The sequence below is a fragment of the Balearica regulorum genome, chromosome 7, assembly GCF_011004875.1.
Source record: "Balearica regulorum gibbericeps isolate bBalReg1 chromosome 7, bBalReg1.pri, whole genome shotgun sequence".
NCBI classification, from domain to species: domain Eukaryota; kingdom Metazoa; phylum Chordata; class Aves; order Gruiformes; family Gruidae; genus Balearica; species Balearica regulorum.
Window position 1 is genome coordinate 18,255,085 of NC_046190.1, and position 120,918 is coordinate 18,376,002.

Below are 120,918 nucleotides of genomic sequence, written 5' to 3' on the forward strand. Positions count from 1 at the left end.
AAAGATGAAAGACGTTTACGAATAGCTCATATGAAAAATGCTGACCCTATAAGACTACAGTTCACTGAGGTCTGTGGAGCGGCTGTCTTCATGTTAGCACTTGGCTTTCACATCGGAGTTCATTCTATGGGGTAGCGTCTGCCAGCGATTTCCATATGGTTTTTCACTATTGTCTTACAACTGGAGTAGTACAGGACATGTTAGAGTAGACCAGTTCATGATATTCTGACTAGTGTTTCATCTCGTTCTTGTAAGGTCTAGGTGATTTTCTGGTTAAAATTACAATAACTTGTTTAATCCTTGTGAGTGTTAGTGTGGGTCACATCTTTTATATACATACCATTGAAAATTTGTTGTCCTGCCTTAATCCTGGACATACGAGCAATGAAAAGAAAAAAATAAAAAAAGAGTAGGACTTAAATTAGTAGCTAATTCACCTAGGCTTGCCTCTGTGAATTAATAGAAACAGTTTCTACCTTGTGCAAGGCCTGGAGTAGCTTATCTGGTTGACTCTACCAGTGGAGAGACCATTTCTGATTCAAATAAGCAGGGTAAAATGTAATTACTTCATTATGCATAAAAAGAAAACATAAGCTCATTGAGCTTGAAATTTCCGTTGAGGTGTTGTGGGTTTGTTCATCTTTTGCAGATAAATGTATAAGGGTCTGTTACAACGTGGTGTGTATTCCTGAGAGCTTGTAACAGCTCCAGCACTGCATCGGGCTTGTAGGTTCCTCTGCCCAGTTAGAGGTAACTACTGCTACCACAGACAATTCTAGTAGCTTTCTGCAGCTTTTCGCTGAAACTGCTGTTCATGGTAAAAACAACCACCATGCTATTTTCACAGGTGGGCAATGAATTTTTTTTTTCCCTTTACCCCTTTTTAATTGCTGTCACACCATATTTTCACAGCATTTTTTTCCTATTGCACTCAGATGAAAAAAAAAAAAAAATTGGAGGTGAAATTTGGTATTTCTCATTTCCAAACTGGAAACTCAGCTTTTGAACCAGTAGTGACAGTCAGCAGTGGATATGTATAATACATTTGAAGTTTTAGGGAGCAGGTGGCCACATGCTAAGCAGTTGCTGTGGGAGGGTGTTTCAGAGGTGCATCAGCATCTGTAGGTGTGAGCTTTGCCAAGGTAAGACTGAGTTGGAGGCTGGATGAATTGAAGACGGTTTCCCTTGTGCTCCAAAAGGGACAAAGAGCAGATGAGCCGTTAGAACTGATGCTAACAGCAGAACTCTCCCATGGTTTGGTGGGCTGGCCTGGCTTTTGCTGTACAAGATGGATTTGGGGTTTCAGTTGGTTTTCTTCCCTCCTTATTGCCCTGAGTGCCCAAGTTTGTTTTCAGGGTCTTTTCTAGTTTGGGGGCAGGGGAGGTACGGTTCTTTTTCATTGCTTTGGGGGATTTCCATGCCATTTTCCTTTAATTTGCTCCTCCCTGTTAATCGCATAAGAGAAGCTTAGAGTGTTAAGTGAACAGATAATTCTGGGTCCATGTATATGAGCAAGAAGAATTCAGCTTTGCATGAAAATAGCTATCCTCAGGTTAGACCTTTACATTTGGAAATAAGCTCCTTTCAGGTCGATTTTCCCTCCATTGTTATGTGTTTTATTTGACGGGAATGGTGGATGTTTGGGGAGGGACAGAGGTTTGTTTGACTGTTCAGATTCATTGGCAGGGTTTAAGTTGGCACAGCATGGATCAGAGCAAGGTGAGTGCAGACAACTTATTTCTAATTAAAAACACACACACATATACTTGTGCGATTGAAGTAAAAGTAAATCCTTTCTCAGAGATGATTGCTTCTACCTGTCTACATTTTTTTGTATTTAAACTCAGAGCACAGTGTCTCAGTCTTTTTTTTTTTTGTCTTTTTTTTTTCTTTCTTTCTTAATATTCTAACAGTAGCAGTTATACAGTGCATATACAGTGCAGGCTTTTGCATGAAGGCAGGTAGATTATCTAGTAGAATGTGTATATTTTGGGCTAGACTGATCTGTTGAGGGCAGGATTAGTTTTAAAAGTTTAATTGCCTGCCTCCTACTCCAAAATGGGAAGTCTTGAGCTTTGAAAACAGCCCACTGAAATCCATCTCCTCTGCCAGGCCAGGGAGTGTCAGAGGTCCAGAGCAGGAGCTCATCACTGGAGTCCCGGAGGTGCCGAGGCCACAAGTAGCTTTTGGAGGCCAGTGTGTTTTTCTTGCACCCGAGAAGTAAGGGCATAAGGCTGAAGTGAAGGCGCTAATTAACTGTGCTGTCAGCTCTCAGGCAGATAGCTATCTGAACAAAACGTTTGTTAACTATGGCAATTCAAACAAAGGCTTCACGTATCCAGGAGTAAAAGCAGAGCAGATTTGTATACCAAATATTTCTGCAAAGATTCTCCCCTTGAAATCAGGGAAAGCAGTGTTGAATCTGGAATTTTGCTGCAGAAGCCTGATGCTTTTCTCCGAGATAGTGAAGTCTAGTGTTTTGCTACTAACTGGAGCTTTCATTGTTTTAGCATATGCTAGTATCTGTATTTTACATTTAGAATAAGTGTTGGGCTGCTTAAAGGATTCTTTATCTCAACTGATAAGTTGTCACGTTTGCAATGTCCATCCCCTTTCTTGGTACATGGGTGGACTGGTGGCTAAGTACTTTTTCGCTTGTTACGTTTTTCGCTTGTTACGTTTTTCGCTTGTTACGTTTTTCGCTTGTTACGTTTTTCGCTTGTTACGTTTTTCGCTTGTTACGTTTTTCGCTTGTTACGTTTGTCCTCCTGTGAGCAAATATATTCCTCTGAAGGTCATTCCTGTGCGGTGTATGTATTCTTGTCTCTCTGAGTCTGCCTGCAGTCCTGAAACAGTCTTGGGGCAAAGGAACTTGCTGATGACTCAGTTTGAGATTATTTTGTTTGATGACTACATCAGCTTAAGATATTCTTCTCAAGGCCATAACCCATGATTTTTTTCAACACACCACAGTGCTATGGTTTGAAGCAAATGAGAGAATAGTCCAACGCTAAAAAAAAAAATCAGAAGGGGTGTAGGAAGCGGTTGGTGGTGTTTCCTTTTGTTCTAAGTCTGATTTTGTTAGTCAAGGGCATGGTAGTGAATAGGAACAAATATCCAAAGTTAGTAATGTCACCAGTGCCAATGCATTGTGAAGCCATGGCCCCATTGGAATGGTGACTCTGAAGCTGGTCCATGATCTTTAGAGATCGCTCCTTTGTGGTATTTTATGATAACCTGAGTAGTAAGGAGCATGCACTCAAGGCTAGAAAACTTGGGAATTCTGCAAGGAAGGGCATCTCTTAGAGCTGTGAGCGTATAATCCTGCTCCCAGTTGCACAGTGCTGTCTGAGTGGAATACTGTTCTGGCGATTCCTGCCAGCAAGCATGGGATGCGGTGAAGTATAAGAGCTACTGTATTTTGTAATGTTTGTAATACATAAATGCAGGGAGGTATTACAGCTTTTCTTTGTTCTTATTAAACCAAATAATATGCTCCATCAGTGCGGTCCAACAGTTATCTAAAATCTGCACTAAAATGTCTTCTTTAACCTTTTGTTAATTTTTTACCTTTTATTTTGAAGGTTTTGAGGTAGAAGCAGGAGTCCGCATGTGTGCAGGTGCATGGTTGTAATATAGTCCCTTAAGAAAGGCATCCAATTTATATGTTCTCTGCCTCTCTGTAGCTTACTTTAGATATCTGCTATTTTTTTGTTACTCTATCACTTTCCAGGCTAGTGCTGACCTCTTAAGCTTTTCTTCTCCTACCTGCTTGCTATTGATTACTTTCATTGTCCATATTTGAATCTTTATTCATTTATAATGTGCCTTTTTTGAGATGTGTAGCAAAATCAAATATGGAGTTTGAACATAAGAGAATTATGATTGATACAACACTGCAACATATTCTGGTTTATTCATTGTTCCCTGTTTGCTGATGCGTCTAACTTTATTAGTTTTCCTAGTCGCTGTTTCATATTGAGCTGCTCTCAAAGGCAGACCCTGTAGAGGACATAGCTGTGTAAAAAGGTACTGATGGGCGTTCAGGTGCAGATCTGTAACTGTTCCACTACTGCCTAACAGCCATTGCACTTCTTAAGGCTTATATAAACTCTCCAGTCACTCCTAGTTCTGCATCTCTTCCTTTCTGGAAGTATGTGGATCCCTGTGAGGTGGTGGGCAGTCTCCCTGCTCTGTTCAGGGTGTCTGTGTACCTCCTGCTGCCTTCTGAATGCTCCGGTGCTTTTTGCTTCTAGTCCTGATATCTTGTAGGTCTGGGAAAGGAACAGATCTGCCATGTCTGTCTTCAGTCTTTCATCAGCCATTATAATGCATTCAGAGTTTTTTTGGTGGCTTGAGGGAAGTGTTTTTTTTCTTTACTGTGTTCCTCATCTTGCACTTGTCAATGGATTTCATCTCTTAGCCACAGCAAAGGTTACAAAGGAGACAAACTTTTTCAAAGGGTAGCTTTGTGGTCAGAACATGGTCAGACTGGACAGACAATGTGTATTCCCATTTCTTTTCCACATATGAATTTTTAAAGAACTTTCTAGTTTTCTTTCTTTAGAGCATTGTCTGTCTAAGGTCGCTGTCTGTATGCATGACACACACAGCTCTGAGCAATGGAAAGTACTGTGTAAAAAGCTGAGTGCCATTTCCTAGCTGAGCTGGCATTGACACAAGATTCAGCACTGAATGCTGCCATCTCACTCATTGGTGCGGCTCTCAAGTTGCTAGATAGGCAACTAGTAGGCATCTACTAGTTTTACAACAGCATTAAAGTCAGTGGGGACAAGACTTGGGGGTCACTTTCTTTTAGTATGTAATGGGCACTTACAGCTGTGCTTTCCAAATACCCTTAGAAGCACTGGACTTTGTGGCTGTGTTTTCCCTTAAGTATGAAATGTATCTTCTTGTTGTTCATCTCCAAATGCAAGGTGTATTTAGATAGGAATAAACCAGAAGCACTGGTAGGACTTTGAACACATGAGACTTGGGATGTCATCTTGTGGTTGTTCAAAGAAGTGCAAGAACAACTTGTAGGTGTTGAGTTTACTGCCTCTCATGTTACACTGAGCTGGTGGTTCTTCTTGAGCTATGTGATTCTTCCTTGTACAATCTGTCTAGTTGTAAAGCAGATGATAGTGCAAGAACAACTTGTAGGTGTTGAGTTTACTGCCTCTCATGTTACACTGAGCTGGTGGTTCTTCTTGAGCTATGTGATTCTTCCTTGTACAATCTGTCTAGTTGTAAAGCAGATGATAGTAGCTGTTAACCTCCTTACAGCCCATTCCAGTAGTCAGGGTTTGGGATGACTACAGCAAGCAACTGATAGGAAGCCATGTGCTGCTTGGATACCTGAGTGTATCTGAGTACAGCTACTGTTGTTTGAACCTCCATGATGTCAGAGACAGAAGGACTCTGACATATTGCTGGCAAGTGACGTACTGCTGTTATTTAGCCATTTTTTGTTAAAAGCACTTTTTGTTTTAGCTGTAGCCTCTCCCTGGCTGTTTCAGCTGGCTAGCATCTCATGTTTGAATGACAGGCAGGTGCAGAGAAGGTAGCCTCATCATTTTCTTTTCCCAGAGAGGTCATTGTAGATGCAGGTAAGTATTTTCTGTGAAGCACAGAGTCTGTGTATTGGGGACTTAGTGACAGGAGTGCAGCTGAACTGGCCCTATCAGCTCACAGGCCAAAATAGCTGTCAGGTAAAATAGCTTACAGTTTAGGCAAAGCAAACTTGTAAGAAGAGGAAGTCCTGGGATTAAGTAATTTGCTATCATAAGGGAGAGTGCTATCAGTACACTTACATTCTGCCTTTTTTTCCTGTGGCCTCAGTTGCTGGCAATGGGAGCAGCACACCTGGGGCAAAGTGACCATCCCAGGAGTCAGTGCAGAACAAGAGCAGCAAACTGTTTCCTACACAGGGCTAAATCTTTGCTAAACTCTTTGAACTAGGCAAAAAGCATGTTGGAGTCATGCATAGCAGCTACACCAGGGATTGCAGATTTACCTAGCATTGTATGTAAATAGCAATGATCACATTTTCTTTCTTTTCTTGTGAACATATGTTTTCTGTTGTTTGTTACTGGGGCAGGCCAGGGAAGAAAAATGGCTTCTCAGGCTTTTCAGTTATGTTTTTAGTTTCACTACAATTAGGCAGAGCTATTATCAGGCCTGTGCATGCTTGGACAAAAAGGCATCTGGAAGAGGGTGAACTCAACTCAGAAGGGCAGTACCTGCCACTTGTCAAATGCTAGGGGACCGGGCTTGCTCAGATCTCTGCTCCATTTCATAATTGTTGTCTGGGGAATGGTCTTTCAAGTTAAATGCTTTCTAATTACAACCCTTACAATCAAGACACTTTCTCATCTTTCAATGAAAATAAGGCTGCTGTGATTTTTTTTACTGTCTGTCAGATTTATGGCATTGATTGAGACAGATTTTAATAGTGGATGATCAAACATTAGCTCATGCAAATTGCCAGTTATTTCTGGAGTGCTATTTCATCATTAGTGAAGGGCCAATCCATCTGGATGGTGATTAGTTCCAGCTCTGAGCTCTTGTTCATAGGTCAAGATGCTTGAGCATTTCTTAACAATCCCAAAATAAGGGCATTGCTATCTTTTTGACAGGATGACGGCTGCTTGCTCCACTCTAGCCAATGGGACTTCACATTCTGGAAATTATTTCATGTAATACCTTTACTCTAGCTTGTTCAACAGAATTAAGTCAGTGTCATTTACTTATTTGGCCTGACAGGTGCATGCTTATATTACAGTGCTGTTATAAGAAAGATTAAGTGTGCCACTAAATATAATGACAGAGATTTTTCAAGACTAATTAATTCTTGCAGTTATTTTTGTTATCTTTTTAAAAACAGCTGAAGTCTTTATCCAGTCAAGAGTGTGACAGTCATACCAAATGCTGATTTCAGTTTCTGTCGCAGATTTCCTACATGTCGAGCACCAGAGCATGTTCAGTGAGATGCTTCTGCTTTGGCCCTCCATAAAAGTGAGGTGGAATCCCAGGCTATAACCTCATTTTTTAGTACAGATGATATTTTACTGTGCCTGTGGAGAGAAGACTAAGGCTAAATGAAATACTTCCCATGTGCAGATCAGATTTCAAACAAGGGTTGAATCTGGGTTGTGTATCCTCTTATGTTTTGATTCAAGATCATCTCTAAATACAAGGAGTATAGTGAAACTATTAAATTTCATTTCTTTATTAATTTCCTAATTAATGAAGAAATTCATTAGAACTTTGTGCAGAAGTAGTTCCTTATTCTTCACTGTAAAGATAACAGTAAAATACCTTAAACTCCAGATTTTTGGCATTACATCCTCTGATAGACAAAATACAATACCTAATGCATTGCAGTTTTGCAATAGATAAAGAAAACCAGTAACTTGTATTTTACTTGTGGATAAGTTTATTTAAACATTTGTAAATTATACTAAGTAAACAGTATATCATTTATTTCTGTGCCCATGCAGTTGTTGTCAAGATACATATATAGCGTTGTCAAGACCACAGCACACTAACTAAGAATTTTAAGCAGCATGATGCTGAAAACTTTTCTAGAAACAATGTCTGACCCTTCTTTGATTGTACTGTGAGGTTTCTTTGGTATACATAATTATAAGTAGTGCTTGTTTTTCTTTAAGTTAAAATGCAAAGTTTCAATAGAAAGGAATTCTCAAAAGGAAGTATCCGTTAAAAAATAGAGATAGCAATAGCAGGCAGCCTCCTGAATGATTTTTACGAAAAATCTAGTTTAAAAGCAAGGAAGTCAGAACTTTGCCATGTGTAGACACCACTGAAGTAAAAAAAAAAAGTACATGAAACATGAGGGGGTTTATCCCTTGTTTTTTGAAAACACCTGTCATGGCCCCTTGAACCTTGGCTAACCTTGTTTAAATTCTTACTTTTCTATTTTACAGGTCCAAATACTAGCAGATACAAAGGATGGAGAGCCTTGGTGAATTTGGTCCACGGCCTGAGGGGAAACCTTGTTACTATTTAAAAAGATGAGGTAAAAACTCTTCTTTAAATTGGTTTCACCATCTTCATTGACAAATAGTTCTGTTGAGGGAGAAGGGAAGAAACAATAGAGGTAAAAAGATGTATACAAAATACTGCAGTGTAGTTTTGTAAAAGACATTTAAGATATTAAAATGGATCAGAATGTTTAAAGAGCATGGTAATTTCAGTTAAAATACAGTAAAAAAGAATAAGATAGTTCAGATTAAAGTAGACTGAAATCCACTCAGGACTATTAACTATTTTTAATTATGTAGGTTATTAACACTTCTAAAGCACTCACTTGCTCCATCTTTACTTAATAGGTTAGTTTTAATATAGATTTTAATTGTTTCTCAATAAAAATCAGCTGAAGTTGTTTGTAGCTATAAGGGTATTATAATCCCTATCTCCCTGCTAAAACTGAGTTGATACACTCCTTACACAGACAAGAGATTCTATCCTGTTGATGACTCACACATAAGCTGGCTTCATATCACAGCTGAAGAACAGTAACATTTAAAAATTCTTACCGGCAGTGAATAGAGGAGTACTGCTACAAACAAGAGTAGAATCAGCAAGATGATCAGGCCTATAAAGAGCCATTTAAACCTGCGCCACACAATATATTTCATTGTCTTGCAGGGATTTGTAAACCAAAGGAAGGAAGTATCTGGTCGGCTGCATTTTGAAAGAAACAACTATTACTCATACTATAAAAACAGGGAATACTTATGCTTAAATATAGCACATGAAAACACTCTGGTTCAGAGGCTGAAGCAAACACAGATAGTTTTGTCATGTAAGATAGCAGTTTCAGTAAACGTGTGCCAGTAATACTGAAACCACCTTGCATTTTATCCTACTGCTTGCAGAAGGAAACAAGACTGGCTTTTATAAATGAAAGTTTGCAAAGGATAATTGATGTCTAATAGATCCTTTACTGCATGCAGATTTTGTCAAGAACATCATAGTAGCTAGATGTTATATATTTCTCAAGCTAGTGAGAGAAAAACATCTTACTTTGGTAGATCTAGTTTTGGGTTCATGTTGGGTTCATCTCTTCCTTTACCAGCTGGCCTTTCCTCAGCTTCTTTTTCATTGACAACTTCCAATGTCATTTCAACTTTACCCTTCAGAAAACACATGGCATGAGACAAGCATCTTATTGCAACAGCACTAATAGTACTTGTTTGGTACTGCTGCAGCAGTTTGAGATCGGCTCTGTGTGCATCTGTGTGTTTTCCATTTCCTTCCCAAAACAGACTTATTTCTGCACTATGACAGTGTTACAACACAGTACCAGAGAATGACAGAAAAAAAAGAAATCACAGTGCATAGAATGGTTCTGGTAATTAATTTGTGGTTCTGTTTTAAGCTATACATTGCTTTTTTTCCGATTTAGCAAAACAAAAACAGTTGTCTTCTTTCAAGTGCAAAACAAAACCAATCGTTCTCTTTCAAGAACAACCCAAGGACTGCATCTTTTCCAAACGACTAAGGATCTCATTTTTCATACTGCTGTGGATGATAGATGTTTCTGAATATTTTTCCTGATTTATTAAATTGCAGTAATAAAGTTTAAAGGCAAAAACATTAGAAAGAAGAAGCAGGCACACTTGTAAGGCTTAATATTCTGGCAAGTGATAAATATGCATTTATATTCTTCATAGAACAGGTTAAAATGCTTTAGGTCTTTTGATTGCCCCCATAATCACAAAGATAGCCTGGGTTCTCAGTATATAAATTATATTTCCCGTGTACAAAAAATTCTTTGTATTTAAACTTCTTTCTTTAGTCTTTAATGCATTTAGGATGTCTTGTGTTTCTTCTAAGCAATAACATGATAAATTCAATCAGACAATAACTGTGGTGGCTTCTTTGACAAGATAACATGATTCAACCTCCTGTCAGAGTCCTTCAAGGTAAACAGAGTTAAAAACAAAATAAATTTAGGTATTAAACTCATACTTTAAAACAAAAAATTGTTGATGGAGCAGAATTCCTGAAATTGTGCATGGAATGTTCTATTCACTACTCCTCTGTGTATCCACTGAAAGCTGACAGCTAAGCAGGGGACTCCTTACAGTCTTTCTTTATAATTTGAAAAACAAGGTAAATGAATTTTAAGTACTTCTTAAAGAAGTAATAATCATACCGCTAAAATACGGGAGCCATCCTTTTCGACATAACATGGCCACCACCCTTTCATGGATTTCTGTTCAAAGAGAGAGGCAGTCCTGGGAGCCTTCTGAGCGCTGTCTGCCTTGTATTCTGGAATCATGTCTATATTGCACTTCTCTGGAACTTTTGCTGGAATGATTGTTTTATGTAAATCAAGTTCCACAAAGCCTAGGAGATGGATTAAAAAAAAAAAAAACACTGCAGAACACAAACCATACAGCGTAGTGGTTCAACAACATGTTATACAGGAAAAACAATCAACAGACACATTACAGTCGTGTTTGTCTAAAGATGCTGTGAAGCAGGGAAGTGGGACACACCAGGCTGTGTTTAAGCCCATCTTGCTTGTGGTGAAAGCACTGATGTTGATCACTTGGACTTAGCAAGCTCTCCTCACCCTTTTTTAATGTGAGATCACTTGATTTTTTAATAGAGGGTTTTTTTTTCCCCACACACACCTAAACAGAAGCTAGCCAAATACAGCGATGTAATACTAATGTAATTTTGGATAGTTAAATGCATGACTTAGCTAACTTTAATGATGGTTATAAATCAATTATTTGTTTTCAGATTTTGGTTTGCATGTAAGGTAAAGACTTTGGAGCTGTCTTAACATAGGGCACAGAATCTCCTGCAGACCAGTATCTACAAAAAGTAGGGATTAATAATGGTGTGAAGTAGAATCAATAATGGTGTGAAATAGATTGCTTAATCTAAATTACAGCCTTATGTCAATACTCTTAGAATTGAAGTACTGTTGTTTTAAGTAATTTTACTTAAAGAAAGAAGCAAAGTAAGTTTTAATGCACATTATCATTTCATGCACTTTGTGATAGGGCTTGCCTGAATGAAAAGTATCTTGGTTTGCCTGCAGGTAAGCCTTTACTGAGTGAATATTCACTCAGTCGTTCCTGAGCACAAGTAACCCTGTACTGTGTGGGAAAGCAGGAGTGTATTTGCATGCTAGGTAGCTCACTTCATAAGCACAACCCTTATGCGATAATTTAAAATTGTTTGGTTTTATCTCTTACTTTGAGACTACAATAATTCTTTTCTTAGAAGTCTTACCCAGATAGTCATCCAAGGAGAACTTGTCATTATCCCATATTTGAATGATCAGTTTGGGTGGGATTCTGAGTTCTGTCTTGTCAAGACTCCAAAAATGTTCCTAAAATTTCATAAAAATGAAACCCAAGCATCTTTTAAAATTACTTATGAAAATTCAAAGCTGTGGTCTGTTAGTACTTGTGACTTCTGGGGTTGGCAGAAGTATTAAGGATCTAATCCTGCCCTTGCTAAGAGAAGACTGCTGCCGTTGCCAGCACGGTGTTCCTGGCTTAAAGGCAAAATTGAATCTGTTTGCAATAGCAGTTTCAGAATAGTACGCAGAACTGAGCCAAACTGTCTCCTTTAATATCTAGGTACAAAAATAGCAGACTAATTACAATCTGTATTCTAAGTATTGAAATCTTTAGAAATACGTACCTTTTTGGAAACTACACAGAGTTGCTCCGCTGGGAGGTAGTCAAAAGGAAAAACAAATCTCCAGTTAAAATTCCCTTCACCATCCAATGATCGGTAATGAACATCGGTTTTCTGCTTATTTTCTTCACTACCAGGCATCCACCTGAAAACAGAGATGCGTCTGGTGTTTGCAGTGGGAATACACTGGTGCTTGTTCGTACTGTAACCACATCATTAAGTGATTGCAAACAAGCTGTAAGAGCTGCTCACAGAGGGCTGGGGAGTCTTTCACACCCTTTTGCAGTTTGGCTCCAATTTGGCACTGTAACTGAAAACATCCTAACTGAGTTTCTGATCTGCTAAGACCAGTACTGTATCAGTGGTGAGTTGTTGGTGGGGTGCTGTAATTTCTTTTTTAGGAGAAATTAGATCAATAGCCTAGTAGTATATTTCTCTGATTTCTATTGAATTTTTTTACATTAAGACTAGGAAATGTAAAATAGTAAGAATCCAGGTTATGCAGCACCAAAGCTAACTCACTGTCTTTTCAGTTGCTTCCTGTCTCAGGAGATGAACTTCTGGGATCTTTCACTGCACATTACCTGGTCATGCTTTATCTCATACTACATCTGTACTTCTCTGAGGTTAGCACTATTTCAGAGGCTGTAGCATGCATTGACTTGGCTGAACCAAATAATCTTTGGAACCTGTGCTCTAGGCATTGCCAGGACATTCTGAACATCATTCATTTGTAAGTGTTACATGATAGAGTGCTCTTACCCCTTCACATAAATGTCACTCATTTCTTCCCCTGTGATGCTTTTTTCATCCAGAAGGACATCTTTGGTGTTCCAGACAATCACCCGCAAGATATACCTAAGATAGAAGATGGTTGGGGAAACAGAATTGAATGGCCTTTATCAGAGCTGCCAGATGGTGTGTAGTATATAGGGGTACTTACTTCTTGGCTTTTCGGGGAGCGATGTTGAAGGGAGGGCCTGGAGGTCCTAAGCTTTTGGGGAAGACATCAACCCACATCTGGAGCTTTCCCTGTAGCAGTGGAAAAGATGGATGAGGGATTGTTCGTTGCATACAGGTTTGTCATGGTAATTCCATGGAACTGCTTATTGACATGCTTAGTACTAGTTTTAGCCACAGAGCTGAGCTCACTCTTGTTACCAATGTCAGAACTTCTACGGACTTCAGATAGGAGCAAGCCCAATCCCTTGTGTTATATAGGCTTCTTCAAACAAACTATGCCAAGAATTCAGAAGCTCTTAGGGACGTTAATTCCTTGTGAATTCAGTGCAAGTTAGGTGCCTACATAGTTCTTATTCTGTACATCCAAATTTCTATTCTTTTAGAAGTGGTATAAAGTACAGTGTCATACATGTGGCTGATGTTTTGCGGCTGGTGGCCTACCCAGTGTAGATGATCCGGCCCCTTAACTAGACTCAGAAGTAAGGCAACTACTGCAGACTTTATACTCTACTACAAATGCAATCCCTTTTACTTTTGCAGATGGGTTTTTCTGGTTGCTGCAGAAACTTTCTTAAAAAACCAACCACTGGTGAGTTAGTAAATGCCAGAAAACAAATGTTAGCCTTTGTTCCTCTCTAACAGAGAGGTCCAACAGAAGACTTCATGTTTAAACTAGCACCTCTGGACCATGTACAGAAATGACAAGTTTGGTCTCGTTCATTGAACGTAGCTAGGAAGCGCTCGAGCCAGGCTGTCTCCTTTATTGTTGGTGAGGTATTAAACACATATTCCAGTTTATTTCAGTAACAAAGTAATAAATAAATCGTTCCCAATTGCCACTCTGTCAGTGTTTAAGGTGTCATTTAGGGGTCTTAATGGCAAAACATAATGACATTTTGTTATGTTTCTAGACTAGCCTGCTTTAGTTTCTCAGCCAAGTAATATTAATTTGTAGCCTTTTCCCCCTGAGTGATACTGCTGTATTGTCAACATGATATAAATGCAGGAATGCTCCGTTTCTGCATTCAAGAAACCAGAAGTCAACCAGTTCATAGTACCTGGGAGATGTTGGGCTGGAAGGTGCTATATAAGGTCCTTGTCTCCACATGTTCGGGTACCAAACCCTGGGTTCTGAGGATATGAAGGGCTAGTTGCTCTTCACTTGGACCAAGATGCTGATGCAAAATTTTGTTAGCCTCTGAAATAAAAGAAATGGAAAAAGAACAGGGGCTCATGAACCAGAATTTGCATTTGAACTTTTTACAGAACTTAAACCCGGACAGAAAACTGTGCTCAACATTTAAAAAAAAAAATCAAAGACTTCAGGTATTTATGGAAAATTAGGGAAAAAAAATTATATTTGTATCAATATGAATTTAAGAAAGAAATATAAAATAAATGAACAGGCTTACCAGCTTCCTCCAAAGTATAGTCTCGTCCCCCGTAGTTAATCTTTCTACCATTCTCGGAGAGGACAGGAGGAGCATAGCCTTTAAACCTGGCTACGTTTTGCAATAACTGGGTTGGTTTGAGTTGATCACGCCAGGTATTCACACCAGAACTTTTAGGAAAGCAACAGACATCCTACAATTATTCACCATTCAGAGCATTTATACATCATGTAACATGTATTTGTTAAACTAATTCAGAAAGGGCAGCACTGTAACTGCCTAGATTGAGGCCGCTTGAGTTTGATAGTGACATAATTTTGTACCAGCTCAATTACCTTCCAAGACAGCATGATTTTTTTTTCTTTACCTATCAAAATGATTTACGCTAACAGATGCTTTCATATTTATTTCCATGAGGTCAGAAAGTTCTGTTAAGTGTATGTTCTGTGGACAGAAATAACACACATTACCATATAAAGAGAATATTAAGATGTTTGACATTATGGTTTTCAGTCAAGGCTCTTCTGAAGACTTTGCAGCTTAACTTGGCATTCAGATGATAGAGTGAACACAACAAACACCCGTGAGAAGCCATAGCATTGGTTTTTAACCATATAATTAAGATGAAGGAAGCCCAGATTTTTCTTACAGAGACTGGATACTAGATCTTACAGATAAAAATTTTCAATAGATAAAATTACTTACATGCAATACTGCTGTGGGATGCCACAGTGAGATCCATAACGAGAGAGGAATCTGTTCTCAAGATCAATTATGGTTTCACCCACTTTTTCATCACGAGTCAATGTGTCATAGTCATAGACTGAAATTTTCAGATCCTTTTCTTGAGGCAAGAAGCAGCTGAGTTCATACATTCTGAACATAAAAATGTCCAGTTAACTGTGTTGCTCTTTTGAGCAATACTTCTTTATTTTTAAATGTAAAAACAATGTAAACCTCCCACTTTTTAGTTTATTTTTGAGCAATAGCCTTTAAAAAATATTAAAGGGATGCTTCCAGTGCTGATAAATCTAGCAGAAGTTATTACTATTTGCACTTACTAATAATTCCAATTGTACTGCTATGGATATTACATCTTTCCTTTCTGCACAACATATTACTTAGATGTTTTCTGTGCAGTAGCTTGAATTGAGACTGAGAAAGAAATGAGTGTGGGTCTGCCAGCCACTCTGTAAAAAGGGTGGTTGTTCAATCCATAGTTTCTGTATGATTAGAATTTTTTTTTTTTCCACAATACAAACACAGTTGGAGCCTTAAAAATATGGTCCAAATGTTTGGCTTCTATGACTAGAAGGGATTATTCTGTCAGCTAGCTGTCCTACAGAAAACAGACTGTAGAGTTTTCTCAAATTAATTATCTGAATTTACTTTCCAGATATGCAGCGTCATGGTTTCTACTGCTGCTGAATCCATTACTTGAGGTAAAGTATTCCATGGTCAATTATTCTCTGCATCTTTTTTTTTAGTTTGTTAACTTTGACTTCCAGAATTCCAGATTCTAGAAAAACTTGAAATTTTGAAGGTACTTTGTACCTGTAATCAAGTCTCTTTGCTGTCTGTTTTTTTTGCATAATCTGAACAATTGAAATCCTGTAGTATGTCACTGCAAAGTAGGCTTTCCAAACTCTTTATAATCCTTCTAGTCCTCCTCTCCTGACTTTCTAAAAATCCTCCTCTAACTGCGGACACCAAACCAGATCCAGAATTTCATTGGTATTATAAAGGTGATGTAACCTCTCCATTCCTAATTAGTATTTTCCTATTCATATATTTCAAAGATATCATTAGCCTTTGAAGGGAAGACCAGTATACTGGGAATACATGTTAAGCTGATTAGTCATCATGACATCCAAGTAGTTTTCAGAGTGAAAATATGCTTATAGAATATGGAAGAAGTTTTTGTTATTCTTCCATGCATAACATAGGGTGGTTTTAAGAGACATGCATTATTTGACTTTTTGTGCAATTTACCCATGTGATACAGAAACTCTACAGACTAGCCAAACACCTGTGTTAGCCAGTGATTTCAAAGGGAAATGCCTTCTGCAACTTTACTCACAAATAACTGTCAGTGTATAACTATGAACAGAGCATTGGCTATTTCAAATAATGGTTTATCTTAAAAAATAGGAAAACATTCTAAAATACAATAAATTGAAAATACAAAAAAGTTTGTTACCTGCCAAAAATTGGGTTGAGAGTATTAGGCACATAGTTATCTCTGTCTTCAATTACTTTTTTACTTACAGATATTTTTATATAAGGATCACACTATTTAAAATAAGAAAAAAAATATATTGTTAAGAAATACTTATCCAGATTAGTGTTATTTAAAAATATACTACAGCAGAGTTAGCTCACAGACATTCCAAACGCAGAGTCTCACCAGCCCATTATTATCCTGGGGCTGAAGCTGCAAAGCTCGAACAATATAAATTCGCACAATACACTCCTGAGGCCCACTGTCTGGTAGCTCGCGGAACTGGCGAGGAGGAGCTGGAATAGTGGGATCATCAGGTAATGCATAGATTTTAAAGGATCCCTAAAAAATAATATAAAGACTCAGTCAAGATAAATGTAGAAAAGTCACTCTGCTAGGTTTGTTTTTTCTTATTTATCCTACACATACATACTCTGTTTTATATATGAATAGCAAAATTATAGCCTGATACACAGTCACTTAGAAGTCTTGTTTTACTTTAGTGGGTTTTGGATAAGACTTACTACAAAAGCAAGTTTATATCCTTAGCTGATTTAAATCAATACAGCTGTTCTGATTTCAACACAATTACTGCGTTTGCTCCAGCTGAAAATACGTAACACATACTTCATATTTGTTTCCCTCTCCAAAAGTATCATTTAATGTTTGGGTTTGGTTTTTTGTTGTTGTTGTTGTTTTTCTAAATGTACAATGTTAACATTATTTTAATCTTTAAAAGTCACAGACAGAGTCACAGAAATAGTGCAAAGTAACTTTTTCCAAATTAATTCTAAAGATGTACTTTGCTCAGACCATCTGCAGGTGAAACTTTAGCCCTATTCAAGAGGTCATCTGGGAAGGTTCTGTTCCACAGGTACCAAGGAAGATCACATTAGCAGGAGTGATACTTCTTTTAAATTAACATGTATCATGTTTAGTGTGAGTGATGTGTAGCTGTACTTCCTTGAAAAAGAAGGGCCTGTACCTAAGTAGTTACAAGCATCTGTTGCCCCTATTAGCGCATGCATCCATATTTAAGCTGAAATGCTTGCATGCAGACTTACCTAAATGATAAGCACTTACATACAAAAGACTGCATCTAGCATTTGGTTGTTGCCCATCATTTGAAATTTACCTTGAATTCCCCAACCACTGATGGATCATCATTGTCCTCAGATTTGCCTCTATATAGTTTAAATGTATCACAGAAGTCTGTTAAGCTATTAAATTCAGGTACTTTTTCCAATTCACAGTCGTACACCTTAAAAAAAGAAAAGGAAAAGGAGAAAAGTGCAGTTTAGAAATTATCATACATACCATCTCCACCATTATGGCATTGCAAAATGTACTGTATGTTTGATGGAGTATCTTAATGAACCAAAGCATTTGGAACTATTTTTATTTTTACATTAAAGTGGAAGCAAATGCAATGTTTGCAATGCTATCAAGCTTCATTTAGGCTTTGTTAAAACCAGAGTAAATAGCATTTCACAAGCTTATCTTTACTTCTTTGTTAGGTGTATTAGATGAGAAATGAAACTGGTCTGGCTTCAACTTTTAATCAGCAGACATCAGTAAAATTACTGATCCTCTATGTTCATACTTTCTCAATGTGTATTTTTATTTCGGATCTGCCTGGCACCCAAAGTGGAATAAATTCCATTTGATTGAAGGTTAGATTAAATTCTTAATACATCTCTTAAGAAGATATTTTTTGCTTCTTTTCTACTTAACTACACTTATTAAAACCTTCATTTCACCACATGAATTAGTAATGGCCCTTTGCAGAAAATCATGTACAGTTAAATTTTGAAGAGCATCTAAGAAAACAAAGGCCACAGCTCTGACTGGGTTTTGGGCTTATAAACACTGAGATATGTTTATTTACTTTATCCTGAGTAATACCTTTAAAGTGTCATATCCTTTTTTAATATACTGTCCACATTTTTCATGTTCTCCTACTGAAGCATAAAATTTGCTCCACCAATCAACAATTTCTTCCTCCTTAAAGAAAAGCAAATTAAAAAAGTCTTTTATTGGGAGATAAAATCTCTTTTATATCATGCTGTACAGCAGAAACAATGAACAATTAAGCATACTAAAAGATAGCATACTCTAAAATTTATTGTCAGTTAAGTAATATTAAAGGTTCATCTGAAAGAGAATTAGAATCTAAGTATTAATGCTGAAAAGATGGAATTTCTTACCCAGGTACCTAGTCTATAATCCAGCTGCATTGGTAGTCAACAGCCAGCCATCTCCAAGCAAGCAATTAATTACTGGTATCTAGACACCTATCTCAAAGGACCGGTTTCTAGAGGCGTGTCTGTTTCCTCCATCTTCTGGCAGTGCAGCACAGCCTAGCCACCTAAGTTCTAGATTACTTAAAGTAAGTCAGAGGAGATGAACGTACACTTAGCCAGAGCAATCATCATTTCAGCTGTTAAGGAAAAACACCATCATACCTGGTATTCGTTACAGGAATTGCATGACTATAAAAACTACAGTGGACATGTTGAAAACTTTTTCCTGAGGGATAAACGTGCTAGTTTGCTTTCAGCATTCCCATTTATTTGAAAACTGCTGCCATATAACAACACTGGGACAGAGCTGTAACTGCTCTAATTATACATCATTCCATTAGACCCGGTGGAGATTGTCGTGACAGAATCTGGCAGTTTGAGACCTACCTTAATGTTTACCAAATGCAGTTGAAAAGAAGGAGCAGTGAGCTTTGCCCTCTTAAAAATAATACTTCAATGAGTCTCATGAAACCCTAGATGCTAACAATCTATACAGTCCACTAAGACAGTATTTCTGTCTTAAAATATTAAGTCTGATAATCACTTTGTTCAGCAGTGCTATTTTCTGTATTTATCCATAGGGATTGCATAATAGAATTATTTGCCCCTGAAAACATACTTCAATTGGTGATGAATAGTATTCATTCACTCTGAATGAACAGAATGAATAGGTATGTTTAAGATTGTTTGGATTTAAAGACAGCCTTAAAGTATTATACACATCATTGGGTTATTATTTCAGTCTTGCATATTTTTCCTAAATTTATCATTTTTACAAGTTGATTGTAGGTTTTATGTCAAACATTTTCACAGATTACTGTTCTCATCTACATACTTAAAATTCTAATTTAGGAGGCAGTATTGATATTCTGATTTCCAATAGGAGATCTCACTTACCTGAAAGCAATGTGTCAATTTTTAAAAGTAGTATACATTACCTTTTCTGTAAGCTGCTCATGAAGATCAAGTCACCAAAAAAGAGCAAAATAAAAATAATGGTAAGGATATGATTTGTAGAATTTTATACAGTTAAAAGTATAAAAGTTTAGGGGTTTGTATATAATATGTATGTAAACTAAGTTACATCAATAATTTATAAAAACTTTTGAAGAATATTCAGACACCATGTGTTTAACTTTTTTCTTTGCTGCTACTGTCAGTATGTCCTAAATATTAAATGGGATCATATTAGAAAAAAATTAAAAAGCAGGTTTTCAGGACATTATCACATTGTGCTTTGTTCTTCACATAACAAAACAAAACTGAGAGAAACTTGGTTTTCTCGTTGTATCATTGCAATGTTACACTCTGGATTCTATTGATTGATTTCCACAATAGCATCATTCCCTGCTTTCATCTGTAGTTGCAGAGAGCACTGGATCTGATTTATTTCAGATGAAAAGTGTTTTTAACAGCACTTACAAAACTGAATCTATTCCAGAGATTCTTTTCCACACAAATTTCACATATGTAAAATTAAAGTGATTGTTTTTGGCCCTTTTTGCATATTTACTCTATCTTTGCCAGAACCAGGACAGCTTCTTTGTAAAACAATTTAAAATAATTTGCTAATGCTCAACAGCCTTTTCCTTTTCCTTCTACTATCATATTTCAGTTGTTTACAGGTTGTGGATTATCAGGAGTCTGAAAAAAAAGTGAAGAATTATAAAGTACAGTAACAACCAGTATGTGTATCTATAGATTTATCTATATAAGTGTAATAACAATCTGCAGAATCCAAAATGCTTCACCTGTTCAACTACAGATACCATAATTATGACCTGGTAGTCCATTAACAGCAAGCATCATGCATCCCATTTGGAAGCCATGATTAGCAAGTGTGATTTGTGCTAGTGTTTCTATAGCATACCTTGTCTTTTAATTTAAAGGCATAAGCCATAAATTTTTGTGCAAAGCAGAAGAAATATGCAAAATATTTTATGAATACAAGCCAAATGCATCAATACCTCAGGACATCACTCTGGTATATCATACTCATTTACTCCCATTTCTATTGTGTAAGTAATTATCTTGCTGGGATATTCAGGTCTACTGTATTTTAGTAGTCTTGTCAGAAATCAGAAATACAGCATAAGTTTTTCAGATTTGCACAGGACCGTCAGATTTTCTAAAGGCATTTGGAGCAATTTATTCTCTTGAAACCGTATCATTAGTGATTTGCAAAACTTACAGACAGAATTCATGAAGTAATTTTGAATACTTTGCCATATTTAAATTTGACTTTGTTTAAACACTGGTTTGTAATGTTGACAACATGAAGGGTAGCTTGCATAATTATGCAATAATAACTTAAAATCTCAATTTAAAGCCTTTTCACAAAGTATATTGTGTAGAACTCTGAATTTTCATCAAAGCATAATTTGGAACCGTTTAAATTAGGGTTAGTGGGTCTGGTGGGTTTTTTCCTTGATATACCTTCAAATGTCTCTTCAAATAATGCATTTGGTAGGCTCTGGGAAGAAGAGATTAAGAAAAAAAAATAATCAAAACCTTAAGACCTTCTTTAAAAATTCCCAAAGCAAATAATGAGTCTTCAATATTTGGATATTATTGTTGCTAAAACTGGTAAGCAGGATGTGTTCACGGAATGCCAAAACACAGAATAAAATGCCATATGATAAATTTGAGATTTTGGAGTGAAATATTCACATGGTAAAGATCATGCAATGGATACTGTCCTTTTTATAATGTACCCAGTAACTTCACTGTAGATTGTTATACATGACATTTTCAAGACAGTAACACTGAACTATTAGCTTTTTGAACATCTTAAAATTGGGGGGGGGGGGGGGGGGGAATCAAGAGAAACGGGGGATCCCTAGAAAAGTTAGAGTTAGAATTCTATCTACTGTAGATTTCTTTTATTCTCCAAAAAGTTGACTTTTAAACAAAGTTTAAATATTAATAGTGTGGTTAAATAATTCCTGCTGATTTTGGTGCTTTTAGTACATAGATTCCAAATAAGCTGACACACACGCAAAAAAAAGATTTTAATAGTTCATACATATTGTACACACATAGTAAGACTTTTAGAAAAAGGATACCTTAATATTTGTAACTAATCATGCTAGACTTATGAGCATCATCTCCTCCAAAATCTCTCTATGGAATAATTGCCAAGAAAAGTACAGCCCTCATGACATCATCACATTAACATTCTTCCCCCATCCGATCCCATTCTGGTCATCTCCATGCATTAGCTCGGTACATACATACATGCACTGTTGTTGGAGAAGCCATTTTGCTGAGTGCTGTTGACATACTGCTTAAACACTAGAAATTGGAATGTAATTGATGAAATTTTGGCATTTTGTGTTCACAGGGTGTTGCCTATATGCCACTTACACTTTCCACAGTTGTATTTATTTCAATTTAAATTGTTTTGACTATTCTTTCCTCTCTCAAATGGATGCTATCACTGTGTCTAGGGTGATGTCAGACTCTTTAAGAGAGTTTCACCATGTGTAGCATTTAAAATTTTCCCTCTTTAGTTGAAATCAACTACAAAATTCAATCAATTTTGCCAGTGAGTTTAAAGTGCTAAGTCTTTTTTTTTTTTAAAATCTTTTTTCTTAAAATTATTAAAGGAAATACAAATTCTCTGTACCAGCTATAAAGCCTTTATATTAGAACAAAAGGCCTAATTCAGATAAAAGTTCTAAATTTAGTACTAAGGACAATTTACATGTATGATGAAGGTAAATGAAAGAACGTGGTTACTTAGAGTCTGAATATCATGACATTAAGATACAGAAGAAATAAAGGAAGAACAATGCAATCAATAACATACTCAAATAGCAGTGAGAGTTCGAAAGTTAAAATTCAGTAGTATTTACTTTGGGACCTCTGTGAAAAACTGTGGATTAGAAGCCTGCAAAATTATTATATTAAAGGCTATAACTTTTGTGCTTCCTTTAAAATAACAGGCCATCAGAAATTTATGAAAACACCTTCTAGGTAAGGGGAACATTTTACAGTCCTAAAATAATTGAAAAATTTTCCTTGAAATTCCTGTCTGGAATTTGCCTTAACTCACCTTTCAACTCAAGAGTAAAATTCTGCAAGCTGAATTATTTTTTACCTGGAAAGTAAAATTGTATTGTGGTGGTCCTAAAAGAATCAGAGTAGCAGAGAGATTCACAAGGCACAACAGAAAAGGAAAGAGAAGTGGTGTTAGTGCAGAAAAAAATTGTTTCAGTGGTATCAGTTTTGGATGACTTCATGGTAAGAGAGGCAGAGCCATGACTGATAAAAGGAATGGCTGAAGGTCTGTGTTCCTGTAGCTTTGATTCTGTACCCACCAAAGCATACACCTACTTCTAGCTCCTTTATTCAGAACTGCTCAGTCTGTGGAACATCAGGCTGCTCTAACCCTCACCAGTGGACAACCAGGTAATGTTCTATCATATGCTTTCAGTAGCTATTGAACAACTGAATTTATTCTTAAGCTACTGGGTGAACTTTACCATGGACAAAAAGCTATATTTTGATGTTTACTATATGAAAACAGAGGTCCAAATGATTAACATATTTCCTTTGCTTTCCTGTCACAAAGTAACTTTGTTCCATCTGGCTTTCCAGAAGGTTGCCTATGTTTCTGACAATTTTGCTGTCTAGATAGTCTCTCAGAAGTCACGGATCTGAAGAAGAAAGTCAAGCATCAAATGTTAAAGATTACCTGAGCTGCTAGAAGTGGCTGTGTGTCTTCCATTTCAATTACTGTATCCTGGCGCGGTGCAGCAGAGAGTAGACTAACTGTAAGCCAAAGATTTTATTAAGGCAATATGGTGTAGGAAAAATCTCTTACTAAACATTTTCATCAGATTTTAAATCCAAACAGATACAGAAAATGTAAAATAATTCATTGGCTGTATGTTTGATCCTTTAAAGAAAGCAATTAGTTGACATTTTTTGGTAAAAATACAGAATATATTTTTATGCAGAATTGTGAGCATTTCTCAAATATATAGAATTAAAAAAAAAAAGAATAAAACTTGGAAAAATAGAGAGGAAAATGTCAGAATTGTATTCAGAGCATTCTTGCTCGAATACTGGATCTTTACTTTGGTACTTAGTGCAGGGGTAATCTGCAGGTAGTTAAATTTCAAGTTGATACTAAAGGGGAACTTCAGGGAACCAGTACACTAAGTCTGAGAGTGGACTTGCCTTTGCACTATGTCCTCTTATGCTCCATAGAATATTGCACTAATTAATGCTCTGAGTTAGATTTTTTTTTTCTTTTCAGATCACAGTATCTCCAAACAAGCACACAACATGAGATGGCTATTCATCGGCAGAGTATGCAGAGTAAACACTGAAGATTGGTTATTCTAGCATCTCATAAGAAAGCAGAACTTTTCATTTTCCAGCTGTATACCTTTCAGTTGTGGTGCAATGTCTTCTTTAGTAGTGTAGGGGTCACAGCGAAAGCTTTCCAGTAAATCAATAGTACACTGTCCCACGATGGGCTTCCGTCCAAATGGTCTGTGGTCAATTACTTTAATAACAAGAGATGGACTGTATAACTCCTCTTTTGGCAAAAGCTAAAAATGAAAGGTTAGAATGTGTTTATAATGCAAACAAAAGGAAAATTAAGACTAAAGATTCCCCCCCCTAAATCAGAGCTGTTACTTCATTTATTTAATATTGAACTACTATGTTTTAGGGCTGTATGCTGAATGAAAATTTCTAACCTTATAATATGATTCAATAAAAGTCAATAAGAATAAATTTAATTGCCTCAAATCTTGAATTTTCTTGACTCTTGCACAGCTCCCATCAAATTAGCCACACATGTACAGGCAAATTGATGCCTTTTCAAATAAATACATATACTGCACTCGATTGTGCATATAAAATTGTATAATTTATCAATGACTGTTTATATGACCTTTATTAGAATTTTCAGGCTCAGTAAATTGCTACGTTAAATCAAAAAAGGATGCGCAAGATTTTCTGTTCATTCTTGCATAACAAACCCTTGACCTTTAAAGGTATAGGATAACTGATTTTGTTATAGATAGCTGGCATATAGGTTTTTTCAACGTACAACTTTCATGAAGAGAACAGAAGATGGAAAATTTGGTGTCTTTTTGAGGTTTTTGATCACCACAGATTCCACCCTTTCACCCCCACACTCCACAATGAGACTCGGAGACATAACAGGTGCCAGTTGGTAGTTTTTCATATTCCGCAACCCCCAAGCCAGAATCTGTAAAATAAAATCCAATATAAGCAAAAGTGAGAGAGATATCAATATGCGTAATATGATACTCAAAAAGTAGGGAAGAAGAAATGAAGCCTTTTCAATAATAAAATGTGACTTGCAAAATATTTCAAGGTGGTAGTTCTAGGAAAGTTAATGGAAAAAAAGAAAATCAAAAACACTTAAAAAAATCCCTCACATTTCTCACTATGAGGTGAGGGTTTTTTTTTTCCCTGAAGCAAATACACAAACTTACTATATAGAGGATGAGATGACTGTACTTGTATTCAGTTAGTTTAAGAATAAACCATACCTCAACAGCAGTGAGTTGAACTACTGGCCTGATTCCCTGAGGTACCATGTAAAGCTTTGGTGCTCTTTGTGATGGAAGAATTGGAAGGTTGGCACCACCCTATTGACACACAAACACGTATATTAGTTTCTGTCATCTTCCTTAAATGAAATACCTTGCAAGTGTTAAGACAATTCTTCACATTATGACTCACTGTGAAAGGATATATATCACACTATATTGTATATGCACACAAAAATATATAGAAGAAATGTATACCTTGTCCCTCAAAATAAGTTCTGCAGCAAAAAGAATGTCTCCACTTGCTTTGCCATTATTTATTACAGGATACCAGAGCAGTTTTGGTGTGATGTCCTCTTCTGGGATTGACTTGACCATGGGAGAACAAACACTTCTTCCAAGGAATTCATCTTTACCCTGCAACCGAAAATGGCAATCATCATAGCCATAAATGTTATTCTCAATTAGTATCAATAAATAAGAAAGCAGTCAGGGTAAAAAGCATTCACCTACCACTTGGTCACTGTCAAAAAGTTCAATAACAACATTAGGTGGGTTTTGGGCTACTGTCTGTGGGTCCCCATAGATCTCAATTTCATTAAATATTAGAGTTTGGTCCCATGTAGGATTTAGAGTTGAATGAATGATCTCAGTTGTTTTGCTTTGATGGAGGAAAGAGACGTGAGCATACGGATCTGAAATGTCATACAAAAATTAATAGCATAGAGTTACAGACAAACAAAATCCCATCAAGCCATAAGGCATATAAGCACAATTTTTATCAAATACAGTATATTATTTTTCTTCTGTCATTACCAGTTCTATAAGCCATTCTATATAAAAGCCCACACATACACATAATTTACATTTAATAGAGCAAATTCCATTTGCTTCCTAAATAGCTTCCTTTATACAAGTCTTGATTAACAGAGTAATAAATGAAAATGATAAAACATCTTGCAAAATCAGAAAGAGAACCTGAAAACTAAAACAAAACACTGGCTATACTAATCTCCTCTTAAATATTGTCTGTAGAAGCTTTTTTTTTGTTGTCTCCATTGATATTCAACTGTACAGCCTCATAAATAATACAAAGAAATAATTCTAGTTCTGACTAGTTGCCAAACAACAAGTTCTCCCAGGCTATATTGGTCAGATCAAGGTTTGGTTTCAAACATACTTATTTATAGCAACCTCTTCTTGTGAAACAGCTGAATGATTAAAGTGGTCTAGACCCAGTGTTTGGCAGGTCTAAATCATCAAGAGCTTTGTAGAAGGTATCTGGTGATGGTCATTAACATTTCCTGTACAAATTGCAATTACTAAGGACTAGAGGCTATTTTAAAGGTTATCTTTAGGTCAGCTTCAACAGCTTCTGGCCAGGTACCTGAAATTTGGCTAACTCTTCAAACTAGTTTTAGAGGAAAATAAAATGCAGATGTGCTAGTTTATGTGTGACTGCATATGAGCTACCTATCTTGAATTCTACATATGCAAATTAGAAGCATTTATTATTGTTTCTTTATATCGCTTTTAAATGCTGCATATTGAAGGAAGCCCAGAAACACACAGGCAGCTGTACAAAACCTCCTCATTTCAGAAAAGAGCACTAAAATATCTACAGCTCTATATCTTCTGTAACAAATTAACAAATGCATTACACTTAATTATTAATTGAAACAGTGAGAAAAAGAAGGATGCATATGCAGGTTGATGGGAAAAGAAAATTCTAAGCCGCCCATTTCATCTTTATCATTGGTTGAACTTATGTAAAGGAAGTGTAAAGTCATATTCTTACAGAATCTAATTTCAATTCGCTCTCTGTCTTCCCAGTGGAATTTTAATTCTAATAAGCAAAAATTAAATACTTGATAACCTGAGTATTGAATTAGCCTGACTACAAAGATGCCAAATGGATACAACACTGTTGGAATACCTAAGAGATGGAAATAAAAGGGCAACAGGTACACTTGTATAAACAAAAGCCATGCTTACTAGTAAGGCACGGGGTAGTTTTCTACAAGTTGATCTCAATGAATTAATGTAAAACACTGAATGCTGAGCAGCGGTTGGCGCCATAACAACCATCCAGCTTTCTTCATCCTTGCTTTTGTGCAAGTGTCCTGCAGGACAGCTTAGGAACTGTATGTAGGCTTTGGCTAGAAGGAGAATCTAAGGCACAGGGAAGGGACTGGTCACGGAAAATTCAGACCTTATTTGAATTCCCGTTCCCTCACTGAGAATTTGTTGGTGGTAGCAGGTGCTTCACATTCAGAGTACTTCTTTTTTGGCAGCTTCTGGGGCAGTACTAACCAAATCTGGATCATATGTAATGAAACTGAGACTTCCTTCATGGTGTAGTTTCAGTAGCTGGGACCTATGCAGAGACCTTAAGGATTTAAGATATTCTATAGCTAAATCAAGTTACTAGTTCATCACAGAAGTGGGTTTTCTGCACCATTAGTAGGATTTTTCCATACCTGAAAAACTGTCTTTGTCTAAAGCCATGAGATTTCTTGCCTGGTAGACGTAACAGCGCAAGTGGTAAGTATATACTCCTGTATCAAATAAACAAAAAGAGTTGAACTGCATTATACAGACTTCTTTTCTGCAATGAAGATATTTTGAGTTTATAAAAATGCCTTACACACTTTAACTCAAACACAAGCACTGTAGTAACATTTGGTATTAATACTGGCAAGCTAGCACCTGAGAACATTTGTTCATACAACTTAAAGCAGAAATGAAAAAACTCGCTAATGCTATTTGGGCTTTTTTCACCATATGATCGTCTAAACCCCCTTCTATTCAAAAATTCCTGTTTGAAATGGTGTGATAATGGCCCAGTTGTTCTGATGAGAATCAAGAACTGGGCATTCCTGTGCTTAAGTAAAGTATTCACTAGACCATTTGCAGGGACCTGGGAGTATCACAGTTTTAGCTGTTAGCTCTAGAAAATTATTCTGATTGCAACTCTGTCTCTTTAGCTAAAAGCTTAAAACCAAATAAATAAATAAATCACTGCAGGCAAGGTGGAATAGCTTAAAAGGAAGATGTGAGAGCAACCCAAACCCAGGACAGCACATGGCTGTTACTACAGCTTTTCTTTAAACAATGTCAGCTCTAACCCTTTCAGCCCTTGGAAAAATCTGAGCCACTCATAGCCTCAATGAGCTGAAACCTCTGAACTCTGGCAGGAAAAGGTGCCATTTTCCTCCTATTGTAGTCATTATTTAAAAGAAACTGCAGTAATCTTCCTCAGCTTCTGAAAGACAAGATTTAAGATTTAGGCACCCATTCCCAGCAGAGAGATCAAGCTCTGTGGAGTCCAAAGCCAAGTGTTCCAGTCAGAGATCCTCAAAAAGGATTTTAAATCTTAGGAGTGGATGGGATTGGACTCTATTCCTATTAAGTAACACTGGTGGCTCCCATCTCAGTGTCCCTGCTTTCATGAATCCCATTACAGTGATTCCAAGGCATTTAAAGCCATTCCAGGTTGGCAAAGTTACAGTTTTGTTCACTTTACCAACTCAACTACCTGGTCTTACTGCTTCCTCTGGGTCAGGCATTTGTCTGACCCTGCAGTGAGCTGGTTAAGTGAACTAAACCAGTAAAAAATTAACTGTACATACATCTTCTCTGCTGGCTTAGATCCCTGCATTGTTATGGAGTGACCCTAATGCTAAAAATGCATCCTTTAAAACATAAAATTCAGGGGCTGCAATAGTTAGCTTTAGAATTCCTGTCCCATACAGGTTTTAAAAATGTCGGTGTGACAGTGGACTGAAATATCAAAATAGTAGCCTAAATAGGGCTCTTTCAAGGATCAGATAGTGATTATAAGAGAAAGTATATAAACCCAGATGTAAAACACAAAGAATTACAATTCTGTTTGAGACCAGGGAGAAACAGACATGATTTATAAGAAAGGAATTAAAGAACCTACTGTCAAAGTAGCAGGAAACAAGTGGTGTATTGGCACCAAACACCTTTGTAGCCGATTCCTTGGTTTTGTCTGAACTCTTCCCTTCTCCATCATCAACACTAGTGTCTGCTCCCTGAAGTTACATACAGAAAAAAAGATACTGCATATTTACAAACGTAGAAGGAATCTGATAAAAGCGGACTCTGCGTGGGAATATACAGGTTTCAGTCTCTCCTCCAGTACAAGGAGTAAATGTACTTTAAAAGATGTTTACTCATGTCTGAAGGTCATTTCTTGTTGCCATTGGAGCTGTGCAGAAATCAGATCCAGTCATTTCATCTTATTTTCCAGAATGTCTTATTTCTGGAAATGCACTAGCACTTAATGCAGGAGAGGTTGCAGGTCTTCTGCACTGCTCTGTTGCAGAGAACTGCTCTAAGGCTTTACCCTAGCAATAGCACAGGAAGTACAGTCAGAAGAGAAACTAAAGCAGGGATTTTTAAACTTTGTAGAACCAAATTAAGTGGAGAAAAAAAAAAAAAAATCAACATTTGGTGCAAAAAAAGAGAAACAAACCAAGAAAAAAGGTAAACTTAGAACCAGGCTCAGAATCATTATTTCAGAAAAATGAAGTAGCCTTCTCACATTATTTGCTCCAATTCGTATTTTGGTAAATAGAGCTTATCTATGAAGCTATGTTAACCTGAAAACTTGAGGAATAATTACATTCTGATGATTCTGACATAACATTCTTGCTTCTCCAATACTTCGCTATCCTTTCTTCTGTTTGGTTGTTTATACATGCAAATATTAATCAGGGGCAGCTATTTCAGTGCCTGTTGTTCCTTGTGTTAATGTTAATACATTAAATTATGTGCATGAAAAGCTTGAGCTATCTTTTCACTTTACTTACAGAAGGCTCATCTAGTAATTTAGCCTTTTGCTCTAAATCTCATGTAATGTAATAATAAAGAGAATTTTTAAAATAAAGTAATAAGCATGTTATGCAAGAGTCTCTACTCCGACTTTAATGGTCCCTTTCAGACTTTAAGCAATTCAAACAATATAAACTGCATTAGTTCCTCAGTTATATATCAATCTAACAATTCAGGGACTAAATTAGCTGATATACTTAATTGTGTATTTACTGTAAATTAACAGATTGAACTTTTAAAGACTTTTTTCATACTCTGTCTCTTACCAAAGCACCTTCAAGTTTAAAGATAGCTGCTGCACCGTGTGTCTCTGAGGGAGCCATTTTTCGTCTCCATCGTCTTCGACGGAAAGTATCAGAACTGCGTTGTTTCCAGTGAAATTTCCAGCCAATCAGGGAAGCATATTCCCATCCTTCTTGATCTTCATATGATGATATTCCCTGGAAGATGTAAATCCTTGTTATCCACAGTGTTGTATAAATGTAATGAAAAAAATCAGTAGTTGCTCTGGCAGGCATAATAGTCCCTCATAAACCAAAGCTGGAAATATTAATTTACAAAAAGACAGACAAAAGAAATATAATGAAAAAATACAAGGTGGTTCTAGATTTTTTTGTTTGGTATTAAATTCTATCCTTTTTCAGGAAATTAATAATCTCATGCAGATTTGTTTTAAGAAAAGAAACTCAAACTGTTCCAATGTGCAAGTCTCTGACTGCCTCTCTCTTGCGCTTACCCTTCCTGCTGTTACTGCTTGAGCTAGATCCCTCTTACGTTTCCGCACCAGTCTTCGTCGTCGGTGTGTGTGGTACATTTTCTCTGCAGCAACCCATGACTTTGGTTTAGCGTCTGGAGGAATAGTAATGCCATATTCCCATCCTAAACCAGAATTGATTAGTTGGTTATTTCCAGAAACACAAGCAAGATACAAAGAAAAAAAGCATGGGAAACAGAGTTATTCTACTTCCAGAAGATGAAGTGTTAGTCACACAAGACTATGTGATATTGCAAACCCTAAATGCCCAACAGCTAGGGGGCAACTGATGACATTTTATGATGATGCTATGTTATGATATATATGACAATAAAAATCTCAACGTTGGAACATATACAATACATTTTAAGTTCTCCTCTTTCTGTTCTTGTTTTTTCAAATGTTAGGTGTATTGATATCACATTTTCATACTTCACTGCAGGGAAAACTCATCCTTAATTTTAAATTAATTAGAGAGGAATGTTCCTGTGTACTCTTGCAACTCCAGCAGTTTGGCTTTTAAAGGAACATCAACTATTTCTGATCATAAAACTTTAAGAATTAGTAAACCTGTTACTGTATTTTGGCTTTACATATTATAATTCAGTTGTCGATTATCTAGGACTCAGACTTTTATTTAGATTGATCTCTTATTAAAAAAGTTACTGCAGACTCCTACCAGAGGTTCCAGTTAAGGCAGATATCAGTACTCTTCAAGATAAAATCTTTCTTTCTACTCAAATAGCTATTTATTTCACTTATATTTAAAAGCAATAACTATTTGAGAGTTTTCAGCAGGTTAGAAAAAATAAAATTCATTATAGTTTTCCAAAATTCAGGGCTTCCCAGAATCTTCCGCGACCTTCCCTTTTGCTTTTATTATTAAATTTGTTTTCAAAACATCAAATTAATGTCCTGTAAATACTTTGCCATGAGACATTGACTGCTTTTTCCTTTTGCTGTAGAATCCAAATTATGGTCTTATGAGGTTGTTTATATCACAACTTTCCAAGCTGGTAAGTTTTAATTTAGTATAAGTAACCAACATATAAAAGTCAAAGCAACTCCAGGAAAAATGGTGGCTCTATGCACTTAGGATTTTCTAAGCCAATCAGGTTAGTCATACATCTAATCTGAAAAACTCTGTCTAGCAGCATCAGATTCTTCACAGAAAGACTTTGAGTCTTTCATTTCAGAATTGCCTAATAACCAGTTGCATACTGTTAAGATTTCATCCTGATCAATCTTGCGTGGCTCTCTTCCCACACACATTCAGTGCAGTTATTCTGCTCTCAACAATACACAAATCCTTCACACACTTCCATGGTCTGTGACCAACACAAACAGGTTCCTGATTTCCTGTGATCCCCAAACCTCCTGATTCACCTCAGCATTGCTTGGTGACTCTTTCCCTGGCTAAAGGCTCCCACTTAAACTACCAGATAGATCCAAACTTGGCTTTGCCACATATTCTTGGTGCAATTACAAAGGCTTGATGTCTCAATGTAAGCTTCTGACTTCTCTAAAAAACCCTCCAATTACTGCTACCAATGCACATTTTACAGGCTCGATCCTAACCATTGGACTGCATTAACACTGGACTTGGGAAAAATGTTTTGGAAACTTATTTCAAACAAGGATGAGTTCTATTTCCAAGCTCACTGTTTATACATAGGTTGCCCAACTGGAACCTCTCATGTTAGTAGATTGTTCTTTGCATTAGCCTTCATTTTTTTAATTTATCAAACCTTTTGGCTCAAAATTGTCATCTGCTGCTGCAGTTAAGACCAATGTACAGCTTCTTAGATTAAGTGATTCTCTCTCTAGTAGGCACTTATAAATATGTTTATTACACATACTCTTCAAAATACCAGTCCCTTTTGGTCCGAGGAAGGCTCACTGAGAACAGTGAGTTTGATGGAACAGTGATTAAAATAGAAATAGAAACAGATGCAGACAGTGAACATTTTCTCAATGTCCTTTTATCTGATTCCTTAAGCAACTGTTACCCAAATATTTCCTTGACATTTTTCCATATGGCAACCACTATCATGCTCAGGACATTGCTATGGTCTTGACATGTGCCCCCCTGCAGTATATAGACTATGACAGATTGACCTAATAATCAGCAGATAAACAGTAAATCTTACCATGCTCATCCACTGCTCGATTTAAATCGGATTTCCAAGCATCATCTTCCCACATCCATCCAAGAGGACATGTGAACTCACGTGGCGGTGGAGCTTTTTCTCCATTCTTTTATGTAGGGAAAACATAACAGTTCTGTGCATTAATAGATGAAATACACTCTGTAGCAAATCCTAGAACTCCTTCTCTTAAACCTTTACTTATCCAGGGAAAAAACATAAATCTCACCACATCTGTGTAACTCTCTTCAGCTGCTTTCCATTCCCCTCCAGGATAGCGACTCTCATTTTCATATACTTCATCAATAAACTCAGTATGACCAGCATCAGCTTCAGTCAACAAACTGCAAGTCCAAAGTAAATATAATACTAAACCAATAATATTTTAGCTAGCTACAGAGAATATACAGAAAGAATGTACATAACGTGCACACATGCTGGAATTCTGGATTGTCCATCTTTGTGAAGTTCTCTTTATTACTAGAGTACAGTGTAGCCCTCATCTATATGAAGTCTACTTATTTTCTTAGCATGTCTTCCTAAACCAGAAGTAACTCCAGTAGTAGTAAGCAATAGGAGGAACATTACTCATAAGAATGAGTGACCAGCAGGAGTGTTTTAACTGCTGTGTTATTCAGGACCTGCTTTCAACACTTCCTCTTGGAAAAAGAAAAAAACATCATATATTTAAATGTAGGAAAACCCAGACTGCACATGACAGTTATATGTATCTCTAATTTCTATATACCTAATTATGCACTAAAATTTGGCAATGTACACAATTTTGTTCCCCTTTATGCTGCTGACAAGGCAAATAATCAGTTGGGTAATATTTTTCTAACCTGCAAGTAAAAGAAATTAAATGTACATTAAATCTGACAAAATAGCCTTGATTTCCACTTGTGATTAACTGTGATTCAGAGAGCACTAAACTATGTTCTAAAATGCCATCTGCTGGTCAAATAAAGCAATGCAGATTATTTTCCAATAAAACCATTGCAAGGCATAAACATACTTATGCATTTTAACAGTAGGGGGTTTTTTTCCACTATCTGAGAAAATATCTTCATGTCTGTTATTGCTTTTCTTCATGTCAAACTATTCATTGAAATAAAAATTATTCATTGAATTTGAAAATAAGTCTATCCATTCATACCTATAAACTGACACGATTTTAAAATGGATCAAATAATAGCATGTATTTTTCCTGCACAGTTCTTCTATAGCAACAGTCCTGTTTTTTTGGTTTTTTTTTTTTTTTTTTACCATCAGAACACAAGAATTTAAAACTGGCTGAATCTTTTCTTTTAAGAAAAAATGAAATCATCTCTTTCTCATGCTGGCTTTTGTTTGTGAAACAAATAATTTACCCAGTCTTGTTTAAGGTGTGGCAACACAAATAGCTGAACTGGCACAACTCAGGAGCTGAAAACCTCTAACAGAGCAAGACTGAACCTGCTAGAGCTGGGGGAGGATTGGCACCTCATGAATTTGCTCCACCAGGGAGGAATTGTCATACGGCACCACAGTCTGAGGCTCTGAAAACAACTCCTGCCTTGAGTTTGAGAAATAACCTGTGACAGTTGTTTAACAAGGCCAACGGACCTTCTCAACATTTAGTGAAAAAACCCATCCACCGTATGCGAACAACCATGCAAATGCTGTAACGGTGTCGATAGCTGCAGATTTATACTGGATGCCAGGGTTAAGTTTCTACCTGTGGAAGATCTAGCTATCTAAGGGTCTTGTCTGAAACCATCACAGCAGGATCTGAGAACCTCACATAGACACAAGGGATCCTCACAGTAGCTTTCTCTGAAAGGAAAACTATTATTATCCATTTTTTTAAAGATGGGGCACTGAGACACAGAGAATGTAAGCAATACACCCATCATCACACAGGGACGTCTAAACTGTAAGCTGGTACCTAAGAAATGGATGTATTCTTTCTGTTGTATGTTTTATTTTACTTTTTAAAAAAGGTCATGTTAATTTTAGTGTTATTAACTAGCTTTGACTATTGGCTGGCTTTTGCTGTCCTAGAAAGTTCAGCTTAAAATCTCTTTCTCAGCCAAGAAAACAGAGAGCTTTTACTTTACACTCTGAGATTAAACTCCTTTATTGCCACCTGCATAAAATTAAAAAAAAATCTGACCTTCTTTCAGGATCAACCATCCATTCTCCTTCCCAATTCCAGCCTTTTGGGGGTAGAAAGTACTCTCTTTTCAGTTTGATTTTTCCTGTGACATCAGAAAACTTGTGGCGACCAACCAGTCCTGAAGTACCCCACTTTCCAAAAAGAAGAGCCTGATTTTCATACTGTTTGAGAAGAAAGAAAAAATCAGTACTTTAAAAATAATGAAAAGCTTTTAGGAGAAAGGAAAAAATTAAGAAAAAAGGAGAGATTTATGTAACTCTTATAACTGAAACATTCTACGTTATGGTCCCTTCCTCTGAAATTAAATACTCCCTCCCCACATTACTCTGCAATGTCATCATTAATTTCTTTCTTTAATTTTCTTCTATGCTGCCTGGTAAACAACAATCTACTGCTAAACTACACCATCTTCTCAATTTAATGCCTCTCTACAACTACAGTCAAACATCCTCCAAATTAAAGCTTTGTTAAATAAAATTCCATTACTTTATATGAACAAGTTTCTTCTGTTCCCTAAAGGCATGATCCCCTCATTCTTTTCCATCTCAAATCTTCTCCTATTTATAATAATCTTCTTTTGTAACATGTAAAACTGAATTAATAGCCTTATCATGGAAGCTACTAGGGACATGATTCTGATGTCAGCCCAGTTTATATAGTATATTTTCCTCTATGCTAACGGGATTATTTGTAGTTTATGACGGTCTTGAGTTTTCTGCTCTATTCTGTAAATTGTTGGATTGCTGTATGAAGAGCAAAAAAAGAGATATTCCATAGCCTGTTAAACTCTATACTTAAATAATGGCTTTGACCATTCATTGACTATTTTAAGTGACTTACTACAGCACTACTAAATATTTAAGCATAGGTGCAATGGTGATATAAGCCTCTGTAGAAATGTCTTGTTTCATTAGCTATTATGCCCATGTTGGATTATATGCACCATTAGGTAACAGGGCATATAAAAGACACCTGCAGCTTACCATTATCATTCAAAATCTCTATTATATGCTGTGGGACTACTTTAAGCATTTTTTTCCCCAAATTTGTTAACTCTTACCATTGAAATGTTATCATGTTATAGCCATTTGTCAGCAAAATCTACTGGTTTTGACCAGTTTTTCCTATAACAGTAAGTTTTCTACTGCTACAAAAGAACTATTATTAAGCAAAATCAGTTGTATCCAAGTTTCATTTGTACAAGTGAAGAAGCAATTAAAATAAAAGGGTTATTCACACGCCAAAACATAATGGTCTAGATCCCAATCTTAATTACACTGATAAAAATCTAAAATAAATGTCTTTGAAATCACTCGAGTTAACCAGATTTTTACCTGATTAACCAGTTCAGAATCTGGTCTGAAGGAGTTCATCTGGTAGGCACAATGGACTCGATCATGAATTGCCTTGAATGGGGTTTACTTGTTTCAGTATAATAAATACTACTCTCCCTTTCTGCCCAGCATGCAAAAAAAAAAAAAATTCAGAAGAGCTCCAGTTTCATTGAATTCCTAACACTCACATCCAAATCTAAAGTAAGAAAGCAATGATGGACATACCATTTCTGCAAAAACACTGAACATTCCCTCTGCAAAGCTATTAAACTTCTTTTCAACTGCACTCAGCCCAAGCCAAATGTTAACTCGCAACTCCACAGGCATTTTGACATCTTTTGTCTTGTCCTGTGGGTACTGGCACATGAACAAAAAAGTTATTCTTTGTTATGTTATGCAGGTATTGTAGCTTTCAATAAAATATATATACAATAACATAGAGATATGAGTAATAATAGATGATTTATTTATCTCTCCCTGTACTGCATTTCCTCAAAAGTCAGTAATAAATAGTTCAGTAAGGAAACATTCTTTAAATGGTACCTGCCTAGGGCATGTAAAAACCAAACACAGTAACAGCAGTATCATCCTGTTCATGTATATTCTATCCCAAGTTTCATCTACCAATAAATGTTTAGTTATGACAATAACTTAAAACTCCAATGTTGATGTTTCTCATCAGGAGAGTCTGGAAATGCAGAGATTAGTCAGAATGGTTCAATAAATGTAGAAGCAATGCATCATAACATGCATGATAAGGAGGCTTGCATAAAAACATGAAGATATAGGCTTGTCTGCATTGAAGTATTAATCGATGTAACTACTAATACATTGTCAAACTCTACATGTGCTGTTGTTCTGTAGTCAGATTGCCTTTTTTCTGGTTAGGTTTATTCCAATTAAAGACAATATAAACTTAAATGGAGAAAGGCATTCCTATTGAAGAGTAAGACTCAATGCAGACAGACATACTAGGGAACTTCTGGGTGTAGACACGCTCTATATTACTTGTGGAAAATCATCCAAAACTTTGAATAGGTTTTTGGAACTTCTGATTTATATTAATTATTCCCTCTAAAAGTCTTCATTCACATCCAACCCCAAAAACACCAACCCCAGTAACACTTTAAAAGTCCTATCACAATTTTGATCTCTTTCAGAAAACCTCAGAGTTAGGGGCTGATGCTGGTTCTAACTGGCTTATGACAAACTTTACATTACAGCTTCTGTAATATTTTGAAGAGGCTATATGCAGTTGGCTTTTAATCTGTCCTGAATTTTGACACCTCATTGTTCATAATTTGTTTGCACATTTCATGTTCACGTCAAAAGGCATCACAGTTTAGGGAGTTAATTATTTTTTAAGGCGGGAGAAGTACCTTTAAGAAGATCGTTTGGGTCTTTCCACAATATTTACCAGATGATTCAGGGCTCGTTGTGGAATACAGCACTTGGTGTGCAGGAACACGAGCATAAGCCAGTCTCTTCTCACCTCGGATCATCCATATGATTACATCAGGCATACTGTTTTGTGGCTGTGGAATATTTGTGGGGAAAAGAAAGTTAAGAATGGTAATTAATAGAATGTTAAACTAATCTAATGCTTAGACAACAGAAACATAAATTAGGATTTATGTCAAAGGATTTATCACTTAGAAGAAATAATTAACATGATTTTATGATAAATAGAGGAAATTGTTTTACTTTGCAAGTAATGGAATATATAGTTTTGAAACAATCATTAAAAATACCATTCAGATTGTTGGAAAGCAAATAAGCTTTATTAAAATAAACAGTTCCTATATCTTTTGCAAATTTTTCTAGATATTTTGTATCTCAATTCCTTTATGGCAACTATAGTGACTGATCCCAAATGCTAATGCTTTGAATTGTCCTGCTACATATTTAAGTACTTGTAATGCTTTCACATTAAGGGTAGATCTTTATAAGACTTTTAGCAGAAAACAGAAACAGCCTACTACCTTTTTGCAGCTTCGTGCACACCTTTGTATGCTGGCTGCAAGTCTGCCAAATTAACTGCTTTTTTTTTTTAATCAGTAACTTTTCAAAGCAGAAGTGACAAAGAAAAAATTAAATATTACTACAATGTTGTAAAAACCAATTACAAGATAAAAACTTAAGATGTTGCTGAAAATTTAAAATCCATGGAAACAAACAGATTTAACTCTGTTAAAAGTTGATTACTATGGCTAACAAGCTGCAGAAGTACAACACATATCCTGCAGTCCTTGAACCAGCAATGTGACTTGCAATTCTGAAAGAAAGGAAAGGACAAAATACTGTCACTTTAAACAGAATAGTCTCTATTCTACAAATCACAAAGTGGTTATTTCCCAACACGCATTCTCAGTGAAGACAGCTAACACGCTAGAACACTGTATTTAAGTAAATCCTAATTACAGAGGGGAACATGTTTACTTTCACAGAATCTAGAATTACAAGGAGAGTGGATATTGCCTGATCAGCAGTGAACATCACACAAGTTTGTGTTAGACTGCTATTTCTAAACTAACTGAATCACTGGTATTGTGTAGTACTAACCTCATCACTCAGTTGCAGTAATTTATCCAACCAATTCTCAATTTCTGTCAGAGTGGCTTTCACATCAGTAGCTTCATTTCTCATCCTTGCTGCTGCTTCTCCAATCTGCTTGAGAGACTTGAGGCGCAGCTTTTCTATTTGAGTGTCAAGTACTGTAATATTAGATTTGCCTTCTATGAGGGGAAATGGTTTACTGAAAAGAGAATATTTATTATGATTAATAATCTAAGTGGATTTTATTTAGCCACACACTAAAGGCGGACATGCACACAGTGGCAACAGATTGAGTGGTATTATTTCCTGTGATTGAAAACCACCAGAATAGTGCTATAGCATCTGTTTCTGCAGATTTCCACCTGACAAAGTGTTTACAGTAAGCAAGGGAGATGCTGTGCTTACATAACAAGCACCAATGTAGAATAGCTTGAGGTGTATGCTTTAATGCAACTGCAGCTAACCAAACCAAGCAAAATCCATTTCCCTATATATTCAAATTAGAAAATTATTGCCTCAGAATGTACATCTCAAAGATTAAATCAGTGCCCTCAGACCAAGCTTAGGTTCCTTTCCTTCACTGAAAACTGTAAATTCTCAGAAACTCAATATACAAATACGGCTTGTGTCTATGACTAGTTATCTAACCCTCTGCCATGAAAACATCGAAGAACTTTAAAAGAAATCCATGACACAGAACTTCTGAGTCACCAGAGGGCAGAGTAACTATTCAATGGAACCAAGAAATCCTATAGCACCACAGTAGAGCCCAGGAAAAATGAGCTTTTTTGAGTTGGTGGAGGTTTGAGGAAAATGCAGCTTTTCAAAGACCAATGACCTTATCCCTTTAACAGAGTTCATTAAGAGGTCTTTCATACTTTAAAAAAAAAAATTTCCAAAGACATTGCCAAGTTTGAAAAGCCTGACTCATCTCTGACCTATTTTTAATGACAAGCCATGCAATTCTAGGAGCTTTGACTCTGTAAAACCTTGATACTGATTATTGTGCCTTCCACTATAGTTGGTTCTACTAATCTGAATGCAAGTGCTGCCTGCCCTGGATGCAAGTATTCATACGTGATTCAAATGTACCAGATCAGGACTTCCAGAGAGTCACTTCATTTTAGGTTTGAGACAGTTTTCAGTGCACTATTTAAACTCCTAACTTTGCATGGCAAGGAAAACTGTTCTATGAATTCAACGGAGGGAATTATGTCTTTGACACAGGTTTCATGAGTTTGCTGGAAAAAAAAAACATAAAGAGCATTATATCCTATGAACAATAGGAAGCTCATTTGGTTGATATATCTAGGTGCTATTGCTCCATAATTGTTGAGTGAAAAGATATTTTATAAAATAATGGACTGAATTAATAAAAGCACAGATGTGTCAGGAGGATGCGTTGACATGACTGATATAAAACCTGAAGTTCCTACACTCAGTAGATGGCTCCATGTGACAAGAGTTTGCCCTTCACATTTTTCTTTCCTAAAATATGTCAGTTCTTTCTCTCTGCTTTCTTCCAGATCACAGCAGGTATTCTATGAAGTTAGTAGTTTATATTCTGACATAAACTTTCTATCATGTAATATTTTGCTAGTATATACTGATCTCCACTGTTTGCTTTTTCCTCTGTTCACTTTTTTATTCCCTCTACAGCTTGATGAATTTGGTCTCTCATTTCATGTTTTCTGTTATTTCCTCTAATGGAATAGTAACTGTTCTCTCATTTTCCTTCTCCTGTGCTGTTTCATCACTCACTTGTTCAATGTTTTTCAAGTGTCTCTCCCCACCTCAATGTCTCCTTCTATTAATGTTTCTTTCTCATACAATTCCTTCCTCTCTATTTAGAATTTATTCTTCTTCGAAACCGTAAGTGCTGACTCCTGTTGCCTTCTCTGAACACTCCCATACATACAGACATGTTGACTAAAGGCTTACTCAAAAATACCATCTTTTGGCCCTTAAGCTCTAAATAGCTTTTAATTTTTTTATTCTGGGCTTACCAGTAAATCATAGAATTTCTTCCCTCTTCAGTTTCAGAAATAACATTGAAACATGGGTAAACAAAGGGTATATGAGGAATCCTAAAGCAGCAAGATGGTAGGAAGGCAGCAGAGATCCACAATTTCAAATTTGCAGAACAGTCCTGCCTTAAGATTGTTTCCAACAGATGCCGGTTTATTACTGTCAGTGACTAAGATAACAGAGGATTACAAAACTAGATGGATGACTTCACTGGCAATATCCATGCTGTTTTACTGCTTTCAGAGACTTTTGGAATTCCAGTTCTCAGGTCAGTTCATAGGGGTAATCAGTTTTATAGTCCTTAGAATTTGTTTTCTGACTTAGTAAAGGCACAATAGTGAAGATTCTGAGCAGGCTTAGAATGATAACATAAGAGATAAAAAAGGTACTTTTACCTTATATCTTCTGTAAGTTCATCAATCAGCTTCAACCACATCTCAGCTAATCGGTTTTCAGAAATTTTAGCTTGCATTCCTGATTTTAAGGTGGCTAAGTTGGATTGCTGGAATTTAAAAGAAAAGGATTTGCACTTATAAACTTCCATTGTGATTTATGGTCAATATGAGTTTCAAGACTTTTATTTATTTGTATGTATAAAGCCCAAATCAAAAAAGACTCAGATGTTCAAACTTGATTCATATTTAACAGGACTATGTTCTTTATCACTATATTTAACAATACATGATATTGCACCCAACTTCCAAAGCAAATTGCAGTTCTACAGACTTAACATGCCCCTAACCAACACTGAAGACTCTTCCTTCCTGTGGGAGTTCCCTGCAGATTCTTGCCAGAATCCAGACCTATGATTAGCAGTGGCATTAGTTACACTGAGTTATGTTTAATTTTGAATAGGAAAAAAGGAGGGAAAAACATCAGAAAAACTGTTCCATAATTTGCTTAAAATGTCACTTTTTGATTATACCTCTAAATGAAAAAAAAAAAAAAAGAAAAGCATGTGAACAACAGAAAAATCTTAAGTGTCTTACCAGTCTTTCAGCCATGTTTAGTATTACATTCACAGGGTCTAATCTATGACTTATGTCCTCCCAAAAGGAAGTCAGTGTTACAACTGGCTTTGTGTTTGCCCACGGCAAGTAGTAATAATAATTACCTGGTGTGAAACATCTGTATGTTAGAGTTAGAATTCATGGCAAGAATACATACTATACACTGCACAAGTTGCTATATTTATTTCATTTATGTACTACAATTCATTAAGAACATACAAGCTTAGTCCAAACTTATTTTCCTGTGCACATCTAATACATGGTCAAAAGATTTCACTGAATTCTGTGAAAATTTCTTTAATGACCTCAATAGGCTTTGCAGCATGTATTCCATAAACGTAACTTCACCTCAAAAGCTGTGAAGAGCAACGTGTTCTTTTCTGTCACGTTTTCATTAAGTTTTTAGTGCAGTTACGGCTGTCATTCCAAAGCTATCAAATAGCACCTGGAAAAGGGAATTTTACATGATTTTATCCCCATACCAACAGCATCCTTACCATCAAAAACAGCACGACTGTACTGAGTTGTTGATGCCAAAGGTTTACAGGTGGTATCAAACTTGTTGCCGTAGTTACCAATGCTAACTTCAAACTGGATAGGCTCACCAGTGTCTTGCAGCATGGTAGCAGAATGAAACACAGCAGCCAAGCAGAACTTTCGTCTGCGCTGGTATTTCTACATGAAGAAATTTTTAGTTGTATTTCAATATTTGTAAAACAGGATCCACAATTACAGAAATAAATAGCAATTTCTTAATGGAAATAATAATTTTAATAATTTTACTAGTTTCTGAGAAGAAACCAAAAAGATATAATATATGTATAATAAATTACTGTATATGAGATTATAAACATGTTTCAAATTAACATTTCATGCTACAAGGGTATGACATTTTTGTAGCCACACCATCAAAAACCACCTCTCTCAATTCTGAGATTCAACTAAATTGTTTCAATTTTAGTAAGGTAGGTCATTCTCCAAAAATAACCAGCCAAAGCATATCTCCATTACCAACGCTCACAATAAAACAAGGGTTTACCTCAACAACCAGTAAGTCATCATTAGGAATCATCTCTAACTTTTTATTAACAGGTTTGCTTTCAAGTATTGTAGATAGTTCAACCAGAATTCTCCCTCTATAAGCAACTCCTTCTCCCTGTAAGATAATCAGACATTTAATTCAATTTTATATATTTCTCCTAAAGTAGCATACTCTTTCTTTAGCTGTACATGATTCTGGCTTCACTAAAGTATTCTCAGAACTTCTGCACAGGCATGGATGTACGTATTTGAACAAATGAAATAAAGCAGTTGGCTTTAATGCTAGAAGTGAAAAATATATATCTATGAAAACAAGGAAATAAGAAATACAAATGCATGCAGAGATGCAGATAGTGAAAATCATCAAAAAACACTGCTACTCCTTCAAAAACACCTTTAAAACAAAACCAGATCAGAATGGAAAATACTATCATATTTCCTTATTAATCATAAATATAAAATAGTATTCAAAAAGAAACATCAAAGGGAGTATAATGTGAAACAAAAAAACCCCAACATTAAAATAAATTCATTCATTGATTAAAAACAATTGGGATGAATCCTTTTATTAAAAACAATGAATAAAGAATCTGACCTTTCCAAAGTTTAATTCATCATATGGGTCTGGGAATCCAGTGTACTCTCTTGGACTTCCGTAAAAGTTTAGGTAACACGGCCCAAATGTTGGTAAAAAGCCAACTTCAGTTTCTCCAGTGTTTACTAACAGAAAACATTACCATTATATCTTTGTTAATTATCATTCAGAGCCAGAAGAACAATTAACATTAATATTAAACCCAGTACTACAATAGTTAGATATTAGTTAGGTATTAGTTATTAGTAAAGTAAGAACTCTTTATTTTCTGGGTATACTATATGAATTTAAAGTAATTATACCAGCGACTGTACTTGTTCCTAACCTCCTCCTTCACTGTACAATTCTTACTAGGTACTACTCCATGCAGTAAAAACCCCACAGAATAAACAGAACTTCTGCCCCACTCCAAATACCAGGTTTTCCTTTATGTGTAAGAGTAATATACTCTTATGTTAACAGAAAACATATTTTCTAGAAATAAATGAAACTGCGTAAAACAACATTTGCAATCATTTAAATGCATAGACCGTTGTTCTAGCTAAATAGTTACAAAACAGATCCACACCGTAGTGGGAAAACCCCCTACTGTTTAGCATAATTAATCATACTGTTCTAATTTTTAATATAATTCATCTGTTATACTTCAGGGTAAAACACAGGCTACTGCAATCTCTAATCATAACTGCTACAAGCACATTGTTTCTCAGAAACTCCCTTTTCAGTAAGCTAAAATCCATACAAGACTGAAAGTCTGCAAACTCAATTAATTCTCAGTTAATTCTGATGACAGTAAGCTCTAATTTGTATACTATTCTTATTCCATGACTAACAAAGTAAAATTTCCCAGTGTCTTAATCTAGCTTAAAAAGAATTAATAAAGATTTAGATATTTTTGTCAGTTTTAATAGCTAAACTAGGAAACTACACATCAAAGCTATTGTTTATTTTCAGATATTCAAGATATCTAAGAACTTGAAAAGGTATTTCCATTGCTAATGCTTACTGTCATAACTTTGTGGTTTTGAACAGTGTTCTGCTTTTTAGCAGAAAAATATATATAGCAAAGCCTTAGTTGTATTACTAGTTATCTTTTGAGTTTGCATTCATGCCTTGCAAATTTATTAGATGAATGAGATTCTAAAAATTTTTTTTAGAGCCAGTTAAAATCTATACTTAAGGGAGTTAATTGTTCTTTCAGTAACAATCAAACACATGCCAAGACTATTGATTGATAAATTTGATGAGTAGTGCAAAGAGAAGGATGCATTTATCACAGGAAAGGATGGCTGAGATAAGTGAAAATAAAGGGTTATGCCTTGAATGACTTTGCCACTGTGACTACTGAGTGACACAAATGGATAATAAAAATGAATGTGATGTCTTGATGTAATTTCCTGTCAACACAAAGTCACATAAAATCTACAAAATATAAACATTTGCTCTATTTTGCATTTGGATACTTTCGCATCCTTACATCTGAATCAGAAACAGATCAAAATTTGAATGAACAAGAATTCAGACTCTTTTTGGAATACCATCCAATTTTTTAAAAATTCTAACTCTGAACTGCTCACATAAGAGCTCCATATGACTAGATTTAAGGTACAAATCTGTGTTGAATTAATACATTCACTACTTACTGATGCTAATAACTTAAACAGAATAGAAATTTTAAAACAAAACAAACCCAAACACACACACACACAAAACCTGCAATAAAAAGAATATTTTTTGTATTTGTTTACATTTAGAAGGCTGATGATCACATATTACAGAAAGTGATTCCTAAATTGTATTTCAGCCTTTAACTTAAATTACTTTATTAAGAAAGAAAGACAGTAAATAAAGTATTTGTGCTGATGAATGTTTGTTACCTTTCAAATGCACTCCAATTGTATTTATTTCTCACTATATAAATATTTACCACAAAGTCTTTCAAAACTGGATATCAACCTAGACAGTTATGTAAAAAGCCGTCTCTCCAGGTTTTAAAAGAAGCAGATTTCATTTTTCAGACTTTATTTATATAGCTAGCTAAGCACAAGCAAAACAGCCACTAATTATTTTAGGCAGTTATTTACTTCTGCAGGGGTCTGCAGCTGCAAATATAGTTGCGATCTCACAGCCAAGTTAAAAATTGCAAGCCATTGTTAGACTAAGCACTTCATAATTGAAGCAACTGCATGCTCAACTCTAAAGCACAGCTTGAAGCAACTGCCAAACAGAAATATTTTCAAACCAGTTCCAGTGCCAAAACTGTTTTATACACTTAGTTATGTTTGATACTCTTTAATCATAATGATTAAGTCTTTTAGACAAGTAATTATTAAAAAATATGTTTTAAGATGATGGGTTTTCTTAGACATTACTTCTCAGTTTGGGCAATGGAAAGAAAAATCAATAACAGACGAAGATATAAACCTTCATATGATGAAGCCCCTGTTCCCGAAGATGAAAATTCTATATTATGGAAAGAGAAGAAATTACATGACAAATCCCAATAGCATTTTAAAAACAAATACATCACAAAGCAATCTGCTTTTGAAAGAAAGTTGAAGGTCTGAGAAAAAATAAAGTTCATGTGGGCTAGAATTTTGCTTCCTGATTAAAATATGAAGGTATTACTCTTCCTGTACACATTCCAAAGAGAAAAAAAAAAAGCCTGTAGCTGACAAAATATATTGTTTTGATGCTTCTGTTTCAGCTTCTTATAGTTCTTCTCCCCACAGAATAAAAACTTACTTTTAAAATTATTTTTAAATCTTACGAACATTTAAGAAAACCACTACATTTCAGGGCCCATTAGGATATTTTCATTTACTGAAGACCATAGACTAGTTCAGTTTCCTAATCCTTCAGAAGCCAGAACAGGCTTCAAGCATGGCACTGGTCTCAAGGGAAGAGAATCTGTGATTTTACATGGAAATGGCTATTCCAGTGTCAGTACCTCAGTAAAGACAGAATCTGAGTAAGATTTTCTCAGTTACTAAGTGCCTAGGTTTGAAATATAAATGATCTGTGACTCAGCAGCAGTTCAAGTTACACACTTATGTGGGTAGTACAAGTGATCTCTTCAGAGCTGAATTTTCCTCAACAGCCCAGCCCTTCTGTCTTTGATTTCCCTTTCTTTTGCCTCTGGTTGTGTGTAGAATATATGAACAGAATGTTTGCACAAAGTCTTACTACAACAGCAGTACTTTTAAGAGTACTGGGTTATAAGCTTAAAGTTATGTGACTGAAAATACAGTTCCATACAACGAGATAAATACTTGATCAAGTCACTACAGGATTGGAGCCACTAATTTTGTTCTTCAACTCCTGACGGCACTAGTGACTTAAGGACAAACTGGTCTGTCTCAGACAAGTACATAGACAGATTTCATAAGCACAACAGAAAAAAATAGTAATTTAGAGTCTAATTGTGGCAATGGTGGAAATGGTTTGGAGCCAGTGTCCTTCAACCTCGTGTAGATAGATAAATAAATGTTAAGGCTGTTTAGCCATGAACTTTATAATTCTGTACGGACAACTAATATACCATGCTGTGTTCATTAGAAAGATAAAAGTTTTTTTCTGGCAAATTAACACAGAATCCATGTTATGGAGCTGGCTCAATTGTATGGAAGATCTTGCTATAACAAGAAGAGGAGATAATAGATGTAGATCACAAAGAAATAACCAATAATCACAATATTATATTAGAACATAAATGTAACAGGATTTAAAAAAAATATTTCCTGAAATCTTGGCACAAAAAATGTTTCTTATAACATTGCAAAGAAGAGTTTTATTACAAAAGTGTTGTCCAATGGGGACAACATGTTAGGAATTTCATATCCTGCCTAACTACATTTGTTTCCTTGTAGTTAATCAGTTTTGTTTTTTTAGTTTTTATGAAATTACATATCCAGTCACCTATACTGATTGAAGCACATAAATTAATTGCCTGCGATCATAGCATTGCAACGAAAATCTTCATTTGTTGAAACTACTAAAATAAAGGTTACTCAGTAGTAATTTGGAGGACTCATGCAATGAGATGCAGTGCCCATTTCTAGTAAGCTACTGATCAGAGCAGAGACTGATCCAAGTTCCCCCAGCTTCTGAAAGTAGCCTAGTAGTATACAGGAAATGAGCAGGTGGTTCTAGATAGTTCCTGTAGGCTAACTACTCAGGAACATTCCCCAGCTTTTAGGTTTTCTTCTCAGAGAAAGAACAGACACACTTATAAGGTGTCAAAAGAAGTCTTGTCTACTAGTGCTCAATGAAGTAGTGATTCCGAAACAGTGACTCCAGATTGTTTTTAAATTAAATGTCTTATTAAGTATCTTAGTAAATTTGCATATCTTACTCGTGATAGATTGCGATATCACATAGTTTTCTGAATTTGGGAAAGGACTCACATATTTAATTCATTAGTTTTATATATATAACAGGACACTGAATTTTTAATTCATTACTGCTATTTCCATGATGATGTGGTTTAAACATTAAAATCTTAATACTTTACTTTGAAAAGTCCCACAGTATGTTTTCTAGGAGCATTGTTTTGAAAACTCCAGAAACAGAAAATTTGTTGCCACAGAATTGAGGAACTATAGGAAAACATACTTGCTTAGAACATTGATCTTTGCTATTCATCACAGCACAGAAGAAGCTAGTAAGTAACATACTGCTCAATCAATTACCTTCAACTTCTCCTCCAGAAGAAGCAATTTTTGAGAGACTTAAATATGTTGTTCCTACTACATCATTTTTTGTAAGACGATCCCTACAAAAAGAAAAAACAGATTTTATTTAAATGTAATGCTGGTCATCCTACACAGAGGCAAGCTACCAGTGACTAAATGCACTCCAAGACAGTGCACACACATTTTATATCACCTGGAATGCTTTAATTTTACTTACACAGGTGGTAATGGCTAGTCACAAAAATGGTCTGTATCATAAAGAAGTCACCTGACTTTTACACTATCAACTTAATAGCAACAGTGCTCAGTGCTCACTGCACAAAACTAACAATACTCCCATGTTACACTAATCAGGTCTCTTCTAAAGAAACCATAAAGGAAGATACTTAAACATTTGCTTAAATACTCTCATAGACTGTAAAAATACCCAGCATCAATAGAATCAGACTTTTCTTCACTTAATATAATTTACCTTGTCTAGTACTTTGATTAAAAGCCATAACTCACCAGTCAACAATTGCAAGTTTTATTTTCTCACACATCGAGGGAAACTGAAAAGCAATTAAAAAAGCAATCAAAAGAAAATAACCCATTACTTACTTCACCTCTGCAATGTTAATGCTCTGAGTTCCAAAAGGATGGCTGTTTTCTACAGAAACAAGAAATAAAACCTGACCTTGATTTGAAGATAAATAATTTGATTCCACTCTGGATTAGCATTTTTTTCAATTATACTTGTGCAAACCTGCAAAAAAATGAAATCAACTATATAGCGCATCAAAGATAAAACAGACAAAAAGCATATACTAGATATGACTAAGGATAAATCATATTCTGTTTGGTAAGATGAGTGGTAGTAGTTAATGAATCCCGAGTGGTTTATGCTGCAATGAGCTATTAGTTTTCAATGGGTAAATACTGCTAAACTGATCTGCATGTGCAACATTAATGTGCAACTGGAGGGAAAATTTTGAAACAGTGTTTAAACCTGAGACTGGAGTTACCCTACAAGAAAAAAAGATTATTTTTTCCACTAGCTACAATTTAATGTGCTTTCACACTAGTACTGATCTCTTTTATCACATCAGAGAAACCAGACTAAGGAATGACCCGATTCTAGTTTGCTTTATACAGATTTTAGAGTAGATGAAGAATATATTCTATGAGAGCGCCTATACCATTTGCTAGTCATGTTCACTGAAGATCCTCTACATTACTGGGCATGGCAACCTGACTATATAACATAATAAAGGATTGACATTTTTCTTCTTAAAAAAAGAGAAAAAAAAAAAAAAGATTGGCTAGCAATGAATATAGGTTGTGCAATTGTGTGTCAGCTCAAATTTGGTATTCTAAGGAACACATTAGTAATAAAATGTACAAATGCTGTTAACCTGTCCAGAAAGATCTGTACCATTAGTTACAAAAAGCAATCAGGAACAACCGGTAGGCAAACAATCTGTCACGCATCAGTTCCTAGCATTTAGTCATACCCCCATTCTTTTTATTAGTCATCAGCTTTACACCCATTCTACTATACATTGTAGTTCATCCTCATTTTGCAAAGTGAGCTTTAGGGCTAATGCTTTTTTTATTTCCACAATTTCAGTAAACTTAAAAATTTATATTGGCATATGAAATCTGTTCTCAGGACTACAATTAGAATGCAAAGATTCAGATATTTACTAAATTACCTTTTTCCCAGCAAAAGAAACTTCTACAAATGGATCTACCAGGTTTTTTTTGTCTGCTTCTCCTCCAAATATTTCCTTGACAGTCTGTGCAAAAGCATCATCCACTGGAGAGGTGGCAAAGAAGAAATGAATGTCTATGCTTTTTTATTATTATTTTATTTATTTATTCAGCCTAAGTAATAAATTGCCCATAGCAAACCCACAGAGAGAAACCAGCTTACAAATCTAGGTAGGGCAAAGTCTAATCTGATAAACAAAATTCTGAACAGTTTTGCTGGTAAAAATGGAGAATTTAGGCTTAGGAGCAATTTCAAGAATATAAATTTTTGAAACATCAGAAGGAGTGCTGATGTACTCCTGAATTTAGAGGCATAGTTGTATTTGAAAAACATTATGCCTGTACCTGTAGACACTGTCATTTGTTGTCACAGATATAGGTGAGAAATTATGCTAAGAAGGGATACAAAGCCACCCATATTCTCTCAGAAAAGACATATAGCATATAATGAGAGAAATAACCTTTGTCTCAGCAACATAGGGCCAACACAAGTAAAATCTCACTAAACAAATTAAGGTCAAACTGCTTACAAGCTCCCCTGCCCTCCAAGGCTGTTTGTTTAAGCTTACAGTGCTCAACTTACAGCCCACAAACTGCATGCAGCTTTCTGGGATACAGCCAGTTCCTAGTTACTTATTTCCTGTGGCCACTGAGGAGCAGGTTGCTGGCAAGACAGGCTGCCTTGGCCATCCCAGCAGCGGCTGGCTGATTTCAGCAGTCCTGTGGCCTTTCCCCCATTGCAAAATAGCTGCAGCTATGAGCACCTGTGAAGAATAATTAATGGATTGCTGGGAAAAGGAAGGTGCAGGGGGCATCAGCAGTACTACTTATCTACTAGGATGTAAATGGCCTTGGAAAAGAGGGCTACAGGGAAGCAGTTGTATGATAACCTCTTGAAAGTGGGCAGAGATTGGAGTCCAACAGGAAGTTGACACATGCACTGTATACTTGAGCTAGACATGCACAGAACATCCAGCTTGTCTGCACATCAACTGTACTTGAATGGTAGCCACTTGCATATAACTTCTGCGATTGGAGAAGGGCTAACAAAGATGACCCTTTCCCACTACCTGAAGCTGTGTAGCCCATTCCACAACAGACCTATTACTAATCTAATGGGTAACACATTAAATTATCCATTACAAGAATTAAGTAGACTTACTGAGCATTACCAAAGGACTTGAAATGGGCTACATAAGCCATCACAGAATGGCTCAAGTAACAATGTAAAACACTCAGGATGTTTTATGTTCAAGGAACGTTTCTGAAGAGCTAACTAGAAATATTTCTAATGGTAAGCAAATACACCGATGGACAAGTAGTAAGAAGCTACATACTTTGCGGAATGTCCTCAGCTCTGTAGATTTTGAGAAGAAAAGTGACCCATCGAAGTGCAATTCCAGCAGGTAATAACAGATTGCTCTCCACATCATCGCTTTCATTATCTCTTTCCCTTTTTTCAACCTGTTGGCAGATACATACCAGACATTATGTACCACTGTAAGAAAGACAGACTAATGTACAGAATTAAGGTGATTAAACTGGTACCAACAATACTCTTCAGATAGAACCGTTGTCAGTTTTATTATAAGGAATGTGATTTTATCAAATTATCAAGACACAAAAATTAATTCTACCTAAACTATTTTACTTACATTTTTATCTCTAAAGTACTCAATTGCAGGAGCCCATTGTAATCACACTTTTAAAATCATCATCATCATCAGATGACGATCATTTTGGCATTCATACAATGCCAACTTCATGCAATTTTCACACTCATGTCAAGATGAATATTGTGATAAGGCATCTTATTGCAATGAGAAAATGCATACAACTTTGATATAATTTACCAGATCTTACTGCTTCCTCCTTTAAAAATAAATAGGAAATAAAATATTTCACCACAAATAACTACACATACCCTTGTGATTTCAAGAATCATGAGGATAGCAGAAAGGAAGAGTTAATATGGAACAAGAAGGAGATCTTCTGTGATTCCAGGGAACATATTATATTTAACTAAGGAGTAGCAGAATGCAAAAGACTCAGGCAGGAAAAGCAGCAGAACTTAAACTACAGACAACGGTCAAGTAAGAAAACGATCACACAGAAAAGAGGGCCTGTTTTTACCTTGACAGAAGAGCAGACAGTTAAGGATTGGATTGTTGAAACTGCCTACTGCTTTCATATGCATCAAATTACTTGTGCCTAACTTGTAACTATTGATGGGTCTGATTTTCACCTGGCAAATATTTGGACCTTTTCTGGTACTCAGGTTTCTCTGTGGGCTTGTCTACATTATATAGTAGTGGAAACATTCCTGACTTAGTCCTGGAACTGGTATCAATATGTTGCTCAGCCTGACTAGCTATGCTAAGGAAATTACTTACTAGCTTGCATGCAACACCAGGCTAACACATCTCTACTTCTTCCAGGATGTGAAAAAGTATCTACAAATGGTAGATAAACACACCCAGAGCTGCTCTAGAGGTTGCTTAATTGGACAGGATAACAAAACAGGCTTTGTGTTAGCCACTTAGTACTGGATACCCTTGAAACAACTTGTAAATCTTGTCTTACTTTTAAATACTGCTAAATATACAGTAGTCAAAAAATGTTGGGGGGAGACATGAATATATATCCATGGGGTGGAGAGGGGAAGAAAAATACTTAAATGAAACTTACTGGTGGCTCATCTCCAGTTCCCAGGACAAACATGCTGACTTTCATGTAGCCTTTAGCTCCAGAATTTGTATCTTCAGGATCACTCAGCAAAAGCCACTTTCTCATGACTGCATGGCCTAAAATAAAACAAACACCACCACCCACCCCAAATAATATCCATTACAAAATGGCAGAAATCATAAAATCAAAGTCACCCATTCCAAAAGCATGCTTTATCCAAACCTAATTATTTTAAAAACTTTACTCTGTCCTAGACAGGTCTCAGTAGGGCCATTCAAAACAAGAAATCTAGTGGTGTTAAAATGTTGTGGCATACTAATTCAGGGACATAATTATAAAATATTTTTGCATTATTTTTCACATTTTAGGTCTTTGATACCAAAACTAATAGCCAAATTTTAGGTCCTTGTACTTAATCTTGAAGCTACTGAAAGGAATTATATATTGTTGGAATTTTTTTTACGTTAATACTTAGAGCAGCAATCTCAAAGAATGTTCCATTAACTTTCTTCTTTTACTTTAGAAATTTAATGAAATGTTTCAAATTCAAGTTTCAAGCAAGAAAAGAAGCTCTGAAGTAACTGTTACTTACCAGGCTCATCATAAGCATAGCCAATGTCAATCTGAAATAAAGATCAAAGGTATTACCTCTGAAAACATACTAAAACAGAAAAATGCTAGGGCAACTCCTCTCAAGATTTCGTGAGTACTACTACATAGTTCTCTTGTCACAACAAAAGAAAGTTTACATAGCATATTCTTGGGAGGAGAAGGAGAAATTGCCTTTCATTGAAAAGTGAAGGATTTTGAATGGATACGGCAGTCAAGAAGAAAATGTAACAAAAGATGTACTGGAACCAACAGCTGTAGTTACTTTCTTCTTTCCTCAGATCCCCAGCTTTTTCATTTATCAGACAGAAGATGGGGCCAACTTACCGCTTCTTCAATCTCCTATGTTCCCCCCCATTATTTTATGTTCAGACAGGCTTTTCAGAACTCTTTTGTTTCTATTTCCTGCTCAACATTTCATCCTTCAGTTCCAGAAATGAAGCTTGGTTTTTTAATGAATAATTTCCTTTTTGTTTTATAAAGATGATGGGCAATTCTTCCCTCCACTGTGTCAAATCTGGACAAGACTGCACATATACCACAACTGAATTAATTGTATCAGATTTCAAACATGTTCAGGAAGGTAAGTATGTTTGCTCATTGCAATTGGGGCTGGTATTCCTTGCAGGTAAAGTCTGAAAGTGTGATTTTCTAGAGAGAAATACCCTTGGGGTTTTCTCCTGGAATGTGTGCCTGCAGGAACAGAACGTAGCTGAATGACATGCTGTCACCTGCTTAGTGAATGATCAATCCTCCACAGAGCAATATACCACTGTCTGAATCACTAGAAATTACATAGATAATAAGCAGTGAGAAGCAAAAGTAACCAGCTTTGTGGCAGAAACTGCTTCATTTAGAAAAGAGCACTCCTCCACACTTGCATTTTTTTGTGAAAAGCTGGTCTAGAGACCTACTGAATTTATGCAGTACAAAAGAAGCAAACTGAAAACACAGCCAACACTGATATTGGAAATGTTATAATGGGGGATCCCAGTATCCATTATCATTGTCATGTGATACTTGTATGTATTGATTTAGGAATACATTCAACAGGCAGATGTCTACCTCCCAGTATTGACCATAACAAACACAAATAAAGACAATCTCACTAATAGCATCAGAACCGCAGAATTTACTTTAAGAGACTTTTCCACCATCCCTTTTACTTAAGCTTCTGACCAAAGGAACACCTTCCCACATCACTTGAGAATATGTATCATTATGCTGCCACACATATCACTATTATGCCTATTAGATACCTAATAAAATTATCTCTTCAAACTCTACCTCATACCAAATAATCATGCTGATACCTTTTGAGGAAAAAAAAAATACCTTTTAGTAAGTACTTTTTCTCTTGGATGCAAGTTAGAGAACTTGGTATATAAACTATACCATTTTCTTCAACAATAATTTTCTACTCAAAGAAAACTGTTTAAGACATCATCAGGTAATTCTTTGGCCCCACGCTAAAGTAGTATAAATTTAAACATTTAAAACAAGTGCTTACAAAATTTCTGGTTTTATTTAATTTAGTAAAGATATGGAATTTGTTTCATACTCACCTTAAATTCTCCCATTAGACAGTCTGCTCGTAGAGAATAAGAATCATACACCTAAAAAGACAGACAAACATGAAACAGGAATGTTCCTAAACATCATAGTGAAATGGCCAGACAATGCTATATGCATCCAGCAGCCTTTTGAATATGCACCATTTTTTCTTACCCGAATGCTAACTGTTTCATCAAGCAACTCTAATGGAGTCATGTGGACATTGTAGAAAAATATCTGTAAAGGTAAAAACAGACCAAAAACCTGTCTCAAAGTGACAAACTCATAATTCTCTGAACAGAAAATGCAAAAACATTATTTTAAGAGGCTTGTGAAGCATGCTTACTACAATACTTTTACCCTGCCTCCTTGCTGGACACATTATATTATAATTTAGCGAAGAATAAAAAAATAAATTTAGTAAACAAACTTAGTACAAAACAGACAAAAGACAGTCACAACTTCCATTTGAATTAATGCAGTAGGCATAGCTGTGCTGCAAACTTTCAGCACTGCCCTTGCTTCTTGCTCTGCACTTCACATTTTCCTCAGGGGAATGACTTCAGGAATTATAAAGGTTGTTCATTTTCCAGGATATTCAATCCAAGTCTAGTCATCTCTGTTGTCAAAAAGGTCTTGTTTAGGGCTAGTGGTGGTAGTGATTGTAATGATTTGCATCTTTGAAATTCAAGGCCACAGGAATAAATCTGATAGTTTGACAGCATGAAGATAAATATACTATTCATTAGCTTATTTGTTCTATTAATAGTATATGTCTCACTAAGTTTGGTCTTTGAGCCCAGCTATACTCTAGTTAGTACTTTATCCAAGAAAATGAAAGGGTGCATGAATGTGGTCACTCCTATTCCATTTTTAGCTAGTGTTCTAACGCCACTCACTTCATCAAAATATGGGTTGTTTCCTCTTTTGATTCTTGTTCGGTGTGTCTGACCGCAAACATGAACTTTGACTACTGGTTTTATGTTATTTCCAGGCAATTGACGACCTTCAATGACTCTAACACGAATCTGAAAAAAAAAAAAATTCAAATATTTGTATTAATACATTCCCTGTATTATCTATCATCCTGGTGACAACAGTTTCTTCCTATACTACCAAAACAGTTAGCCAACACCTGAAGTAGCTGGCAGACATGGACCGGACAGACTTTTCAAACTTAATTATGATAGCAAATATAATTTTGCTTGAATTTTGCAAGACAAGTTGGGGATACTTATTGCAGTAAAAAATTTTTTTCTTGCTTTTACTACTTTATTTTTAAAACTGCTATTGTAGTTTGAAATCTATACAACTCTACAATAAATAAAGTTCATCTAGATTTCAGTCAGAATTGTACAAAATTGGACATCTTTGTAACAGGCAAATTTGAAGAATATTTCTGAAATACAGGCTTTCAAATGAAGAGGCTAATTGTCTCTACCATGCATTAGATTTGCACAATCTGACATTAAATTATGCTCAGGCTATATGTAAGGAGCAATGTCATGCCAGGCAGAAAAAAGGAACGTGCAACATTTAATAAATCTAGTACCTGGAAATCTTGTGGCTTGTTAGAAAGGATTCTCCGTGTCTTCTTTCCTTTGGTGATACGTTTAGCTAGCTGAGCTTCCTTCGTGCCACTTGGAACTGCTGGTGTGATACCATGAACTGGACCATCCAAGCCATCCTCATAACCTCCATCATCTTCCCCATCTCATACAGTAAAAAAACCCAGTGCAATTAATAAACAAATAGTACAGCTTGATGTTAAAGTTACAGGAGTAAGAGTCTGATAACCAAGAGTACCACTAAAATTGTATTATCTTATTTCACAATTTTTTTTTGCTAACCACACTTCCAACTCCTTTTGAAAGCTAGTAATTTTAGCCTGCTTAAGAAAAAATTACATCCTAACCAAACTAACTGTAGATCTGTCCCTCTTCAGGATGCAGAGTATCTACTACAATTCCTATACACTTTTTGAACCAACTGATTGAAGTTTTAGCAAAGTTCAGTTCAGCTGTAATTGTCACCAGACTAGTTCACAATACACCAGAAGTGATCAATTTTATTCCAGTTGAAGCTGTTTCCCAGCAGCAAGACTAGACTATACCATAGCATTTGTTTTTACTTTGGAACCTTGAAAACATGAAGACATTTAGGGTCTGCCATCCAAAATAAAACTTTGAATCCTCCTCCACAGCATTTAACTGTGGAATAAGTTAAAGTTTCTTAGTAAGCTTCTTCGACAGTTCTGAAATCACAATACCTCTGTGGAAGACTGTTCTACAACCACATGACACTACAATACTGGATCATGCAGTGAGATTCCAGTATTGCAAAACAGGATCCATAAATATCTAGACCACAAAAATGCGTCACTTTCTTGTGTCTCCAGCTTCTTTTCTTAACTGAAGGACAGTGACTATGGTAAAGTCTACAGGAAGAACAAGCTGTGTCTCTGATGGTTAGCATTAACAGAATGTTTGTTAACTTTATGAATTAGTTTGCCAATACAAGGTGATGATCACTTTGCATAATGAAGTCCTCAGTGATCCTTGTAAGAGACATTTAAAAACACAGAGACTGACACATATATTTTATAACCAGAAGGCCCTACCTCCCTTACAGCTCTCAAAATCCATCTGCCTGGATGGATCCATGCAACTGCTTGATTACATACCCTGACTTAGCACTTAATTTTTAATTTCTGAAACTGAGCTGTATCAATCTCAGCTGGGGGATGTGATTTCATTTCATGGGAAATATGTATTCACAATAATTAACTAAGGTATGTTTTATGGTTTGCACTGAAATAATTTTCCTGCAGTTGCTGGATACTAACTAAAAACTTGCCATGTTTTATTTTACCTGTACTACCTTATAGTTCAAATACATTTTAAAAAAGCTATCAAAATAATCTCATTTAAGTCAATTTGGTTTTTTAGCCAAGGTCACATTCCTAAAAAATTATTTCAAAGTGTAGTAATTTAACACACAGCTTTTGTGTTTGCATTGCCTATCCTTCCACTTCCCAAGAACACCTCTCAGTGAAGTCAGTGGAATCAAAATTTCCCCTCGGAAGACTCCTCATTTCAAATTTTCCTTCTTATATTATTATCTATCAGCGGATAATGGTAAAACTGATTTTTTTTTTTCTCCTCAAATATATAACATTTATTACATTTACTTCTCTCTGCACAAACACACCCTGGATATGAGGGTAAATATTTGCCTGACTACTGCAAAAACCTGTTGTTACTTCACAGTTCTTTCAAGAGTCTGGAAAACTAGAGGATCTCAAAAACACTCTCAGCAAAAGCCTAGTTAATATGATATATTGAGACCAAAGAATATTCCCTACTGATCACAATATTGCATAGGTTAGTCAAATTTCAAGCCTAATATAAGATGCAACAGTGTTTTTCAAAACGTAGTTATTCTCCAGGAAAAAAAAAAAAAAAGTTTAATGATTTAAGAAGATCTTTTCACAAAGCTCCCTGACATTGAAAGTAATAGAATATATTTTTCAAAAAATGTGACTTCCCTGCTTTTTTAGTTAGCCCTAGCATTACAGCAGATAGCAGTTTCTTTGAGCATTCAAAAGCCTTTCTTTCCTAAACAAAAGCCATTTTGAAAAGCTTTTAAGCAACATCATTCTTTTGTAACCTGATTCCACTGGAGAAAATTATGACCATTTTATGTTAGGAAATGCCAATTTTCTTCCTAGCTGTCACTCTGAATCATCCTTAATTTCTTTAAAATCACTATCTGGCAGTCTTGACATGCTTGCTTCTGGTTACATTTTTTTCTGATGAACAATGCTGTTGAATCACTTTCCTGCCTTATCTTAAATTTCTCCATGATTTTATAACAATAATGTTCTGAGAAAACACTGAAATACCTTCTTGTGTATTGGTCCCTCCTGGATCATTTGGATTTGCAGGTCCAGCTGGTGGTTCATATCCTACTACCAAATCAATTGTTGCCTATAGAGAAATACGTGGGTTTTTATGTAGCACACAGTATTCTCAACAATTGATTTAAAGCAGTGAGTTGGTCTAGCACTGTATGTGAACAGTTAACTATTCATAGTCACAGCACAGTTTATAATAAAATTTCAGCTATTAGTAAACTAATAAACTGTTAGGGAGCTATATATACACATACAAACAATAAAGATTACACAATTTGCAGCTAATGGAATAGGCTCTAAAATAATATCTAACAAATGGAACCACTATGTTTATATTTTGAAAAAATCTGTCACAATACAAGTATATAAGATGTTCTACAAATGTTAATTTATTTAGTTGCACAATACTGATGGCAGACTAGGTGACATCCTAAATTTGCAGATGGAAAAAACAAAGGCAGTGAGAAATAACACTATCAACAACATAACAAGTCTGAACCATAAGTAAAATTTCCTGTCTTTTCTAATTGCTTATTCATACCTCCATCCTGGAAGAAAAACAGTAGGTAATTTTCCATTCTAATTATAGAATTGTCTTTTTTGTGCTTGACTGTGGTTTTGGATTATTGAACAAACCATTATTATTCCTAGTTGCCACAGTAACATGAGAAGTCAGCAACAAAGCCCAACCTTGTGACCAACTAACCACAATATTAAACTACTGCTGATGAGATACTGAAATTACTAGAATTGTACTAGAATGCAATATCAAGTGCCTTAACAGCTAGACTGCACAAACAAAGTAAGGTCCCAGTTCTAGAAACTACTTCATTAATAACTAAGTTAATAACCAGTTAATAACTCTGTTAAATTTAAACACATGCTAAACCAAGTTAAGTCCTTGTGTTACTTTTTGAACTGAGCTGGCAGTGAACACGTACATGATTATGTGCTTTCCAGATTCAGTGCTATGACACAGCTGGATGTTAGAAAGAATACAGCAAAAAAGTACATATGGGAACTCCATCTGGTACTTAGGAAAATGCTCTTTTTCAACATCAGGCTGATTTCCATGCATACTCCGTGGCCCAAAATATTTATAACACATATATACAAATACACAGTACATACACAGAAAACAATTTATCTAACTGAAAGGATATTAAACAAACTCAGATGGTATAGACATAATTATATCTTGTCATAAATTTCCTCCATCTGGAGCTTTTGCTACAAAATTCCAAGCATTTAATTTATAAAGTAAAAATAAATTGAAAATATTTTTTGTTTCACTATTAGCCCTGTTGCTGGAGCATTTTGATCAAGAATAGAGCAAAATAAGGAAATGTAAACCACTCACTCCAGTGTCTTGTCCCCTTTCATTTAGCAGAGGTATGAGTTTGAAGGGAAAAGATCTGCTTTGGTTACCCACAAGATCCTTAAGTGCTATGGATGCACTGCCAATTAACCTGAAATGAAGTAAAAAATCATTATTAGAATGCAAATATACATCAAACAGTTCCCTTTTGTTTTTTACTAGTGTCTGTTAGTCAACCAAATAACTCCAGCCATGACTTGAAAACCCAAGACACAACAAAAGATCACTGCAAATGTTATCTAATGATCGTGTACTGCTAATTTGTATTTTCTGTTTCACTGCAGTTAAATGTGCTGGTGTTCTTTACAGAAGACACAGCTTTAACCTTAAAGAGGTTAAAAACCTAAATTTAAATAAGTTGTATGTGTATTTTTGAAAATAATCTTCTGAAAAACTTTCAATAGCCATGTCACCTGTTTCAGCCACTGAATTCTCATTGGTAAACTAAAGGATGTAATATTTTCTTTCCCTGTATAGCTTTACAAACTCTCAGATGAGAAATAACGTGTGAAAGCTAGCTATGACAGCTGTTATACTACACAGAAAGAGACACAAAAATACATACATGTATCTCTGTAATGAAAACAATGAAACAGAAAAAATGCAATCAATGTGCTTACTAGAGGCTTCACAAAATTATTCTTCTTGTCCATATTTTACATTTTGGAACAGGTTCATCTCCTCGTCTCTAAATTCTCAGAATGTTTCAATATGGCCCTAGAGAGGTGTACCAAAGGAAGCTGCCCAGGAGATCTGACATTATGTGGTAGACTTTCCTGAGCTACTTGTGCCTATTTGGGGACCACATCTGTCACCTGCATCTTAAAAAAAGTGAAAACTGCATGCACTTTTAACCTCAGAAACTTCTTTTAGGCAGAGTTTCTAACAGTGTGGCATTGGTCTCATGATATCTAGCACTGTATTTCATTCCCATAGTATTAATAACAGCTTACTCCTATACTGAAGTGGATTATTGGAATAACTGAGATTCTTGCCAATGAAAAAAACCCAAGATAATTTCACCCTGTAAATATTACAAAGAACATGTTTTACAAACAACACACCAGCTTTGCTGCCAAAGTGGACAAAAAATCAGTATGCAGAGAACTTAACTGAGGTCCCTTTGAATAGATTATAGTGCTTTTTCATGGAGAAGCTAAGGACACAAGGGCGTTTTTTAACATGGAGCAAGCACATTATTATAGCTGCTCTCAGGTGCTATGTCATGAGAACACAATTTACTTTTTGCAAAGTACATTAGAATAGGTAAGTATAAAACATTCATTTCCTGCAAATATACATTGCAGGTATTACACATTACAACTTTTGTTTAGCCGTGCACAAAAAATAACTACACTTTGTTTGAATGACCTGTTAGAACTACTTTTGTGCTATCACCTCCTCAGTCAACTCTGCTTTCCCAGCTCATGTCACTCCTGCAGTCTGAGTTGTCTTTTTGATAGTTTCGACTCATCACTCAAACCTTTCATTTCTGCCCCCCAAACTGCCAGAGCACAGTAATATACCAGCTATGCCTCACATATTCCTCACACACAGGGGATGAGCTAGATGTGAAAAGCAGTTTAAGATGCTGCAGAGGAAATGCATGAAGATGTTCTAACCTTTAAGAGGACCATAACCAAAACTCTGATGCCATTTCTAACACCTGCCTCTCCTACCTTTACTGAACAGACACCTGGATTCAGTATTCTAGTCTTCATCCAGGGTCCTTTAAAAAACAATGGAAATACACCTAATTATTTCAGCAAGCATTAGACTAACCCTAGGTACATTTTCACTTATTACAAATTGTTGCACAGAGCTGGACGTTAGCTGAAACACTGACTCCATGCATTTCTCAACTTCAGGGAGCTTAAGAAGCAATTTCTCCTGTTATGCAATCAGAATTGCACTCAACCCACAAGACAAACCTAGATTTGGAACATCAGATATACAGTCAGTGGTCTTATTTATCCCTCCAACTGTAGTATTACTTGAAATTGCTTATGATTTGATGCAGCAAATCTTGACACTAAACAATAATGTCGACCTAGGTCAGGGAACAACAGCAGCTGATCTCTCTCAGATAGAAAGACTTTTATTTTTCCCCCCTCTAGCTTCAACATTCCAAAAATTGGTGTTATAGAGAAGTCAAGTAAGTCTGACGTTACACACCAAAGAGAACATCTCCCTCTATATTTGACAAAACTTTTCTATGTAAAGAGCAGGTGTCACACAAACAGACACTGGTACTATTCAACAGTCAAAGAAAAGCAGAAAAGATTCATTCCATAATGACTGCAAATCCCAAAGCAGTTAAGAGTGAAAAATGTTAAGTAGCTTAATGCATTTTTCTCTTTATTACATAGACTTCTAACATTAATAGCTTTGAAAGCACGTATAATATAAGCAAACAGGGAACTCTTCCTACGGCTGGAAGGACTTACATTAACTCCAAAAAGAACTTCAGTTCGTAAGTCACACAGTCTCAAATCACCTGGATGACTGTTTCAGCAACCACACCCTCCTATCTGGTGACATTAACTCAAGAACAGCCATTCAGCAGTAATGCTTTTGAAATTTTCCAGTGTAAATTTCCATTTCTACATCCTCATCTGTCCTATGCAAATAACTATGCACATATTTGAATACATAATAATTGTTTTTAAGATTGTGATCACCTTCAGAACACTGAAGAGGGAGTCAGCTACATAGACTACTTGCTTGCTACTAGTTGCCTCAAGTCCTTTTTTTCCCCCCTCCTTTAACAGGTTGGGCAACAACAGGCTCCGGTCTTTTTCCACTCTAGCAAGAGTGAGAAATCTAATATTCAGCCTATATACTACTACTGCTTCTAAGCTTTAGCCAAATTCTAAACTTTAGGCAGTCAGTTTTTTGCTTTCCTCAATATGGTCCTGTTCACTGGATTTGGGATGTTTCACCCCTCCCTTAGCAGAACCACAGTACCAATGAGGTTGGAAGGCACCACTCAAGACCATCTAGTTCAATCCCTCTGCTCAAGCAGTCAGCTAGAACAGGTTGCCCAGGACCATGTCCAGTCTGGTTTTGATCATAAAGCTATTTAATAGCTGAAGTAATATTATCAAAACTAACAAGGAATGCCTCAAGGTCACTGCTAGGTCTCATCTTTGTCACTTATACAGGTCTTGGAGAAAGCCTTTTTTCTGAGATGCTTCTTTCAGGTCTCTAATCTTTGCACTAAGTCAGGTAAGACCAAGTCAGCTAAGTCAGACAGCAGCAGTTGTTGTTGTGACACCACATCCAATAACAGTTCATTGCTGTTTAATGCTTTGCTGCAAGGTCTGCTGCTGTACTCACTTCTGATATGTAACTAGACCCCCAGTTCTCTGCACAACTACCGTGAAGTTGCTGTGTCCCTCTGAATTCTGAAGATTTTTTTACCTTCAGGCAGGACTGCTTGCAATCTCTCTCTGAAGTCATGACTTTCAAGGTGATAAGCAGTCCTTTCCTTTCAGTACAGCTGAAAAGACTGTCACCTATTCATCCTCAAAGGACACTGCTCTTTGCTGGAGCTATTTCAGCTTTCTTCCTCTTGTCTAGCAGACAACATTTGCCCATTTAATTCCAGATCAACACTGATCTCTGACACCATCAGATGGGATAGTTTCTCCTTTTGGAATAGCGACTTTTTGATCATCAGCTGTTTTAGCAGTAGACAGCAAATGAGTATTGCTTCTTACTCTGCTTAAGTACCTTTTTGGCCATCCCTAAGACTTGTGAATGTATAGTGCCCAGTCAGCCAAGTCTCTTAAACTTTTCCAGCTTTGCAGAAGTAAAGCAAAAAACATGTCCTGCTACAAGCAGTTTAAACATTCTGGTCTACCACTGAATAAGACACCAAAGATAAATGCAAAGTCCACATTTAGAAGCAGATTTTAAACCACTTCAAATATACCTTATAGTACTAGTCTTATGATACTTTCCCCCCAGTAATCAAAGGGAAATACTTCGTTTATCAGCATGAAATCAATGAACTACTGATGACCAACTGTTAAATACAGTGTTCCATTTGTGCCAAAGCCAATTAATCCGTTAGTGCTGTGGTTAGCACTTCCTGTTAGCTGCCCAAATAACCAAGAGAAGTGAAACTTCACACCCATGCCTGGATCAGGAAATGCTAATTCACAGTACCAACCATTTTATTACTACTCCTCTGTTTGAAGGTAGCAATTTATATTAAATTCTTTAGCATATCACATCCTCCAGCTGCATATGTGCTACTTCTACAGTGATTTTAACCCTCTGAAAGTCAAGCATTTTAATTCTTTAGACTTCTTTTTAAGGGTTTATTTTGGCAGAGGTTTACATTGATTATTCTCATCAGCAAACTTGATTCCACACTGCCGTTATAATTGCTACACTCAACCTTTCTTTCTCAGTGTATATGTTCCATTATAGATTCTGTGCTACAAGACCCAACTCCTGTCTCCTGTTATTCATGCTGTATTTTGAAATTACTATTAAGAGCAAACCAAATATTTTCATCTTCTTTAGTTATTTGATAAGACTCTTTGCAAGGACAAACTTTTAAAAAGAAACAAAGTATGGATAATATTTTGTACAAGGCAGAAAACCCCAAAACTGAACCTTAACCAGGCTGGATCTTGCATACAACGTATGCAAAGAAAACCTGCAACTATGCACAGCCACACTGACATGGAAAAGAATCCACACAAAGGGTACAGCTGTAGGAGGATTCAAACAATCTATAAATTATTTAACTATGGAAAATACTTAAACATGATTAAATTGCTGCACTGTTCATCTGTGGCTGCATTTTTCTGCTTGAGAAAAGGGTGTGCCCAATCTGTTTTTCCTCTGTGTCGCTAGGTTACTAACTATGCAAAGATCATGGGGAAATGCATAATCCCAACTCTCTTTCAAATAGAATAAAAATCACTTCATTCAGACACAACTGTAACTTCCTGTTAACGTTTTTTTTTTTTTTTCTTAACTTCACAGGGACAACTGAAGTTACTGGGTGGTTTTTTTTGTTTTTTAAGTGCATAAAGATTTGTGTTCTAAGAGTTTGAAATCTTTCCACTAACAGTATTAAACATAATAGAAAACAGATGTGTTCTCTTTTCAAACATCTTTATGCTGGAAAATCTAGCTAAGCATGGATCATATGAGTCCTCTCTAGTTTATTCCAATGATGGTCTGTCTGCCTACATGTCAGTGTGGTTTGCTTTATTTATCTTTTCCAATGACTCTGTCTTTTTACCATGAAGAGCACTTAGCTGCTCTATCTGCAAAAGTTTAATGATCTTGTAAATGAAGCAGTAAATTCTATCTCCAGGAAAAAAAGCAAACAACCCACCCCCCCACCCCCAAACCAAACAAAAAAAAAATAAAAAAAGGAAAATATTCAAATGATCTTTCAGGCTTGATTTACAGAAAACTGCCAAAGCAATGAGTTGTGTTTTGGCAGAGTGCAAAAACAGAACAACATCCACTGTGCTGCTTATCCTCCTGCAACAGAATAAGAATGGGATGGATGAACAGCTATGTAAGTTTGTAGCAGCTGTAACAAATCATGGGTTATATTGCAACCTTCTGCTGTGTTGTTCTAGAGGGGACTATGGGTTTTGTAGTCACCTCTTAGGCGCGGCAACAGACCAAGTCAGGAGTAACACTGCATGGAATTAGCAGAGTGTGTATTGGCTAGGAGCTTTGTGAGTGAGCAGCCAGAGAAAGGGAGTTGGGTTGAGATACACACTGTTCTGCTTCTAGCCTACAATGCAGCAAAGAATAGTGGCAGAACATTTGAGCAAAAGTTATCTCTACTTAGAAAATAACAACAGCAATCTCCACTGCTTATTTTCTTCCAGAACTCCATGGTGTAGTTTCTTCTTGGTGCTCTTTCTTGGGCGACACAGTCCCCTAGATGTACCGTTTACACTCAAAAACTAAATCCCAATTCAGTCGAGACTTTAAAGTAAAATGTATAAAAACATGAATATCTAAAGAAAAGATTATTGATTTAGACTCAAATCCCACTTAGCTTAAACACCAGATACAGCTCCCAAGTTAGTGGGTCTACTCATGAATAACATCAAAAGCACATGGCAAACACTGGGTTTCTGAAATAATGGGCCTTTGCCTCTGAAAGATTTCAGTTTGGTTAACCACATCAAATTTACACGTAAAAAATAATACAAAATTGTCCAGACCTCACTCCTCCCCTCCCTTTTTTTAAACTGTCATTATAATAGCTCTCAGTAGTAAGGACCTTATGTAGGCATCATACTCCATCTTTCCAATCCTGAACTAGCATGCAGACAAAGCAAGGGAGTGTCATTTGCAGAGTCTTCCACTGAGCATCTTTTTTGGAATGCTGCAGCACTACAGGCATGTATCTAACTATAGACTTTTTCTTAAGTGTTAAAAGAGCATACTGTGAGAGAATGGCAAAACTATAATATGGTAGTACTGTGAAAGAATGGCAAAACTATGAGAGTCCTAAATCTCTCTCAAACGCAGTATTAGTAAATAGAATCAGTAACTCTACAGAAATACAGGTTATGCATACATGCAAGTAATATATGGGAAACTTACTCCACATTCCCTCTTTCATTTGCTCCTTTGTCTAAATGTGAATGTTCATTAACACCAAATCTCTTCTGCTGTTACAGTGCTTTGTGTCTTTAAAAGAAATCCAAGATGACATTTCCTATTATCTTGTTAAGGTCAGGAAGTCTACTCATGTGTTTCCCCCTTCTCACCCCCTTATCCTATTTCCCTGCCAATAGCCCTTCCAAACACATCACACACTGCAAATATGTGGCAGGTATTGAGGATTTATTTTCAAAGAGCATTACTTTGAAGGTGTTCTCAGTCTTATGGACTATATATATTTTTGCACAGTTCCATACATAGAAGTCATTTTCCCAAAGAATTTTACTGGCTTACTTTTTAAATTGTACATGGAATAAGTAAGCGTGGAAAACTTCCAGTGCATAAACCCAAGCAAAACAAACAGGCATTTGCACAAGCTGGCGGTTAAGCACTACAAATGTGAGTCCAGATGATATTTACAAACATGGTTTGAAAGAAAAAAAAACCCCACATGCCTGCTTAACTTTGAACCCATGAACAGAGAAACATTTTAGGACTTCAGATAAGCACCTTCCTTTATTTTCTGACACGTTATAAAATCCATTACAAAATTCTGATTACTGGCAAGCTTTCCTATATCAAGTTTGTGATTTCTGGGATTTCCTTAAAGTCAGAGGCATGCAGAACATTCCTGCTTTACTGATCTACAGGAATCTCAAGAATGAGAGATCTGAGGGCATTGGCTTGACTCACAGTGATTTTACAACAGAGTATTGTAAAAAACTGAATTCACATATTGAGAGGAGGCAGAAAGTAGTAAAGAAAAGCTGACAATGGAAGTGGACTACTATCAATAAATATGAATGTATGCCTAGCTCAGTGTCATAAAACATCCAAATTTGCCCCCTCCTCAAAAAAAAAAAAAAAAAAAAAAAAAAGGCAAAGAAGATGACATGGTATCATACATACTCCCTTTCGGAATAGTAATAGCCAACACTACTTGGCATTGACAGAAAAGAGAGAGTGTCAGAACACAGCAAACAGAGAAATAGATCCTTGTTTAAAATCTAGGACTTTATACAAAGAAGTAGGGAACTGGCATCTCATTTTTGATAAGCTGTTCTTTTTTTCTGCACAGATTTTAAAAAAACACTTCTATTAGTGATGCTTGTCCATATGTATATACTTACCTCTTTAGACAAAAATCCTATGATTTAAGCAGAGAGAGGCAGATCTTAGCCACTATGGGATAGCTAAAGATTAAACACATTGATGAAGCTTTGTCTTGTTATGTGCCTTGAGAAAGAACTCCTAGAGTTTGCCAGAGCTTTTAGTACAAGCATGTTTCAAGACAAACTAATACACTCTATCCCTGCTGTAGATTATCTAAAAGAAAAGCTTTCTGACTAGCTTGCCGCCACCCAAGACCTTACCCTTTTCCTGCAATTGATTTTAGGGACCAGGTTTATTTCTGTGTGACGAGCCATAAAACAAAGGGCATGCAAAACACGAGAGGCTGCTACCAATTTCAACCAGTAATTTATGTCGTCTTCATTGAAATGATCTGCAGGCATTGCTTTAAGGTATCCTCTACATCTCCAGTTTGAATATTAAATTAAAGCTTAAATCCTACAAAACTCCAGATACTTTTTTTTTTTTTTTTAAATCTCTGTCATCTTATGTTCAGAACCACATAAAACTTGTTAGAGTCTTCATTATGTGTTTGTTTCATCACCAATACAGCAGGAACCTCAAAGTCCAGGTCAAAATGACAAAAAGTACCCTCCAGCTTTAGTAAAGTTTTATATTATGCATACATATTTATATATTTAATAGAATGTGAATTAATTGAATTCTAGTGTTGCCATATATACAATTGTAATTTTTCATGACAACAATTTTTTTCAATGACCACAGTTAAAAGGTCCTATCAACTCAATTCGCAGGAACAAATATATTCATATTAAAAAAGTTTTAAAAATACAAAGATCACTCTTAAAAGTTAGTCAAACACGACACCTTAATTACTTATATGTTTACTTATTACACGTTCCTATTCTGTAGGAGTATAAACATACAAAAAATGTTTACATGCCAACATGGACACCTGACAGCATTTCAGTATTCTAAAACTTTTTATAATGTTGTCATATAGAAGCCTTTCATATAGAAATAGAAGCCTCAATTCAAGGTGGCTCCTTTCTCAGTGTCTTCCGCAGCAAGCGTAAACTTTAAAAAAAAAAAAAAAAATTCCAGAAAATCATACAATCTGTGCATCTTTTTTGATATAATTACTTCATGCATAGAAAAACTATATATTTTTCATTTTTTAGTTGAAGGAAAACTATTTGTGTTTTGTGTGATAGCCTTCCAGGTACACATAGGCATAGCTACTGTTTATCTTCAGTTCTCTAAAATTAACAATAAAACCTGATTTTGTCAAAACTAAAACTAAGCATCTTACTACTATATGAAGTCCTCTGAACACTGAGGACTCAACAAACAACTACACAAATGAAACTTTACTTTAGCATCTCACAAAAAAAAAAAAAAAAAAAAGACCATACACAATAAGATCTGTAGCCTTAGGTCCCATGATATTTGATTTTTAGATGTCTGAAAAATGCAGAACCCACTTTTAGGTATATAGGTGCTGTTCATACTGCAGTGGTAGTTTAGACTTTTAGAGTAGGATTCAAGCTTATTGACATGCACTAACAGCACTAACCAAAACAGAAATGGTGCAGGAGGGAAAGAGGCCTAAATTCCTGTATGTTAGGGGCATCATGAAAATGGGTATATCTATCTGCTGAAGACCTAAACTCTAAATCCTTTACTGATAGTAGGAGTGTCTGCCTTTCCTTTCCAAGAAGTGAATGTCAGAAAAGGAAATTCTCAGCAGCCTCCCACCCCATTTTTATAACAGTCTAGAGTCCTCCTCTAAGGAATGGGAAGCTAGATATCCATTTTCTTCCTCTGCTGAGGTTATCCAATTTACTTTTCACAGAACACACTCTTAATATCAAACTACATATTTTCTTTTAAAGAAAACCAATAAAACAAAACAAACCACCATCTAAAGAAAAAATCCTCAATCCATTTTAAACAATGTTTATAAAATATAAGCAACATCATTGCCAATCTTCCATATATGCAACGAGCCGGAGGCTTATAACACTCGGCCAACAACTGGAGACAGAATCGTTTCCCTGCTCAATGTGAGAGAATTTACTCTAGCATCTGACATCAAAAAAGAGTTCTGCAAACTGATCTTGGGGAAGTTACTTTTATTTTCAAGTTCAAGATTTTTAATGACCGTGCAGAGAACTCATAAAGAGTACAGAAGGAACATGACATTTCATAGATCCCACTAGCTACGACACTCAAGAAAACCAGAATCCCAGATTCCATTCCCAAGACAATTTTTGTATTTTAGCCAACCTATTTATCCTGATGACTAGGTCACTCTCCCAGGAGATGAGTCTAGGACTTCAATCCCTCCAGACAAGATCAGAAATTGAACTTAGGCTTCCCCTCTTCCTAGGCAAGACTTAAATAAGTGACATAAAATATAGCCACTGAAAGAGATTTTTAAAGATGGTTAAGAGCCTTAACTGCGTTTTGTAATTTTTGGTGGCTTGTGTTAGCTGGGCTCTGAAAATGCCAAGTAAGAGTTCTTCAGAACTTCTTTCTGGACACTTCTTATGTATAGTAGTCTTGTGTACTGCCCTGCACCATTCTGCAAGATGACTTCCTGCACCAGCTATCTGTAGTGGCACAAATCTAGTTACAGAAGGACCTTTATTACAAGTAAGCACCAACTGAAATTTGGCAGCTGTGGTTTTCAAATTACAATAATAGGTGAAGGGATCTAAATTTTACCTGAATTCTGCCTTAAATGCCTAAAACATTCCTTGAATTTAGCTTCAGCATGTCTAAAATTAAGTATAAAAAGAAAGCTGTCACTTTGCTTCAGAGTAACAATCCAGCTGGTGAGGGATAGAAAGCTCACTGGTTTATAGGCTGGAAGTAGGTATTACATCAAAAACCATCTAATTGCATCCATCATTTCTCTCCAGCAACTATCAGTTTTCCCCCAGACTTCTGTATTGAAAGTTGTGTTTACTACTGGAACACCCTCCCCCCCCCCCCCCCCCCCCCCAACCCAAACATACTTGTTCTGTCCAATTGTTTCAAAATCCTTCACAATAATTGTCAGGGAAGATGAAATATCCAGAGCAATTCCTTTCAAGTCAAATTCAAGAATCTGAACAAAACAAATGGAGCAAAACCAAATTATAATTACAAGTTATATGTAAATTAATTAACAGCAGAGTAGCACATACAACAAAATTATTCAGAAATAAATTTTGCATTTAGTAAGAGACAGATCAGACAGCTTATATTTGCAAAAGCAGAGTTAAAAATCTGGGAACATGCTCACAGCACATTCTTGATTTGCTAGTTACTAGTAACAATAACAGAAAAAGAACTAAATTGTTTATTACTGAGCCATAACCTCTTTTGCAGTTCCACTTCCTTACACTAACATAAGTATTTTCTTATCATTCATAAGATCTGATACTATTCCCCTGCAATACTGGTTGAAGTCAGTTGCTGCTGAATTTAGACAAATGTGTGTAGGTTCCCTTTCTTTGTATTCCTCATTACAAAAGGTAAAAACAGTCTTTAACTTTCATTTCTGGTTGTGAAAAAACACTACTAAGAAAACATTTTCCCCCAAGAAAAACATTACTGAAGATGCAAAATATGACCAGTCCTACAAATAAACCATGAGGAACTTCAATTCATGCTTCATTCTAATTCTGTAGGGTTTTATCCTAGTATATAATAAAGGATCCAGTTATGTTCCCATACATGTAGCTAAACAATGTCTGAATATCATTTGGTCCAAAGTAAAAGGGAACAAAACCAGGCCACAAACTCACCAGATATCCACCTACTTTTACATAAAAACATTACATAATGAATTGTAATATATGGTGCAAGATAAATCCATTCACCTGCATTTACTAATACCTTCAAAGTACACATATCACTAGTTCCTGTTCGTAACCAATATTCACAACTGACTTACTAATTTTACAAGGGTTTGTCTTAAAAAAGACAAAGAATTGATTAAAAAAAATTACCTCATTCCAAACAGGGTTAAGTTCACTGTCAATTTTCTTTGTTTTCTTTTTTTCATCTGCAAATACAAACAAAGTGTGATGATCTGTTTTTGCTAAAGCACTACACAAATAGCACAATTTCTCCTTTCACTTTTCAAAACAAAGTTTGAGCTTTAAACCAAATGTTCCAATTCTTTTTGCCTCTGCCAGTAGCTGCACATTTTACAATCAAAAAGTCCCCTGGGCAATTTTAGTAGTTGAGGCTTTTTATTCTGTTTTGTTTAAGCATAGCTAGATGTATTCCCAAAAAGCAAAATTAATGTTTAGGTTTCTCAACCTTTCATGACCCCTGACTGCAACTTTAGTAATGATGAAAGAAGACAGACTAAAAGACTTGGAGACATCAAACCAAACAGTAACCTCAGAGTGATAAACTTCAGTAGTAAAAAAATTGTTACACATCTGCCATGTCTGAGTTACAACCTACTTATAACTCTAGCTCTGAAATAAAATCACTTGGGAAAAAAAAATCTTAAGAAGATATGCTTACAGTATCAGCACTTTCTGCTTCAAATGAGCAAATATTAGCAGAAATACAGGTGCATATTAGAGGAAATGCAGTCCTTCCTGAAAAAATGGTTTGCACAGGTTATGCAGGTCACTTCACTGACATTTACTGTAGCCTAAAAATTAGAAATTTTCCACACTTCATGGTAAAATTTGCATTTGGTCAACCAACAAATCATAGGAGTGTAGGGTGTGGCATAAATTACATAGTGTGGCATTTCAAGTCAAGTTACTTCCCCTGAGAGGAATAATACAACTCAAGTGTTGCAGAGGCCCTTTGCAGACCCACCCCCACCTATTAAAAAGGGAAACAAAATTCTGTTCTTACAACAGGTTCAAAGCAAGTAACATGCTACAGCTTTATTTTTACTTTTTAGTTGCACTATACACATACATCTCTAATGGAGAACAAGTCTTGACATGGCACTCAGAAGCACAAAGGAACACTGGCAAGCACGCAGCTCTCTAAACAGAAATTGCATATATTAGTGATAACAAGTATATTTAAGTACAGTCAGTAAACTAACTGCTGATCTAAAAAATGCTCAGCCACCACAAGAAGGCTAAGTTTCAGACACACTCCTTGTATTTAAGGACTACAGTAAAGGTAATAGCATTTTTATTATTCGCAATACTTATGGCTATACTTTGCCAGGAAAATGTTGCAAGGGTATGGGAAGCAACAGTAAAGATATGCCACATGGGCAAGTTCATATAGCTGCTATTCAAGCAGTAGACTGGTGGCTCTTTTTATTGGATGAGAGTAGGACGTATTGAAAGAAAAAAAAGTCAGCCCGTACTGCAAATTACGAGAACTGACTCACATTTATGTAACAGGAATTGTCTACAATTTATGCAGGATATTGAGTCACATCGTACCACAAAGGAAAGAGCATTCATAACATACCACGCTGTGGACTCGCATTCTGTGGAACAAAGAACTAATTAACATGCTAGTAAGAGAAACTCAACTTCATATTATCTAATAGGAGACAAAGCATTTTCAAAACTAAATATCCCAGAATATCTGGGGTTTGGAACTAGTACTCCAAGTCCCCATACAAATAGGAGGTGAGAGTCAGGGAAAAAATGTTCTCAGTGCTGGTGAAAAAAAGGAACAGTTACAGCTGTTTGTAAAGGAGATAGTGAATCACAGACCTGATCCTGATGGAACTAACAGATAAAAGTCCTATGATCTCTGCCTAAGCTCAAATGTAACTCTAAGGTAAGGAAATCCCTGGCTTGAACAACAGTCAAGACAATTCTTGACATGTGGGTAAAATTTTCCGCTCCAGACTATCTATTTTCATAAAAACAAGAGTAAGATCTAGGATTCCACTAACAATGTGCATGTTCTAGTTTATACTAAGAAAACTTTTTGCATTATGCATTTGTGTGAAAGTTGGATGACATATGTTGGGAAACACAGCTTACATTGGGTTTTAATTGTAATTTTAGGCAGTCTTGAGTGTAGCGTTCACAGTCCTTGAGCATGTATTTTGCATGCATTTTCTTCACTTTAGTGACTTGCTTTTTATTACACTTTTTATCACTCTCTTAATGCACTGGAGGTTTTTGTTTGTTTTTTTAAACTGTTGGCAAAGAGTTTTTTAATTCCCACCAAAAAAAATACCTTTGCCAAGCAGGTTAAGATGGACTGCCCCGTTATTACAGGAGGTCAAATAAGTTTCAGGTCCTCAGGCTGCCTTCCTCTACTAGTAATGAATCCAACTACAGTAGCCAAGACTGTAAACCACATCAGGATAAACTGTAAGATAGAGCCAGTCACCATTTTCAGTTTGGCCCTACCAAGAAATAAGAGTAAGAAATTATAATGGATACCAGTAGGACACTCTATATACTTGGTTCTTTAAAAACTAACTACAGTAACCTTGGTATCGTAGAAGAAATAATTGTTGATTTATCTTGATAGAGGCATTATACTACCGTATGTTGTTTAATATTCTCAATTGGAATTTAGAATTACTACTACTACTACTACTAAGTAGTTCTTATCACTACTAAGAACTTAGTGATAGTCAATGAGATGACACAGTGTTCAAAAAATGCATTAAAGATGACCTGTTTAAAAAATAACTGTTCTATTGTTATAAACATAATTACAGTACTGCAAAACCAATGCTTACATCTTAATATTTTTCTTCTAACTAGCATTTTTATCAATTTCAGCAGGTGGAGAATAGCAGAAGCAAACATCTTTTAGAACCGTCTTAAGCCTAAGACTCAATAATCACATTTCAGTTTACTATGTTTTCCATAAAACTTTTGTGAATGGAGAATTTAGATTGCACGGTGGCAGCAACTGCAGTATCAAACAGGCAGATCTCCAAACCCCAGGAAATTAAAATTAGGGTAATTTAATTCTCTGCAAAACAGAAAATATAAATTTAGTGAATAATTATGCTCTAATACTCTTTTCTTTCACACACTGAAATATAAACTAACATGGCTATGAACCACTGCTGACCTACTGGAAAGCTCTTAGATTAAGCACAAATGGAAAAAGAAATGTTATTTAAGTTGGCTCAATCAAACCAAATGCCATTTCACATTAGATTTTAATGCCTAAGGCTGAATGAGGCAGTCAAAAGGAATGACCAAAGCACTAAATGTCCTAGTATTGACTGCACATATAAGTAATTGCGTCAATTTTGCACCCAAAGACAAGAATCCGACACATTTTTCTCCAGTTTGGTGTATCTGACAAATCAAAAGAGTTGTACTGGTTTAAACATTACCACTTAGTGCGACTTCAGCAAATGGCAACAGTTTTTCATAGTAATTTGACTAATAATTTGTCTCATGTAGAATGATGATGAACTCAGAATTCTGCAGTAACAGCACCCAGTTCCAGCAGCAATACTCGTTTACTCTCAGGGTGTAGTTCTCTTTGAACAGTGAGTTGTTCTTAAAGTAAATAAAAGTTCCATTTCACTGGACTGAACATAAATGTATAAAAAAAAGCTCAAATGCTTGCACAAACCCCCTCTTTTGTAAATGGGACGTCACAACAGAAACAGCTGCCTATTTCCTCTAAATATGTACCCAATATATGTCACTGTATAAATTGTACTGACTATTGTCTATAACTACTTAATATATAGTTATATAACTAGCTTAGTTATACTTAGTCTGCATATGCTATACACAGACAAAACTATACTAACATATGCATGTGAACGTACAGTGTTTGCAGAGTCACTAATAGTTGTAGGATCATGGCCTTTTTCTTCACAGCATAGCCGTAAAGGTCTAATCCTGAGAGATACTGTATGTTTTCATTGAAGTCTGAAAACTACTGAACCTGACATCAGCAAAGGCTATGTAAGTTAAAGTTGGAAAATGTTAATGAACAAAACACAGTTTAATGAAATGTCTACTTCCACAGCAGTTGTCTGTCAAATGTGTGCTGTTCTCTAAGACCTCTTCAAGAATACTGCAGAGTCAAACAAGAACATGAAAATGTACTGCAGGACTACGGCCAAAATCCTGCAAATGCCTGAGTTTTTCCTAATCTGGAAAATAAACTCCCAATTGTGTTTTTTATGTCTCCCAGGAGCTACAGTGGGTATGGACTACTGCTAAACACTGCTGACCTTTGATATACATGTTCCTAAATATAAGATTGGTTTCCCATCTCTATACACTATCAGGGCGAGGGAGAACAGGCTGTATATGAAAAAAAAAATCTATAAACATAAACAGCCAGAAGTTCAACATATTTCAGATATGATCCCTATGCCCTTGTACCTGGCAACCAGGTACTCCACTTACAAATTAAATCAGAGCTGCTCAATAGCTGGCAAAAGCCTGATATTTTCTGCCCCCCTGGAATCACTCTGGACAGAAAGCAAAAAAAATCTGTTGGTATGTAGTAAAAGCACATAAAAAGAAGTGGCAGGTATAATGAGAAATTAAAAAACTAATGAGAAACTAAAAAACTGTCGTAATTATGAAGTTGTGTTTAAGAGAATTGTTAAGCATGTTTATGAACATTAAAAAACGCCGTTATAGCACATAAAGGATAAATACAAACTCATTCCTTTAATGTCTGTTGCCCAGTTCCCGTGTTTGGATAAATGAAGGACTGAGAAACAACTCCAGCAATTCAGAAGGAAAAATAAATCCGTAACTTATATTTAATAGGTATAACTGAATTGCATTAGAGCACAGAGTAGAAAAGATTACAAGAAGGAATTAAACAGACACTTAAAGAAGTGAAAGCCATAAAGAAGTGAAGGCACAAACCAAATCTGGAGTATGAAACTGCAGGAACAGAGGTAACACAGAAAGCCAAAACTGTGACAGGAAAGCAGAGAAAGTCAAGGAACTGAAAACAGAGTATGAATGCTTAAGAAGCAGCAGAAGCAAATGGAACAAACCAGAGAAATTACACCAGTAACAGCATTTTTTTTCAGGGCAAATAAAATATTTTTTTTAAGAATTAGGAAGTTCCAAAAGCTACTGAGACAGGCCCAGCCACTTGCCCTAACACAGAAGGGGGGAGGTATAAAAAAAACAAACTTGAGAAGAGGAGGAAAGACAGGAAATTGAATGATATCACATCTTTCTGATGCTGAAATAAAGTATCTGAAAACTTTTTATTCTGGAAGTTAAGATTCTGGACATGCACTGCCTTGTCCTTCTCCAGCCTCCAGCAAAATGTCATGATTTCAGATTTGGTCACTAAAGGTGACAAACCCCTGCAATGATTTTTCATACTTTAGGAAATAACCATTTCCATTTCAGTGCAGTTAGGAAACCAGGTCACCAGGAATTCAGATGACTGTTTGTCACAGTTTGGTTTAACATGTTACATGATCCAAAATTACTCGGAGATTTCTGCACTTTAAAGATAAACCAATACTTGAAATAAAGTTCCTTGAGACTTGCAAAGTCAGCCAAGTGAGGAAATGATGGCAACAGGTAAAATATACTGTGACATATAATTAGCTTTACATATAAATGCTAATTTTATCACACTGTTTTCTCCTTCTCCCATCCGTATCTGATGAGCGATGAAAGTATAAAATGCGGTTCCCTTCCTAAATCTTTATTTTAAATTAAATCACCTCAACAGGCAAAATTTTAGAGTGCAAATCAGTTTGAAAAAAAAAAACAAACAAAGCAAACAACAAAACCAAACACCTTCAGTAATGGTACTACTGTTTTTCAACATGCTGGTTATAACAACAATAAACCAGATACAATAAAAATTGGCATCACAGGGAGCAGTGGCTGTGCAAAGTAATCAAGACAGAAGAATGATTTTTTTTCAGATGGAAAACAACAAGGTAATCTTCAATACCAGAATTAGAAGTGGTTTTATCTGTGCAGTTAGATTTGGGGTTTTAAAGCAAAGGGCTAAGCCATTGCAAATGCTTGTAAAACGTGGATCCTGAAACAGAAGCACTGCTGGCCAGAAAAGACCAATGCACTCCACCCAGTTCAAACTTCACTCAGGTAAGACCTGTCTCTCTAATTAAAAAGTCTTCCCTAAAGTCACATCAGATCTAACTTCAGGAAAACATGTTTTCACAGATTTTCAAATACTTACATAGGGCACCATCCTTCAGAAAACCTCCTCCCCAAGTACATTCATGACAGTTTTCCTTACCTTTAAAAATAACAGAAACAATAGGATCTGGTTTCCCAAACTTGGTTTTAGGGATATTGGTAGCAGATTCCACATTCACCCGAAGCATTGTTTTCAGTCTTGACTAAGCTTTGATTGCTACCAAAGAAATTCAAGGAAGTCTTAAGTTTCAAACTCCTTAACTTCTGGACTGAAACGCTAGCAGGAAGAGGAGGCAGGGAATAGCTGGTGTAAAGTAAAGAAGGTCTATGGGTGGATCTATGACGGACTAGCTACTGAAGGCTATAAAAAAAAAAAAAAAAAAGTACCCGTAAATTGACACCAAGTTCTGTGCTGCTGCACAAAAAGAGCTCTTGCTAGTGCAATCCAGTAACAGAAAGGGCACAGAGTAAAAACGAGTGCAGATTATTTTTTTGTTGCTTTTATTCTTAAACTGCGTTGGTAAGTCTCTCGTAAGTAACCAAGGCAAGAATAAGCATAAGCAACATGAATATTAAGCATAACTCCAGTACTCAAGATACATCACATCCGCCTCTTGGTATACCAAGGTATTCAATTTCACGATAGCTTATATTTTTTTCCTCTTAATTTTTAGAACTTCATTGTTTGTAAATGTTTTTAGCTTGTCTCCGTCTCAGTTTATAATCACAAAATACCTACGGTCTTCAAAAAAAGTTTAAGTGCTCCCCCTTCAGTTGTGCTCTGGAACAACCACGTTTTACACAGTTAATACTATTTGTTCCACATTTAACACGCTGAATTTACCAGATCTCTTGAGACATTATTAAAATATATATGCATAAGTAAAAATAAAGAAAAAATAAGGAAATACGTGCAAAAAATATGAGAAGGCCCTTTGTACTATCTGGAGGCTTATAAATATTTTGTCTTAACATAAATGCATGCAGTAGACTCCACTTAAATGAAATGAGATAAAACTTACATGATCAGTAAAAAGAACTCTTTGCTTTAAGCTACCCCACGTTCAGCTTTACAGCAGTTTTTCTCAGCTGTGGACCAGATGTAAAAAAACAAGTGGTGCACAGTACCACTGCAAAATATGTTAAGTAGAGATGAGAAGGGAAACCAGCAAGATGGAGCAAAATGAGTCATGCATGGACAAAGTTCAACCTAGTTTTTATATGGTCACACAAGAACTATCCTAGCTTATTACTTCTGAAGCCAAGATGAACCTTGCTTCCTTTCAAAAATGATTAGATTTTGGGTAGGTGAGGAAGAGGATTTCTGGGGAAGAAAGCATAAGCAAAAGCCAACACATTCAGGAGAGAATGAGGATAAAGACACGTAAGACACAGTACCAAGAGGACCCAGAAGACTTAGCTGAAGCATCACAGCAGGTTACTCAGCCCTCACTCATCCTGGCCGCAAACAAGTCCTGCAGCTGGCGCATGGCCAGAGCCACAGGCCAGGCTTACTGCCCCAGGCAGCCAGTAGCCACTGCCCTTCCTGCCCAAACAGCGAGTGAACTAAAGCCTCGTGCAAGGTGGGGAGAGCCACCCACAGGTAAACAACACGAGGGGACACACACCTGCCACCACCATCGTTCTGTAACTGCTCTTTAACAACAAAACGGAAATCCTCTCAAAGGGAGAATTAACTATGGCCTCGCAAAGGGGAAACAAACACCGCCCCAGCCCCTCAGGTGGGCCGGGATGAAGGAGCCCCCGCCTCATAGCGGCCGATCGCCAGCACGTGCGCTGGGGCAGACAAAGGAGGTGGGGAGAAGAAAGGCCCCGTGGCATTGGCCAGACAAGTGACACCGCCGCCCACGCCAGCCAATGGGGAACCTTCTCTCAGGCATTCCGCGGAGAACTCGGCAGCACTCTACCGGCAGTTAACGGCCACCCAACGCTGTGCAGCTCGTGCCTCTCCAGCCCCGCCCACACTTGTTCTCCCCGCCCCTTCTAGCCAGCGTCTTCGCGGAAGCGTTCTTTAACCCGTCCCCCCGCCTGTAGGACCCATCGGAGACGCCATAGCTCTCTCTTCGACTGCGAGGCGGCCCGGGCGGAAGTGGCGATGCCGGAGCCGCGAGATTCAAACTCCCGGAAGCGGGGCTGGGCTGGGGCCAGCCGAGGCAGCCGCCGCCGCCTCTGCTGCCGAGTAAGGTCCCCCCTTCCCCCGCCGCGACCCAGCGTGCTCATAGGCCCGTTTGTTCCCCGCGGCCCGGTCCGAGAACCGCTAGCGGGAGCCGGGAGGTCCTGCGCTGCCCGTGCTTGACTAAAGCTGTGTCAGAAGTCACGTCCTGCCTGTGGGAAGGGGCTGCTCTCCCGTAGCGCTACGTCTTGCTTTGTTTTTCTTTTTTTTAATAAGTGCTTAAAGATGAATTCTAAGACCGCCAAAGAGAGAATTATTGGCAAGTGGGGCTTAAAGTCGGGTAGCTCCAGGCCTGAGAATGATGTCGAGAAGTATAAGCAGGAGAACGCGGCCCTGAGAAAAGCGATGGAGGAAGCTGTGAAAGGGAAAAGCAAAATGACTGATCCGGAAAGGAGCGGGCTCCTAGAGGTGAGCTGCGTGTGTGGACTCAAGCTAACGTTTGTGATGTCCTAATTGTGCACGGTTAACGTGAGTCCGAGCATGTCTGACTTTGTAAGCAAGATGCCAATCTTTCCTCTTGAAACTTACTTTGATTTCACTACTGTTTTAGTTTGATGTTTTTGTTCTCAAATATTTTTAATAATGTCTGAACTAATTGAATTACAGTCATCTGATAAAGCTGTTAAATACAAAGACTTGAGGCTAGAGATGCCAATTAGTCCATTAAGACCTGTCCTCGCATGCCCAGCTGTTTGGAATAGTTGGTCCCAGAGAATTATTTTGAGCACTTTCTGCACAGAACACCGTGTTTGCAGGCAGTTGCCTAAGTACACACCAAAAAGTGCTGAGTATTTGCTGGAACTATACTCTTAAGCTCCCACTCAGCTATAAGTAAATAAAACTGTAATCGGTTCACCATTACAGTTTAATAGTTCTTCCATTACAACCAAAGAGCACAAACTAAGACACTGTAATTGCAGTCCATTCAATGTAAACCTATGGTTGCAGAGAAAGGACTTCCAGACTTAGTATGTGACCAAGTCACACACTGTGAGGCTTCCCGGAAGGCCTGGGAAACTTCACATGGATTCTTTCAAAGGATACAACTAATGAAGACTAGGAACACCAATGTTTCTAGGCTACTTCTTTTGTTAATAAGGCTTTTCATGTGTCTGTGCTAACCCAAGTACCAGCTGTGGCTAGACAGCTCATTTACAGTTGTTGCTAAATTTGTTAGCATATTTGCTGTGTCTGGTAGAGTTTGCTGCTTGCTCAGTGTTTATTACTTAATATTGGGTTCCTAGTTTACAGGTGGAAAATCACTGGCATGTTTAGATATACTAGGTACTATTTGGTGTCAATATTTTAATTCTAGTGAGCACTATCTGGTCTTCAACCACTCTCTAAAATTTAATTTCTTTCAGTTTCTCTGTCATCTTCTAGTGACTTGATATCAACATGTAGGATTTCAACATCAACCTTTCTCATGGAAAATGAAATGGTATCATACCTTGGGGCTCTATGTAAGCTTCTGTTATCTCAAATGCAGTATTAATGCTATGTAATAATTAACTGTGCTGGAGGCCTACTGAAAAGAGAGTGCCTGTTGAAAATATCTACTAATGCACATTTTGAAACTAAAAGGCCAGATAATTTGGAAAACGGAATCCTCCTCCTGAATGCTTTATTACAACTCTTTTTGGTAACTTTGCTTACTGTCATTTAGTTTGCAAGAAGGCTCTGCTGCTTCTCAAAAGCCACTAAATATGCTAACTAACACTAAGAAATATATCACCAATCTCTCCACTGGAAGTGTCCAAGAGTACTGCTTGTGTTCATCTATTGTAATTATCTGTATTCATATATAAAACTGAGTACCTACTAAGTCTGTGGAATTTGGTTCTTTGCATTCTTTCCTTGTTTCATCTACTTCAGTGTTCTTACTATCACTTGACATATTTGAGATGATCACTGTAGTATTGTCTTGAGTAAAAAGTAATATTCTTAGCTAATTAAAGACTAAGAGAACCTTTAAAGGGAGTATCTTCTCAAACTGTGAACTTGCTAATGCATTTGTTGCATAGACTGACACTTATTCATTTGTGTCACTTTTTATTCTGTTTCATTTAGAAAATACTTTCCCTTGAAAAAGAAAAAGAAAAACATAACCATCTTCTTGGAGAGAAGGACAAAGAAATTCAAAACCTCAAAGACAAGCTTAGATCCAAAAACACAAATAGTGAAGTCTTGTTACAAAGTCAACTAGAGGAAAAAACAAAGGAAGCAGAAAGGAGAGAACAGTTACTTCGTTCTCTATCAGAAGAAATGAACCAGTTAAAATATAATTTATCCACTGTTACTGCAAAATGTTCTGAGCTTGAAAACAGAGCTGGTACTTCTCAAGCATCCCAGGTAAGCACTGAAGAAACATTGTAATTGCACCTGCTAAGCACTGATATCAGTTATAAAATGGGATGGATTTTTAATCTTCTTACAGTTAACTGCATGCTGCAATAGTCTTATATGAAGACAGATGATGTCCAGATTGAATACTAAATGAAGAACAGTCAGTGAGCAGAACTTCAGGCAGCGCAGCTGGGGAGGGAATTCTCTAATGCTGTACTGCATGGTCCCTTATTCAAGCTCACATGCAGGTGGTGTGACTAGTGGTACTATGTTTAATGATCTACTGTTGCTTAAGCAGATATTATGCCCTTCTTGAGTTTGCATGATCAGTGATTAAACAGACTGAGAAGGCAGCAGTAAGAGACACAGGAAATTAATACAGATAAACTAAGCTCCTCACCTAATTCAGCTTCAGTCATGAGCTAATCAGTGATGCCAAGATTGGAGGCAGCTTGGGCTGCAGTGATCGTGCACTGGTGGAGCTCATAGATCTGAAGGATAAGACTAAAGTTGGGATGCTGAATTTTGGGAAAGCAAACTTCCAGCTGTTCAAGGATTTAGTCAATAGGACCTCCTGGGAAACTGCCCTCAGGGACAGGGGAGCAGTACAGAGCTGGCAGAGCTTTAAGGACACTTTCCATAGAATGCAAGAGGTCTTGATCCCCCAGGTGTAAGAACTTGATCCCCTGGTGTAAGAAATCAGGAAAGGAAGGCAAGAGACTGGCATGGCTAAGTTGAGACCTGGTCAAACTAAAGGGCAAGCAGGAAATGCACAGGCAGTGGAAATAAGGACAGGTATCCTGGGAAGAGTATTGGGAGGTTGCCTGGTTGTGTAGGGATGGGGTCAGGAAGGCCAAGGCATGGCTGGAGCTGAACTTTGCAAGGGATGCAAAGAATAAGGGCTTCTATAAGTATGTCAGCCAGAAAAGGAAGGTCAAAGAAAGCATAACTTGATAAACAAGAGTGACAAACTGGTAACAATAGACAAGGAGAAGGGTGAGGTACTCAACAACTTTTTTGCCTCAGTCTTTGGCAACCTCTATTCCCACACCTCTTGAGTGGATGGACTGCAATATGGGGACTGGGGGACCAAAGTCCTTCCCACTGTAAGAGAAGATCAGGCTCATGACCACCTGAGGAACCTGAACATAAGTTATTGGGACCTGATGAGATGCATTCCAGAGTCCTGAGTGAATTGGCTGATGTAGTTGCCAAGCCACTCTCCATGATACTTGAAAAGTCATGGCAGTCAGGTGAAGTCCCTTATGACTGGAAAAAGGGAAACATTGCACCCATTTTTAAAAAGGGTAGAAAGGAGGACCCTGGCAACTTACTGACCTGTCAGCCTCACCTCTGTACCTGGGAAGATTATGGAACAGATCCTCCTAGAAGCTATGCTAAGGCATGTGGAGGACAGGAAGGTGATTAGAGACAGCCAACATGATGTCACCAAGGCAAAATTCTGCCTGACCAACATATAGTGGCTTTCTGTGATGGAGTGACTACATCAGTGGACAAGGGAAGAGCTACTGATGTCATCTATCTGTACTTTTGTAAGGCCTTCAATGCAGTCCCCCACAACCTCCTTCTCTCTAAACTGGAGAGATACAGATTTGATGGATGGACTGTTTGGTGGATGAGGAATTGATTGGATGGTCACATCCAGAGGGTAGTGGTCAGCGGCTCAATGTCCAGATGGAGATCAGTGACAACTGGTGTCCCTCAGGGGTCCATATTGGGACTAGTACTGTTTAACATCTTCATCAATGACACAGTGGGATTGAGTGCGCCATCAGCAAATTTGCAGATACCAAGCTGAGTGGTGTAGTTGGCATGCCTGAGGGATGGGATGCCATCCAGAAGGATCTGGCCCAGCCCATAAGTGGGCCCAATCCCATAAATGGGCCCATGTGAACCTCATGAGGTGCAACAAGGCCAAGTGCAAGTCTAGCACCTGGGTCAGGGCAACCCCAGATATCAATACAGGCTGGGGGACAAAGGGATTGAGAGCAGCCCTGAGGAGAAGGACTTGGGGGTACTGGTGGATGAAGAACTGGACGCAACCTGGCAATGTGCACTTGCAACCCAGAAAGCCAACTGTATCCTGGGCTGCATCAGAAGTAGTGTGGCCAGCAGGTCAAAGGAGGTGATTCTGCCTCTCTGTTCTGGTGAGACCCCACCTGGAGTACTGCATCTGCCTCTGGGGCTTCCTCAGCACAGGAAAGACATGGACCTGTTGGAGTGGGTCCAGAGGAGGACCACAGAAATGATCAGGGAGAGGGAACACCTGTGAAGACAGGCTGAAAGAGCTGGGATTATTTGGGAGAAGCAAAGACTTCAGGGAAACACTGCAGCCTTCCCTGTTGCAATAAGACAAGGGATAATGGTTTTAAACTAAAAGAGGGTAGATTTAGACTATATGTAAGGAAGAAATTGTTCACAATGAGGGTGGTGAAATACTGGAACAGGGTGCCCAGGGAGGTGGTAGATGTCCCATCCCTGGAAACATTCCAGGTCAGGCTGGATGGGGCTTGGAGCAACCTGCTGTAGTTGAAGATGTCCCTGCTTGTTGCAGGAGGGTTGGACTAGATGACCTTTAAAGGTCCCTTCCAATGCAAACTATTCTATGATTCTACAAGACTATCTTTCTCCTCCCTACTCTTATGAATCCTCAGTTGCTTCTTAGTGTTAAAATTAGTTTCCTGTACTCATCACCATGTGTGATGCTACGTATACTTCAATGGGATGGAAAATAGGACAGGATTAATGAGTTGCTTCTCATTAAAATGGGTAATAGGTATGGTGCCAGGTACTTGGCAGCTTTTACAAGTGCATTTACTTTTGTACAGTTTTTCTACCCTTGCCTGTTCTAATGTTCCATGGAAAAATGCAGTAGTATCTCAATAAGGGGTACAGGGAAGTTGTGCCTGTAAGGTTTTTTTCTCTAGCTTTTGACCTGCAGATGGTGCTGGTTCCCCATGCTATACAGGGATATTGAGTAATTTCTAGAAATGCAGCTGTAGCCAAATACATAGCAAAATATCTTAATCTACTATTTTTCAGTGATAATACATATCTGTCACTTATAATAATGCAGTATCTTGGGAAATACCACTTTAAATGTAATGTATTTGTTTTCAATTTCAAGAGACTCCGAACTTTGTTAGAGAATTTAAAATGTATTTTAATTCAACATATTTCCATTATATTTTTGTCAATGAACTACCAAAATATCTCTTAGTTTAAAATCGGAATTTTGATTTTTTTACTGATTTATCAACAAAGGGCAACAAAATTCTACTGATGTTTTGACTGGATGTCTTGGAAGACTTGAAAACAGATCTAGCAATGCTGCTTGAACCTGCTAGGTGGCATATGAGCAGCAGGTATACTCTGAAATGGAAACAACAGTTGTATGACACAATTTTGAGAAAGTTCTGAGACAGTTCTAATATTTATAGAAATAGGAATCTGAGCAGTTGTAGTGTCTGTAAATCCTATTTTTATTAGGAAGTGCTAAAGCTCAATTGTATTCAAAGATCTGCATTTTTTTCAGCTATAAAGCTTGTTCTAAGTCATGTTCCAAAAAAACACAGGAAAACTTTGGAAAAATGTAGCTTGGATTTCGGTAGTAGTCTACACTTTTACTTCTTTAAAGTTCATTCTGACTTATATCCACACAATTTCAAAAAGCTTTCTATTATGCAGAGAATAAATGTCAGATGATGGAAGAAGTTTAACTGCTGTTTAGTTCTAGATGGGTCTAAAGAACTGTCTGACTTGTACTGTAGGCACTCTACTGTGGCTCAGGTCTCAGAAAACCACTCAGTATGTCCTTTTGGTTCCAGACAGGCTTGCATGCTTTCCCAGATATCTGTAATTCTTCTGTTATCCTAATGAAGTTGTCAAGGTCTCTAGCTTGCCTCAACAGCTCCTAAGGTCTAGCTTATTGTCAAATGTATGAGGATACAAAAATAGGACAAATGCTTACCTTTTTTGTGTATTTAAGTAATTCCATAAATATCTTCATTTTTCAGAGGGTCTCCTGCACCCTTCAGGTCTTCCAAGATAGCAGTTCAGCAGAAGATATGTGATATTCTTAAGAAATGTTTTACTGTAACTAGAGTTGCAGAGTTACAGAATAAATTAAATGTAAATCTTTGTCCTATATCTTCCAGGAGATTTTATTTTAAATCTGTGAAATGGTTTTCTACATAACTTAGATCCTTTTAAAAAAGAAAGACTAAAGATCTTTAAACACAAAAGGCACATGTATGCATCTGTGTTCCACTTTTAAAATATCCTTATGCTATCTGAGATTAGTATTTATACAGGACTAGCTTTACTGTTTCAGCCATCTCTTTTAAAGAACACTCACAGGTTGTTCTTTGCCTGCAGGAAGCTGTAACAAACAGCACTGGATCAACAACTAATCTTTATGAAGTTGAAAAACAACTAAAAGATGTAAGTTTCATGTACAACATTGCAAGTATAAATCATCTGTATTAAGATGCATAAGAATGTAAATTATTGCAGTATGCACTTTTGGGTAGTATGGGACTTCAGAGTGTATGTTTCCCTCTAAAATATAATACCTAAAATTATTTTGCAAGACAGTAACTTAAATTAAAAAAAAAGACTTGCAAAAAAAGACAATACTTCTGTTGTCCTTGAAAACTTGGAACATCAGAACAAAGTGGTTGCTGGCAAAACAGGAGCCCCAAGTAACCTGGTCTGACCTTGAAGCTGACACTGCGTGGGATAGCATGAGGTTGAATTAGAAACCTCCTGAGGTCCCTTCCAACTTGAATAATTCTCATAGAAAATCCATGTCCTTGGTCTTACGAACTTGAAGTTGCAATGATACAGTTTTAGTTTATTCCCTTTTTAAGATCTGTTGTATTTTTCTTTTATATTTGAGATTGAAAGGTTAATTCTTCATAATCTGGGCATCACTCATGAAAGCCTTTAAGTCACTTTCCCATTCCAAGAAATAAGCCAACCAGTGTTTAATGCTGCTGCAATTTTAACTTATGCTCAATAACCTGACTTATTCTTCCAAATGAAGATGAGTTTTACTTATCTTACAGTGAAGATTACTACAATTTGCAGCAGAATTAACTAGCTTATCTTTAAACTGTTTATTATATAAATTTTAATATTAAGACAACTAATACTTTTAAAATCTGGTAAGTTACCAGAGACTTTTCTCTCTTTCTGTTCACGAAGGCTCTTGAGAAAAACCAACAGTGGCTACTATATGACCAGCAGCGTGAAGCATATGTCAGGGGACTGCTTGGGAGGATCTTTGAACTTGAACAGAAGTCAGAAATAGTTAGCCAACAAGAATCTAAAGAATTCAATTCAGAAGGTATCAAATTTATCTTTCCCCACAAGTGACCCAAACCATAATTATCTATAGATAAAGTTCTCTGAAAACAAATTATAGCACAACTAAGCAAAAAAGACTTTCTTCTCAATGTTTTAGTTTCTTAATGGTAGAACTTGGTTAAATAAAACTTCTTTGCTTCCTGTTATGTAGCTTGATCGACAGTATTTCATGTTCTTATCTACTTCAAAGATGATTTTTAACAGCCTTGGTGCTTTATTAGCAACCTCTCTGTTTGCGGAAATTGTTGAGGCAAATACATGTATGTCTCCCACCCTTCAAAGTACACTTCCAACCTATGTAATAGAAGCATTAAGGATTTATTAGCTAGGTGTGGATCACGGGTTTTAATTTTTCAAAATAAATATTATAAAAATGACTTGACTACCATGTTCTTTACTCACCTGAACAGTTCTTACAGGGCATGAAAACCTGTGGTAGGTTATGGCATGTATCCAAAATAGTTTTGCAATATGGATCTGGCCACCTCTAGCTCGCTTCCGTGCTATGTAGTTCCTCAATAATAAGCACCTTCTCAGTACCATGCATTCAGATTGACTTGAGTTGTGCTTGACCAGCATGTGGAATAAAATTAAAGTCATGTTGAAAAGAAAAACCAGGAGTTGGCTTGCTTTTCTTATTATCAAATGATTAATCTTATATATACTGCAACTGACCTGCAAGGTAAACTCACTAAATAGAGCTAGTATCGTCTGAAGTAAGAGTATGCCCACAGATGCTTACCACTTAGTAATTCATGTGCAGTGGCTTGGTTTCTGTATTACTGCTTGAATCTTTATGGAAAACAGTAAAATAAAACCTTGGTTTGGTGCTGTTTAGGAATCCATGAACAGTATTTTAGAGGGAGACAGACTGAAGTAGCTCACCAGGAAATGTAACTCGAGAGTTACTATAGTCAAAGTTTTATTGTCAGAGCAGCCGTGAGACTAGGAGTAAGGGTATAAGAAAGTTCCTCTCTTCAAGCAGCTAGACAGTAGGAGAGATCCAAGTTTCTAAGAACCTAGCTATACAAGTTGAAAGTAGATATGACAACTTTTTCCATGGAAAAACTTGGTATGTCTCTGAAAATATCAACATTGTATAAAGGAGAATTGCTAAAGAGAAGGTAAGGCTTAGCTCATAGTTGAGGGGAGGGAGAACAGTCCAGCAAGAAACTTTCCCTAGTAAATTCCACTTTGATACTTTTCCTATTGAAGGCTTCCCTTCATTCTTCAAAGTTAAGAAATTGACAGTGTCAAAAATCAGCAAAGCCTGTGAAATTCTGCATTCCTTGTTCTGCTTTCAGGTATATTTTGTATTACTACTGAATTTCTCCAGACTGCTTCCTTTTTTTTTTTTCCTACTTGCTAAACTTTTCTTGGGTTGACAAGGAGAAATTTTTCAAGCTCTGGTTTAAGTAACAGTCACTAGCCAAGAAGCAGGTATTTTTTTTTTAATCAAAACCCCCCTACCCTAGTCCTTTTTATTTGCAATTTAGAAGTAAATAATGGCATACAACTTGAAGATAGTCTGCAAAAGGCAGTGGATAGTCTGGCTTTGGTCAGCAGTGGTGAAGTAGAGCCCATCATATCTCTGGGGAGGGAGTAACGCCAGAACCTTGGCTAAGGAGCCTAAATCTGGAAGTGAGAATCTAGTGTCTTTGGCCCTTGATTGCTATGCATTGGTATAATGCATAAGGCTGTACAAGAACTGTGTGTATGCCATGGAGCCTGTGTAGTCAGGGCAAAGGGTATAATATTGCTGTGAGGGTTAGTAAAGGACGTGGCTGTAGCACAGAAAATGATACAGAAGCCAAGTTGTGGTTTTCTAGTAACTATATTGGAAAGGAGGCTTTTCTGCATTAGAAGTATTTAAAGCTGTTTTAACTAAAGTCTGGTGCTGGTCTGTGCTGTGTGATAGCCTAGAATGTCAATCAGCCTTAAAATGTTGTCAAGGATTTGGTGTTCTGATTAAGTGATTTTTTTTCTCCCACATTACTTATTTCTTACTCATTAAGGTCTTCTACCAGAAGAAAAGCAAAAATACTATAACCAGCTATTATTAACTGCTAAGAGTGATCTTGAGACTGAAAGACACACTGTAACTCAGCTGAGATCTGAACTTACTGAATTCAAAAAGAAGTATGAAGAAACCCAACAAGAAATAACAAGTTTAAATGCCTTATTGCAGTCACAACAGATTGCTGAAATGCAGACTCTAGAAAATGAAAATAAAGTGAAAGGAGAGAAAGTACAGAGACTAAAACAAGAAAATGAAACTATTAAAAGACAGCTCAGAGAAGAAAAGAAAAAGTCTGAAGATCTTTTATGTCAGGTAAGTGGATGCGTTTGGAGGTTTAAGATCATTAGCAAAGAGAAGACCTGAAAAGTCATACTTAATCAGAATGGACCATCACTCACTCACTCTGGTAACTGATCTTTATGTAGATCTAGACTCATGTCCTTGTGGTTAAAACTGAATTCTTTTTTTAATATATATGTTTAAATCAAAATCTAAACTTCTGTGAAATTTCCTTGTTTAAACAAGGAATTCATTTGTTCACTTATTTTCCTGGTCTTGTGTGACACAAGAGGGAGAGGTGGGAGAATACTTAATTGATTCTAATCTAGTTCATCTTCAAGGTTAATAATAAATGAGAACAGGAAAGGTAAAAACCCATACAGGCTATTTTATCATGCGGTCCTAACTATGGAATATCACTGATATTTGCTGTCACCTGGCTGCTACAAATATACATGTGGGCTTGTAGTTTCATACTTGCTGGATAAGCAGCTGTGTCCCTGGATGGTGCCCCCAGCCAACTAACCAACCATTGTGGCTGTGCAGCTGGGTTTTCTGTTTCTTTTAATTCAGACAAGTTCCTGTGTTTGGTTCTCTCTGTGATGCCATAGATAAGAACCCATGTGGGTGTACCTGAGTATTAGAAAGCAATGGCCAGATAAGCAAGGGAAAAGATGGACCTTAAGCTGTCACTGTTTTGAAGACAGCTATGGAAGAAACCACAGAGAAGAGTTCTGTAATTCCCTATAAGGCCTAAGTGCCTGACAGGCAGGCTGTTCAATATGTGTGGTTTACGCTGTTGCTAGATCTGTAATAGTCCGTTGTTTCTTCTTCTGGACGTGAAATCATGATCACACATCTGTTCAAGAGAAACTGGAAAGTCCTCCTTGAAGGACTGTCCTCAGGACATCCAAGCAAGATGGACTTGCTACTTGGAAAAGTTTGGGGTCAATAACACAGCAATGTAGAACAGAAATTTGAAATATGAGAATAAAACTTACTAGGTACCAAAGTAGGCTAAAACCAGAACAGTGTAGGCCTCTAAACACAAGTTGGGTTCTCACTGGTTAATAATGATTAAAAGGTGTTGATTTTTTTTGCAGCTGAACAGTATTCACCATAAAAGTTGATACAAGTTGATAACAAGGATGTTTTTATGTATGCATTTACTTAATCTATTATAGGATAGTATTTTCTGAGTTTTAAACTTGTTCTATTTAAAAAAAAAAAAAAAGCTTGTTTTTTTGGTATCATAGCATATCAGTGCAAGCATAGGTTTTGTGTGTATACTTTTTGTCTGCATCCTGGCAATCACCTAGGAAAGTTCAGTTTGATTTTTTTTTTTGAACTGTAACATCATCTTGTATTCCCCTGCTCAATGCAATAATGTTTCCCTGGGCTTTTCCCCAGGGAAATAGAGATACTTGAATTGGGTTTGGCTGTTGCATAACAGGCATATGTTTTCTGTTGGCATTGGAATATGAAAGTTTACTTCTATCCCTTTTTAGATTCATTATGTTATGCTTATTAACTGTTGTATATGGAAGTTGTTTGTTACAGATGTTTTTCTGCCCTGTAGGTGCAACTTCTTCATAAATCATTGTTCAAACAGCAGGAGGAACACACTAGGATAGCTTTGTTGGAACAACAGGTACCCAATTATATGCTAAGATGCTGATACTTAATCTGTATTACGCATAAAGGCTTTCTAGACTAACTTCAAATTTAAGCACGAGTAGTATATTAAAGTAATATTAGACATGAATATTCAAGTGAATAATATTTTTATGCTCCAAAAATTTTGACGCATATGTCAAGATGAAAATCTGTAACCTTTTACAGTTAAGAGGGTGTGATCAAACATGATGCTGTTTTTTCCACAATCACTCATTCAACTGTACAGCCTCAGATTAGGTATGGGAAATATCCTAAAACCAATCAACTCATTGAAGTTTTATAATATACCGTTGATAAAGTTGTACAAATAATTGCCGTATTTTCCATCTTTATTTTTCCAAGTACATTCTTACAGATCTAATTGGTGTTATTGAAAAAAAAGTTGCATTTATTTGCTAAGCTTGGGCATACAGTGTTACCCTTAGTTTCTGTCCAAATTATGTTGCTACAAGAAAGATTCTGGAGTAGAAACTGGCATTTTAATGAGAACTTGCATGATCTGTGTTTCTATAAAATCTTCAGTTTAAGATTGCAAGACAGCTTGAAATACCCTCCAACCAAAATAACTTCAAACTTCACCTCTACTAAGGGGCATGACTTTCATAACTGGGCATGTATGAATTTCACTGTAGTGAAAGCAACAACTGACTTTTTAAATTTTATTTTTAAATCTCATTTTAGGATATGATTGCAGAGTAAAACTTACTTTAAATATATAAAGGGGAAACATTTCTTTCTCTCTTCCTCACCCCCCCACCCTCCCCAATTCTTAATAATTCTGACTTTAATTCTGTAACTTTCACTTTGGGGGGTTGCCAGATCCAGATATGCACCACAGACTTTGAGAATGAAAAGCTTGATCGCCAGAACTTGCAGCATCAGTTAAACAAAGTCCTTAAGGAACTGCGCAAGGCCAGGGAGCAAATAACCCGTCTAGAACCTTTGGTATGTACTGAATAACTTGCAGGTGAATTTAGTCAGGGATTTTGCGTAAATGTACATTTTTTTCACTTTGGAATCTTATTTCCAGTATAGTGAGTCTTCTGTTAATGTCATCAGCTATTCAGTGTGGGTCCTTACGTCCTTCAGATATTTGGCCCCAAGGTGCAGAACCCTATGTCAACTAGCTAGGCATTGTTTTCTCTACAGCATGCATGGAGAACCGGTACTGCAGAAAGACATCCAGAACAGTCATGTTGCTGAGCAGGGAATGTGTTGTGATACAAAATACAATTGTTGTTTAGTTCTGTCTCTTGCACAATGACAAAGCTGCAGTATGCTTCTACTCGGGTTTCCTGCTAGTGAACAGGACGCAATCCCTACATATAGCAGTTCAATCCCCCATGTCCATCTGATACAGGATGTGTGGGTCATCAAAACCTGTGTTTTTCATTTCCTAAAAGACAAGCTCCCTACTACAATGAAAAAGGACATTTGTTGTATTGTGAGGACTGTGGTCTGTTTGTTTATTCTTAATCCCAAAGAAAGCCACCTAGATTTGAGCCCTTGACTTAATGGAGAAATTTGTAGGGAAAGATTAAGTATTAAGCAAGCCATTGATCTGTTTTGCTCTGTTGTATCCATGATTGCCCTGGTCTTAAGCAACTTGGAAGTATTTCCTCAGGTGAGGAAGGGAATGGAATGACTCCTGAGATACTGATGTTCTTCACTCATGTGTTGCCCCTGGGAGAGCCTCACTTGCTAGGATTGCAGTTGCTGCTGCTGGCAGGGGAGGCCACTGGAAAACCTGTCTGCTGGGAGTAGAGCAAAACATGGTGCAGAGCTGGGAAGTTACAGCTTTGAGTCTCTCTGTGCCAAGAAGCTGGAGGAGCAGCTGTGTCTTTTACAGTTAGGGACAGCCTTCACACACAAACTTCGTGCATAGGATCCAGGAGAAGAAGAGAAAATCACTGCTGTCTTTGGGAAGGTAGCTAGGCAGCATCCTACGTAGAGGGGACTGAGGCCTCACTTCATTGAGGAAAGATAGTGTGCGAGTGGCTAGGAAGATGGTTGGGGAAGGATTCCCAGTCAGATGTTGTGGCAAACCTATCTAAATAGGCTAAATAGAAAAGCCATCTGCAATCTAATTTAAATGTGGTGTTAAAATTGTACAACAGGCCTTCTGTTAACACGGGTAGCATAACGGCATTTAGTCGTCTTTAAAATTCTACCCATAGTACTATAACGCACACAAGGCTTGTGTGCCATCAAGCCTTAATATTTTTTCCTGCAGTATTTAATCAGCACATGCATGCCCCAATCTTACACTAAAGCTTCTTCTTTTCCAGAAACTCCAGGAGTCTGGATGTATGGAACCACAAGAAGATTTGCAAGGTGTGTTTGAAGAGAAGCTGACCATATATGACAGAAGCCCTTCCCTGAAACATTCAAGCCTTCTTGATGAAAGTTTTCTTGAGTGTCCCAGGTGTAAAGTGCAGTATCCAACAAGCCAGCATAGAGAATTATTAGCACATATTGACTTTTGTACAGCTTGAGCTCCAAATGGATTTACTATATTTGCTTTATACACACTGCCAATATGCTCTCCTACAAAGTCAAAAGATCTTTTTAAAGCTTTTTTCTTAAGGTTGTATAAAGGACGACTAGTTTTATAATTAAGTTCCACAAAAATATTAATTTATTTGGCCTCAAATATTTTACCTGAACTTTTTGCAAAAACAGTTACTGGCTACTGCATATTTGGTTGCAAATGGAAATATTTTTACAATTAGGAATATCTTCAAATAGTAAACTACTGACTTTTTTTGCACTATTAAAAATGAGAACTGTTAAAGCACACCTATTGTCACACTTTATTTTAATGTTTGGCATATCCAGTTCTTGGTGAATCCTGATGATTTGTGCTTGTACATTAATAGCTGCAAAAGATTTGTGGCCCCTGTAGGTGCACTATATATATTTATATATACATGGGATGTGTGTGTATGCATAGTGTGTGGGCATCTATACACATACTGTATATATGTATCATATACATATGTAATGTATCACCATCTTGATACATTAAAACTCAGGAGGGTCATGTTAGATCTTTGCTGCTTAAGCTTCATGTTGAAAACATCAGTCATAAGTAGCTTATTGTCCTTGAACTGCAGCCAGGGGTGACTTAGGGCTCATATAAAAATGCTGACTGAGGTTTAAGCTCTTTTAAAAAAAAAAAACCAAAAAACACAACAACTCATTGCTCACTGGGAAAACAAACTTCCTAGCAAATAAACTTCTTTGGTACTGGAAGAAGTTTACATTTCAGATACCATTTTTGGAGTTTGGATATAGAATTATGCTAAAGCAATCTTTTTTGTACTTCTGTATTTTAGAGGTTAAAGTTAGGAAATATCAATTATTCAATCTGTTACATTTGTCAAATGTCCCAGTTTAAAAGTGCAGTTAATAAATTGCTCTCATGGATTTGAAGTGTCACTGTATTTTGGTATTAATGCAGAAAACAAGTCAGCAATTAATTCTTGCAACAAATTAGAAACTAGCAAGAACTTCCCTTATGGATTTGCAATCAGTGTTGTTTTCCTCTGGTACCTACTCTAAACCTGGACCTGTTGCTAGCATTTTGCTCCTTGCACCTGTAGTGAAGTCCAACAAGCAGTTTCTCCCACAAAAATTATTAAAATGAGGAAATTTACAAAGATATGCTAGTTAAGATACATTTGCTGCTTTTGTAAGTTTATGGTTTGTTGAGCACAGTGAAATACCCAAGGTCTGTTTTCCTCTGGTATACTGATTCTGATTGCTAGCTAGTCTCAGCTTTTTCCATCACACTTTGCTGCAAAACTCTGTGCTTTTACCCTGTAATGTTCACCCTAATCTGAGGGTTAAATCTTATTCTTAAGTGAGGCTGTTTTTCAAGTTGTTTTCAATCACTATTACAACATCAAGTGATGTTATTCATTAAATCTAGTGTTTGTGAGAAAAAAAATGTTAAAAGCTATTATCTTTATATCTGCAATATCTTTGCCAAATCTATTGTATTAGCCACTATCTATCCATTTTTCAATTTCACTGACTGTCTCAGGCTAAGCTCTGTGTTTGACAATTTGTTCAATTATAGCAACAGCATTTCTGACTGAAGATATGATGAACTAATGTGTAAAACAACTTATGCTTCTCAGAATATCAAGGTTTTGCTATGAGGGAAATTGTCTTAATTTCATGTCTGTCTTTCTAAACATCTTTTAGATTCAGGATAATAACTATGCTTTTCATTGCAGCCTAATAATCTCTAATTAAACTACTTCTCAAAATTTTGGTTGTCTTTTAACAATGCATTAATCAGCTAGTATTCTATTCCCAGTTGCATACTCAGCATAGTTTCTGCAAAAGGAAATTTTGATCTTTTATGTATTATAGATGAAATAAGTTTGCCTGCTACAGGTCAGCAGTCTTCAGTAGTTCTGAGGCTTTCTTAAATTAGCATAAAACACTTTCTCATTAGAAGCTGGTACTGTAGAAGGAGACTCATAAAGTTGATAATGAGATAACCTTTAAAAAGTTTTGTTCATTCCAGCACCTCTTCTGAACTTTAACAATACATTTAGTCCTGCTTGCTAAATATTAGACTTAAGCGCAAAAACCTTACTGATAAATATATACACATCAGTGTAGTATATGTTGAAAAATACCAAAATGATGTTCTGATGTGTCAAAAGACTTATTTTGAAAGCAGAGCCACAACTATTGTCATCACTTACATGTGACTAAACCCAACTATAAAACTCTGACTCCATAAAGCATGCAGATAATATCACTGCTTTTTTTTCATTCTTCAGAAGCTAAGAAGGAGTCTAAGACTGAAAATTATTTTTAATCCTAAAAGTAAATGAACAAGAAAAAGATCTGCTGCTCCTATCTCTAGTTATATGTAAAAAAGAGGTTTGTGCTTAATGAGCTCATCTTAGTGCTAAGATAAGATTTAGCTGTAAACTTAGTTCTTTGTAAGGCAGGAAGTAATTTTTAAAAAGCTGTTATTTCAACCACTTTGTTCTTACAATTTCAGTAGTCTTTTTTTCTGAGTTATTGAATTTCAAGTAATTGAATTTCAACTTAGCAGAAATTCTGTGAAGTTGGCATCATTTGAAGATGTTGGTCTAGGGAAGCTTCTGGATTAATACAAGGGTTCACCTATCTAGCGTAATTATAAATCCTGGCTTCCACATACAGTGTTCTTTGTAAACAGCAAGTGAATTAAGTGGTTTTGAAGCAATGTTGTGTGGTTGGAAAGCCAGCTAAACTGTGCATAACAATTAAGGTTTTTTTACACAAGGAGAGCTTCTTGTGAAATAACAATTGAAATATGCCTCTTATTTTTCTTGTATCAAGTGGATCAACTTCTAATCATTTCTTTGCTTGCGCAACTTTCTCTTTTACTCTTGGTTTTGATAACCATCTTTACAGTTATTTGCCACATGCCAATAACTGTACTACAGATGTTTAGGCAAACTATGCAATAAACCACTTATGTTTAACTATGCAGATAAAAAGTAGCAGGGAGGCACAATGCTGGTTATGCTGTAAAAGAATCATGCTGAACAGCAGAAATATTTAGAGACAACGGATGTGACTGTTCACCTGGCAAAGAACACAAATGTAAATGTGCAGTGCTTTCAAGAAAACCAGGGAGATTATTGCTCTCGTGATATCTCTGAACCAACCAGAGACAGGTGGGAGTTTACAAGCGATGAAAATGTAGCAGTAGGGGAGCTCTAGACATTTCAATTTTAATCTGGCAATCAACCTGTCTATTACTTTCCATATCTTGTAATCTGATTGAACTGCTAAGATTACAGTAGCAGTTGTGGCTATGGCTTTACCTTAAAAATGACAAGCAATTACCTCTATCAAAGAAGAAAGATACAGTGTACATAGAGTAATACAAGCTATGTTACGTATGGTGGGACTGCGCAACTCGGAATACTACTTGCAGCATTTCTAAATCTTTTCCTTTCTCTAATTTGGAAAATGTTTCAGAATTAGGCAGCCAAGTGGTACTCCCTGGAGCAAGGGACGGTACTGCTGAAAGTCTCTGGGTGTTAAAAATATAGCCATATTGTCAGTTTGGGGGTCTGTTTGGGTTATTTTCGAGGCAGCCATCCAAAGCAAGCCAGTTGCATATCTCCCAGGGAAGGGCAGTGCAGGACCTCTCTGAAGTGACCTGCACAGTGAGCAATTGTGTTGGAGAATTCTGCAGTGTAGGTGGGATTTTAAAAGGCAGGGAAGGAAGTAAAAGCATGGTGCCTAACAAGGGGAAGAGAAGCCGAAGAATTTTAGACCAAATTAACCTAACTTCAATTCCTGGAAAAAACTTGCTGACATAGAACCAGCAGTGGGAATCATGTCATGCACCCAAGTTTTCTTAACTGAGCAAGTGCTGTGGATAGGGAAAAAGTAAACAAACTTGAACATGACTCAATATCCCACCTGCATGATTTTGCAAGTTTTACAACATGATGAATAAACAGACTTACATGTTTCACATGTAAGCTTTCATTTCTAGTCAATACAGATGAGACTTTTAGCTGGAATACTCCATCCAATTCTGAGTACTGTACTTCAAGAACAATTTAGACTAATATGAATGTAGTAGAAGTCTTTCAGATTTCTAATCAAATTCATGAAAGAATCAGGGTTATGCAGTCTAGAAAAGACCATGAAGAAAAATGACAAAATTTCATACAGAGGAAAGAAATAAAGTCTTCCTATGCTCAGTGAGAAGAGTGACAAGCTCAAAATTGCAACAGGAGAAATTTTGACATAAGGAAAATCTTTCTGGTGTTTGGAATAGATAAGCAGTGAAACACATCGCTTACAGAGGCTGCAAAATCTCCACCACTGGAGATTTAAAGGGACATATGTAACTATCTAAACCATTCCTGACAGATGAGTCTGCCTTGGGCCAGGGACATCAGCCAGATGATTTCTCACAGTTCCTTGAAGCCCCATTTTTAATGACACATATAGATCTGCAAACAACACACTATAAGATTTAAATTTAAAATAAAGCAGGTAACACAATGGTTGTTCTGCACTGACTCTTCACGTTATTTCACTCCATGCAAAATTAGTAGCTACTGCGCCAGAACTGAATATAACAGTTTAACTTCACCTTGTTTCTCAACTGGAAAATTATTGGCATTCCTATGTCTGTATAAACCTCTAGTCTGAGCAGACAAAGTAATTTAGACTCAGTATTTGCACTCGTGCATCTCAACCCTGCTGGAAAACAAGATAAATGACACAAGTGCAACTTGATGTCACTTAATTCCCTAGTGTTGGGAAGTGCCTTGCTCCCACATTGTTTTAACAACCAGTGCCATGGTGCCTGTTTCTTTGGCATTTGGGGAGTTGGGGCTCCCCTCCATAGGGTGCCCAGGAACAGGATTCACGAAGTGAGCATATTGAGTGGGAGCTACCCCAGCCAGCCAGTGGGAAATATGACTCCTCAAGAAAGGCTAGGTGCGCAGAAAGGAAGTGCTGTTGAGGATTCACAGATGTAAATTCTCTTCTAGCATTGGCTGCCTATGATAAATGAGTCTGTTCTTGCAAAAAAAGCTGACTTCCAACAGGACATATGCCCTTGAAGTGAGACCTCCCCTAACACCCAGTTTCCCTTCAGACCTGGAACAGTTTCACATCAGTAGTCTGGGACATATACTCATTTTGCTGTCTCTCTGACCAACCAGAAGTTTAAGTATTTCATACTGAATTAATAGTTTCAGAAAGACAGAGCAAGGTAAGGTGCCTCAGAATATCCTGTAAGAAACAAGCCTGGGACCATATCATAGTGATTATCACAGTGATATCCAGCTGGCTTCCTGACAGCAGTGCAACCAGGTTTGATTTCTCTGATCAATTCAAAACTGGTGAATGAGCACACTGCATCAGCAAAAGTGCAAGTTTTATCAATGTAACAAGTGTGATCTGGTCAGCATTATCTCATTCAACTAGACAGAAAACTATACAGCCTGATTTAGACATCCACGTTTTCTGGGCACAGTTTATGAGAAGCTCTAAGTCACATCTCTTTCATCATCTCATGTTAAATTTTAATGCAACCAGAGCCCAAATAGCCACTGATAATGAAAAACATGAACAGTGTGGGAAATGAAATAACATGATTTAGCATTACGCTTGCGAAGTCAGAAGGGTTTACAGCACGATTTAAAGCATTACCTGTACTTTCTGTCATTGGTGTTGCAAGAATGATTTCTTCGTGTCTCCAGCTGCAGGTTAATGCTAGCTAAGCATCTGGCGCCCAACGTGGGGCTCGAAGGGTTGTGATAACGACAAGTCTGACCCAAGTGTGTTAAAACAAAGTTGTTATAAGCATTTATAATGTTATTGAAACAGTCCAATACAGACAGATTTTCTTTGCAGCAGATAGGCCCTCTGTAAACCTAATTTCAGAAATACCTGACTTTTTTTAAAAGAAGTAAAGCTTTTATCCTGATTCTGACCTGAAGAACCAGAATCACCTAGCCCAAGAGGTCACTCTCTCTGGGAATATTTTTTATGCCCAAGAAATAAATAAGCTGAACTATCCCAACCTGTTGTGACATTTCATGGTTGTCAGGGGAACAATATGAAAAACAGAGCTTGACTTACAGTATCAGGTAACTGCGCTGGTTTTGGCTGGGGTAGAGTTAATTTTCTTCACAGTATATGGTACGAGGCTCTGGTTTGGGTTCGTGCTGAAAACAGTGCTGATATAACACAGGGATGTTTTCGTTATTGCTGAGCAGTGCTTACACAGAGCCAAGGCCTTTTCTGCTTCTCATACCACTCCACCAGTGAGTAGCTGGGGGTGCACAAGGAGCGGGGAGGGGGGACAGCCGGCACAGCTAACCCCAACTGACCAAAGGCATATCCCATACCATACGACATCATGCTCAGTGTATAAAGCCGGGGGAAGAAGGAGGAAGGGGCGGATATTCGGGGTGATGGTGTTTGTCTTCCCAAGTCACTGTTACGCGTGATGGAGCCCTGCTTTCCTGGAGATGGCAGAACACCTGCCTGCTGATGGGAAATCAAGAATGAATTCCTTGTTTTGCTTTGCTTGCGTGCATGGCTTTTGCTTTACCTATTGAACTGTCTTTATCTCAGTCCAGGAGTTTTCTCACTTTCACTCTTTCGATTCTCTCCCCCATCCCGCTGCAGGGGGAGTGAGCAAGTGGCTGTGTGGGGCTTAGCTACTGGCTGGGGCAAAATCACAACAGTAATACAGCCCTTATCTGCCATAGAGAAGGCAAAACCTCAAGCTTTCATTCAGAATGGAAAAAACCCTACAAAAAAAGCAACAAGATTTTTCCCCTCTAGGCTAGCTAAACAGCTCCACAGAGGTCCCCGCAACTTTCATTTAACCTAAAACAATTAAATCTGAGTTGACTCCATGTTTCAGCACTTCTGAGCATAAAAGAGTACATAGGTTGAAGAAATTATATAGGTTAAGCAATCGTAACAGGTTTCCAAGCATTCTGTTAATCACTTCCTTGTCATAAGCACACGTGGAGCATATACTGCACACAGCATCCACCTATTACAGTAATACCAGAGTAGCTCTATTGAGGTTATGATTCCTCCCTTCCTCAGATTTCATGTTGTGATGGTTGCTATGATTGTAGCTACCCAACAACAAATACAGCTTTTGTACTTCATGGGAGGGAAAAGAAAACTATTTTTTGAGATAATGAATCCATTAGACCCATGAGTAATCAGATTGGTTTTATTCCTGCAAGGAGCTCCCATTCATTTGATTAAACCCCATGGAAACATGCATGTCTTCACACCTCTGCTGTCCCAAAGCACAGGATTTTGTACACAGGTCAGTGTGAAGCTCACTCACTATTAGCATACTAAAAGCAGCATTTGGCTTTGGTTCTCCTGAGCAAACACCAGGCTTATGCCAAGTAAGTAAGGTTCTCATTCACACCTAAGGACCAAAGCTAAATGTGATCCTTTCTAAAGAAGATCATGGGTCTATCCAGATACTTCCACACATCTTCTAATTTTCAAATCTTCTGCTCCTCTATGGCATTCCTTTCCTCCCTGACTGAAAATATCTTAATTTCTTCAATAATACCGCTTTGGATATTTTTCTCCCTATTTTCCTTTCCCCGTTCTCTTTCAAATGTGTTTACCCTCAATTGATAGGACCAGCTTCTGACTTCATTTTCCACTAATGCCAACAGGGCTAAAGATTTTATTCATAACACAATTTGCATTTATCTGTGCTACCTTTTCCAGCTGCCCTCCACCCATCCTGTTAATGCCTTCCAAGTTTTCACACAGGTACAACCAGAAAGTTCTGATGATGGCTCTTTCCCAAATCCCATCCTCTATTCAGAGCTGACCACATCACAACTACCACCAGCTGCCCAGAACTTCGGAGCTAGTTTGTCAGCTTGTATAAAGTCCTAGACCTGTGAGGCTGTGGCAACTGGAAGGTATTTGCTATAATTCAAGATTCACTAAGCATTTTACACAATCAGTACATAGCAAAGCCAACATAAATTGTGGCTAGATATGTCAAGCTTTGATGATAAATATGAATAATCATCCTCAGTAGTTCTATTAAATTTGCTGAAACTTTTGCAATATGGGAGCAGAGTTTATTTCTCCCAGAAAATGCTGTAGAATAAAACACATTTTGAGACACTTGCCAGTCACTTGGCTGCCAAAAAAATTATCTTTGCAAGTTTTCTTATTGTCTTGAGTTCATAGTTCATAGCAGCTACCCACTTAACAGCAAATCTGCCCACGTTTCATAGAGTCAAAGAAATCAGCAGGCATTAATAGAAGCATCTCACCCACCTAAGCTGCCCGGCAAACTCCCTGTTTGATGAGACAGCATAGATAGTTAGAACCACTTACACCTCAAGAGACAACATGCCAATTAAAATCAATGTAAATTCTGCACTGGCAAAGACATGGGAAACGGTCCAGGAAAGATCTCACTCTTGTCATTCCTCATTAGGAGATGTTCCTTAGATCGTCCCCAAGTTTCTGGAATCCCCACTAATCTGGAATCCCCACTAATGCCATTGCGTAAGCGGGTGATGGTGAGGTCACGCCCAGGGTGCCACGGAAGCATCGTCCAGTCACCCGGTCCCATTGGCACACTGGTTTGGAATAACTCTCACCTAATCAAAAGGTGTAGCTCCATACTGCCAAGCCTGTAACTGCACCCTCAGGCACCTACACTGGCACCGAGTCAAACAAATTGACCCAGAGCTGTCTAAAGTTATACAACTGTTTACATACTTTATGGAAACATTTGATCTTCTCTCATGAGACATTACCTGCTCATCTGTCACGATTTATGTGTTTCACTCCCAGTCCATTTCTAAATCATCTGAAACAAAAAGCATAAGCAGAAAGGCCTACCTACCTTTACAATTTGAGCAACTGCTTTCAGGAATTGAAGTCCAGAAAAAAGATGGCATTTTCTAGGTATGTCTTAATTTACCAGACTTGTTCAGCAAGAACTCATAACACAGGCGGGTAACACTCTGGATCAGCTTAGTAAACAGATCCCAAATATCAAGACAGTGATACTTGCCCTCCACACTGGACCACAGTTAGCAGAAGCAATGACCAGGACTGCTGTTTCCAAACGCTACTGTCAAGACACAAGGTGATGGGTAAATTCCTCTTTTTTTACCTTAGAGCAGCACTGATTATCCCAGGCTCCTGAGAAGAGCTCTCAGAGTGGTCTGACAGCCATCCCTCTCTTTTAAGCCATGCACAAACCCCCAAAGGAGCGGAGCAGCCTGGGCGGCCTCCCCCGGTCACTGGTGCCCCAGGGCCTGCCTGTAGAGCAGGGCAGACCGGGGCCGTTGCTGGAGGAGGTGGCCAGGCCTGGCACCCTAAGCATGGAGGTGCCAGCACACTGACCCACATACTCCCTGGGGTGCCCTGGGGAGGCGCTGGGCATTCCCGCTCGCCCCTGGCACCTCACTGCCTTCCCACGCAGGGCAGCCTCACCTTTGTGTGAGCTGCAGTGTTTACTCTCCCATTTCCTTGTTCGACTCTGTGCGAGGGCCATAAACCAACCCGGCTGGCACGGCAAAGCCCTCAGCAGCACGGACAGGAGGAAGAGGAGGGAGGAGGATGGCGGCCAACCCGCTGCTCTGTGCCGGGAGGGCACCCCAGGTGCCGCCATGGTGGTTGCGAGCACGGTCCTTCCCCTAGGGCTGGTGCTGCCACCTGTGGCAGGTCTCTCATGCCCGCTGACCACCCTCATGCCGGGGTTGGGGGCCCTGTCAGGGGGGAACAGGACCTACTTCCCCTTCTTCTCAGACTTCAGGGGCCACAATGTGACGGCCCTGCGTGTCGGTGAGTCATCCGCCCTGGCCTCCATCTTCCTGCTGGCTTTGGCGGGAAACATCTGGGGCATCTGCCTGCTGGTGCGGCGGCGGCACCGGCTGTGCGCCGCCAACTGCCTCGTCCTCAACCTCTTCTGCGCCGACTTGCTCTTCATCACCGCCATGCCCTTCATCGCCGTCGTGCGCTGGACCGAGTCCTGGGTGTTGGGCGACGTCGTCTGCCACATGCTCTTCTACGTGGTGAGCCTCAGCGGCACCGTCGTCATTCTCTCCCTCTCGGCAGTCAGCCTGGAGCGCTTCGTCAGCATCGCCCGGCTGCGCCACGCCGCTTTCCGCCGCCGCAAGGCGCTGGCCGCCGCCCTCCTCCTCATCTGGGGCTTCGCCGCCCTCGCCACCCTCCCGCTCTGTTGCTTCTTCACCGTGGTGCGGCTGCCCGCCGGCGGCGGCGAGGTGAGGGCGAGCGCCGCCGAGGAGGGCGCGCAGGGCGGCCGCCCCCGCAGGAGCAGGGCGCTGGGCGGCCAGGGCCGGGCCGGGGAGGTGGGCGCGGGGGAGAGGGGGCGCCGGGAGACGGCAGGGGTCAGGTGCGGGGGCGGGCGCGGGTCGGCGAAGCTCGTCCGCCTCTGTCACCGCGGGGAGACTACTTCTGGGGAGCGATCGGCCCTCCGTGCTGCGGGCAAGTGCGAGGTTCTGCCCGGGAGAGCGGCCGGAGCTCCCCCTCGGCAGGGCAACCCCGGAGATCCGCGTCCGCTGTCGCTGTCGGCAGCGCCGTCGTCCCCTCCTGTCTCGCTCTCCCGACGGGCCCTCCCCTTAGATCGGCTGGGATTTTTTTTTGCATTCCGCAGTGCAGTTCGGAAATCCCCTTTTCAGCAATCTTCTCCCTTGCCGAGGGGTCGGCATGCTGGGAGAGCCGAGTAGCTGCCCAGCACATGTGGCAGCCTCTGTACAAAATGGCCATGCACACATTTTTCTGCATGGTGTTTGAAAAGCGTACAAAAGTACACCCAACATGCCACTCAAATACATGATTAAGTCGCAGGTTGGTAAGTTTCAATTTTAAAGTTGCTATTACCATTTGATATGAAATTTATGGCAATATTTAGATTGTGGACAACACATCTATTTGTAATTTTTAAAACCATGAAGTAATACATTAATGGACTGCTCTAAGTAGAAAGTTTTCAGAGACTCAGTTTAGTCTGCAGCCATTTTCTCCGTAGGCATAGAGGGAGATAAGGACAACTTTGTGGTAAAAGTAACTGTGCAATGTTAATTTTCTTCTTTATTTGTAAACAGGAGATTCAGATTTGCACCTTGGTTTGGCCCAGCATTGCAGGAGAAATACTTTGGGATGTGACCTTTGCCATTGTTTTCTTTCTAATACCAGGATTAGTCATTGTCATCAGTTATTCCAAAATCTTACAGGTATGTTTTTCCTTTACATTTTGTTATAGAACAAAGGGAAGTAAACAGTAACTCACTAGGCATCAACATGTTGTCACTCAATACAAATACACCTAAAGGGAATAGACATCATTTGCTTAGTAAATGGTAAGTATGTGATACAAAATGAGGCACTTCAACCTGTAAGTAACAGCCTGTGTGTCTCAACTAAGAACATACTTGAACAGCACATTACCATACTTGAACAGCACATTACCAGAAGTTCAACACAAAGTTTGTCTTCATTTATATACAATATTTAATATACTTCTCCATTTATGTGCTGTTCATATTTAAAGACTGTCAATCTCCTAAAATGCTAAAAGAGTCAAGCATTTGAAATAACTACAAACTAGATTTTGCTTTCCTTGAGCCTAATCACAAGGGATTTATAAGAAAGCAAAGAGAGGCAGGACTATAAAAATCCATCCCCTTTTAGACCTACTGATTTTCTGCATGTTTTTTTAGTACACAGATCTCGCTAGAATGTACTTATTCCTCCACTCAAACTTTGCAAACAAAAACTGTAAATTAAACACTCAGCTTCCACTTTCTTTCTGAGTGGACGTTGTTTAACTGCTGAAATGTAGGCCAAGACACCAGGCACCACAGAGTTTTAATCTATATTCTAGCCAGTATGATAGTAATTACCTAAATTCCTTTTAAAACATCTGATTTCATATCCCTTCCTCTTCCAAAAACGGAGTGAGAAAGAGCTAGAAATCTTCAAACTAAGTGCTGGAATACCTAGTTTTTAGCAACTGCCACCAAAATTTCTTGATTCCTGTATTAGGTAATTAAACTTCTCATACTATGTATAAGGCAAATTACATGTTTTGGAAAAGAACCTCAAAATACACAGATTATTGAGCAGGGAATTAACTGATGAAATGCTGAGCACCAAGGGGTTGTGGATCCATGCACCAGAGCTGCACGTAGATGTTTCCATGAACCTAGGACATAGAATCTGGGCTATACATGTCCTTGCCTATTGATCAGGTTTAAACTCATAGTCAAAATCATTAGCTCTTAGTTTCTGTACACTCTATAAGCTTATTTTAACCTTGAGGTAAATGCATTAGGTAAACTTCTTCTAGTGAAGTAAAGCACTTGCCTTTTGCAACCTCCTATTTGATGTAGACAAAGAACATACAGTAACTCAGCGGGGAGTCTGAGCCCCCTGAAAGAACTGCAGAAAACTGCAGGCCAAGGAATGCCACAGTCCTTGGTCAGAGACCATGAGAGGAACAGTGTGCCTCTTGTCCTTGCAGACTCCGGATTACAACAGGTAAATTTAGAAAACACAATGGCACATAGGGAGCTAGAAGCCCCCAAAAGTGTTTGGAATACTGGATTACAAGACAGCTGCATGCTGCCATGGTCACATTTCTTTTCCAACTTGATAACACAGATGCTAAGATGCGTTACCATTTCTCCTGAACTGAAACAGGAATGAGGCCCATCACAGGATCCCATCTGTTATATTGAATCTTCTCTCTCACACAGCTCTCCAGGAAGCAACCAGAACTCAGCTGGAGAATGTCTTAATCCCTGAGTTATTCCCAAGAACAGATTCTCTCTCACTTGGTGAGAACACTCCATGATGCCAGTGCACACAGAGTACCGTGCTCAGTGTTGCTGGAAGCACTTCAAAGCATTCTTGTATTCAAATAACACAGCATCTGTCATGATGATGATTCACTAAAGACAGAAGTCCTCAAATTTGTTAACAAATATACTCCAGAAATGTATACTTTAAAACTTAATCTGAAACTAAGTTATTTTTACATAACACTTCCCAGAACCCTGGCAAAAATGACCAATTAGACGCCATGATTTGTAATTAAATTATTTGGTTTTGCACTGTTCCCCCTTCAGGTAAGACTTAGATAAGAAGTAAGAACTAGTAAAGACCTTCATGTTCTGGAAGTTACATACTTGTGTATACATGACTTCTAAGTTCCTGGTTCTCAGAGTGAGAAGTTCCTGGTTCTCTCCTGGTCCAGATGCCCACTATAGGTATCTAGATTCCTTACACTAGGCAGACAGAAAAGGGATCCAAAGCATACCACTGCTACCCCGTTTCAGTTGAGCACTTCCTTAAGATGCAGTTGCATATTATTTGCTGCAGTCCTGGTGATTCTTGCATTCTTAGTTGTAGGCCAAGCAGCACCAGCAGGAAAGGTGGAGGGTACGTACATGGGGGTGTACAAAGGTATCTGATGAGGACAGTCTGTAGCCGTTTTGAGCAGTGGAGGCTGAGGAGGGTGCAGAACTTGGTTTTCCCACTTTTTCCCACTTCTGTAGTAGAAGTATTTTATGAAACTGTCATTCTTTCTAAGGCAGGTTAGATGCCCTCTGAGAACGGCTCTTGGATCGGATTGTTCGGAGGAGTTAGCCTGGTTTCTGGATTCCAAATGGGTACAGCAGGAGATCATCAGGCTGGAATAGTTTTACATGTTCAAAACATCAGAATTCTCTGTACCTTTTAAATCAGGGAAGCAGCTAGTGAGACTGTCCCCTTCTCAGGCTCAGCAGCTGTTGAGAAGCCTATTTTTGGATCACGGGCTTTGATTTATACACCTACCTTCTGTTGAAATCTTTGGTAGAAGTCTAGTTTCTTGATGAATATTTATTCTAGGCCATCTATCTCTGTGACAAATTCAGAAAGCTGCAGAAAGAATGACAAATTACTCAATATGTATATAACCATTTTCATCCTTACCTGAACCAGGAAGCTATTAAGTATTACTAGTATTAGCGTTATCCTTATTGCTAAAGGAAATGTAACACGTAAAAGTAGCAGGAAGAGTCTTACACCTTTTGACTTTCCTACTTAGATACCACATTGATCCAGGCTTTTGAAAATACCTCTTCTTTACCCATGCAGGGGTTAAAATGGCATCTGAATTATTTAGCCTAAATGTTTGTTTGCTAAATATTTCAATTTTATTTTATTTGCATCTTATATGTGAATGTAACAGACCTATTGTGCTATGCCAACTTCATTGAACACAGGGGTGTAGAGCATAAGATTTAGAGTTTTCTGCAAGCCATTGGGATTCAATAGTCTACTTAATGACAGATGATTCACATCCATGAATAGTGGAGTCCCAAACTACCCGTAGTCTGGTTTATTACATCAGGCAATACTTTTACAAGACACGGACTTACATAGTGACAGAAGGATCCATAAGATTTCAGGTTGGTTTGTAGAAAGCAATTCTGAGTACTGACTGAAAAACTAAAAGTTTACACAAAATTTAATGTAAAATGCCATTCAAATTTAAAAAGTATCATGTTTGAGTTACTGTTATAAATTCATGCTCCTTCTAATACCTACCTTATAATTACAGCACGGCCGTAAGGGATTTGGATTGTGTTCCTTCTTGCGCATCAACAGGATTGTTAACTATGTTCCAGTTTGCATTTGTGAAAAAAAAAAATCAATGGATTTACTTATATAGAACAAATGAGGTCATAATTTGAAGTTAATGGGATTTCATGAGTAATTAAGGCTCTGTTTTATGCTGAAAAGTATTTATGGCTGGTAGAAAGCCATGAGGAGAACAACCTAGTAAAGTGAGCATGTTTGAAATTGAACCATTGACAAAAAGTAAAATGGACAAAAAGTAAAAATGGAATTTGGCAATGCCTTTTTTGTAGTCATTTTTCAAAACAGAAACATCATGTGCCAAGATTTACTTTTGCACTTGTAAAAATGTTTAATAATTCTTCTAGGTTTCAATGAAAGTTAATTTCTTCTCTTTTACTGCAGATTACAAAAGCATCAAGAAGGAGTTTAAATGCTGGTTTAGCCTACTCAGAAAATCATCAGATACGTGTTTCCCAGCAAGACTACAAACTATTCCGAGCCCTCCTTGTGCTGATGATCTCTTTCTTCATCATGTGGAGCCCAATTATCATAATTACTCTTTTAATTTTAGTCCAGAAGTACAAAAAAGATTTAAATATTTTGCCATCAGTTTTCTTCTGGATAGTGTTATTCACTTTTGCCAACTCCGCTGTCAATCCAATTTTGTATAATGTTGCCCATTTCAGACGTAAATGTCAGGAAATTCTTCTCTGTTGTACCGGGAACCCTGTAAGGCATGGGGCTGGTACAGAAACCACTGCAAGAAAAAGTAACCATGAACAATGGAACAATTTGTCTTTCATTACCAGATAATTATTTAAAGGCTGAGCTGTGCCACACATTGGATGTTAATGTCTACACTATCCCAGGTTGAATAGGCCACTATGTTATAGTATTACATGCCAGAGAAGGGAAAAAAAAAGCTAAATCTGTATTTTTAATTCCTGCAGGTAAAATTCGCTTGACTTCACTGCTTTGCCTCAGTAAGATTTGGACGATTTAATCCAATGGATTGAATTTTCCAATTGCACTGAAATAAATAGAATATGGCAGTGAACTTGGTTAATGTAAAATAATTGAAATAAGTACTTACAAATTAATTTTTATGAAGGTACATTTTCACTTGGCATAAATGACATTAACTTTAATGAATTTATAGTGAATCAATATCAAGAGGGCACCCGATCCATTTTTACTGTATTTTCTACTGAGTAAGAGAGATCAACTTTCGAGTGAAAATGTACATCCTCAGAAACTATCTGCTCTTTTTTTTAATCTCATTTTTAAAAAGGCACTAGGTTATACACTTAGATAACTGACTGCCTGAACATAGGTTCAGGTAGACTAATCAATTTTATGTAGGAAATGATGATAAATATGTATTATCACCAAGTGAATGACCCATTTGGTTCCATCTCAAATTAAAAATATGGGCATAATGCCTGTTAATTTATAAATAAAGAATAAATAAATAAATGTTTACTCAGTGTGTGTAAAATAGTTCTTCAAAAAAGATGCATATTTTTTGTCTTCACTAGTCACATAACAAAGCTAATCAGTGATATGCTTTGTCACTGAAATGTCTTCCTCCTTTCTAAAACACCGTTGTGAATGATTTCCAATATTTCCTAGAGAACACATGACATCATTGTCTTTGAAAAGAGCTTAAAAGTTTTAGAAAGCAAATACATATGTTTTGTTTTGTTTGGTTTTTTTTAATTAAAACTCTTTTAGTCAGAAATTGAAACAGCTAAAAAAAGGAAGATTAAATTCTTAATTACCGCCATCTGTCACCAGTTCAAAGTAGTGCATTAAGATAATGGTTTACTAATAAAACTAATGTCTACATATGTACAGATGTGCATACAAACAATTTGCATCCCCTGTAATCCAAGTTTATTAAAATGTTTCATTGGTTTATTAACAAGGTGAGCTACACAGCTCAGATAAATACACTCGAAATCTAAATTAGGGCATTTAACAGGTTTTCAAGAGAACACCCGATCAATGTGTTAACTTTACATCCATGGTGCTGTTACATGGTTTCTTTCCATAGTTTTGGATCTCCTTAAGAGCAAAATCCTGAAACACACAAAAAACCAAAATTTTGTTTTCCAACCACACTAGACAAAATCAAAATACTCAAATTTTCACCAAATTTAAAATGCATGCATATCTTATTTCTTTAAAATGCTCTCGAGTCCAGCAGTCTGTTACTTGTAATGATAATGCCAATACCTTGCTCTGCAGTTTATAATTCCAAAGAATTTTCAACTCAGACAAAACAGGAATTCATCCAATCTGTTACAGATGTCCTAAGCATTTTAATACTTTGGCAAAAAAGCTACTGGATAGATCAGTGTTATTTAAAAGAGTTATTTATTTACTTTAACAAGTGTAAAATCATTTGCCTTTTAAAAATTATTAATATTAAGAATGTCTTTCAACAAAATAAGAATCTCCTGACCTCCAAAAGTTCTAACGGCAATAGTAAATTAGCTAAGGGAATATGCCACTCTTTAATTCACAATTTTTGCTTCTAGCAAATGCTAACAGCAGATTCAGCTTTCAACATTACTAACATGACATCGTATTGTATTTACAAGTAGTCCCACTCTGCTATCCACACTCACATTGCATAATTAAAGCAACTTGAGCTATTGCTCTGATAGACTAAGTGTACAGTAGCCTGGTCCATATTTGGCAAGGAGCTACCATCAGAAATGGTAAGTTTACAACCAAACCCCTCATCATTTCCTAGGCTTCTTTTGCCTTAAAGTGCCAGTGTACAAAGAATAGATATTTTAGATTTTTTTTCCATCTAGGTAAGTGTTGTACATCTGTTTGTTAGTTTCTTTGGGGGAATTTAATCTGAGTACAGTATTAATTTTAAAAGCTAATGAAAAATCTTGGGGGAAAAAATTAGCTTCAAGATGTAGGCAAAGTATGCACAAGTAGAAACAGATAAAAGCCTATTCTTGAAGCATCTATTAGTCAGAATTCTATCACAATAACAACTGAATGCAGGTCAGTACAGACAATTGAAGCTGACTTTTTTTTGCTACTGATTCTGTAGCTCTTAGCAGCAGAATTAAAACTAAAGTAGCAAGGCTTCCAATCCACACACAGTGAATTAAGTGAATTTTGTAAGAGTTTCTGATATAAAGCTTTCAATAAATATTTTTTCCAATTTAGCTCACAATCATTCTCTCATTCCCAAATGTACTTGCTTTGCAGGAACTTTGGCTTAATGATACTGGAGAATTCAGAATCAATTAACAGCATGGTAATTACAGGTCCTGATCACAGTAGGGGGAAAATGCAAATTGCTGGCTTTAAGTTTCGTTTATACTTTGGCGCTGGGCTTGTAAAGATAAACTCTGCCATAATCCTCAATAAAAAGCAGACACCATTAAGGACCTGGGCTATAATTTTCATTTACAAACAGTATGGAACTCACACAGTCTTATCTGACACTGCACTCAGCACCTAACATCTGAATATAAATTGGGATAGCAGACAAAGAATACAGCACTTGGTGCAACTTCGTAGATTTGATATTTCTATAACAAAGTAGAGGCAGCATGATCAACTTTTAAATTAAGGTCAGGAATATTTAAGGCTAAACTTTCAAAAGACATTCCGAGCTTTTATTTTTAAATTACATTATTGGTTCTATATTCTGTGAAAAACACAAGCATTCTATTATATAGAAGTTCTGAGATATTTGAAAAAATTATATCACGAATTACAAATAAATGAATATATTAATTTTGTCTTTTTGGGTCATACTTTCTTGCAAAGATTGACAAAACATTTATTGCCTTGCAAGCCTCGTATAGTATAGAAATAATAGAAACTCAGATCCCACTCTGCTGAATCAGACCAGTACTTTGACTAGCCCAATATCCTGATTTTACAGTGGGATAGTACTTTCTCTGGGTTTGACAGAAATGCAAGGAACCACTGTAACACACACCTCTCAAAGTCACCACACAAGAGCTGTATATCTGCACTTCATCTTAGATTTAATACAAAAATTTCTTTAATAATCTCATTGTTTTATCATCTTCAGAAATTTTGATTCTTGCTGTACTTCATTTGAAGAGCAGTGAATGAAGCATTCAAAGCAAGCAAGTATCATCAATTTATATAAGGACATTGTTTCTTTTCTATCCTACCCTTTATGCAATCATACACATCATTCACAAAAGCCAATTTCATTTGCATTTATGATGTCTCTTAGTCTTGTCTGCCTTAAATCTCAACTGTCTTTTATGTTGTCTCCAAATTCTCATTCAAGACAAAATTTTTATTTTCATTGTTGTCAGGCACTTTTTTCAGGTCACTAATCAATATTCTAAACACCACCCACCTTAGCAGATCTTTCAGGCACTCTGTTATCAGCATACCTACTTTACAACATGGCAATATATTACTCTGTTTATAGATAGATGAACAGGTAATAGAGCCACAAGAGCCGACTGTGCTCATCTGTTCCAACTTTCTTTATAATACACACAAGTTCCTTCAGTCAATCCCAGTTTATTCTAACATGTCTTTTAGAAAAGCCTTTAATCTTGATTTACAGATTTCAATGATGAAGAACATACAACAGCTCTTGATAAACTGTTCCAAAGGTTAATGACCTTTGGAGTTAAACAAATGGCTATTTATTTCTGCTCTGAATGTGTCCAGTTTAAAGTTCCATCCATTTTAATTTATTATTCCTATGTTTGCAAGTCCTTTATTATCCAATTCCCATTGCTTGTGTGGGCAAGCACAGACTTTAACTTCTTTCTGATGAGAAAAGATCAAGGTCTTTGAAGCACTCACTAGAGGACATATTTCACAAACTTTCAATCATTTTCTCTGCTTTTCTTTGAAACTTTTAATTCATCCTTGGTACCCTTTCCAGTTATGATTACCATCAAACGTGATGTAGCAAGCAGACGTATGCCAAGCACAACAGTCTCATATGAGTCTGTAAATTAATCTTTTGCATCCTTGGTTTATACGTCCAAGAATCACATTAAATCTTTTGGCCACAGCATTACATTGGGAGTTCACATTCAACTGAATCACCACTCAAGTCTTCTGTAGATATCGTGTCTTCCAGAATGCAAGGAGGGGAGATGGGTACACTACTATTTTATTTGTCCTAAATATTGTGATCTATCTGCTTCATCTTTACTATTCCCCACTCTGGGTGTAATCTGTATCAGTAAGTATATTACATTTTCTTCCAGATCATTGATTAAAGTAGCATAAATTACCATTGGCCTTTTTTAATATACTTGAGCACAAGTGAGCTAATCTGTGTTCTTCGTTGTGTTGCAAGCTCAGGTGGACTACATGACTCAAGATAGGGTCATACTTCCAGTGTAAGGGATATATGTCCCTCTTCCACAACCCTTTGTGAAATGGGTGGCATGAGGCCCTGTGAGAAAGGATCTGCTATAAGGTATCCTTTCCAAGATTTCTGATTTTCCTTAAAAGCCTTTTATGAAGAATTTTTCAAAGAAGTTTTTGAAAATGCATTCTCTTCCCTTCAACAACTATTTTGTTGAGAAAGGCAAAGAGTTCTGATTAAAGAGACACAATTTCTTTTTACAGCAACTATGAAGTTTATCCTTACTATGTTTACTCATACGACATTGATTTAATTGTTTTACAACTTCCTCTAATTACTGTCTCAGCTGATGTGATATGCCGCATAAAATGCTATACACCTTAGCTTTCCTTCAGATAAGGGAAGTAAAAGTTGGAAATAACTTACTACAAGCTCTAGTTTTCAAAAAAACAATGTAACAGCCACTAAGTAAAAGACATCATGCATTTGCTATTTAATGAGCAAGAGACTCCCAGTGCTTTATTCATTAAATCCTGAAATAAAATTCTTCAGAAAAAAATGTTCTTACCATTATGAACGATAACTCTGTATTTTCTGTCCAAGCAGAGGTCTACCTGCCTTTGTCTGACAATTTTCTGTGCCTCTGGAGGCAATCCCTTGGGGTCCCGGGAGAACACAAAGGAATAGCTATCAGCACAAGTGCCATCTTCATTTAGTTGGCGGCAGGAGTAATGAAGAGCATACGTATCATAATCTGTGTCCACTACCCAGTGATCGTCATCTGGAAGAAACCATAGCAAAGAAGCAAAGGTGTTAGAGACACAAGTAAAATCTATTTAGTCTAAAGAGATTGCTCCCATAACTCTGTAAAGAAAATAATACGATGAACACTGGTATAAATGATAACAGATTAGCTCTTAGTTTATTCTTGCGTCCAGTATTACATTCCATGTTTTGGGGAGAGTTTTTTTAAAAAAGAAAATAAGCATATTTATCAGAGACAGTGATGGAGAGAAGAGGAAATGGTTGGCACCACTGCTTCTCCTCTAACATGGGCACAGAACAAGAGCAGCATGAAGAAATGCTAATAAATGCCTAGTAAATCCATGCCTGAACATCATTATGAAATGTGGCAACACAAAGAAGAAACATGTATTACAGTAGCTACCATGAAGTATAAAGAAAATTTTCTTATTTTAACCAAAAAAGGGGGAAAAAATAGTTTTAAAAACAAATAGAGAAGCTAAATGCACTCTTGGTTATGTTAGTCATGCTCCAGATTACTCAAAACCATAACTATTTTCCTACCAGGGATGTTACTTAAACTGTATTTTTAAGGAAAATTATTATCATGCAGTTTCCATGTGTGTTACAAGTGTATTTGCTACAAGCTCTATCATAAACCCTCTTCTCAAACCGCAGTTAGAATTGCAGACAATTCTTAACTATTTAGCTAGGTAATCTGATAAATACCTAGTCACACAGAGACCCTGTGCTAACAGAAGTGAACCTAGGTGTTTGCATTAAAAAGTGTCATCTCTGCACCTTACTCTCCTGGAGCAAAAGATCCTCCCTTGTACTACGTCTGCGCTGGTGAACACAACAGAGTATGTTCTCTTCCCCGTCTGTCATGTGGGTGGGGACCACAGTTTTTAGAAAGGTAGAGTCTGGAGTCAGCCAGCAATTTGAAGTATCCATGAAAAAACATGATTCAGCAGCATGCTGTGAGGAGATCTGGCAACAATTCAAGAGCAATTGGCATCCAAAGCATTCTTTGTAACTGTGTTTTGGAGAGAATGGAGTTCCAACCACTTCCAAATTCCACCTGCTTCTCTTGGAAACAATCCATGGAAATGTCTTGAGCTACAAGTGTCTGAATCTCTACTTGGCTCAATAAACTAATTTTGCATAGGGTATGGCAGATGACAGGAAAATAGGAATAAATATATACTGGATTATATTTGTTTCTTAAAACAGATAAATCTCTACATTTGCAGATACGAGACCAAGCAAAATAACAATTGCAAAACCCTCTTCCCCGCTCGACCCAGTCTGACATCAGGCTTTTCAGAGAGAATAGAAGCATCTGGTAACTGAACTCTGAACTAAAACAAGACTTAAAATACTTCATCTGCTTTTCATTTCTTTTCAAACAGTGACCTTCGATTATATTGTTGGGTAACAAACAAAAGAAATACAAAGATATACAGAGGCCTTGTCTTCACTTGTTTAAAGAAAGCCAACCAGCTGTTCCATATAAAAAATAATGATTACCTTGTTCACATTAAGGCTTTCCTTATTACGTGTTTTAAGTGTGTTTAAGAAATCCAACACTACTTTTTTCTTCCCCAGCATGGACATACAACATAACTAGGCTCCCAAGTAGTTCTGTGTCTTCTATAGCTAAGTACTCACTTCCTTTCTGCAGAAAAGAGGCAACACCCCAGTACTTCATCTTGAACTTGGCAGGATCCTCTGTGTCAGTGAAAGAGCCAATCATGTCAGCACAGACATCCCAGTTACTGTAGCCAGAGAGAGGAAAACATCACAGTGAAACCTAACAGCACAGATTCAGTGTGACTATATGACTAGCACAGAGACAGCAGGTAGGATTAGGGGAGCAGTAAGCAAAGTAGAAGCTTAGTGAAATGGACTAAGAGGAAAATTGAAAGCAACTCACTTGAAGAGTCTGACTCTGCCCTTTGCAGTGGCACTCATTTGTCCATTCTCATCTATGGCGAACTGGGCTACCACGTTGTCCTGCAGAAACAGCCCCTCAGGATCTTTTTTTGCCATGGCATACCAGGTGCCACTGTACTGCAAGGAAATAAGGAAGGCTTCAGTTAGAAGTACGGAAAACATTGCCAACAGACTTTACAAATTAGGGGAGGTGACAGAGGGGAGGACATGCAGATCTTTCACATCATGCCTCAAAGATGTACCTAAGAAACAAATCTAGCTGTTCCAAAAGCATAAACCCACAAATATGTCCTAGTGCAGCCAGGGTTTGTGAAAGAATTGACATTTTTTGGCATCTTATTTGTATCTGCAGTTCTCCAGTATTTAGAATACAAAATTTGGTGGGAAGAAGATAACACTTGGTAGATCTTGACAGATCTATGTATAATTTTTTTTTCCTTGCAATGGTGTCTGAAAACACCAGAGTATTAATTTTTCATAGAAACAACCAAGTCACTACACTCCTTTTCTGTTCAGACCATACAGTTTGAGGCCACTCTGCTAAACCTCAGTTTCTGCAGTATTCCTTTATGAGATGCATCAGGATCCAGCATCTGTGGAGGTGTGGGCAACATCAACACTTCTGCTGTTTCTCAGTATTGCAGTCTGTGATTTTGAGCGAAAATATGAACACACTGGTGCTACTGAATGACAGATTTTGTAGCCCGGGAAGAGGAGTTAGGCAAGACATCACAGATCCAGGAAAGAAAGAAGATTTACCCTGGTCTTGTCGAAGTTCTCCTTGACTTTGAAGCTGCTTACTCGGCAGTCCCTCTCTGCTGTGCTGCTGCCCAGCAAGGCCAGCGCCAGCAGGAGCAGCCAGGGCAGAGCTCTCTCTGTGTGGGCCATCCCGTCCCTGCAGCAACAGCAAACAGAGAATAGCATCAGAAACAGGTTCTGTCACACAAGTGGGGATGGGAGGAAGGCTGCCCTGGCAGGTCCCCAGGGCATCGTGCAGCTTTCCCTGATGCATGCCCAGGCAAGGCACCCAGTTGTCCCCAGCCCACCACAGCAGGGTCCCTTACAGACAGCCTTGATCCCTGTAGCCTCGTGAGAGCCCAAGTGTTGATGGCAGTGGTGGGGCGCCCAGACAGGGAATACTTTATGTAGTCCTGGGGATTTCGCAACCCCTTGAGGTACAGAGCCAGCATTGGAGGGGGAGCAGGGAGGCGGGATAATGCATGCTGCAGGCTGGGGCCCCTTCACAACAGCCTCTTGTGTAACACCCATGGGCTCAGGTGGTCTTTGACCCTGACCTGTAGCCAAGCAGGCGCTAGGAGCAAATGCCTCTCTTTGATTTTCCTAACTCAAAGGCAGAGCTCACATCTGGGGGTAGGGGTGTGCACATGTGTGGTGAGAACAAAGGAAAAGAGAGGCACCCCGTCCTTGCAGGGGGGAGAGTAAGCTGCCCCCATGTCCTCTGTGATTTTACACACTGCAGTCCGAAGTCCTTCTTACCCAATGTGCTCAACCCAGTTACAAGGTGCAGACTTGTTTCCTCCACCTCCTCCCCAAATTCCTTTCCTCTCATCCGCTGATAAACAGTGGCAAACATCATGCTTGCAAGTTTCTGCTAATGTTTCTGAAAGTCTGGTCATGTCAGAACCTCTTCAGGTCCTCATGACTGATTCCCTCTTGGTTCCCAAAGGCTGGCTTGGGTGCTAAACCTCCTCATGATCAGCTTCCAGAGACAGGAACTGAGGCCCTGCAAATCATCAGGAATGCAAAAGAGCACTTTTGTGTGGTAGTGCAAAGGTGGCAGGATATATTTGTGGCCTGCAAATACCTGAGTGCATGTATGCACCACATCTGGCCCTTTTGACATTAATTTTAAATCAGACCTTCCAGAATTTTTATTCTGTTTTCGGCAAACTGTTTTCAGTTATATAAACCATTATTGTTTTCTCCTGTTCAGGCAAGTTTTTCTGCCTCTCGGTCAATATTTGTTCTGTAGTTTCAACATCTTTAGGAAGCATTAGAGAAAACCTGTTAATTATTTTCTACTCATGTAACCAGACCAGGATAGGAATGATTGTTAGCAAGAGAACTAATTCACCTACTTTTTTCACCTTCCAGTTTTGAAAGAATAAAGGCAGAAGCCTGTTAGTTGAAAGGTCTGTGTTCATTACTTTAAGAATTAAGCAAAAATATAATTGAAATATGGAGATACTGATGTAATATAAACAAATACTTCAATAGTAGCTGATGTACAAAATTAAAACAATTTATTCAACATGGCCTTTCCCAGAAATTTACTTCAGCTTTCTATTCCTTTCATATATTCATAAAACTATTAATTTTTTTACTGTTGCTGCCCTTTATAATCTTTTTCATATATAATGCAAACTGTGGCACGGTCTGCTTGATTTATCTGTCATTCATTCTTTTCTGCTTTGTGTTGGAGCCTTTTTGCATAGAGTATGTTTTTGTTCACTTTCTCAAACACCACATTCTCAGGGTTGTTCCAAGTCTGCTCTGAAGCCTTTGATTCCCTGGATAACATCAGACACTAAAAATGCCATTATGTTTAATGTTAAGCTTCTATTTGGAGTAAAGAGCATATTTAACACAGGTAACCAGAAAGTTTGATGCATATTAATTGTCCTGAAACTTTCAACTGTAGTCTTTCAATAAGTCTTTCAATTTTTAAACTGAGATTTTCAAGTTTGCTAATTCCCACAAAGACTGAAGAGAAACAGCAATCTATATCCCTCTGGTGGCTTTTAGAACCTTGCTCCAGCCCCTGGCAATGGTGACACCAGTTATATATATGCATTTTTACAAAACTTTTACAAAACGTTCATTAGTCTTAATATATGAATTCATCATACTTACAAGATCAAAATCAACATCATATAGATTTTCTTTGTTCAGTGTTTCACATTACTGATAGTAAGAAGAGGGATTATAGCTTAATTTATAAGCTTTAAATCTATTTCTTTTTTTTTATTATCAAAGAAAACAATTATTCCTTTATTCTCTACCAATTTATGAAATATTATTATTTCTCCTAAGTTTGTCCTCTTCAAAAATCTGTATACTGCTTTATATTCCCAGAGAGGTTATTTCAGGATTAAAGCTACTCCTATAAAATTTTGTCAATAGCATAATTACCCATTAAAATTCTATGGCAGAGGTTTGCAAAGGAGTCTACAGTCACTCATCCAAATGAAGCAAAACCTGATGAGATTTGACCACATCTGAAAATCTAGGTCAGTAGTCCCATTATACTTACTGCATGTTGTCCTCAATGGTTTTACAGACAAGAGACCAATCCAGGTTTCACTGAAACAAAATTGTACTTCTGTTAATAATTTTTAATAAGATCAGTTCTAAATATGTGCAAAAGCCATTGCTCATTTTGTATGAGCCATGGCACAGCATTTCTTTTATTGTGTGCCTCCACTGATCTCTGAAATGTTTGGCAACTCATATCTGGTGGAGATGCCTGGCAGAGACTTAGTAATTGTAACTTTTAATTCATTCAGTTCTGGGATCTCTACAATCTCTAAGCAATGCCTGAGAAAACTCTGTTTTGAACTGTAATCATTGTGGGTTTGTGGGAGTGCAACTACAGTGAAGTCACACCAGTGTTTCCCAGTTGGATTTCAACAACTGCAGAAGAAGACCTGGGCAAGTCAGTACCGTTTCAAAGTTAGTTACATTACATTGTAAAAGTTTGGCTCTGTGCCTCTTCCAATTTAGCTGTACTTCCAACTCTGCCTACC

The 120,918-nt window shown here is 37.3% G+C and overlaps 4 protein-coding genes across 5 annotated transcripts; 2 read left to right on the plus strand and 2 right to left on the minus strand.

Moving 5' to 3' along the window:
* Positions 1 to 7,415: 7,415 nt before the first annotated feature.
* Positions 7,416 to 78,329, minus strand: MYOF (myoferlin). 2 transcript variants are annotated; one of them, XM_075758247.1, is made up of 54 exons: positions 78,123 to 78,329; positions 71,939 to 71,994; positions 70,961 to 71,052; positions 60,168 to 60,276; positions 58,796 to 58,880; positions 56,444 to 56,604; positions 55,791 to 55,919; positions 55,066 to 55,128; positions 54,903 to 54,953; positions 53,321 to 53,351; positions 52,729 to 52,844; positions 51,378 to 51,504; positions 49,983 to 50,086; positions 48,965 to 49,033; positions 48,796 to 48,839; positions 48,286 to 48,368; positions 46,019 to 46,057; positions 43,595 to 43,719; positions 42,998 to 43,114; positions 42,456 to 42,633; positions 41,938 to 42,062; positions 41,344 to 41,450; positions 38,927 to 39,119; positions 37,744 to 37,899; positions 36,590 to 36,721; positions 35,028 to 35,191; positions 33,102 to 33,216; positions 32,876 to 32,981; positions 30,708 to 30,850; positions 30,238 to 30,411; positions 29,058 to 29,169; positions 27,592 to 27,669; positions 25,625 to 25,806; positions 25,370 to 25,528; positions 25,112 to 25,210; positions 24,643 to 24,804; positions 23,971 to 24,136; positions 23,272 to 23,348; positions 19,511 to 19,522; positions 18,175 to 18,273; positions 17,405 to 17,530; positions 16,456 to 16,611; positions 16,249 to 16,340; positions 14,754 to 14,924; positions 14,070 to 14,218; positions 13,716 to 13,855; positions 12,638 to 12,726; positions 12,457 to 12,552; positions 11,698 to 11,839; positions 11,281 to 11,380; positions 10,187 to 10,380; positions 9,052 to 9,161; positions 8,562 to 8,709; positions 7,416 to 8,091 (listed from the first exon to the last, which is right to left on the minus strand). In XM_075758247.1, exons 1-54 carry the CDS (start codon positions 78,208 to 78,210, stop codon positions 8,056 to 8,058), a joined length of 6,177 nt encoding a protein of 2,058 aa, XP_075614362.1. In that variant the 5' UTR covers positions 78,211 to 78,329; the 3' UTR covers positions 7,416 to 8,055. The 2 variants fall into 2 exon arrangements, with proteins under 2 accessions (XP_075614362.1, XP_075614363.1); XM_075758248.1 differs by lacking the exon at positions 19,511 to 19,522.
* Positions 78,330 to 80,411: 2,082 nt separating this feature from the next.
* Positions 80,412 to 95,105, plus strand: CEP55 (centrosomal protein 55). Its single transcript, XM_010301355.2, has 8 exons — positions 80,412 to 80,624; positions 82,287 to 82,568; positions 86,961 to 87,026; positions 87,792 to 87,933; positions 89,969 to 90,285; positions 91,832 to 91,903; positions 92,749 to 92,874; positions 94,218 to 95,105. The coding sequence occupies exons 1-8, from the start codon at positions 80,442 to 80,444 to the stop codon at positions 94,422 to 94,424; spliced, it is 1,395 nt and encodes a 464-aa protein (XP_010299657.2). The 5' UTR covers positions 80,412 to 80,441; the 3' UTR covers positions 94,425 to 95,105.
* A 9,012-nt stretch (positions 95,106 to 104,117) lies between these two features.
* Positions 104,118 to 110,596, plus strand: FFAR4 (free fatty acid receptor 4). Its single transcript, XM_075758249.1, has 3 exons — positions 104,118 to 104,732; positions 105,576 to 105,704; positions 109,501 to 110,596. Exons 1-3 carry the CDS (start codon positions 104,118 to 104,120, stop codon positions 109,909 to 109,911), a joined length of 1,155 nt encoding a protein of 384 aa, XP_075614364.1. The 3' UTR covers positions 109,912 to 110,596.
* A 375-nt stretch (positions 110,597 to 110,971) lies between these two features.
* RBP4 (retinol binding protein 4) lies at positions 110,972 to 118,335 on the minus strand. Its single transcript, XM_010308443.2, has 6 exons — positions 118,216 to 118,335; positions 117,911 to 118,046; positions 117,132 to 117,268; positions 116,867 to 116,973; positions 115,020 to 115,232; positions 110,972 to 111,180 (listed from the first exon to the last, which is right to left on the minus strand). The coding sequence occupies exons 2-6, from the start codon at positions 118,037 to 118,039 to the stop codon at positions 111,167 to 111,169; spliced, it is 600 nt and encodes a 199-aa protein (XP_010306745.1). The 5' UTR covers positions 118,040 to 118,046; positions 118,216 to 118,335; the 3' UTR covers positions 110,972 to 111,166.
* Between the last annotated feature and the right edge of the window lie 2,583 nt (positions 118,336 to 120,918).

Excerpts from the sequence above, each read along its gene's own strand:
- MYOF (XM_075758247.1), bottom strand. The coding sequence starts at position 78,210 with ATGCTTCGGGTGAATGTGGAATCTGCTACCAATATCCCTAAAACCAAG. Across the intron at positions 53,352-54,902 it reads GTCTAATGGGAGAATTTAAG|ATTGACATTGGCTATGCTTA; the intron begins GTGAGTATGAAA and ends TCTTTATTTCAG. Across the intron at positions 30,412-30,707 it reads AAGCAGTAACAGCAGGAAGG|GGAATATCATCATATGAAGA; the intron begins GTAAGCGCAAGA and ends TACATCTTCCAG.
- CEP55 (XM_010301355.2), top strand. The coding sequence starts at position 80,442 with ATGAATTCTAAGACCGCCAAAGAGAGAATTATTGGCAAGTGGGGCTTA. Across the intron at positions 80,625-82,286 it reads AAAGGAGCGGGCTCCTAGAG|AAAATACTTTCCCTTGAAAA; the intron begins GTGAGCTGCGTG and ends TGTTTCATTTAG. Across the intron at positions 87,934-89,968 it reads TAAAGAATTCAATTCAGAAG|GTCTTCTACCAGAAGAAAAG; the intron begins GTATCAAATTTA and ends TTACTCATTAAG.
- FFAR4 (XM_075758249.1), top strand. The coding sequence starts at position 104,118 with ATGGTGGTTGCGAGCACGGTCCTTCCCCTAGGGCTGGTGCTGCCACCT. Across the intron at positions 104,733-105,575 it reads TGCCCGCCGGCGGCGGCGAG|GAGATTCAGATTTGCACCTT; the intron begins GTGAGGGCGAGC and ends ATTTGTAAACAG. Across the intron at positions 105,705-109,500 it reads GTTATTCCAAAATCTTACAG|ATTACAAAAGCATCAAGAAG; the intron begins GTATGTTTTTCC and ends CTTTTACTGCAG.
- RBP4 (XM_010308443.2), bottom strand. The coding sequence starts at position 118,039 with ATGGCCCACACAGAGAGAGCTCTGCCCTGGCTGCTCCTGCTGGCGCTG. Across the intron at positions 117,269-117,910 it reads AGAACTTCGACAAGACCAGG|TACAGTGGCACCTGGTATGC; the intron begins GTAAATCTTCTT and ends ATTTCCTTGCAG. Across the intron at positions 115,233-116,866 it reads CTCTTTTCTGCAGAAAGGAA|ATGACGATCACTGGGTAGTG; the intron begins GTGAGTACTTAG and ends GGTTTCTTCCAG.